Source organism: Giraffa tippelskirchi, chromosome 5 (genome assembly GCF_054371585.1).
Source record: "Giraffa tippelskirchi isolate mGirTip1 chromosome 5, T2T-mGirTip1v1.2.pri, whole genome shotgun sequence".
In the NCBI taxonomy this organism is placed as follows: Eukaryota; Metazoa; Chordata; class Mammalia; order Artiodactyla; family Giraffidae; genus Giraffa; species Giraffa tippelskirchi.
This window is the reverse complement of record NC_137279.1, coordinates 97,063,691-97,188,842: the sequence shown is the minus strand read 5'-3', so window position 1 is coordinate 97,188,842 and position 125,152 is coordinate 97,063,691. Positions and strand designations below refer to the sequence as shown.

The following is a 125,152-nucleotide window of genomic DNA, read 5'->3' as shown; positions in this document are numbered from 1 at the left end:
TCTGCAAATCACATTATTTCAATTTTTTAAATGGCTGACTAATATCTCATTGTTGTTTTAATTTTCATTTCCCCAATGACACATAATGTGGAGCATCTTATTATATGCTTATTTGCATATAATATAGATATTCTTTAGTGAGATATCTACTGAAGTCTTTAGCCCATTTTTATGGGCTATATGTGTTTTTCTTACTGTTGAATTTAAGAGTTCTCTGAATATTTTGAATAACAGTCCTTTATATGTCCTTAAAAAAATTTTTTTTGCTAGCCCTTTTATAAGGAAATAATTTTCTTTTGTAATGGAATATAGAAATGTACAGGCATACAAGGTTGTTCAGTGTATTTTGGGGCAGGGGAGGGGCGAGGGTAAGGTATGTGGATGCTTATATGCTGCAACCCTGAGGCAAATGAAAAGATTCTTTGTGTCAGTAGGAAAACTGTGGTACCATACAATGTGGGATAGAACATTAAGAACAAATGTCTTAATGTTTGACATTAAGAACATTAAGAACAAATGTCTTAATGTTTGACAAGGGCTCAGGGCCGGGGCAATGGGATGACCCAGAGGCATGGGATGCAGAGGGAGGTGGGTGGGGGGTCCAGGAAGGGGAACACATGTAAACCCATGGCTGATTCATGTCAATGTATGGCAGAGACTATTACAATATTGTAAAGTAGTTAGCCCCCAACTAAAATTAAAAAAAAAAATAAATAAATAAATAAATGCACAATAAAAAAAAAAAAAAAGAACAAATGTCCTCTCCTAAGTGAAGTGAGTCAGAAAGAGAAGACAAATACCATATGATATTACTTATATATGGAATCTAAAATATGACACAAGTTAACATATCTACAAAACATAAATAGATTTCTTCCATCAAAATTTTATAGTTTTCCTCATGTAGATCTTGTTAAAAAAATTAATTAATTTTTTATTTTTGGCTATGCTGGGTCTTTGTTGCTGTGCAAGCTTTCCTCTACCTATGGCAAGTGAGGGATACTCTGTAGTTGTGGTGTGTGGGCTTCTCACTGTAGTAGCTTTTGTTATGGAGCATGGCTTCTAGAGCACAGGCCCTCAGTAGTTGTGGCACATGGACTTAGCTGTTCTGCGGCATGGGGGATCTTCCCAGACCAGGATCAAACTCACGTCTCCTGCGCTGACAGACAGAGCCTTTACTACTGAGCCACCAGGGAAGCCCCTCATATAGATCGTTTACATATTTTGTTAGATGTATATCTAAGTATTTCATTTTGGGAGAGTGCTATTGTAAGTGGTATTATGTTTTTAATTTCAACTTCCACATGTTCATTGCTTGTATTTTTTATTCAGTTGCTCAGTTGTGTCCAGCTCTTTGCAAACCCATGAACTGCAGCACACAAGCTTCCCTGTCCTTCACCATCTCCCAGAGCTTGCTCAAACTCTTGTCCATTGAGTTGGTGATGTCATCCAACCATCTCATCCTCTGTCATCCCCTTCTCCTCCTGCCTTCAGTCTTTCCCAGCATCAGGTTCTTTTCTAATGAGTTGGCTTTTTGCATCAGGTGGCCAAAATTTTGGAGCTTCAGCTTCAGCATCAGTCCTTCCAATGAATATTCAGGACTAATTTCCTTTAGGATTTACCGGTATGATCTTCTTGCAATCCAAGCGACTCTCAAGAGTCTTCTCAAATACCACAGTTCAAAAGCATCAGTTCTTCAGAGCTCAGCCTTATTTATGGTACAACTCTCACATCCATACATGACTGCTGGAAAAACCATAGCTTTGACTATACAGACTTTTGTTGGCAAAGTAATGTTTCTTCTTTTTAATACGCTGTCTAGGTTGGTCATACCTTTCTTTTAAGGAGCAAGCGTCTTTTAATTTCATGGCTGCAGTCACCATCTGCAGTGATTTTGGAGCCCCCAAAAGTATAGTCTCTCACTCTTTCCTTTGTTTCCCCATCATGATGGAACTGGATGCCGTGATCTTCGTTTCTTGAATGTTGAGTTTTAAGCCAGCCTTTTCACTCTCCTCTTTCACATTCATCAATAGGCTCTTTAGTTCCTCTTTGCTTTCTGTCATAAGGGTGATGTCACCTGCATATCTGAGGTTATTGATATTTCTCCTGGCAATCTCGATTCTAGCTTGTGCTTCATCCATCCAGGCATTTCACATGATATACTCTGCATATAAGTTAAATAAGCAGGGTGACAATATACAGCCTTGACATAATCCTTTTCCAATTTTGAACAGTCCATTGTTCCATGTCCAGTTCTAACTGTGGCTTCTTGACCTGCATACAAGTTTCTCAGGAGGCAGGTAAGGTGGTCTGGTATTCCCATCTCTTTAAGAATTTTCCACAGTTTGCTGTGATCCACACAGTCAAAAGCTTTAGGGTAGTCAATGAAGCAGAAATAGATGTTTTTCTGGAATTATCTTGCTTTTTCTATGATCCAGTGAATGTTGTGAATGTTGGCAATTTGATCTCTGATTCTTCTTTCTTTTCTAAATCCAGCTTGAACATCTGGAAGTTCTCAGTTCGTGTACTGTTGAAGCCTGACTTGGAAAATTTTGAGCCTTACTTTGCTAGTGTGTGAGATGAGTGCAAATGTGAGGTGGTTTGAGCATTCTTTGGCATTGCCTTTCTTTGGGATTAGAATGAAAATTGAACTTTCCCAGTCCTGTGGCCACTGCTAAGTTTTCTAAATTTGCTGGCATATTGACTGTGACACTTTCATACCATCATCTTTTAGGATTTGAAATAGCTGAACTGGAATTCCATCACCTCCACTAGTTTTGTTTGTAGTGATGCTTCTTAAGGCCCACTTAACTTCACATTCCAGGATGTCTGGCTCTAGGTGAGTGATCACACCATTGTGGTTATGTGGGTCAATAAGATCTTTTTGTGTAGTTCTTCGATGTATTCTTGCCACCTCTTCTTGATATCTTCTGCTTCTGTTAGATCCATACCATTGCTGGCATATGGGAAAACAATTGACTTTTTTATAATAACTTGTATCCTGCAATCTTGCTATAATTACTTATTAATTCTAGGAGACTTTTTGTCAGTTCTTTTGGATTTTCTACATAGATGATTATGTCATCTACAAACAAAAACAATTTTATTTCTTCCTTTCCAATCTGCATATCTTTTATTTACTTTTCTCAGCTTATTGCATTAGCTAGGACTTCCAATATGATGTTGAAAAGCAGTGGTGATAGGGGACATTTTTACCTTATTCTTGATCTCTGTGGGAAAGCTCCATGTTTCTCAGCATTAAGCATATTAGCTATAGGGTTTTTTGGTTCATGTTCTTTGTCAAGTTGAGAAAATTCCCCTCTATTCCTAGCTTATTGATAGTTTTTGCTTTAAATAGGTGCTAGATTTTTATCAAATGCTTTTTCTGTATCTATTGATATGATCAGTGATTTTATTTTTCTTTAACCTGATTTGGTAGATTACATTACTTGTTTTTTGAGTGCTGAATCAACCTTGCCTATCTGGGATAGATCTCCCTTGGTCATTGTATATAATTCTTTTTATACATTGTTGAGTTTGATTTGCTAATATAGTTGGCTCTTGAACAGTATGAGGGTTAAGGGCACCAACCGTCCTCGCAGTCAAAAATCCGTGTTTAACGTTATATAGTCAGCCCTCTGTATCTATAGTTCCACATCTATAGATTCAGTCAACTGTGGATCATGTAGTACCATGGCACATATTTATTAGAAAAAAAAAAAAATCCATGCATAAGTGGACCTGTGCAGTTTAAACCTGTTTTGTTCAAGAGTCAACTATATTTTGTTGAAGATTTTTGAATCTGTGTTCATGAGATATATTAGTCTGTAGTTTGTTTTCTTGTAATGCTTTTGTCTGGTCTTCATATTAGGGTGATGCTGACCTCCTGAAATGAGTTAGGCAGTATTCCCACTGCTTCTGTATTCTGAATTGGTGTATTTCCTTATATATATGATAGAATTCACCACTGAAACCATCTAGGTCTAGTGCTTTTAGATTGTCTGGTTCTGATTCTTGCTCTGTCTTTTCATACCGTATTTTTTGGTTTTTAGTTTGTCTTATAATTTCTTCTTGATACCCAGATATGATGTACTAGGTAAAAGGAAATAGGCCTTTAGTAATGTAGGCTTCCCTGGTGTCTCAGATGGTAAAGAATCTGCCTGCAATGCAAGAGACCTGGGTTGATCCCTGGGTTGGGAAGATCTTCTGGAGAAGGGAATGGCTATCCACTTCAGTATTCTTGCCTGGAGAATCCCATGGACAGAGGAGCCTGGGGTCAACAGTCCATGGGGTTGCAAAAAAGTTGGACATGACTAAGTGACTATCACTTTTCCTTTCAATGTAGTGATAAGGTTGGGCAGGGGAAGGGGAAGCATTCTATAGTCCTGGTTAGTCTCAGTCTTTTAGTGAGCCTGTGATCCTAGACTGCGAACTCGACGCATACTTCTCAGTTCCTTCCTACCTCCCTTTAGGTGGGACAGGGTGGCTAGAGTAGGCTGAAGCTTAGTATTTCCTTCTCTTAACTGTGAAAGACTAGAGTCAGCTAGAGATGGGTATTTCCCTTCCTTCAGGTCAGTTGCTACTGCTGCTGCTAAGTCGCTTCAGTCGTGTCCGACTCTGTGCGACCCCATAGACGGCAGCCCACCAGGCTCCCCCGTCCCTGGGATTCTCCAGGCAAGAACACTGGAGTGGGTTGCCATTTCCTTCTCCAACGCATGGAAGGGAAAAGTGAAAGTGAAGTCGCTCAGTCGTGTCCGACTCTTTGCAACCCCATGGACTGCAGCCCACCAGGCTCCTCCGTCCATGGGATTTTCCAGGCGAGAGTACTGGAGTGGGGTGCCATTGCCTTCTCCATTCAGGTCAGTTAGGCTCTGATAAAACCCAGAAAACTCTGGGTTAATAGTTTTTTCTGAGGACAGACCTTGTTAAGAAAAACAGAATACTCCTGGAATATTTCATAATGGTTTTGTTTCTCTTCCCTCTGCTGGAAGCACTTTGGGATTTTTCTCTGATATTCATTGTGAGAACCTGGTGGAACTTCAGGAGGTAAACTCTTTAGAAGTGTTGGGGCCTCCCAATGACTGGGCCTCCTTCGAGTTTTTGTCTCTCAGACTTGCCCACATTGAGCCTCCAGTAGTTTGTCAGTTACAGTTCAGATTTTCCTACTCTGACACTGATTTTTGTGGACTTTTCTGTTGTAGTCAGTTGTGATTCTCTATATTCTCCTATTGACCTATCCAATTTTGGGGGCAGTGGTTTTCCCTGTGACCTGACTTCTCCCATGGATCTAAGAAGAGCTGTTGATTTTTCAGTTAGTTCAGCTTTTTACTTGTTAAGATGAAGTGGTGACTTACAAGCTTTTTACGTGCCAGATTGTGAAAGTGAAAGTGTTAGCTGCTCAGTCGTGTCTGACTCTTTGCAACCCCATGGACTGTAGCCCTCCAGGCTCCTCTGTCCATGAGATTTCCCCTAGGCAAAAATATTGGAGTGGGTTGCCATTTCCTTCTCCAAGGGATCTTCCCAACCCAGGGATCGAACCTGGGTCTCCCACATTGCAGGCAGATTCTTTACTGTCTGAACTACCAGGGAAGACACATGCCAGACTGGAAATTCATAATTGTAGATTTTATGCTGAGTTTGGAGGCCTGTGGTACATCCAAGTGGGGTTGTTACTACATTGAAAGTAACTGAATGGGAAAGGAGGTGTGGTAAATAAAATTACCTAAGGCAGAGTTAATGTGGGAAAAGAAGAGGGCCTAGGCAATATCCTTAAGAAAGATCAACATTTAAAGAAGAAGAGGAGATGCCAACAAGGGATAATATGAATAAACCTGAGAGGTAGGAATAAAATCAGAAGAATTTGACCTTGTGTAACCCAAAGGGAGAATGTTTTAAAAAAAGCAATAGCCAACAACAGTGAATCCTGCTGAAAGGTAAATATATTAAAGGCTAAAAATTATCGATTGGAGGGAGCTTTTTGGTAGGTTAATTCAGTGAAAGCATTTTTGGTAGAGTGGTATGGGTATAATATAGACCAGGAAGAGTTGAGAAGGAGGAGGTGAGGAATGAAATACGGATCTTAGGGAGTATTTTTTTTCTTCTAATAGGAAGACTTAAGCACGTAAAGATGGATGGAAATGAGTGGAATGAGCTGATAGAGGGAGTGATGGGAAGAAGATATAGAAAAGAGCGGATGACTGGTGGAGTGGAATCTCTTAGAAGTGAGAACCAAAACACAGGAGGAGGGATTAACCGTAGAGGGGAAGAGAGATCTCTGGACTATTTTAAAAGGAGAAAGACAGGAAAGAATCAGTGTGGGTTATATATTATGTCATTTAGTCATTACAAAACTCTCTAGGGGTGGATATTGTTTTCCCCAACTTTTAAGTTACCCTGGAAAGTTGAATAACTTGCTCAAAGTCACAAAGGAGAACTTAGGTTGCTTTGAACTCAAACTATGATGCTCATTTGCCTGTAGTATAAGGTCTTAAGTTCCCCATAGGAAGTGCCCTGAAAGTTATTAAAATTTAGTTATGCCTTTGATTAATGACTTGATAAGCTAGAATGGTGGAGAAGGCAATGCCATCCCACTCCAGTACTCTTGCCTGGAAAATCCCATGGACGGAGGAGCCTGGTAGGCTGCAGTCCATGGGGTCGCTAAGAGTCAGACATGACTGAGTGACTTCACTTTCACTTCTCACTTTTATGCATTGGAGAAGGAATTGGCAACCCACTCCAGTGTTCTTGCCTGGAGAATCCCAGGGACGGGGGAGCCTGGTGGGCTGCCGTCTATGGGGTTGCACAGAGTTGGACATGACTGAAGCAACTTAGCAGCAGCAGCAGCAAGCTAGAATGGAAAAAACTTTTACTGACACAAATATGTGGTGTCATTTGGTAGAGACTGAGCAAGAGAGGCTGCCTTTAATTAATATTTGACCAACTCGGTGCCAAAGGTCTGACTTTTCTTCTTGAGCAAGACTTTGCTAGAACGAACAGTCTTGCTTCTGCCTCTGCATATGGCTAAGAAATACCAACATGTATATTTTGTATAATTATCTCCTTTATTCCTAACAATCCTGCCACTTGGATATAATTGGGTCTATATTACAAATGAGAAAACTGAAGCTCAAAGAGGTTAGGTAGCTTGCCAAGGCCACAGAGGAGGTGGTGAAGTAAGAGCTGAACCCAAGTCTTTCTGAGTCCAAAGCTCTTGCTCTTTCAACAAAGAGTTACTTCATGTAGCTTGAGGATAGGGAGGGACCTGCTGGTTGGAAGATGAATTATGTGGTTTTGTAATAACCCCTGGCATATAACTGGTCCACAATGATTTTGTCTTTCTCCTTTCAGCTACTTAAACTTACGTTGAGCAAAAGTTGTAAGGCTAATAATAGTCAATACTTATATCATGTGAAGTGTTGTTCTTAATAACTTAATCTTAGAGTAATCCAATGAGGTAGGTTCTATTATTGTCTCCATTTTACACAGGAGAAAACTGAGGCACAGAGAGGTTGAGTAACTTGCCCATGGTTACAGAGCCTATAAGCAGCAAAGCCAGAATTTGAACCCAGAAAAAGTGTGGACTCTAAATAATGATATTGCCTTGCAGGCTGGGATTGTTGGTCTCTAACGAGGAGTGTGGACTTCCCAGGTGGTGCTAGTGGTAAGAAATCAGCCTGCCAGTGCAGAAGATGCAAGAGACACAGGTTCGATCCCTGGGTTGGGAAGATCCCCTGGAGTAGAAAGTGGCAACTACTCCAGTATTCTTGCCTGGAAAATTCTATGGACAGAAGAGCCTGGTAGGCTACAGTCCATGGGGCCACAAAGAATCAGACATGACTGAGCACACATAGAATGAAGAGAAAATTAGACCTTGATTCTCAGATCTGTTTTTCTGACTTCTTCCCTGTCTTAATTTGACAGAGATAATTTGACTTAATTTGACTAGAGACTTTGGAATCAGACTTAGGTAAGAATCACAGCTCTGCCACTTAAAAAGCTGTGTGATCATGGACAAATTACTTAACTTCTCTACCATTCAGTTTCTTCATCTGTGATGTGGAGACAATAATAATACTCAACTCAAAGAGTTGCTGTGAGGATTAAGTGAGACAAAGCATTTTAAGAGCTCAGCAGGATGCCTGGCCAGTAGAAATTGGACAATAGGTGGTACCTATTCTTATCAATAAGTTATAAAGTTGACAAAAATAGGCAGGATTTGAGCTTGGTTCTACCTGACTCTAGAGCCCCCGAATTAAGTACTGTATCAAGTACCTCCCAAGTGTTCTCATCACAGCCTTTGCAAGCCCCTCCCCCAGGCTTCTGGGGTGTTGTCAATGGACCGCTCAATCTTTTGTCCACTTAAGCAATTCCTTTGACACTTCCTCTTGCTGTTCCCACTATGATGAGTAGTTAGTGATGAAAAGGCAGAACCAGACTGAGAGTTGGAGGCCAGTGAAGGAGGGATAAGAAGACAAAACATGGCTGATGAAGTGTAAGTGGAAGGCATAGGAGTGGCAAAGGTCACACACCTGACCCCTGTGTTGCTGACAGATCCCAGCAGGAAATGTGCAAAGCCGATGGGCTAATGCCAGGTCCAAGTAAGGATGTGGTTTAGACAAATGCTTCTATATAATGATTCATGGTAACTGGGCTTCTTTTGAAAGTCTTCCACCCTAGCCCCCAGCCCCAAGGGGTTAAGCTTGCATAGATTTTGAAGGTACATCTAATACTTCTATTTTCTATCCATTTTAATCAGTCATTGAGTTCTGTTGCATTTTTATTCATTTATTTGGCTGTGTCAGGTCTTAGCTGTGGAGCACAGGTTCTTCATTGTAGAAAAGACCTTAGTATCCCCACCAGGGATTGAACCCTTGTCCTCTGCACTGGAAGGCAGATTGTTAACCACTGGACCACCAGGGAAGTCCTGAGTTCTGTTACATTTTTAAAAGACTTTTTGTGTGTGTGTTCTGGTCCCTCGATCTGCCATCTGAGAATGCCTGGAGTGGGTGGTGCTCCCTAGGAAGCTGCAGTCATGTAGAAGGTTCTAGATTTTACAGGGTGGTCTGAGAAAACATAGATTAGGGAGAATCTATGTTAAGGAAGGAAGTCAGAGTTGTCATCATGCAGAGTGTGGGTTTGCCCCAGTCCTAAAGCTGGAGCAGGCCATAAATAAGAGCATAAACAAAGAGGTCAGACATGGGGGAGATGGGAGATTGATGAGCCTAGAGGGTCAGGGCAAATGGTGGAGGTCTAATGACAGAAGGGGTGTAAACATCTGAAAGACTGCCATGTGGAGGTGTTTTTATTACTTGGGATGAGCCTGGCTGCTCAACATGGATTTCTCAAGCCGGTCCTCCAAAGTGCTGGTCATAGCAGAGGAAAGTAAACACCTGTGTGTGTGTTTGTGTGTGTGTGTGTGTCTGTGTGTATGTTGGGAGGGTATCCAAAAAGGGTAGCCAAAGGAACACCTTGTAGAAGGAAATTTTCTTAGAAGTCCTGTGTTTTATAATTATTCTCTGTTTTAATAGTTAAAAAAATTTAAATGACACCATTAAGTAAAGTGGGCACTCCAGAAGAGTGCTCCCTTCTTAAGCTATGACATATAAATTTTTTTTGACCATGCTATGTGGAATGTGGGATCTTAGTTCCCCAACCAGGTATCAAAATTGTGTCTCCTGCAGTGGAATCATGGAGTGCTAACCACTAAGCCACTAGGAAAGTCCCTAAGCTATAACTTGAAGAAACTTTGTCATTTACCTTCACCCAAAATCCCTGGCCATAGTGTGAAGAAGCACAGGTTAAGGGGATCCTTGAAAGTGAAAAGTGAAAGTATTAGTCACTCAGTTGTGTCTGACTCTTTGTGATGCCATGGACTACAGCCCACTGGGCTCCTCTGTCCATGGAATTTTTCAGACAAGAATACTGGGTTGGGTAGCCATTTCCTCCTCAATGGGATCTCCCCCACCCAGGGATCTCAATGGGGTCTCCTGCATTGTGGGCAGATTCTTTACCATCTGAGCTACCAGGGGATCCTCAATGGATCCTAATTACCTGCTGTTCATTGTATGCGTACAATGTGAAGAATGGCTCTTGAAGAATAAATTCTTCTTCAATTCCAATACCCATCCTCGCTTTTGATATCCTTCTATCTATGTGCATCCACCTCATTCTTACATTCTTGCCTCAAGTATACTAGTCTTACTCCTTAACTTCTCTTAGTCTGATTATTACAATATGCACTTAACACCTTAAAAAAATAATATTAAGCTTTGATTATTAGAACAATACAGGTTTACTAAAGATAGGAAAGTTCTTTGAAATATTTTTTAAACGCAGAGAATTTTATTAATTCTTTGTATCTCTACATGGACTCAAGTTCTAATGATGCAAAAGAACACCTAAATATTCTCCTCCCCAGTTCCTGTTCCCCTGGTCATCCTGTTCTTTCTGGAAAGCATCCAGTTTCATCGGTTTCTTGTATATTCTTTTTGGATATGTTTTTTGCATATTTAAGTAGTTGTGTGCATATATTCTCCACTGTTATTTCTCCACAAATGGTCTTTTAATAGACGTATAGACAGACAGACACACATTGTTCTGTACTTTTTCACTCTAGTTCTGTGTCTTGGAGACCATTCCACATCAGCACATTGAGATCTTCCTCATTTTTTCATGACAGTCCAGTGAGTAGTAGACCATTAATCAGCAGGTCTCTGGTCTCTCCCATATCTGTCATTTGTGTCACATCAATTGTGCGGAAATACCGCTCCCTTGCTCTCATACCGTGATCAATCCTACCAGCCACCTCCAACCCTGTTAGTGGTGAGGAGGTCCATGCCCTCCTCCATCTGACAGCACTCCTGTCCCAGGTCACAGCCCTGCCAGGCTTCTCACTGTTCCTTCTTGCCTTTCCCTCATTTTCTGTGTGCTCTTTCTGCTCTTCCCAGCCTTCCTTGCCTCAAACGGATCTTCCTCTCAGTCATTTCTGGCCAAAGTGCTTCCTCCATGAAACCCCTAGCCCTCAGAGCTAACCACCAAATTCGCCTGCAGTGCAGGAGACACAAGAGATGTAGGTTCGATCCCTGACTCCAGCATTCTTGTCTGGAAAACCTCATGGGCAGAGGAGCCTGGTGGGCTACAGTCCAAAGGGTGGCAAACAGTCGGACATGACTGAGGGACTAAGCACACAGCACACACACACTGTCTTGTTGCTGTGATATGAACAGCGCTTGCCCCACCAATCTGTGAACTCTGTAGGCCAGTGACCTCATTTTCTTTGTCATTTACTATTTCCTGCAGTGCTTTAAATCACATCATTGAAAGGAAATTTCAATATTTGTAAAATTTGTAAGAAGGTCAAGAAACTGGGCTCTGTGCGCTGACTCATCCAGGATGGGGTAGGGCAGAATAGAGTCCTCCCTGCAGAGACCAAAGCTGAATCATCTCCCTCCTCCTTCTAGAAAAACAGGCTTGAGGCTAAGTGCTATTAATGCTCATCAGAGCCTTGATGGATGTGCCTAGAAGAGCTTGAAAGGAACAGGCTGAACCTTTGCAGGAAGAACCCACAATGCAAGGGCTAGTCATTGATTAGTTACTGTGCATAATGTGACAAATAGGATTTTTACATTGAGCAGTACAAGTTCTGTGTCCGGAGAGTTAATTGATATTATTTTTCCATTTTTGGTCAATCTTATTGAAAGGATGATGTAAAAATGTTAAAACTTTAATAACAGGCAATTTTTACTTTTATATAACCTCTTCCAGACTTTACCCTAAAAAAAATATTGGATAGTTGCAGTCAGAGTGAACATACCATTTTTCAGATAAATGGGAATTTTGGTGGGAAACAAGGTGACTTCATGTTCTATGGAGGTGGCTTTCTCACCCAGACCTTATGACTCCATCATCTTGATCATCTTCCTCTCTTAGTTTTGGCTTCCCAGGTGGCTCAGTAGTCAAAAAAAAAAAAAAAAAAAGCAATAATACGCTTGCCAGTGCAGGAGACATAGGAAATGTGGGTTTGATCTCTGGGTTGGGAAGATTCCCTGCAGAAGGAAGTGGTAACCCACTCCAGTATTCTTGCCTGGATAATCCCATGAACAGAGGAGCCTGGTGGGCTACAGTCCATGAGGTTGCAAAGAGTCAGACACGAATAAGCACACAACACTCACTCACTCACACTCTTGGTTTTGGCATGACATGTCCGAGCTCAGTTTTTTTCCCTTCCTCCTCTGTTCTCAGAGCTAGAGAAAGATAAATAAGAATCCCCACCCTGCTTTATCTTTTGTAAACTGGAATGTGACTGGAATGTGAGAGCTGGAGGAAAGTGGAACATTCATAAGAACATATTTTCTGCCGATTACCTCCTTTTAAACAAGAGGCTCATCTCTGTCTCCCAAAGGAGTAGACATAACTCAGACTTTAGATTTGTGGAGTTTTTAATCCAGTGACCTCACCCGCCACACTTCTCATATCATTTAGTATTTCCCAGTTGTCATTCACTTATCACTCCCTACCTTTCTGGTGCTACCTATGTGTACTCTCTCACACGATTCACTCCATTCTAGGCCTGCTGGACTATGCATGGCCTCCCAGGTTTCTGGATGTTTCTTTGTGCTCTCATTGCCATGTCTGGAGATGCAACAGAAGGAGTGGTTAAAACCTTAGATGGTCTAGATTCAAATTCTGTCTCCATCACTTACCAGTTTGGTATCCTGGTCAAACAACCTGTAAAGTAACAGCACCTGCCTCATAAGCTGGGAGGTGTGTGTGTGTATGTACGTGTGTGTGTGTGTGTGTGTGTGTGTGTGTGTGTTTGTGTGCTTGGTCATGTCTGGCTCTTTGCAACCCCATGGACTGTAGCCTGCCAGGTTCCTCTGTCCATGGGATTTCCCAGGCAAGAATACTGGAGTGGGTTGCTATTTCCTTCTCCAGGGGATCTTCCCGACCCAGGGATCACAATGAGTTAATATTTATAAAGCACTATAACATAGCCTGGGTTGTAGTAAGAATGTTATTATCCAAATTTCTTCCAATCTTTGAAGACCAGATAAGATCCTACCTCTTATGCAAAATCTTCTCTGACTAATCTTGCCGAGCCCACAATGATCTCTTACTCCTTTGAATATTATAACATGTGTGATATTTAATTTACTCAAACAGCACCTTGATACAGCTATAGAATAAAAAGGAAGGAAGAGAAAGGAAGAAAGGAAGGAAGAAAGAAGGACAATATCTGACTTCAGATCTTGACATTGTAACTTACTGTGGGACTCTGAGGGAGTTACTTGAGTCTTGATTTTTCCATCTGAAAAATGGCTCTTTAATACCTTAACAGGGTTATTATGAGGGCTAAGTAAGATAATGCTTGAGAAGTATCTCATACACATCTTGACTCATGGTAGACCCTCAATAAATACACATGCTCTTTTTCAAAATATTATTTAGAATTTTGTTTCCCAGATTATAAATGTAGAATTGTTGTAGAAAATTTAGATAATGTAGCAGGGTATAGAGAGGAAAGTTAAAATAACCTCATAAACTTCTTTCTGGAGACAACAATTTCCCTAGCCAGTAACTCCTACCTTGGAAACTAAAACACAGGTGGGTATATTTCCTTTGGTCTTTTTCTGTGAGTGTGTGCTGACACACATATGTTAAAAAGGGAAGAATCCCATTATATACCAGTTTTACTGTCTGCTTTACTTTACATAGACAATTCTCCAACTTATTTAGTATTCTTCAGTCGTATTGTCACCCTGCTTATTTAACTTATATGCAGAGTACATCATGAGAAAAGCTGGGCTGGAGGCAGCACAAGCTGGAATCAAGATTGCCAGAAGAAATATCAATAACCTCAGATATGCAGATGACACCACCCTTATGGCAGAAAGGGAAGAAGAACTAAAGAGCCTCTTGATGAAAGTGAAAGAGGAGAGTGAAAAAGTTGGCTTAAAGCTCAACATTCAGAAAACTAAGATCATGGCATCCGGTCCCATCACTTCATGGCAAATAGATGGGGAAACAGTTGCTGACTTTATTTTTCTGGGCTCCAAAATCACTGCAGATGGTGATTTCAGCCTTGAAATTAAAAGACGCTTCCTCCTTGGAAGGAAAGTTATGATCAACCTAGACAGCATATTAAAAAGCAAAGACATTACTTTGCCAACAAAGGTCCATCTAGTCGAGGCTATGGTTTTTCCAGTAGTCATGTATGGATGTGAAAGTTGGACTATAAAGAAAGCTGAGTGCAGAAGAATTGATGCTTTTGAACTGTGGTGTTGGAGAAGACTCTTGAGCGCCCCTTGGACTGCAAGGAGATCCAACCAGTTCATTCTAAAGGAGATCAGTCCTGAGTGTTCATTGGAAGGACTGATATTGAAGCTGAAACTCCAATACTTTGGCCACCTGATGCGAAGAACTGACTCTGGAAAAGACCCTGATGCTAGGAAAGATTGAGGGCAGGAGGAGAAGGGGACAACAGAGGATGAGATGGTTGGATGGCATCACTGACTCAATAGACATGGGTTTGGGTGGACTCCGGGTGTTGGTGATGGACAGGGAGGTGTGGCGTGCTGCGGTTCATGGGGTCACAAACAGTCGGACACGACTGAGCGACTGAACTGAACTGAACTGAAGTCATGGTTTTCATGAGTCATATCATATTCTGTGTACATCTACACCTATTTAACCAAAACTATCTCGCTGGATGTGGAGGTTATATTGGGGTTTTAACTAAAGAATGCTGCATTATATACCTTTGCATGTGAATTTTTGTCACTATCTTTGATTACTTTGTTATGAGAAATGCTTAAGAATAGATATATTGGATCCAAGAAAACACATCAGAGGATCCTGGTGTCTACTGCTAACTTTTGCCTCTTCTAGAATTTGTATAAATTACATTCTTACCAAAAGTGACCAAGGGTGTCCATCACATCTCACCTTTGCCAATCTTTAACTTTTTGTCTGTTTTATCTGTTTACTTTAACCTGATTATAATCTCCCTGAGCAGGCCATGCTGCTTCTTTGTATCTACCACAGAACATTGCCTGGTGTCATTCATATGTAGCCCTCATGAATATTTGCCAAACGACTGAATTTCTATTCACAACTACTCCTCTGTGGTTAAAGAGCCGGAGAAGGTACTGGAACAATCACTTTCAGATTGGTCAAATTGAGAGAGAGGTTTATATATTTGCCCTTGGTCTCCCACTGAGATGAGTAGAAAAGTATTAAATCACAGGTAATTGGCTCGTGATCAGGAGCTAAGAGAGAACATGAGGTATTTTTCAGGGTCAGCTCTGCATCATGTTTGGAACTGGCTTTCTGTACTGCTATCCATTCTTCTTTCACAACTGGGTGTGGAGAGGGGCGGGATCTGCTTTTACAGCTTTGCTGTGTGGCAGAATGAGGAGAATTTTCCAGATAGTTTCTCTTGATGGCTGTTGGCACAATTGCAGCTTTGCCTCTGGGAGCCAGTAGGCTGTGGCCCCGAAAGCCTGGACAGCTGTTTCAGCAGGTCAGATTGTGAGAGCCCTGTGTTTTCGTTGGCATGGAGAGCCATGTAGGATTTCAAACCATGAATAGCCTTAAAATTTTCCCTGTCCTAGACTCCAGTACTCTTGCCTGGAAAATCCCATGGATGGAGGAGCCTGGTAGGCTGCAATCCATGGGGTCTCTAAGAGTTGGACACGACTGAGCGACTTCACTTTCATGCATTGGAGAAGGAAATGGCAACCCACTCCAGTGTTCTTGCCTGGAGAATCCCAGGGACGGCGGAGCCTGCTGGGCTGCCGTCTATGGGGTCGCACAGAGTCGGACATGACTGAGGTGACTTAGCAGTAGAAGCTCCCTACTAAGTGCTTTGAGTGGGGCTAAAGTGAGGAGAACTATTATTGTCCCTTTTCCCTTCCCGTCCTCCCCTCATAAACACGCACCCCAAATATAGTGACCCAGATGATTTCCTGGCACTTTTCTGAATGCCAGAGTTCCTGAGGCCATCTTCTGGGAATAATGAGTTGCTTTAGAGATTTTTTTGAACCTACAAATCCACTGTGAAGATGAATACCTCCTCTCCCAGCCCCAGAGCCCTCTCTGCTGGCATAGTTCTCTTTTCAGGTAAAGAGGCTTAGAGTGTGAAAGCTTGCTATAGATTTGGGGACATCTAAGCCCATAATATCTCTGTGCTAGTTTCACCTGCCCATTTGCAAACTGAACACCAGTTTTATAATGCCCAGTAAACAGTTGCCCTCAGAGGCAAGTGGTATAAACTAAAAGGGTAAATCCAGACTGATACTCATTCTCATGGAGAGAGTGGTTTACTGGGAAGAGCCAGAGTGCTTTTCTATTCCCTGTAGCTCTCAGTGGTTTCCTTAGAGCAAGTATCTTTAAACTACAGGTTGGAAGACTTCTCTTAGAATTAAGAATTGTCACTGTGGCAGATGTAGTGGACTAGCATGCCAACTCCTAGTGTGTAGAGGTTGGAAAATATAAAGCTTTATTTCCCAGACTCCCTTGCAGTTTGGGTTTTGATGTGATTGAGGTTCTGCTAATTAGATCCACTTCTTTGAGACTTGGATGTGGGGACCAAGTCACGTGTGGAAAGAGCCATATGTGGTAGTGTGGAGGCATGGTTGTGTGGTTCTGGAGCAGCTAGCTTTAGCAACAGCTACCCAGCTCAGCAGGCAGCTTCCTGAGCTAAGCAGCTCCCTTGGTGGCCCCGATCTATGGCACGGATTTGGGAATCACTCCTGGAGTCAGTTCCTTAGCTAGCCTGCTCCCCTCTTCCATTTAATATCTTGTAGTAAATCCCTCTTTGTAAACCTGCTGATGTAACTCTGTAGCTGCAAAGCTATCTGTTGTCTTATCTTGTTCGTTTATTGGCTGAGACAAAATGTTGGAATTTTACCTTTGACTTTGATTTTATTACAGATATCCTTTCACCAAAGATAGTTTTGGACTATCCTGTTCCCTTTTACATGCTTTTCCTGGTGATAGTGGATGACCTTACATTGAACTTTTTCCCAGAATTATGTTGATTGAACTGTAATTGGTACAATTTCATGTGCCAATTCATACCTCATCTTTCCATAAAGAGTATTATATTATTAATAAGTATAGGTATGGAATGCATATCTGCTGAAGTCCCAGAAAGGATTGGGAGAAACACTTTGCTGTTTATCAAGACATAAGTACTGGCATTTCAGTTTCAACAAAACAGCACTACCCTATTATATAAATCATGGCTACATTAATTCTTGACATCACAATACAATCATGGCATCTCATGACAACTCAAAAAATGTTAATGTGATATTGTTCCTGAGGTATCACACTAGTCTCTGATTTTAATTAGTTGTCTTATGGACTTATTTTTACCCTAGTTTGCTGAAATGTTGCTATGAAAAATGGACTCAAGATATTTCAGGCATATAGGGTGCTGGTTGGAAAGGCACCAATTTAACTGGGCAGGACTATGCTCAGAAATTATAAAGTTGGAATATATTCCTGAAGTGTGTTCTTTTAATCCTTGAAGGTTTTGTCCTTCAGCTAGACACAGCTACAAGGCAGGTCAATTTGAGAAGTTAGACTGCAAGCCTGAGTGGAGAATGCTTTCTCATCTTGCAGGTTCTGTGGAAAGAGCTCTGCCTCATGATAGATGCTCAAGGACATGTAGGAAAAAGCATTTCTGAAGAAGGAATAAGCATTCTGTCTGCAATTCAGAACTAAAAAAGGAATTTGTTTATTGAGAGCAAGAGGATGCAAGCAACATAAAAATCAAAAGCTTATCTGGCTTTAATTGACTTTTCTTTCTCTGCCTCTCAAAATGGAGCTGGATTTTATTTGTATATTTTCTATGGGTCCCATCTGCTCAGAAATCCTTATATAGGGGAAGCTGTGGGGCAGATTCCTTAAGTGACCCTTTATGAGAATTCTTATCAGGGTGGGAGTAATTGCTTGATGCTGCCTACTTCTTCCCCTTCTGCTTCATGTGTACTACAAAATAGTCATTGCATGCAATGGTGAGCCCAGCGATTAGCGAAAAGAAGCTCTGGAAGCCCACTTTGCCATCTCGACACTGGTCCAGGTCCTTCATTATTTTGTCCACGGCCAGAGGGTCTTTTTGATTCTGAAAAAAAGGACAGAAGCAAGAACAGTCAGTCAGTGGTTGCAGTGACGAGCTTCTTTGATTTGTTCTGCTGACTACTATATGTATAATCTCCTCATTATTTGAATTCTTGCTTTAGATCACAGTGATCTTTGGAGGTCTTCTTAATGTACTTCTCTGCTTTGAGAGGGCATTTCAGTAAATTCATATTTGTCGCAGGCTAGGAAACAGGTTTCCATGGCATTCTTTTATGTAACTCAGGGACTAGAAACAGTCTATTTCTAGAAAGAGGAGAAAGAGGAGATACAATGCCAGAGAAGGGAGATCCACGACTGAATTCTCAGTCCACTTAAAATCTGACCTGCTTTACTCACAGTCCAACTGTTACCACAAATTTTTTTTCCTTTTAATTTTTTTTAATTGGAGGATAATTGCTTTATATTGTGTTGGCCTCTGCCATACAAATTATTCTGAAGGTGTGGACCATGGAGTTAAGTGTTAGTTGCTCAGTTGTGTTCGATACTTCCCAGTGCCATGGACTGCAGCCCGCCAGGCTTCTCTGTCCATGGAATACTCCAGGCAAGAATACTGGGGTGGGTAACCATTCTCTTCTCCAAGGAATCTTCCTGGCCCAGGGATCGAACCCGGGTCTCCTGCATTGCAGGCAGACTCAACCATCTGAGCCATCAGGGAAGTCTGGACCACAGTTTTTAAATTTACATTCTCTTAACAAATTTTCATTCCTTAAAATCCTTAAAAAAGGATCAAATCCTTAAAAAAGAAACTCCTTATGAAAGACCTCATGAGATTACTTAGGGAGTACATTTCAGATCTTTGTCCTATGGATTTTGAAGCAATGCTAACGATACCCTGGGATGGGTTAGATTTAAAGAGGACAGGCAGTTGGTCCTCTTTTCTTGGCACAGCTGAGGCCAACCTAGTATGGCTTAATATCATATTAGCCAGGTGAGTAAGTCACACACCTTCGTGGACCTTCATGTAACAGCTAAGAATTGAGGCTGGACTAGTGTGTCTCTAAAATTGCTTCTGTTCTTAATGAGTTGGCCAATCTATGTCATACTATACTCTTTGCTGGATGTTTTACATTGGATGTGTTTCAAAAGTAGTACATGTGATGGAGTCATAAAACTCCCCACAACTCTCAATGCCTTGGCACAAATGCATGGAACTGGAATGAACAAGCAAGACCCCCTTTGTTTTTTCTTTTCCCTTGTGTTCATGGGCGATTGGTTTAATCACTCCTTTTCATAGTGTTGATGCTTAGAAGTGGGAAATTGTAGTTTCTCCTGTAGGGTCCATGCCATCAACCAGAAGTAAATATGGCCATTTACAGGTGTTAAAGGGTTCAGGGGGACTTTCCTGGTGGTCCAGTGGTTAAGACTCTGTGCTTCCAATGCAGGAGGGCGGGTTTTATCCCTGTTCAGGGAAATAAGATCCCACATGCTGCGTGGTACAACCAAAAAAAAAAAAAACACACCATGTAAGGGCTCAGGTAAAGCATTGATGAATCCTGTTGACTGCATACTTGAGTAAGGGAACTGACACACACTGTCTCAAGTGTGCTGGATGTTTATATAAACTGCGCTCAGAAACCCTTTAAGGTAAGCAGCAGCATTTCCAACATGCCCTAAGCAGTCAACTATAACCTGTCTATGCAGCTACCTCCCTCTTTTGGTAGGTTTCAGTTAATTCTGGCCTCAACAGCAGCTTCCTGGCTGTGGTCACAAGCAGTGCAATTTGGATGACATAAGGGATCAGGTTTAGAAACAAAACGCTCTGTCAATGTAGCCAGCGTGGGTGTGCCTGGAATTATGACCCCATGCTTAGAATAAATTGTACTGCCATGTTCAGAACTATGCTGAACACTTTATGTTTATCAAACCACAAAGCCTTTAGGAAGGGTCTTTGTCTCATGTGATAGTCATCTTGGCTTCTAACTTATGTAACAACACAATTAACGAGTGTTTAGAAGTAGACCGAGAGCTTCTTTGTGTGATGGGCATGTTTACAATGAGCACGTTTTGTCCTTGAATTTTATGCTTGCCTAGAAGGATCACAGAAAATGAAAGTGGTCTTGGAGATAATCACGTCCAGCCTCTCATTTTATAGAGGGCCTGAACTGAGGGACAGAAAGCTGAAGCAACCTTCCCAGTGTTAGTTAGGGTCCTGGTCTGGGTTTGTATCATAGAACTGTAAGAAAGCAGAGCAACAGTGTCCTCTAACTCATTTTAGGATAGCGCTGTAGTAACTGCAGCTCTAAGATACAAGTTCAATGATTTCTATCTGTTTATTTGACTGATATTGATAACCTATAAATCATCATGTACTATAAAACCTTATGTTTACTGAGTCAGGAGCCAGGGACTTAACTACTGCTGTTTACCATGCAGATGACAAGAGGCAGGACTCTGCCTTTTACCATCTCCTCCCCTGTGGTTTAGATGGTAAAGAATCTGCCTGCAATGCAGGAGTCACGGGTTTGATCCCTGGGTAAGGAAGATCCTGAAGATCCCTCCAGGGGAAGTTCATCCCCTGGAGACAGGCATGGCAACCACTCCAGTATTCTTGCCTGGAGAATTCCATGGACAGAGGAGCCTGGTGGGCTACAGTCCATGAGGTCACAAAGGGTTGGACCCAGTTGAGTGACTAACACTTTCCCTTCACTCGTTAGAGGCTAATGCAATGTTCCACACCAAGTACAGTACTGATCCCTTTAAGTGACTCTGGTTGTGGCAGGCAGAGAAGGGTTTGCATTTCAATCTAGTAGTGCAGGCATAAACTCAAACTGTGCTCCTGTGTTCTCATAGCATTATCAATGTGAAAAGCAGTTTTTTCTGGAGCGATGCTTGGCTCTCATTCAGCAGACGCTTGACATCATTTGTTTAGAGTAGTGTTGGAAAAAAGTTTGAAAGTCTTTATCTAAAGGAATTTAACCTAAGAAGGGACATAAGTGGATGTGACCAGGACGGGGCACCTCCAGTGCCAGGTTTATGGACCTGAAGGCAACAAGGCAACCTGGATGATGACTCTGGTGAAAGACCTTCTTTCCCGCACTCTGTCTCAATGGACACAGTGACTCCAGATGGAATCCTTCTAACACCTTGTATTGTGGTGATCTGTATGTAGTCTCATTTCATTTCTAAACTGTAAGTTCCTTAAGAGCAGGGGCTATGTCTTCTTTACTGTCTGTTTCCTCCCAGAGTATCTTACAAACAGGAGGCGCTCAACAACGTTTAATAACTAAATGAATGAAAACACCTTTCTAGTAGTGACTTCCACAGGGAAGGGCTAGAAGGAGGAAGGGAAAGGAAACAGGGCCCAGAAGCATTATAACTGATCCTTTCTGAGCCTTTCGACACTTACTTCCAAAAATCCAGGGAACTCCTTTTCCATGAGTACTCTCAGGTCTTCCTTTGTTAAGTAACCTTTATCACCAGCAAATTTGTGAAATGTGAACATCATGGTTTCCATGGCGTGTTCCATTTGAGACGGCATTTTGGTGAAGTCTGTTGAAACCTATTAAAGGATGTAAAGGAACAATCTACATTAACTTTAAAAAATTTTATTCATTTATTTATTTGGTTGTATTGGGTCTTAGTTGCCGCAGGCAGGCTCTAGAGCACACAAGCTCAGTAGCTGTAGACCCACGCGGGCTTAGTTGCCCCAAGGCTACATTAAGTGACATGAATTACCAATCTTTAGAGAATGACTGGAAGAGCTCATCCATTCAATCCTTTTCCAATTCAGCCCAGGTTTGGGGCCTTCCTCCTGCTGATGGAGACAGGCACTTCAGGTATTGGCGCTCTGAATGAGGGATTTTATCTAGCTGCCTGCTAAGTTTGCATAATGAAGAATAAAAACTCTGATCATTTGGAAAAGCAAGATCAGTGCCCCTTTGTTTAACTGACAAAGCACCTACGGAGAGAACAGGTGTTTCACCACATCTCTTGGTGGCGGTGGTGGCAGGCACTGGTAAATGGGACTCTTCCATGTGGATATGGCTGAATACCAACACCCACAGTCAAGCCTGATTAATAAAAGAACTTCAACCCTCCAAGCTTCACTAGGTAACCTTGTTTGGTCTCCTTCTAGGGTTTAGAAATCTGCTTAAAAATGAATTTCTTTTTCTGAGCTTTTTTTTTTTTTTTTTGCCGCACAGCATGGCTTGTGGGATCTGTGTTCCCTGGCCAGGGATTGAACCCAGGCCACTTCAGTGAAAGTGAGGAACCCTAACCACTGGATCACCAGGGAATTCCTCGTATTCTTTACTAAAGTTCTGAACTTGTTATTGATCGTAACAAAGTCATTTGCATCTTTGGTAGTAACATCAGTTGCCCTACCCAAATACAAGCTACCCAAAGCCTTGAGAAGGAACAAGTAATAGTATATACTAATCCCTTTGGGGATCTGATATATTTTTGGCAGCACTAGACAAAAAAGCTACTCTCACAGTCTGAGGTGCAGTGGGAAAAGAAGAGCTTTTCATTGTGAATAGCTTAAAGAAAAGGAAAGGATTTGTCAGATCATTATATTCAGATATAATAATCTGGGGGCATTTGTCTCATCAAGGGCCAATGCCTGATACTTAACAGGAGCCCAGTGAATTTTGCTTAAGTGGAAGGCACACTTCTGCCAGTACAGAGTAGCTTTGGCTTACACCAGCTAAAATCACTACTGGATAGGAAATAGATGAAATTGAATCGAGACTAATATACCACTCAAAAAAAAAAAAAAAAAAAAGTCAGGAATTGGTTTAGAGTAGCAGTCCCCAACCTTTTTGGCACCAGGGACTGGTTTTGTGGAAGACAGTTTTTCCAAACAGATGGAGAAGGGGGATGAGGGATGGTTTCAGGATGATTCAAGAGCATTACATTTATTGTGCACTTTACTTCTAATCTAATGCCATCACTGATCTGACAGGAGGTACTGGTCCACAGTCCCAGAGGATAGGCACCTGTGGTTTAGAGCAGTGGTTGAAGGGGAGGCTGGCATCTTCTCCTGAAGAGTCTCCATAGGAACTGGAGACATGCACTCATTCTGGTTCCTGTTGCTGACATATGTGTACTCAACACAGATCCCTAAATGCTATCTTTTACTGAGGAGAAGGTGGAGCTGGTGAACACGAGGATTGAGCAATTACACTTTGAGTTGAAAGTTCTACCCCTTAATCCTCAGAAAAGTACAGGAATCAGCATGCCAAAGAATGTGCTACTCTAGAGAATGGTATAAGCCAGAATCTGGCATGACTCATCTGGAAGACTTCTCACGGCTGCTAAGTCACTTCAGTCGTGTCCGACTCTGTGCGACCCCATAGACGGCAGCCCACCAGGCTCCGCCGTCCCTGGGATTCTCCAGGCAAGAACACTGGAGTGGGTTGCCATTTCCTTCTCCAATGCATGAAAGCGAAAAGTGAAAGTGAAGTCACTCAGTCTTGTCCGACTCTTAGCGACCCCATGGACTGCAGCCTATCAGGCTCCTCTGTCCATGTGATTTTCCAGGCAAGAGTACTGGAGTGGGTCGCCAGTGCCTTCTCCAAGAGCAGCAAATTCAAGGTCCACTGTGGGATGAATTCCAGGGGACTCACACCCTTTCCCCTCTCTCTTGACACAGCCAGTATCTGGCTTCACATGGCAGTGGCTTAGAGGGAGTCAGCCTCACCTGGATTGGCTCTGCAAGTCCAGCAACATAAGAAATAACTAAGAGAACTGAACTGAGTGAGTCACCTTTGGGAGAAGACTGTGGCATCCCACTTCAGTTCTGAAATACCTCAGGAAAGGAGTCAGCCACCATAGAGGTTTAAAAATACCTGTGCCCAAGCTCTATGGCCAGAGCACTTCATAGTCAATGCCCAAAGATCTCAGAAGCTGATCTGGCTGTGGGACACCTCATTCACTTTCCTTCACAGAAGGAAAATGCACTGCAAAGCCAGAGGAGTAAGAAAGGGAATGCAGCATGAAAAGGACCCCTAAGACAGGAAACAGGCTACTTCAGGAACTTCTAAGAAATACAGGTTGTAGGCTGAGGAAGTCCTGGCCACCCTTGAATACCTTCTTCAAGAGAGTGAGGCCCGTCTTCCTGGAGTGAGCACTCAGGTCTCAGGACACTGCAAACCCAGCCAGGGATGATCTGAGCTTACTATGAACTGTGGGAACTTTTCTGCCCCCAGTAGATCCCCCTCTGCTGTTTACTTAGCACGTGGGCTGTGGCCATAGCAGCCAGCACAGACTCCCTGTTTGCTCCGTAGGGCTTGTACTCAGTAGATAAGTCACGTCCAACTCTTTGCGACCCTACAGACTGAAGTCTGCCAAGCTCTGTGTCCAAGGGATTCTCCAGGTGAGAATACTGGAGTGGGTTGCCATTTCCTTCTCCAGGGGATCTTCCCCACCCAGGGACTGAACCTGCATCTCCTGCATTGGTAGGTGGATTCTTTACCACTTGAGTCACCTGGGGAGCCCGTTTGTTCGGTAGACCTTCTGCAATAAGAATGCAGAACAGGGGCTACTCGGGAGATCTAAGGTTGTGGAAGCAGAAATAGGTTTGAAAATCAGAGATGACCATCCTCTCATCAGTAACCAGGGCTCCTGAGGGCACGGACCAGGGCTAGGAGCAAGTCATTCGGTTTTGAAGGTGAAGCCAGCACACTGATTTTAGAGTAAGATGAAGGAAAACGGGAAATGTGATGAACACTATTCTCTTGGCTAGTGGATGGATCCTCCAGTTCTTCCAGAGTGTGGCGGTTGCCCTACTGGGCCAGCCCTCCAGGCCCTCCCATCTTGGGCGTGGCTCACCTGGGCTGGGCAGATGGATTGGTTGCTAAAGCAGCAGTTCAGGAATTGACTCTGGGGTTTCCATCACTGCCTCCGCCCCGCTGCGTCCCGTTCTCCAGCCACCCCACGAGCTCCACCGCCAGGTAGGGGTGGTACTCTAGCTTCTGGCTCGGAAACACTTCTACTGGATGGCCTTGGGCTGAGAGGCGGCGGCATCCTCTCTGTTCCCCAGACAGCCTACTGCCATTTCATCAGTTATCTGCCTCTCCATCCTCGATTTGTTCTTATAGGGTAAGGGCTATTATTCTGTTCTGTCTGCTGCTGCTGCTGCTAAGTCACTTCAGTCGTGTCCGACTCTGTGCGACCCCATAGACGGCAGCCCACCAGGCTCCCCCGTCCCTGGGATTCTCCAGGCAAGAAGACTGGAGTGGGTTGCCATTTTCTTCTCCAATGCATGAAAGTGAAAAGTGAAAGTGAAGTCGCTCAGTCGTGTCCAACTCTTAGCGACCCCATGGACTGCAGCCTATCAGGCTCCTCCATTCATGGGATTTTCCAGGCAAGAGTACTAGAGTGGGGTGCCATTGCCTTCTCCGCTGTTCTGTCTAGGAACCACTAAATAATGGTATAATGTTGCTAAGGAGCGAATGAATGAATCAAACAATTCCCTTGGCTGGAGCTGAGGTGCAGGTCTGATTACCCAGGTCTGGGCTGAAACCCTGGCCACTGAAGCACAGCAGGAGGTGAGGGCTGGGAAGGGACTGGGAAGGGCCTGGAAAGAGGCAGTCAATGAATGAACAGTAGAGTACATTCCATAGTGTAGGAGAAAACGGTGTGTCCTGCTAAACAGGTCTGGTCACCCAACACTTTTACTCTAGTTTTGGTTTATCCCTCTTTATTGCTCTCTCACTGTGAGCTCCACAAGCTCTAACTACCTCATTGTTGGTCGCTCATGTTTTTATTGCAATCATTTTATTGTGATGTCTGTGTTTCTCCTATATAGGTCTGAAGAGTGGATGCTCACATATGTTTCTTTGTGTAACTGTCTCTTCAGAAAAGAATTCTGGGCTCTACACATGTAATTACAGTGGTGGGAATTCAATTTTTGCTGTACCTACACTGAGCACCTACTTTGCATGACTAGGCTCATGCGGGCCCCCTCTCCACAGCCCCCACCCCCATGGTGCTTGACTTTGGGGAGTTCACCAGCTAAGGTCATACTATTTAAAAATATGTCCTGAATTCTAGTTAACTGTGTTTCTGTGTCTTTCTCCACTAAATTGTGGGCTCCAGGAGCAGGGTCTTAGAAGCTAGGTCCCTGCCCTCAGAGTCTGCTCAATGAATCAGTAAGAAAGAAATTGATAATAATATAAATTTTGATCCTTCTGGGAGTAGCAAGGAAGTAGGAGTCCTCCTTAGAAAAGTGTCTGTTCATAAGCAATATCAAATGTTTGCTCTGGACCCATGCCCAGATCCGGGCCATAATTTCAAAAGGAGATTTCTAAAGAGCAAGAAGTCTGAACTCTTCTGTGTCTTGTCCATACCCTAGTTTTCTTACAGCCCACCCAGAAAACAATTGGCAGAATGTTTGTTAGTAAAAACAAACACGTTATCTAAAATGTGTTTTAGGTGTCCTTCTTTTTGATGATTTTAAAAAGAAAAAAAAAGGGGTGGGGTGGGGGGGTGGGGGGTGGGATCGGGAATTGAACCCCGAAGGCATTCTTGAATTTGATCCCTAAAGGGAATTCAGAAAAAGTGAGTTGAGGCAATGGATCTAATCCAGGTTGTCTCTCCCACCTTTCACCAAAAATAAAATTTTCCCATTAAGAAAATGAGCAGCAAAAGAAGAGTTCCAGATACAAACCAATAGGAAGAACTCTGAGGCCTTCTCTATCCTAACAGAGTACATCCAATTTTCCTTGAAGAGTTGTCAGGTATCAGCCAGAACTGGCAAACAACAGCCATTGTGACAACAGCTATTAAATCCATTGTTGGATTAGGTGGTAGTTATTTAATAAAGGGCTAGGAAGTGCTGAAAATTGTTAAAAATAAATTCATTCTTTTTGCTTTTGATGTGAGATTCCTAAATTGTTGAGTCCCAGAAAAATGAGAAGCTTAATACTCTAAAAAGATCAGCTTTCCTAGCAATCTGAGTGCTAATCTACACTTTATATCTCTGAAAGGATTCCATTGTTTCCTTCAACTTTAAAAGACTGGACTGGATCAAGGCCATACCAAGTGGGTAGTGCTCTAAAAAAGTCACAGGGTTGGAGCTGTCCATGGAAAGCAAAGAGGCACTCAGTCTCAGCTCCACCCAGCTCAAGGCCTGACCTCACTGGAGAGTAGCTGCTGGAGAGGTTGGCCAGGTGCCAGACATGGGAGGAAAGGGGGCCATCTGATGTTGTATGCAGGAAAAGCCAGGGAAGAGCATCACCTAGAAATCAGGGTGCTTTATGCCCAGTAGACCATCAAGAAAATCTGAAGAACCAAAATAAGAATCTCCAAATGGTAGATCAAGGACCACAATGAAGAAAGTAGCTTCTGGCTGTCAAGGGAGGACTACATCACTTGGAAGAGATGATTAAATAGAAACCGGACAGGAATCTGTGGGGGCAGGGCTGATGAAGAAATTTCAGATGAGTTATGAACTCATTCCTCCCCTAATGCCTGCATCACCTTTTGCCATTTGATGAAACACGCTGGAGGCAAAGATCACTGACAGGGTGTTTCTGTGGGCCTGGCCTCACCTGAAGGGCAGGATATAAGTCCACTGATATAAGTCCACTGCTGCAGGTTGAAACTCGTGCTGTAGGGGGAAAAGAATCTGCAGCAACTGCAAACCTCTCAATGGGAAGCACTACCTCCCAAATAAAGCTGAGGCAGCCTGCCAGTGGGCATCCAGGCTGATAACCCAGCAGCTGAAACGCCATGACCCTACCAATCCAACTTGTCCTCTACCACAGTTCAGTCAAGAAACCTCTGCTTCAGATGGCCGGCCTGTCCGGGTGTGACTCATTTCCTCTTGGAAAATGCCCTCTAAAATGGCACAGTTCCCCTTTTCCTTCAGGGAGTGTTCTGTCTGAACCATCTGCAGAGAGTCTGGAACCATCCAGGCCACACCCACATGGTCTCACAACTGAGTCACAGGCTTCCACTAGGAGAATCCGGGAGCCCTTTGTGCTAACCACGCCCTGCAGAATCCTCAAGGGAGGGAAGCGGGTGGGCTTAACGTATTCCAGAGTCTGGCCCAGGGCCCCGTGATGCCTGGCACAGGGCTAAGTGCTCTGCTGGCCCCTCCACCGCTGCCCAACAAGGCAGATTCCGGGTTTCAGTTAGGTGGAGACCGCCCGAGGCTGGAGAGCGCGGTATTCAGGTCTGGGGCGAAGCACCAGTTCTTTGCCAGGCTCAAATTGTGCCCATATACCAACAGCTCATTGTACTGGGCCAAGTTAATCTGGGGTGTTAGATCCTTCATTAAACTTGCTCTTCCTCTATCTCTGTCTAGTTCCACTTGTTTAACTAAAATAGCAAGAAGGGAACCCTTTCGGTACAAAAAGGTGGTGGCTTCCCCCCACCCCCTCAGCAAAACTGTTGTAAGAAAACAAATATGACCTTCTTCTCTCCGTTGGTAGAGAGAAACTTCTCTGGCAGACAAATAACAGGAAGCCCAACCTTGAAGCTTCGAGGAGAGGGACAGAGAGGTGTCCTTTACGGAGAGAACCCGCCAGCCCTCTCCGAGTTTGCACGGGCCGTCCAGCTAGAGGAGGCTACGAACATCTGGACAGAAGTCAGCCTGCAGCCGGAGCCCACAAAGAGACAAGCCGGCCAGGACAGGGGGCCAGAAGCAGGGATTCCAGTAACCGAGGAGACTAGTCGAAAAGCAGGAAGGGGTGTAAAGAAAGATACACCAAAAGGTAGCAGAGAGCAGACCCCGGGGCACCAACACCTAAGTACTAGTAAAGGCCAAATGCTCCCTCCTCTGGGGGCCTGGGGGGTCGCGCCGGGGAGGGACAGGGGAGGTGCTCGCTCAGCTGGGGTGTGGCCCAGAGCTCGGGGAGAGGATACCCCTGCATGCCCAGCCGACGCCCGACCACCACCATCGTCCCACCCCCACACCTGGGACGCCCGGCGAAGACCGCCTGGCGAGCGGGAGCCGCCGATGTGGGGATTTCCCCGGGCGCGGATGTGGGGCCGGGGACCGCCCGGCATCGGCGGGCAGGACTCACCTTGGCAGGAGGCGCAGCGGGGACGCTCGGCTGGCGGGGACGCTCGGCTGGCGGGGACGCACGGCCAGTGAGCACAGCGCCGCGGGCAGGGCGCCTTAGTACGTGGGGGTGGGGGGGGTAGGCAGGAGGAGCTTGGGCCGGTGTCAGGGCCTCGGCTCACCCCACCTCTTCCCCTCCCTCCTCTTCCTGCCCGCCTCCCTCTTCCCCCCTGCAACACTCACACCCCGGGCGCAGCGCACACACCCTTCTCTCGCTATGCGGAGTAGCCTCGCTCCAGGCCTCCACCCGCCCCCAGAGAGAACGATATTGTAAACTCTTCCTACTCAAATGCTCTCGAATATTTTCGTGCCCTTCCTCTAGGGTTTGCTCTTAGCGAGTAAGTGTGGAAATCAAAGACCTGCGGGTGGGGCGCGCTGGCCCAGAACCAGATTGTAAGCTCCTCGTCTGTAAACTACAGGTCTAGGAATTATTTTCTAGATGATATTGTAGGGAGGGGCTGCTGGAGTCCTTAAGACCGCAAAGGCGTCAGACTTGGTTGGTTTCAGATTAGACTCTAAGAGGTAAATTGTGAGGGTTCCAAGGCCTGCGGGGGGTCTCCCCTCCCCCCACCCCCGCCACAGCCCGGCCCCTCCCCACTCCCCCCCCGCCACCGCCCGGCCCCTCCCCACTCCCCCCCCCGCCACCGCCCGGCCCCTCCCCACTCCCCCCCCCGCCACCGCCCGGCCCCTCCCCACTCCCCCCCCCCGCCACCGCCCGGCCCCTCCCCACTCCCCCCCACCCCGCCACCGCCCGGCCTACGGGCTGTTCCGAGAAGCGGAGTTCACTACCCGCCGCAGCGAAGAGGGTGGTGGTGCTGTTTGGCTTTTTAGCTCCAGGGCATTACAAACCCTTGGTTGAACTGGAAATTGACCCCTCTAAGCGTGCGTGGCAGTTGGTCTAGCGTTGTTTCGGCTGTAGTTGACATTATTAAAACCTGTTTAAGAATCTTTTTTTTTTTGTCCTGAAATTGGCCTGTTCGGTCCTCAAAGCTCTTTAGAAGGAATTTAGAGAAAACCTAAGGGTTTCCTAGCCGGTGCTATCCACTCCTCCCTACCCCGACATTTATTTTAATTGTGGTTCAGGGTTAAATGCAAACTACTAGCAGCTGTTGGTGGAAAAGGGCCCAGTCCCAAGTCTTGGGTTTTCCTTTGTTCCCAGGGGAGGTCCTGGGAGGAGTGAGTGATCCCTGAGGAATGAGGAGTCTTGGGGAATCCTCCAAATGCCTCCGTGTGACTAAGCTGAGCTCTTGCCAGGAAAACTCGGATTTCAGTTCTCACTCCACTGAGTTCCTCAACCCTGGTCGTGAACGTTCAAGGGGGCAGTTCTGCAGAATCTTCCCATAGGCTTCCTAAGCTCTTCCTACGGCTGTCGGTTCCAGTCAAGAGTGGATAAATTCTCGATCCCTTTAGTTCCAGGAAAGATGCAACTGGATTTAGAATGAGAACACCTGAGTTCCCATACTATGCACTCCTTGATTCCTTTATTTGATTCGAAATATTTAGGAATGCTTAGTGTATGTATTAGGGCCTGGGGATTCGGAAATCAAAGAATCAGTCTGTCCCTCAAAGAACTTCAAGCCTTGTTGGAAGATACGTTAGCAAACAAAATCCACTGAGCTCAGTGAATGGTAGAGGATGCTATTGGACACTGTGAGCATTGAGGAGGCGCCTCCAAGTCCCCATGGAATGATCACAGAACAATTCCTGGAGCAGGAACATTTGATAGACATTTTAAAGATAATATTTACCATGACTTTTAAACTTGGTTGTAAAAAAGGTGTATTCTTCTTGTAGAAGGTTTGGAAAATACGCCAATGTATAAGGAGGAAAATAAAATCACTTCTAAATGCATGGACCAAAGATAAATATTTGTATGTATTTCCTTTTTTTTCATATTTATGTGGTTACATTGAGTCTTTGTTGGGCCCAGTAGTAGCCCCATGACATGTGGGATCTTTCTGGACCAGGGTTCATTGGCAGGCAGATTCTCAACCACTGGACCACCTGGGAAGTCTTGGGTAGTAGTTATTTAGTGAAGGGCTGCTGCTGCTGCTGCTAAGTCGCTTCAGTCGTGTCTGACTCTGCACGACCCCACAGACGGCAGCCCACCAGGCTCCGTCCCTGGGATTCTCCAGGCAAGAACACTGGAGTGGGTTGCCATTTCCTTCTTCAGTGCATGAAAGTGAAAACTGAAAGTGAAGTCGCTCAGTCGTCTCCGACTCCTAGCGACCCCATGGACTGCAGCCCACCAGGCTCCTCCACCCATGGGATAGTGAAGGGCTAGGAAGTGCTAAAATTTGTTAAAAATAAGCAAATTCATTCTTTTTGCATTTGACATGGAATTCCTAAACTGTGACCACATTGATTATAAAATTATGTATTCTATTTTTGCTCCATAACTTATCTTTACTATGTATATGTCATCAAGAGCATGATTGTTCATTTACTCATTCCTTTTTTTTTTTTCACTCAAGTTAACTGCAGTTGACTCTTTATATCTGAGAATTCTTCATTCCCAGATTCAGCCAACCGTGGATCAAAAATATCCAGAGAAGTAATTTCAGAAATGTCCAAAAAGCAAACTTGAATTTGCAACAATTTACATAGCATTTACATAGTCTTTACAATTATTTGCATTCTGTTAGGTATTAAAATGAACTTATAAAACAGAAAGATACAGACTTATAAAACACTTATGGTTGGGGACAAGGAAGGGATAGTTAGGGGGTTTGGGATGGTCATGTACACACTGCTGTATTTAAAATGGATAACCAACAAGGACCTACTGTATAGCACAGGGAATTCGCACAATGTTATGTGGCAGCTTGGATAGGAGGGGAGTTTGGAGGGAGAATGTATATGATGACTGAGTCCCTTCCCTGTTCATCTGAAATTATCACAACATTGTTAATTGCCTATACCCCAATACAAAATAAAAAGTTCAAAAAAAAAGAAAAGTAATCTAGAGGTGATTTAAAGTACACCAAAGGTTGTGTGTAGGTTATATGTGATACTGTATCATATTATATAAGGGACTTGAGCATCTGTGGATTTTGGTATGTGGGGAAGTTTCTGGAACCAGTACCTATAAGGATACCAAGAAACCACTGTATTCGATTACATTGTAGCTCCCTTACTCTCTTCTCTGGTCTGCCAGCCAGACTCTCAGGGCTCCCAGGTCTTAGTGGCTACAGCTTCACAAGATGGATGGAACTTGGGTTTCCAAAGAACTATACTAAGTGCTGAAAGTATAGTGGTAAAAATGGTTGCAGGATCGACTTCCCTGGTGGTCTAGTGGTAAAAAATCCACCTGCCAATGCAGGGGACATGGATAGGTCCCTGGTCTAGGAAGACTCCACATGACACGGAGCAACTAAGCCTGTGTGCCACAACTACTGATCCTGCATGCCCTAGAGCATGTGCTCTGCAACAAGTGAAACCACCTAATGAAAAGCCCACAGAGAGCAACATGAGTAAGCCCGTGTGCAGCAACAAAGAGCCAGTGCAGCCAAAAGTAAATAAAACATTTAAAAAATGGTTGCAGGTTAGACGCTATCTCTGCCCTCTTGTGACTTTTTTTTTTTTTTTTTTTTACTCTAAGTACTGGTAGATCCATAAAGCTCTAAGTACCTGCCATGCCCTTCATCTCTCTCTGGGAGATGTGGTCCCAGGCAGTTCTTTCTCCAGAAGGTGGTTATCCTTTATAAACCACAAGTTAACAGAGCCAGCTCTGTTTCCAGAGTGACAGCTGATCAGACCAGGGACTAGTGCTGAGGCAGAGCTGCCCACCAAGGATGGTAAGGTTGTCGGGGGTAGGGGGAAGATGTAGGGAGAGGAGCAGACTGAATGGCCACCAGAAGAATGGGAACGGATTGGAGACAATGTGGTTCCTAGAACAAAGAGGAGGTGGTATTCATGTTCTCCACCAGGCCCATCGCACATTCCAGAGTAGGAAATACTGGGAGCACAGGATGTTGTTCTACTAATGAGGCAGTATTGGGTATTTTTCCCAGTTCTTCATGTCACATAGCAACGAAACGCACTTCCCAGTGGTTCTCAACTCTTGTGTTTGTGGATGCAGCAAAGAGGGCATAATGTCCACCAGAAATGTGTTCTTCCCGTCACAGTGTAGAGGTGTTGCTGAGAAGAGGCTGCTGAGCCAGAGATTATATCCCTAGCACCTCTTGCACTTCATGTGACTCAGTGACTAGTCATCAGCAGAATGGGGCTAGAAGTGATGGGCGTCACTGCAGGGCAAAGGGGTTAAGAGACGACTTTCCACGTTCTTTTCCTCCATCTTCTGAATTCTAAAATTCTAGGGGTACAGGAGCCACAGCTGGAAGGAGCCTGAGTCCCTGAATCACCGAGTGGAAGAAAACCACCAGCTAACCAGGAACATTTTCATCTGATTAGTTTTGTGGGTGAGAAAGAACCTCATAATTTGGGTATGTATTTGTTACAGCAGAACAGAATGGCATTCTTTTGAACACTAGTATTTTGGCAGCATACTCAGAAAGATTAAGTGGCATGTATAGTAATCACACTATTATACTGGTCACATTTCAGCATCATGGTGGCACTGTTTAAGTAGACCTTTTTAGTGCCCTCATCACTCTCAGATACTCACGAGACAAAGTTCTGGCAAGTCTGGCAAATGCATAGTTTCTTTGCTTCTTCATATGCATCAAGTTGCACCCACCATCACACAAAAACTATGGGCAGCAAAGCTCAACATTCTGTCTGCTCAAACATGGTATTAACGGTTTGAATGATAGTTGTAACAAAAGGAAACTTTATTCATCAATTATGGAGCCCTAGGAAGGAGTCACAACAGTCCTCTACAGCAGTTCAGTTGAGAACTATCAGTTTACAGTTGCCTGGTCAAGATTTTTGCTAGCAACCCCCCAAACAAACAAAAAACAGGAACTTTCCTGGTGGTCCAGTGGATAAGACTCTGCACTTCCAGTGCAGGAGTCACATGTTTGATCCCTGGTCAGGGAACTAAGATCCCATATACTGAGCAGCTGGGGGAAAAAATAAATAAAAAATAAAACAACAGACCTCCCCTCTTCCTCCCACCTCTGCTATGTGGCTTAACTAAAGTGAAAGTGAAAGTCGCTCAGTCATGTCCAACTCTTTATAGTTTATGGAATTCTCCAGGCCAGAATACTAGAGTGGGTAGCCTTTCCCTTCTCCAGGGGATCTTCCCAACCCAGGGATCGAACCCAGGTCTCCCGCATTGCAGGCAGATTCTTTATCAGCCGAGCCACAAGGGAAGCCCAAGAATACAGGAGTGGGTAGCCTATCCCTTCTCCAGCGGATCTTCCCGACCCAGGAATCAAACTGGGGTCTCCTGCATTGCAGGAGGATTCTTTACCAGCTGAGCTATGAGGGAAGCCCATGGCTTTACTAGTATACCCTAAACAAGGGAGTATAATTTATTAAACATTTCCCATATTTTTTGACATTTAGGTTTTTAGCAGTATTTTACTGTCGTAAGTAATAATTAAATATAAAAGGTCTGCTTTTGAATAAATAGCTTTGCCCACATGTTTATTTTCTTAGGAAAGATTCCTATCAGAGACGGTCCTTTTTCTTTGTTTACACGGATCTTAAAGGACAAGTAGGGTCTAGCCACATTCTGTGGGGGCAGATAGGAGGGAGAAGCATGTGCCAGGGCATGAGTTGTGAGGTATCCTGTTTGTTCCAGGAATTGCCCCTGCATGGGGAGAGTGCAAAGTCCCTGAGGGCCTTGGAGGGGGGATGAGTCCCAAGAGGAGGTGCGTTTTGGGGGGCACCTGGTTTGCTTTGCTTGTTACTGAACCAGACTTGGGTCTGTTTGCCCATGTGTAGTAAAGTCAATCTGCTGACCCCAGGTTGTAGCAGAGAAAAGTGCAGCATTTATTGAAAGGTTTCAAACAAGGAATCCAGGGCAGCTAATGCTCAAAAAACCTGAACTCTACCATGGGTTTCAGGGAGGCATTTTTTTTAAAAATTTACTTTTAGTTGGAGTATAATTGCTTTATGATGTTGTGTTAGTTTTTGCTGTACAACAACGTGAATTGGCTATATGTATACATATATTCCCTCCCTCTTGAGCTTCCCTCCCACCATCCCCCATCCCACTCCTCTAGGTCATCACAGAGCACCAAGTTGAGCTCCCTGTGCTATACAGCTGTCAGGAAAGCATGTTTAAAGACAAGGTGAGGGAGGGGAGTCACAGGGTGTGTGATCAGCTTGTGCACAATTCTTTGTTTGATGGTGTGGTAATAGGGCCATGTCACAGGGATTAACATTATCAGTCCTCTTGTTCCAGTAGGTCTGGGGGCTACAGTGCTCATGGTCATCAAGCAGCTAATGCCTTTCATTGCGGGGAGGGGGGGTGGGTTTCAGCATCTGTAAAACAGCTCAGGAAATGTGCATCAGATACTGTTATCAAGGTACTTCAGAGAGGAACTAAAGATTCTGTGAGTGTCATATGGCTGACTTACTGTTTAACTTCTTATCAGTTCTCCTGCCCCAACCACTGTTTTTGCCAGTACGTGTTCACGTCCTTTCAATCCTCAATTCTTGAGCCAGGCTTTTGTGACTCAGGGGAGGCCTGGCAGACGACAGCTATTCTACAAACACGAGGCAGGCAGAGGACATGGGGGCGGGAAGGGGATCTGTCCCAGGAAAGCCCTATAGGGTCCTGCTTGGTTATTGCTAAAGACTTTGGAGCTCGTTTCTGAAGGTAACAAGGAGCCACCAAAGAATGGCTTACCAGTAGCATGGCTCTGGGGAAGTCATCTCACCTCTGGGGAAGTCATTCACTATTCAGAACCTGAGTCTCCTAACAGTTAAAATAGGGATAGACACTCATCTGCTGGGGTGATGACAAAGAATGAAGGCATCTGTTTGGCCCTGGCATGCAGCAGTTTTCAGACAGCAGATCAGCTTCTGTGAGATCCCTCCCAGCAGAGAAGAAGCTTTAAGGAGGCCAAGAAGGGCTATTCTGTGGCCTGAGGTCTCTCACTTGGGATCTGTGGGCAAACATCTTTGAGACTTCCTTCTGGGACACGGGGAGGACTCCACCAAGGCTGTGCTTCCTGTACTAATGTATCTCTTGGAGCAGCAGAAGCTGAAGTTCTGTATTATTATTATTATTTTGTTTCTGTAAATTTATTTATTTGACATGTACACACTGCTGTATTTATTATTTTTGGTTGAGCTGGGTCTTGGTTTTTTCTCTAGTTGTGGGCTTTTTCTCTAGTTGTGGAGACCAGGGGCTACTCTCTGGTTGCAGAGCACGGGCTTCTCATTGTGATGGCTTCTCTTGTGGCAGAGCACAGGCTCTAGATGCATGAACTTCAGTAGTTGCAGCACAGGGGCTCATTATTTGTGGCTCGTGGGACCTAGAGCATGCAGGCTTCAGTAGTTGTGGTGTGCAGGCTCAGTAGTTGCAGCTCTTGGGCTCTAGAGCATGGGCTCAGTAGTTGTGGCACATGGGCTCAGTTTTGCCAAGGCATGTGGGATCTTCCCAGACCAGGGATTGAACCTGTGTTCCCTGCATTGGCAAGCAGATTCTTATCCACTGCCCCACCAAGGGAGTCCCTTATTATTATTTTTTATTTTTTAAATAATTTTATTTATTTATTTTTGGTTGTGCTGGGTCTTCATGGCTGCATGGGCTTTTCTCTAGTTGTGGAGAGCAGGGGCTACTCTTTGTTGCAGAGCGAGGGCTTCTCATTTCTGTGGGTTTTTTTGTTGGGGAGCACAGGCTTTAGGGCATGTGGGCTTCAGTAGTTGCCGTTCCTGGGCTCTACCAGGCTCAATAGTTGTGACATTCATGCTTAGTTGCTCTGCTGCATGTAGGATCTTCCAGGACCAGGGATCGAACCCATGTCCCCTGCATTGGCAGTTGGATTCTTATCCACTGCCCCACCAGGGAAGGACATTATTATTATTTTTAACACAAGAGAACTCTTAGGTTGGGGTTGGAAACTATCTGCTTTCTTCTATAGGTTAACTGCAAATTCTAATGATTATAATCTATGAAATACTTACAAAGCACCTATTAATATCTGGAGTGTTCCTGACTGGAGACATGTCAGGAACAAGACAGACAAATTTCTGCCCTCATGGGCCTTTCATTCTAGTGGGAAAGGCAAATAAAATTCAGGTAAAATGAAACTAATATAAAATTTTGGTAAGTTGTGAGGTGAAGTTGAAACTGAATGACTGAACTGACTAACTGAATGAGTGTCTTGTTTGGAAAAACAAGGGTCTTAGAGAGAGAAGAATTGAAGTAGAAAGTCAGGGAAGACTTCACTGAAGGGGGGACATTTGAACTCAGAAGAAAAGGAACTAGGGTTGCAAATAGGGGAGGGACTAGGACGTAGCTTTCTGGGTGGAGGAAAAGCGTATCTAAAGGCTGGAACGTGGGGAGGAGTTTGGTCTGAGATGGGAATTGAAAACCTCTAGTGTGCCTGCAGCAAGAGGAGCATGGGGGAGGGGAATTGGACATTGGGAGAGTCAGTTTGGCTACATAACACAGGGGTTAAGAGCGCAGGCTTGGGGAGTGAATCATATTTTCTCTGCCGCTAATTAGCTTTGTGATCTTGAACGTGTCAGCAACCTTTCCAAACCTCAGTTCTCTCATCTGGAAAATAGACTCAAAAGAAATCCCAGCCTCCTAGGAATATTGTGACTATAAATGAGTAAATACTTAGCAGAGTGCCTGGCACATTGTAAGTGCCCCACTCCTGTTAACTATAATTATTATTAAGTGGAGGATGAGTTAGAATCAGACAGACTTGTGTTGAAATCTGGCTGTGCTGCATGATTGCTTTGGGCTGTGGGCAAGTAAGTCTCCGTGCTTTCTGTTTCCTCACCCATAAAATAGACTCCAAATTCCTTCCCTGAGGGGTAGGTTAATATGATACGAAGTGATTTGTGTGCAGCCATCCTGAAGGTAGGAGCCAACCTCTCAAGATCTTTTAATTATTTTAAATTATTTTCCTGAATATATCCAGTCTCTTTTTATTTTTTCATATATACATGAAGTTTATTATAACTTATTAGCACAAGCTCAGAAGAGAATGACTATCTCAGTTCAGTTCAGTAGCTCAGTCATGTCTGACTCTTTGCGACTCCATGGATTGCAGCACGGCAGGCGTCCCTGTCCATCACCAGCTCCTGAAGTTTGCTCAAATTCATATCCATCAAGTTGGTGATATCATCCAACCATCTCATCCTCTGTTGGCCCTTTCTCCTTCTGCCTTCAATCTTCCCCGCATCAGGGTCTTTTCCAGTGACTCAGTTCTTTGCATCAGGTGGCCAAAGTATTGAAGCTTCAGCTTCAGCATCAGTCCTTCCAATGAATATTCAGGACCGATTTCCTTTAGGATTGACTGGTTTTATCTCCTTGCAGTCCAATGACTACCTAACAACCTACAAAAGGAACTCCTCACACTAGAAAGTCCAGGGCCAGAGAATGGTGAAATGACTCAGAAATGATGGTCTTTTGTGATGTAAGAATGAGAGAATCATAAGGCAGTGTAAGAAGTGAGGTTATGTAAGAGTTTCAAAGGAAGCCCTGGAGATCCCAGATCTACATGTCTCTGAATGCAGGACCCCTTGAAACTTTCTTCAAATCCATGTCTGCCGAGCTCCTCAGCAGGATATTATTCATGTATGGTATCACACTAGAAACCCTGGAAGGCAGGGAAATTTCATAAGCAACATCAATTCTTCTGTAAGTACAAAATCTGAAATACACTAGGATGGTTGACAAGCAGGAGCCAGTCAGCTGTAGCACTGTTGTCTCTGAGCTGATCAAGGTGAAGGTTTTTGGAGGACTTTCCCTCCAGCAAAGAGGTCTTTCCTCCTAAAGGAAATCAGTCCTGAGTATTCTTTAGAAGGACCGATGCTGAAGCTGAAACTCTAATATTTTGGCCACCTGATGCAAAGAACTGACTCATTGGAAAAGACCCTGATGCTGAGAAAGATTGAGGGCAGGAGGAAAAGGAGATGGTTGGATGGCATCACCGACTCGATGGACATGAGTTTGGGCAAGGTCCGGGAGTTAGTGATGGACAGGAAAGCCTGGTGTTCTGCAGTCGATGGGGTTGCAAAGAGTTGGACATGACTGAGCGACTGAACTGAACTGAATGAATGCCCTCCAGCAGGAGTGGCCTGATGTTAGGGAAATTAAAAAGACAAAGCAGAGCAGTCCTCTGACCTTGCTTCTAACTTGCCTGGACCCTGCCCTGACTGTGAGTGCCCTGACTGCCTGCTGTGAGTGCAAGCTTTGCGGCACCATAGATAAGATAAAGATAGGGGATGAATCTTGAGACTGTTGAACTCCTGGAGGGGGTCTGGCCAACCATACCCTGGGCTTAACAACATTGAAAAGTGAAAGTCACTCAGTCCTGACTGGCTTTTTGTGACTGCCATGGACTGTAGCCCACCAGGCTCTTCTGCCCATGGAATTTCCCAGGCAAGATCGGAGTGGGCTGCCATTTCCTTCTCCAGGGATCCAACCAGGTCTCCTGTCTCAGAGGCAGATTCTTTACTGTCCGAGCCACCAGGGAAGACCAGATAAGATAAAGATAGGGGACTGAGACTGTTGAGCCCTTGGAGGGTGTCTGGCCAACTATGTCCCCGACTTAGCAACATTCCAAGTTTTACACGACAAAACAAACAGCATTAATATGAAACCAGAGCTGCAATTTGCTCACAGATTGATGACGATATCAGTCTGTGTCCAGGCATTATAAGCGAGAACCCTGAACTCCAGTCTTTGAAGTCTTGGCTACAGAGTGGACAAGCTGCCTGGGACCTTCTCCTAACTGGGACTCCAGATGTGCTGTGTCAGGGGACGTCTCAGCACTGTTTAAGTCTGGATGTTGGTTAAAACCCAATTTGGTGATGTATCCTGTGCTGTTTCTATTTCTCTTTTCTTTTAGTGTTAGTATATTGAAAGTAAGCTAGATAATTCTCTAGTAAATACTGATATTATTTATTTGTATATGCTGCTGCTGCTGCTAAGTCGCTTCAGTCGTGTCCGACTCTGTGCGACCCCATGGACGGCAGCTCACCAGGCTCCGCCGTCCCTAGGATTCTCCAGGCAAGAATACTGGAGTGGGTTGCCATTTCCTTCTCCAAATTATATAGTGAGTGGCTTATTTCGTTAACAGATCCCTTGAACCTGAGACCAAAGTGAAAACTTTCTGCAAAACATCTGACTGTATACTCAGCTTGGGTAAAGCTGAAGTCCAGGCTCTTTTTAAACACTCAAAAAAGAGACCTTAATAAAACCTTAATAAAAATAAGTCACACACTTGTGGGTCTGCCTATGTTATGTACTGGGGCAGCCAGTAGAAAAAAACCTGGGAATTATAGCCTTTCTCTTCCATCTTCTAGTCATAAGGGGCTTTGATTTTCCAGATCTCTTCAAAGGAAGAAGAAAAAAGGATGCTATACTTTGAGTTAAGTAACCAGGCCAGAACAGAACACCAGCTTGTCTGGATCCCAAGAATGCTTGGAGTTGGGGGAGAACTCTGCAAGGTGGACTGAAGTCTGCCAGTTACCTTTCCTTTATTGAAACTTGTGAGGAAGTGGTGTTCCAGATGGAAATTCTGGGGGCCCTATGGAAGGGGAAGTTATTTAAGCCCCAGATACTCTCTGCTCATAGATGATACTGAATTGTGACTTCCGTGGGGCCCTGGTGACACAAACCCCTTGTGAGAAGCTGGCTACTTGGTATGAACTGACGCCTCAACAATATTAGTGAGCAAGTAGCTCTGGGATTTCCAGGCAATCCTGTTTCAGGGCTGGAAGCAGCTAGAGGAAGCTGCTGTGAGGCACTGGAGAGATCCAAGCTTGGTGGAGATTTGTACTTGGAGAGGGTGTGTCCTCGCTTCCTAGCTGATGCTGTGGGACCCTCTGGTGGTTGCACAGTGAATAGCTCTGCAGTGGGTTTGCTTTCTCCTGAGTGGCCCTGGCAGGATAGGAGCGGGAAGCCATGTTTAGAAACCCAAGGATTGCAGATGGTGCTGGGAAACGTATGGAGCTGGCTTGAGGTGGCGGCTGTGATTTAGATGGGGACTCTGCCCCAGTCTCTCATGCCTTTGATAGCATTTCTCAAGGCTTGAAAAGTGGGAACAGTAAAGCTCTGTGTCCATGATGCAAACAAACAAACGAACAAAAATAAAATAAAATAAAAATAGAGATATTAGGTTGAACTAGTGTTTGATGCTATTTAGATAAAAGTTTGAATTATGACATAGAATTCAACCAGTTTTATTGATTGGCTTTTAAGTGAATTCATTCTAACAGTTTTGAGCACAGATATTCTGAAAGCCTGGCTATTGGAACATATACTTCCTGGTAATCAGTGGGATTATCTTTGGGGTCTATGTTGGTCATATCATATAAAAAGAAAAATGTAATCCAGGTCATGCTTATTAAAAATTAGCTTAATAATTTTATAGTTACAAAGCTCTGTCTCAGGCTTTATTTTAATTGTTCCTTAAAATCACCCCAAGAAGTATTTTAGATAAATTAGGATTATAGTAATTTATTTTTTATTTTTTATGTATATTTATTTTTTTATTTTGGGCTTCCCTGGCAGCTCAGCTGGTAAAGAATCTGCTTGCAACGCAGGAGACCCTGGTTCGATTCCTGGTCAGGAAGATCTGCTGGAGAAGGGATAGGCTACCCACTCCTGTATTCTTGGGCTTCCCTGATGGCTCTGCTGGTAAAGAATCCACCTACAATATGGGAGACCTGGGTTTGATCCCTAGGTTGGGAAGATCCCCTGGAGAAGGGAAAGGCTACCCGCTCCAGTATTCTGGCCTGGAGAATTCCATGGAGTGTATAGTTCACGGGGTTGCAAAGAGTCAGACACTACGGAGCGACTTTCACTTCTTAAAAATTTAAAGTGCTGCACTGGGTCTTCGTTGCAGCTTGTGGGATCTAGTTCCCTGACCAGGGATTGAACCCGGGCCCCCTGCATTAGGAGCACGGAGTCTTAGCCACTGGACCACTAGGGAAGTCCTTATATTTATTTTTAATTGGAGGATAGTTACTTTACAATGTTGTGTTGGCTTCTACCATACAACAGTGTGAATCAGTCACAAGTACACATATGTCCCCTGCCTCCTGAACCTCCCCCACCACATCCATCCCATCCCACCCCTCTGCTGCTGCTGCTGCTGCTAAGTCGCTTTAGTCACGTCCGACTCTGTGCGACCCCATAGATGGCAGCCCACCAGGCTCCCCCGTCCCACCCCTCTAGGTTTTCACAAAACACCGAGTTGAGCTCCCTGTATTATACTGCAGTTTCCCACTGGCTATTTTACACACATGGTAGTATATGTATGTCAATGCTACTCCCTCAATTCATCTCAACTTCTCCTTCTCCTGATGTACTCTATGATTATAGTAATTTGATGTGGTTTAAATATATTATTTCTAAGTCTCACAAAATCCCTGTAAGATAGATGCTAAGTCTGTTTTCAGATGAGGAAAGGAAGCTCAGAGAGGTTAAATAATAAATTCCCTAAGGGCATATGTATGACCCTATAAGAATCCAGATAAGCCTAGTGTCAAAGCCTCCCTTTTGCCACTACCCACCCCTGCTTTTCTTTGGGTAGAGCAGCATCAAGGACAGCGCTTAGGAACAGAACTATAATCTAGCCAGGAACAAAGGGAATGTTCCCAAATAGCTCTGATAGGAGGTAGTACGTGTGGCCAGTGTTGCCTGGGGTATAGACAGTAAGACCAGCAAGAATTTGGAAAAGCAGTCTCCCTCTGCTAGGATCCTTAAGAATAACTTCATGGAAGATAGGATTTGACAAGAGTCTTGAACATTGGGTCTCTATCCCATTTGCTAGGTATCAATGGGGCATGTGGAACAGGTACTGAGAGGAGGAATCCAAGGGGAGGAACAACATGAATGAAAATACAGAGGATCAAATGTGCAGGACACATCTGGAGAAGCAACAAGTACAACTAGAAAAAGGATTAAGGTGAGGGATAAGAGCTAGATTATTGATGATTTTGAGTTCCAGACTACAGATTTAAATTGTAAATACAACTACACTATAGGAAGCAGAACCCCTGACCACTGGGGGTGGGGGAGAATGGGAGCCAGAAGATGACAAGTGAGGCTGGTGATGATACAGGCCTGCACTGGAATGGTGGTGGTAGGAGTAGACAGGAAAGTACAGATTTGAGAAAAATCTGGAGAAAGAGTCCTCAGGGCAGCCACTACTGACCTGCAGGGCATGAGGAAGAGGAACAGTCACGACCACCTGGAATGGTCCAGCCTGGACACCTGGAGTATCGCGGTGCCTGCCCAGTGCAGAGAGGAAACACTGGCTTGGGAAGGAAGGTGATGAACAAACTACCAGTGGATTTCTAAGCGGGAGTGACCTGCTTTATGAGAGTGTGTAGACATAGGCTGCCTCCATTGTCTGCCTCCCTGGGCATGGCCCTTTGGCTCCCTGAGCATGGTTCATGGTCAGGCCAGGGTCTGGCAGGATGTGATGAGAGCATCACACTGGTATTTGGAAAGCTGAGTGCAGCTGCTGGGCTGGGTGCTTTAGGGAATGCATGGACGAAGGTGACACTTTCCCTGTGCTTGAGGAATTCACACCCCTTCGAGGAGATGGACAGTATAGAAGAGAGCAAAGAGGGGCAGAAGGTAGATGTACTGACTGGTTACAGAACCAAACACCCTCAAGGTTCTGGTCATATATCATCTTCATTGCTTCATGCTCACCAGTGAGCCAGCACTACCCCAGGGGCCACCCCTGCCCCAGCCTGGGGTTCTGCAGCTGGCTGCCTTGTGACCCAGCCCATCAACAAGCAGTCAGCAGCCTCCACACAAGGCTGGGCCTGGCAGCCAACTGGACCAGGGTCCAGCCGTGCCTACCAGATTGCCCACGGTAGTCTGCCACCACAACAGAAGGATCCATGCTGCCCACATAGAAGGCACCCCTAGAGCATGTAGCTCTGGTGACCAGAAGGGAATGTGCTGCCAGAACTCATAGGACATTTCCTACAAAAGGCCACATCTCCAAGGTTGAGAAATATAACCAATCTACTAGATACATAGAAATATAAACAACAAATTAGGCAAATGAGGCACCAGAGAGACATGTTCCAAATAAAGGAATAAGACAAAACTCCAGGAAAGCTAAGTAAAGTGGAGATAAGTAATCTATTCAATAAAGAGTTCAAAGTAATGATCATAAAATGATCAAAGAACCTGGGAGAAGGATGTATGAGCACACTGAGAAGTTAGAAGTTTTAAATGAAGAGTGAAAAAAATATAAATAAGAACTAACAGAGATGAAGAATACAATAACCATAATAAAAAATAATACCCTAGAAAGAATCAATAGTTAGATTAAAAAATACAGAAGAATGAATCAGTGAGATAAAAGTAGTGGAAATCACAGAAGCTGAATAGAGAAAAGAAAAAAAGAATAAAAAGAGATGACATTGTGTGTGTTAGTCACTCAGTTGTGGCCAACTCTTTGCTACCCCATGGGCTGTAGCCCACCAGGCTCCTCTGTCCATGGAATTCTCCAGGCAAGAATACTGGAGTGGGTTGCTATTGCCTTCTCCAGGAGATCTTCCCAACCCAGGGATCGAACCCAGGTTTGCAGGCAGATTCTTTATCATCTGAGCCACCAAGGAATCCCAAAAGAGGTGAGGACAGTTTAAGGGACCTTTTGAAACACTCAAGTGTACTGATAGGGGTCCTTGAAGGAAAAGAGAGAGAGTAAGGGGCAAAGAATGTATTTGAAGCCTTAATAGCTGAAAACTTACCTAACCTGAGAAAGGAAACAGACATCCAGGTCCAGGAAGCACAGAGAGTTCCAAACAGGATGACCCAAAGAGGACTACACCAAGACACAGTGTAATTAAGATGGCAAAAATAAAAGATGAAGAGAGACTATTAAAAGCAACAAGGGAAAACAACAAGTCTCATACAACAGGAACTCCCCTAAGGTCATCAGTTGACTTTTCAGCAGAAACTCTGCAGGCCAGAAAGGAGTGGCATGATATAATTAAGGTGATGAAAGGAAAACACCTACAACCAAGAATACTTAACCCAGTCAGCCTCTCATTCAGATTTGATGGAAAGATCAGAAGTTTTATAGACAAGCAAAAACTAAAAGAGTTGAGCACCACCAAACCAGCTTTACAAGAAATGTCAAAGGAATTTCTCCAAGTAAAAAAGAAAAGATACAACTAGAAACATAAAAATTATGAAAGGAAAAAAAAGAACTCATTGGTAAATGCAGATACATAGTAAAGGTAGTAAATCAGTCATGTACAAAGCTAGTAGAAAGGTTAAAAGACAGAAGTAGTAAAACCATCTATATCTGCAATAAATAGTTAAAGGATACATCAAAAAGATATAAAATAAGATGTCGAAAACAGTAATCATGGTGGGAGGGGAGTAAAAATGTAGGATTATTAAAATGCATTTGAAATTAAGAGATGATGTAGATATATAGAGAGATCATATATAAGATGCATATATAAATCTCATGGTAAGCAGGTTCTCCCATTCATTAGCTTTGAGACTTAGGACAAGGCACCTAATGGTATGAATTTGTTTTTTCATCTTCAAAGTAAGGATAATAAGAACAATATTTGGGAGGCCCATAGCATTTTAAATTTTATTTATTTTTGGCCTTGCTGGGTCTTTGTTGCTTTGCACTAGTTGTGGTAGGCGGGAGCTACTCTTGGTTATGGTCCGTGGGCTTCTCATTGCAGTGGCTTTTCTTGTTGCGGAGCACAGGCTCCAGGCTTCAGTCATTGTGGCTCATGGGCTCTAGAGTGCAGTCTCAGTAGTTGTGGGGTGTGGGCTTAGTTGCTTCGTGGAATGTAGAATCTTCCTGAACCAGCGATCGAAACTTTGTCCCCCTGCATTGGCAGGTGGATTCTTATCCACTGTGAACCAGGTAAGTCCACATGTAGCATTTTGCAAGTCATTTTTGTATATCCATTCAGAAACTTACTGAGTGCCAACTACATGCCTGGCACTGTCTAAATGCTGAGAATATAGAAATAAAGATAGTCTCTGCTTGGGGAACCCCAGTCTAGCAGGGAAGGCGGACAAAACAACATGTGAGGTGAAAAGTATTGTGGCCAGCATGTGTCTGGTTGTTGCACAGAGCAGAGAGCAGAGATGGCAGAGTTGGGGGAGGCTTCCTGAAGGAGGCAGCCACTTGAGGCTAATTTGAAGGATGAATCAGAGGAAGGTAGGGGGATGAGAGAGTAGGGAGAAGTGTCTAGAGAACTACGGATGATTTGGAAGGTTTTGTGGGTATGTGGAAAGTGTATTCAGAGGTTGCCGGAGATTAGGACACAAAATGTGCAAAGGGCCAGATCACAAAGAGCTACTGGTGCTGAGTGAAGAGATTTGAAGTTTATTTTGAATACTGTAAGAGTCATTGTGAACTGAATACTTATATACATCGTTCTGATTATAAAAATAATCTGTATCCATTGATAGAAAATTGAAAAATATAGAAACATATAAATTAAAAAAAGGGGGAGGGACATCCCTGGTGGTTCAGTGGTTAGGACTCCATGCTTCTACTGCAGGGGGCATGGGTTCAAGGGGTTCAACCCCTTTTCAGGGAACTAAGATCCTGCATGCTGTGTAGAGCAGCCAAGAAAGAAAGAAAGAAGGAAGTATCCAGAGATAACTGTTGTTCATGTTTTAGTAAATATACTTGATCAAAGTACGTGTGTATGTCTCCTATATCCTGGCTACTTAAAATGTAGTTCATGGACCAGAAGCAGCGGCATCACCTGGGAGCCTGTTAGAGATGCAGAGTCTCAGGTTCCACCCCAGACTCAGGGAATCAGAATCTGCAGCTGAGTGGAGCGAAACTGCACAACAGTGTGCTCTGAAGTGCCTCATTGGTAGTGAAGGAGTTTAGGGAGAAGATGAGCCACACTGGTCAGAGTGGGAAGAGAGGCTTCTTAGAAGACAGGAGACTTGAGGTCAGTTTTGTAGAATATGTGGAATTAGGCCAAACAGAGGGGAGTGAAACAAACAAATAGATTAGTGGTCAAGATAGGCTTTGGAAGTGTGTTAGTCAGAGTTCTCCAGAGGAACATAACCAAAAGGATATATGGGTACAAATAGAAGGAAATTAATTATAGCAAATGGCTGATGGAGGTGATGGAGGCTGAGAAGTCCCATGATTTGTTGTCTGCAAGCTGGAGGTCCTGGGAAGCTGGTACTATAGTCCAAGACAAAAGGCTCAAGAATTCAGAGGATAGATGTTGTAAATCCCCACCTGAGTCTGAAAGTCAGAGAACCATGAGTGTCAAAGTCAGAGAGCAGGAGAAGTGGATGTCTCGGTTAGAAAAGGTGAATTCGCCGTTCTTCTGTCTTTTGTTCTACTCAGACTCTCAGGGATGGGATGCTGCCTGTTCACAGTGGGGAGGACCTTTTGCTTTACTCAGTCTACCAATACAAATGCTAATCTCTTCCAGAAACACCCTCACAGCACACCAGAAATAATGTTCTATCAGCTCTCTGGGCATCCCTTTTGCCCAGTCAAGGTGACATGTAAAATTAACCATCATGTGGAGTCAGACAGAGTTGGCCTTGCCTCTTATTTGCTGTGACACCTGGGGAAGGTTCTCAGTCTCTCTGTGCCTTAGTATTTTACTCCATGAAATAGACATTAATAATTGTGATTATATTATAGGATTGTTAAGAGGAATAAATGTAAAGATATAATGTATGTAAAGTCCCAGGTGGCACCGTGGTAAAGAATTTGCCTGCCAATGCAGGAAATAAAAAAACTTGGGTTAGATCCCTGAGTCGAGAAGATTCCCCTGGAGGAGTAAATGGCAACCCACTCCAGTGTTCTTGCCTGGAAAATCCCATGGACAGAGGATTATGATGGGCTACAGTCCATGGGGTTGCAAAGAGTCAGACATGACTGAATGACTGATGCATGCAAAGCTCTTAGATACATGGTAAGTACTTAATAAAAGTTAACAGCTATTAGAATTATTACCATCAATGCCAACAATAAGCATATGACACTTAGGACATGGAAGACACTCAATAAATTTAAATTGAATCATGTCAAATTGAATTCCATGTGAAGGAAGAAATAGCAGAGGTGCAGAGGTAGTGGAAGGCCTGATGAACCAGGTTGAAGAGCTTATTCTTGTTAAGAATGCAGAAATATAGACCAACATGGAGTGCTAGTTGAAGTGTGACCGATTATGACTTTCACTGATGGGAGAAACTATAGGGATGTAAAAGGAGAAGGTCAAAGGCCGAGTTTGAGTCTTTTTTTAAAAAAATATTTATTCATTTATTTGGCTGTGCCAGGTCTTAGTTGCAGCACACTGGATCTTAGCTGTGGCATTGTGGGATCTAGTTTTATGACCCAGGATGGAACCTGAGCCCCCTACCTTGGGAGTATGAAGTCTTAGCCCCTGAACCATCAAGATAGTCCCTAAGTTTGAGTTAAGGTACGAGAAAAAGAGTTGGCGAAGGAAACAAAAAGGATGAGGGGTTGCTAAAAGGAAGAAGGGATCCTTGAAAAAAGGTCTGGTGCAAGAAATGTACTAGATGAGCTAGGAACATCTTATACCAGGAAGAAGGAAGTTATCAAAGACTACTGGGGCCATGTCATAGGGACTTAGGACCCAACTCAAAGGACTCCCACTTGTCAAACATGAGACAATATGAGCACTGATAAGGAAAATAATTGAAACATACGTAATAAGCTTAAATCCAAGAGGTAATAAATGATACTAAATAGCTACAACAAAACAATCCCACTGGTCACTTTTAGAAGATGCTAGGTAATGATTCTGACACCAGCTACTACGTGTGGGATTTCCCCCCTATACCACCAAGCAGTTCTATGGCACGCTGGGTGTCCTATGATTTAACTCCATTCTGACACTGTCTCCCTGGAGACTGGGTCAGACCCCATAGATTAAGGGCTCAGTCGTACAAGGCTGCTTCCCTCCCCTCACTTCATAGCCAATTGCAAGTCCAGGTTGTCACCTGTGCTTCTGACCGACTGGCTATAATTTGGAGGTTCCCACTACCTCCTCCTTGGGTGCCATCACTCTGTTACAGTGGCTCCCAGAACTCAGAGAAACATTGTATTTATTAGATTACTGGTTTATTATAAAAGAATATGGCAACCCACTCCAGTACTCTTGCCTGGAAAATTCCATGGACAGAGGAGCCTGGCGGGCTACAGTCATGGGGTCACATAGAGTCGGACACGATTGAGCAACTAACACACACACACATAACTTAGGAACAGCCAATGGAGGAGATAAATAGGGCAAGGTTTTTGGGAAAGAGCCCAGAGTTTCTGTGTCTTCTCAGAGCCCTCCCTTCTCTCCTTGTGTTCACCAGCCCAGAGGTTCTCCAAACCCTGTCCTTTGGGTTTTTATGAAGAGTTCATTACATAGGCATGATTGATTAAATCATTGGCCATTGGAGATTGAACTTAATATCTAGTTCCTCTCTCCTCCTCAGAGGTCAGTACAGAGAGACCATAAGTTCCAGCCATCCATTCGGGAGGTTTAATGGTGATGAAATGAGGAGAGGGTCACTCGGGTTTATGCCGTGTACTTGATGTTAATGTACACCTTCTGTAACTTTCACCTTTGGTTTTCTTCCTCTGTCAGAAGTGAATCTCTCTGTGGACTGGACTTGCAACGTTCCTGAAGTCATCTTTGTTTGGCATTCCTACCACAAGTTCTGGTGACTCCATACATCACATTTAAAGGTAACGTTGACACTAAGCCACTGTGAGGATGAAATATGAATCTAGTAAGAGCAACATTTCTCTCTGCATGGGTTGCATTCTCAGCTGAGAGAGGTGGGGCGAAGACCCAGAATTACCGTTGCTCCTCTCCACCCTCGCTGCCTTTTCTCACAGGGTGCTTCCTACACTGAGAGCCAGTTCCCAGCCAGTCCAGACTTGCCTTCCTCTCTGAGTCTTCTTTCTTGACTGTGGCCATCCAGGAATGCTTTCACTGGTGACTGAGGCAGATTTAGGAGATTAGGGAGAGCAGAGAAACAAAGCATGAATTATTGCTCTTGCTATACAGGTGTGGTCCTCCCCGACTCTGCTCAAATTCCCAAAACCTCTCTCACCAGGTTTACGGAGAATACAATAGGGTTGTTGTGAGGTGGGTGGGTGCAGTGAATCAGCAAGGTCTCTGTGAGGTGTAGCCCGTGGGGACAGAGCCTCCCATTTGTCACCCCAGCAGGGCCAGAAACTGGTGCAACGTTCAACTTCATGATCCTTTATATAGTTGCACGACTATATATTTCACTTATAGAATCTGCATTTACTTCTTTTTTTCCCCCTTCTTCATGTACCCCTATTCTTGTTTGTATATCTTACTTCCTGCCTTTATTTATTTGTATATTTTAAACATTCTCATGTTCAAGTCAGTTCCACATTGCTCTCTCTTTACTTGGGTGCAAAGTTTCTTATCTGTTACATATATTGATAGTCCTGTGTGTGCAGTATAGTATTTGTGAGCTCATTTTGGTGGGATTTATCTTCTGTGGAAATCCCCCCAATGGCTGGGGTTGTTTCCATGAGGAGGTTTGCATTCCCTGGGGTTTTATATGGTGTTTACTGTTCTGGAGCACCTTTTAACCTGGGAATTCTGTATAAGGGAGCAGTGTGAGTTTGAGTCCCATGCCTCCAGGAAGCACAAGTGTGGCATTGTGTCCTCTCTCAGATGACTGTGTTCCCCCTATGGCTAATTCTGTTTTATCTGGGGTGGTGAGCTGAGTTTTTCAGTCTTCGTCACTGTTAGGGCAACTCCTCAGTGGTTTATTTCCTTTAGCTAAACGCTTGGTCCCTGTTCTGCAGTTTGGGTTCACATGACCTCAATTCTGGCACAGTTACAGCTATGCATTCCCGTTTTGCTTTTGGGATCTAGATATTATTCTTTCCGATTTTTGAACTAAGTATTTAAACTATTTTTTTGGAGGCGGTTCCATTTTATCTAGCATTATTTTCAGTAGGAAGGGGCTTGCTATATCTGCTGTATCCTCAATCTTGACAAAAGTCCTAACATCATGACCCAAATCTTCCTAAAAAGGAATGGATCTTTGCTTGATTTTTTTTTTCTTTTTTAAAATTCTTCATTTGATTTGGCAATGATTTTTTGGATATGATGTGAGGAACACAGGCAATAAAAGAAAAATAGATATGTTCAAAATTAAAATTACAGTTTCATCAAGATTAAAAACTTTTGTGTGTCAAAGGACACTATCAATAGAGTGAAAATGCAACCTACAGAATGGGAGAGAATATTTGCAAATCATGTATCTGATAAGGGATTAATATACAGAACATATGAAGAACTCCTACAACTCAGTATAAAAAATATCACACAACCCAATTAAAAAATGAACAAAATCACCAAATTGTAAACGTAAATTATGTGCAGTTTTTTGTATACCAATTATATCTCAGTCAAGTTGGGAAGAATGGGCAAAGGACTCAAATAAATATTTTTCTAATGGAGATATTTAAGTGACTAATAAGTACGTGAAAAGATGCTCAATATCACTAATTATTAGGGAAATGCAAATAAAAACAATGAGAAACCATTTCATGCCCATTAGATTAACTATTAAACAAAAATCAGAAAATAACAGGTGTTGGTAAGGATGTGAAGAAATTGGACATTGCTTGTCCATTGCTGATGGGAATGTAAAATGGTGCAGCTCCTGGGGAAAATAGTATGGTGGCTCTTAAAAAATAAAACATAGAATTTCCATTCCTTTTCCTTTCCTTGTGTGCATGCTCAGATATGTCCAGCTCTTTTGGACTGTATGGACCCCATGGACTGTAACCCGCCAGGGTACTCTGTGGGATTTTCCAGGCAAGAACAGTGGAGTGGATTGCCATGCCATTCTCCAGGGGATCTTTCTGACCCAGGGATAGAACCTGCGTCTCTTATGTCTCCTGCATTGGCAGGCAGATTCTTTACCACTGGTGCCACCTGAGAACCACATCTGGGTGTAAAATCCAAGAGCTGAATGCAGGCACTCTAACATATATTTGCACACCCGTGTTTACAGTAGCATTATTTTCAATAGCCAAAAGATGAAAGTAATCCAAGTGTTCATTGTTGGGTGAGTGGATAAACAATGTAATATATATATATGGGCTTCCTTGGTGGCTCAGTGGTAAAGAATCTGCCTGCCAGTGCAGCAGATGTGGCTTTGATCCCTGGGTTGGGAGGATCCCCTGGAGAAGGAAATGGCAACCCACTCCCTTATACTTGCCTGGGAAATCCCACGGACAGAGGAGCTGCGTAGGCTACAGTCCATGGGGTTGAAAAAGAGTTGGACATGACTTAACAACTAAACAACAAACATACAATGGAATATTATTCAGCCTTAAAAAGGAAGGAAATTCTGACATGTGCCACACATGACATGGATGACCCTTGAGGATGTTATGCTAAGTAAAGTAAGCCAGTTACAAAAAAAAAAAAATATGATATGATTCCACTTATATGAGGTACCTACAGTAATAAGAGACAGAGTAACAGAGAGTAGAATGTAGGTGGCTAGGGATGGGAGGAGAGGGGAGTGGGAGTTATTGTTCAGTGAGTATAGGATTTCAGTTGTAGAAGATGGAAATGTTTTGGAGATGAATAATAGTGATGGTTGCACAACAGTGTGAATGTACTTAATGCTTCTGAACTGTATACTTAAAAATGGTTAAAATGTCAAATTTCATGTTAGGTAAATTTAACCACAATAAAAAAAAATTTCAATATAAAATAAAAATATATATAAAAAATATCTATCTGCATTAGTGTTGGCACTTTATCCTCAACTTCTCTCACAGCAGTGACTGTGTGGTACAGAAATACTGATCTCACCTTTCTATGATGTGATGGATATTCTCTTTGTCCCTCCAGATTCACTTTCTACGTTTTTCTGTCCTGCTCAACCTTCCAGCTGGGTTGTCCCATTGGAAGCACTGCTGAAGATCAGGTGAGAAGAGAGAGATATTGGTATGTACCCCTCTGGCTCCCACCTTCCTCCTACGGTCTGACAGTAACTGTATTTCTATAATAAAGGCCACAGCATCTGTGGGGACCCTCTCCCTTGCCCATGGCTCTTGGTAGCTTCCAGAAACTGTTCCCTGCCTTGCCCAGTCAGACCTACGGTGGTAACAGCTTCCAAATTTCGCTAGTCCCTGGTGCTTTGCCATTGCTTGTTTCTCTTATTCCTGAACACACCTTGGTGATAGTCTCATTAAACTTTCTTCAGTGACCCTGGTGAACATGCATGTTACCCGTGTGAACTCTGACTGACACACACAGTGATACACGCAGCATTATATACCTTTTCAGATCCACTACATGCCAGGCACCACACTAGGTATTAGTGATGTATCGTTGTTGTGCTCAGTCCGTTTCTTGACTTTTTGCGACCCCCTCACGGTGGCCTGTCAGGCTCCTCTGTGCATTTAACTAGGTCCTTGTTGTTGAGTTCAAAGTCAAGTCTGGGAAGACAGACAAGCAAAAGCACTATTACAGTTCAGAGTGGTAAGTGCTGTGACAGAGAAGAGTGCCATGGACGCATAGAGTAAGAGCATCAAAACCAGCTGTGGGTAGGGGAGGCTGTAGGGAAGGCTTCTTGGAGCAGATGACACTCTACAGAGATGCTGCTCTGTAGAACGAGGAGAAAAAGGTGGGAGGGCTTTCAGGGCAGCAAGAAGAGATTATGAAGGGACAGAAGCACAGCACTAGTTATGAGTTCAGGAGTGTTTAGCAAGGCTAGAGAGAAGCCGAAATGAGGCTGGAGAAGGGGGTAGGGACCTACCATGAAGGCCCTTGGGTACCCCCAAGATGACTGTGGATTTCATCTTGCATGTTAAGAGGAATTAATGCTTGGTTTTAACCAAGGGAGTGACACCATCAAGTTTGCCTTTAAAAACTGTGGGTAGAGAAAGGAGTGGAAGAAATCAAACAGGCAGGGAGAAGAAAAAGAGTTTAATGGGAAATGGTAGAGGCTGTCTTTTCTGAAGGGTAGAGGCCAGTAGTTGGCTGGTTTACTAAAAAAAAAAAAATACAGTTAAAATGGGTATTCATAAAAATGTTATTTTAAATAGTTAAACTTATATATTTACCAGTATTCTGCTATACTGCCTTTCTTGCATAAATCACACTCAATAAATTTCAGTTCCTTTAAAAGAAATTTTTATTTCTTTTAGGCTATGCTGGGTCTTTGTTGCTGCACAGGCTTTTCTCTACTTTCAGTGAGAGGGGGCTATTCTCTAGTTGCGGTTCTCAGGTTCCTCATTGTGGTGGCTTCTCTTGTTGTGGAGCACAGGCTCTAGGGCGTGCAGGCTTCGGTAGTTGTGGCTCCCAGGCTCACTAGTTGTGGTGCACAGGCTTAGTTGGTCTGTGGCATGTGGGATCTTCCTGGACCAGTAATCAAACCCATGTCTCCTGCATTGGCAGGCATATTCTTTACCCCTGAGCCACCATGGAAGCCCCAGTTCCTTTTTTTAAGTGGAGGAATTGAAAAGATACTTGTGAGGCAGTCTGAAGAAATGATGCTTTTAGATTTTTGCGGTTTTTCACATTTGTTTGCAGTTGTCTCAGCTACACTTACATCAACCACAGTGATCTTCAGTGAATCTCTCTAATCAAATTTTTGAAAAGAATTCAGTTTGGCTTTCAGAAAGAAAACTTTTTTTTGGGTACTCTCATAGTCCTTTGTTTATCCATTTTATTGTTTCCCTCAACTAAAAGTAACCTCTGTGAAGGGGGGACCTTATCTGTCTTGCTGACTGTATCCTTGGAGCCTATGACAGTGCCTGTAGTAGGGTTGTACAGACTCGTAATGAGTGAATAGTGACAACAAGCAACATCTATCAGGCTGAGTAATTTAGAGATGATTCTGTTGTTATGGTTAGTCATGATTATGTATACACCAAAGATACATTTTTACTATTTACTATGCAACTTGTAGTAACTGTACCCATCAATCTAATTTACATTCCTCCCAGTCTTCCCCGACTCTTGCACAAATTTACTGACTCCAGTGTGTGTTTTAAAAAACAATACTGTTTTATTACTAACAGGAGTGGCCTGCCTGGGTAGGTGAGTGTGCTGGGCTCAGGGTATGTGGGGGCTGTGAAGAGCAGATAACTGAGAGGCTGGAAAGAAAGGGAGTGGGTCTGGAGGCCAGGCCCAAAGGCTCCTCCAATTTACTTCTGGTAAGAGGCGGACTTAACAAAGGACTCATGGCAAGCAATGGCCAGGCCACCAATAAGATTAAGAAATTCTTGGAAATCTAGCTGCCCATCAGAGTTGAGGTCCAATTTCTTCATCATGCGGTCAAGGACACCAGGGTCCTTCTGGTTCTGCAAAGATAATAACAACAGTAATGACATAATGACATCAGTACCTTTATAATGTTCTTTCTAAAATGCTTTTAAAAATGCTGTCACATTTTATTCTCACAAGAGTGTGAGGTACAGGGTAGGGGTTACTAATTTTCCCACTTGTCAGACATAGAAACAGACTCAAACAGATGAAATGACTGGCTTAAGCAGAAGACCTAGGAATCAAAGCAGCTTTTTTTTCCTTCTAAATTAACCATTTACTTAAAAAAAACTTTTTTTTTTTTTGGCTGTGCCTCATAGTCTGTGGAATCTTAGTTCCCCAACCAGGGACCGAAGCCGGGCCCGCGGCAGTGAGAGCACAGAGTCCGAACCACTGGACTGACAGGGAATTCCCTCAAACTCAGATGTTCTGGCTCCTAGTCCAGGGTTCTTTCTGTTACATTTGGGGATTACTCAAGCAGGGCCTGCTTAATCAGCCTCATCCTAAACCCCAAAACCCACACACACTTACATCCACTGGTTACATACAGCTACTTAATTAACTTAGAAAGTCAGTCTGTTAATTGCTACTGGCTACCATATCAAGTAGTGCGCATATAGAATATTTAGAATATGATTTCCATCACTACATAAAGTTCTTCTGAACAGGGCTGCCCTAGCGGCTTTGGGGTGGAGGAACAACATTTGAAAACTCTGCTATTACTCCATTTACCATTTTGTAAACCATCTCCTTAAATGAAAAAAATCACTGTTCCCTATGTCATGTGTAGTTTGATAACTCTGATCTTTAGATCACATGTTATTCAAAAAAAGGAGAAGAAAAGATCCTTTAATAGCCATTCGGAGCTCACTCAGCCCTGGGGGCTCAGCTGCTGTCCTTCATTCCGAGCCAGCCGTTCTGCCAGGGTCTTGTAGTTTGGGGTTGGGGGCTGGGACCAGTACCTTTGTGAAGGCACCCAGCTCTGTATTCATGAAGATTAGGAACTCGGCCTTGGAGAGTTTGCTGTTGTTACCATCCCTTCCAGCATGCTTTTGGAAAACAGCAATCAGAGACTCGATGCATCGTTCGGTCTCCGTAGGGCTGGATACTTTTGCCTTTGGGGGAAAAACAAAATTCAGGATTCAGATAAGGGGAGGATATCAAGAGCTGGGTGCTAGAGAACACTCCAGAGGATCTCATCTCTTCATTTTGGGTCAAAGCAGTTTCCTAAAAGATGGGTCATTGTTTAGGGGCTAAGGGGTTAAGATAAAGTCACATTCTGTGAGCTTCTTCCCGATATCGCCTCCTGTTTATTCCAGGTGAAAATTAGTGAGCATGCTGGTATACTTGAAAGCAGTAGACTGCCTAGATGAGCATGAGGTGACAGGGTTTACTGATACTTTTAGAATGTGTGGGTAAATATATGCATATTATATACCCACAAATATGCAACCCACCAAGCATTAGGTATAGATTTAAAAATTCCCTATTTTCCAAAAGTGTATATAGAGGTTACTGTGATTAGTGAAATGGCATTTCTTTTTAAAGGAATACTGAATTCTCAGGACTCATACATTTTCTAGAAGAAAACTAAAAGTATAGTTACCCTCAGGCGTGAGAAGGGAATTGACACGGCAGAACTACTTCTAGAATCTCAGCCTCCAGGTTGCTTCCTGCACCCTTGGCCTTTGCTCCTTCTATCCCCAGATGCCACTAATTTCCACAGGAAAAGCTAGTGGAACTTTTCTGGTCACTTCAAACCAGAAGGTTGATATGGGGACTCTGGTCAAGGTTGCCACTCACACAGCTCCCATGGCATTTACGGAGCTGAACCACAGGTGTGGTTGCGGCAGAAGGAGCAAGAGATTCATATCCTATTCTGGGCTCTGCTTTCCTTACAAGGGAAGTCTTCAAGGAAATTGTCATACTCTGCCCTTCATTCCAGCCAGCTCCTGGGGCCCCAGACCGAGGAACTCGTGGGCTCCCCCTGGTGGATAAGAGCAGGAACTGAAGACTTGCTGGAAAACTTGACGGCCACACCCTTCCTCCAAAGCTTTCTCTCTCTGGAGGTTAACAATGATGGTGACTTTTGCAATGTAGCACTTATCCCGTTAATTTGTTCTTAGGATGGACTCCCTGGAGCCCAGGACGCATAATTTACATGCTAAGGACTGACGTGCACAGCTGCCGTTCTCCTTCCCTCCTTCAGTCTCTCCAGGTGTTTTAACTGCCTAGCCTGGTGCTCACTGCATCCTGGAACATCTATAAAGCCTTTTCTGGAGGTGGGCTCTAGAGAACTTTATAGGAGATGGACTCTTCCCCAACAGTCACGTTGTCAGAACTTTTTCTTTAGGAAAGAAAAGTGTTGGCAGCCTCAGAGTTTTGGTGAGAAACAAAATACCACAGCCTAGAAACAGATGTGTTTGCATAACAGCTTTTCTTATCAGGACTGCAATCTCACAGTCTTACTAACACGTCAGATTACAGGAACAAGGTTGACTGGGAGGGCACACCAGATAGGGTAGAACGTTCCAGGCTGAGGAGCCAGGGCTCTGTGATCTTTTTCTAGACCTACAGAAGTATCCTCTGACCCTTTTCTTTGTAGAATTCAGACTGCTTTCACTTCCCAGTTTCAATGGCTTTCTGCTTTTCTTTTTTTCTCTCCTTAACATCAATCTTGACTGAATTTGTTTTTCTCCTTGAAATCTGTTGCTATCAGCTACATGGAGAAAATTAAAACCCCTGCCTGTCTTCCCAGAGGTAATTTTCCAGAACAAAAGAAAAAAACACAAAGATCAAATTACCTAAGTGGAATTACAAAATTTGTAGTGCTGGAGGGGACTTTGGAGAGGGTTCCCCGGCAGAGAGGCCCAGAGACAGGAAAGTTTTGCCCAAGTTGGAGCAGTGGCTGAAGGAGAAGAGAAAGCGATCTCCTGCCTGGATGGAGGTCAGTGCTCCCCATCACTGCTCCCCATAGTTGTATCTGATGGGAACAATGAGAGGAAGGAGAAAAACAGCATGATAAATGGATGCTGTGAAAGAGCTTATTAGTAAAAAATGCGTGCTAAACACTCATTTGAGAAAGTTAAAGAAAAAAGTAACACTTGAAAAAACAAGTATTGCAGTTCTCATTCTTAACTCATGCTCCCTTTCCTTGCAAGGAGCCCCGGTGGCATTCTTTCTTCCGGGGCAGTCATTCCAGGCCTTCGCCACTTTGTGGTGCCTTTTCTAGGTTCCTTGAGACTTTGGTTCCCCACTTTAGCGTGGAAAGAAGAGAGGAACAGCAGTCGAGGATAGACTGACACACTAAAGCAGGGGTTAGCAAACGTGTTTTGTAGGTGCCATACGGGATATATATTAGGCCCGTGTGGTCCACTTGGTCTCCATCACTCTGCTTTTGTAGCAGAACAGGAACCACACAGAGAACTCATGAATGGGCGTGGCCGTGTGCCAATAAAACTTTACTTAAGGCCGGTGAAGTTTGATTTTCATATAATTCTCAAAGTATTATTCTTCGTTTGCTTTTCTTTCAACTATTTACGTAAAATCCATTCGGAGCTCGTGGGCGCAGAGAACCCCACTTGGCCCGCGGGCGGAAGTTCGCTGACCCCGTGAAAGAGAGGCCAAGGAAGAGGCAGATTTTGGGGGGTGGATTAATGCAGGTAGAAAGAGTTCAGAGTGGGGCTGGCAGGAGCTGAGAGAAGGAAAACAGAAGACGGAGGAGCGCCTAAAAAGACGGTGGGTTAAAGGGAAGAGGGAAGGGGAGGGGGCTTCCCGGAGCCGGGTCCCTCCCACATTCCTGGCCGGGCTCCGCGGGCTGGGACCCGCTTCAGTTTCAGTCTCCGCGTCTTGGCCGCTTGCCCGTCGTTTACTGAAACTCCGATTTCCCCTCTAGGGCTCAGACCTCTAGCTCTATAACTATATGTAACTGGAGCCACCATGCAGCATTCAAACCCCCCAGTCGTTATGTCGTACCCCCGGCTCCGCGGGCCCCGGCGGCGAAGGGCTTCCCGCACCGGCCGGACCCCCTCGCCCAGTTTCCCGCCGAGCTAGGGGCTCCGCGCCGGGCGTGGTTCGCAGAGCACTTCCTCTATCCCAGCCCCAGACCTTTGCGTAAAAACAAGAGCCTCCCGCTGCTACCCCGAGGCTGTGATTCCAGGTATAATTTAGGGCTTCTTCCTTCCATCTGCTCTTCTCTGATTCCCTCCGGTAGATTTATTTGTCCTGCTCTGTTTCCTGCCACGACCACTTCAAAAATCAAAGATCAAGCCTGGTATGCCGTGGCTGTAATTTTCATGTAAGAGGAATTTTCATGAAAGAAATTTTCATGTAACAGGAAGACAAGTAAAAAGCGCGGCTTACCATGTCGGAGAGGAGCGAGGCGCGCGGATGCGAGCGGGAAGCTGCGTGGCGGGCACTGGGCGGCAGGCGGGTCTCCGGCCTCCGGGGCCGGCCCCACCCGGCTCCGCCCCACGCGGCTGCCGCCTGACTCACGCGCCCCCTCCCCCGCCTGCCCGCCCCGCGGATCCGGGCTCGTCGCCTTTCTTTGCCAAACGCGCTGTTTCACCTTAAAACTCACACAAAACCCCATTGTCCTCACGGAGCCTTAAATAATCTCTCCCCCCCTGTCTTGTGAACTGTGAAGATGTTGGTCTTTTCTGAATTTAAACTTGGGCCTAGCGGTCTTGGGGAAATCTGTTCAAGTCCACGGGTCTTCCATGTACGAACTCACCAGCTATTTCTGCTCCTTCCTAAAGGCGGAGCGATCCCTTTAAAAGACGAGCAACTCGGAAAGTTGGCCATAATTGCAGAGTACATGTATCCTAGAAACCAGGGCTGTCTATTCTTTCACACTGGATATAAGTAACGAACGAAACGGTGATGATTTGTGCAAACTGGAGCACCATTGTCTCAAACGTCCCTATAAACCGATTAAGAGTTAAAGCAAGACCCTACACCCCAACGTACTGCAACGGTGCAGCAGGAGCACGAACTACTGACCCGTGCAAGTCGGGGGTCTTACCTCTGTGCAGTCGGCAACAGAGTTGTATGAAGAATCAGAAGCTTTGGATTCTGATCCTGGATCTGTAATTGTTGTTGTTAGTCGCTAAGTCGTGTCTGACCCTTTTGCGACCCCATGGACTGTAGCCCACCAGGCTCCTCTGTCCACGGCATTTCCCAGGCAAGAATACTGGAGTGGGTTGCCATTACCTTCTCCAGGGCGTCTTCACCAGGGTCTCCTATCTGTTCAGGAGACGCAGGATGGAACGTCTCCTGTATATAGATAGTCTGATTCTTTACCACCCAGTCACCAGGGAAGCCGGTATCTGTAATTACTTCAAGGCAACAGTTTTGGCAAAACCCCTCAATCCTCTGAGCCTCCATTTCCTTACCTGTAAAAGTAGATGCCCTTTCCTTTCCTGCTTCACAAGATTGTTATGACTATCAGATAAAATGATGGTTTTGAGAGGTCTTCAAAAACTGAAATAGATGCGAAGGAAAGATAAAGGGTTGCAGGGCATTGTGTAAACTGCTTCCTGACATCTCTGTTCTTGCAGCCTCAGCTGGTCACTTCTGAAGAGATCTTCATCTCTTCTCACCTACACCAGACCACAGTTTTAGTTATTCTTGAATCCACTTGAAGGCCTCACCTGAGCCTCAAACTCAATTCAAGAGATGTTTTCCCTCAGTCTGTTTCTCTTCTGTCCTCCTTATCTCTGCTAATGATATGTCATTCTTCTGTTCTCCTGACTGGAGAGTTTTGGAGCCAGGTTTTAACTCTAAATACCTTTCTTACCCCCAAATCTTATCAAAGGCCAGGTACCATCAGTTTTATTTTTACTCTCTCTCTTGGATCTGATTATATTCCACCTCCAGGGTTCTAGTTTAGGTTTTCACTCCCTCTTTCCTCCAGTTTTCTAATTAGTCTCTTGCCCTCCAATTGTTCTACTGACTGTTAAAAACACATTTCCCTACAGTACAGCTCTGGTTAGTTGCTTGCTTAAAAATGAAACACAATGAAAGAACCAAACAAGATGGCTCTCCGAAGCTCTTTATATCAAATCCAAATTAAGCTTCTGCCTTTGAAAAACCTTAATCAATGAATGAATTCTTCAATTTGTGTATTAAGAAAATTTGTTTGAAAACGATTTTGTGTCAAGCTCAGTGCTAGGCACAAGAGATACAAATACAAATGTGATATTAGTGCCTGCCTTTAAGGTGGTCTATGGATAGACTTTGGGGTTTCCCCAGTGACTCAGCAGTAAAGAATCTGCCTGCAGTGCAGGAGTTGCAGGAGACACAGATTTCATACCAGGGTCAAGAAGGTCTCCTGGAGGAGGGCAAGGCAACCCACTCCAGTGTTGATTCTTTGCATGCCATCTTTCCTGCATGCCTGGAGAATCCAATGGACAGAGGAGCCTGGCAGGCTACAGTCCATAGGGTGGCAAACAGTTGGATATGACTGAAGCGACTTTACATGCTTGCACATGGATAGACTTTAGACCTACAGTATTTTGAGGGGTGTTCCATGGATGGATGCTGGGATCCACATTCACCCCAGAGGTATGTGTAAAATTTTCTGCCTAAGAGAACTTCTTCTTGGGGAAGATTCATAGCTTTCATCTGATTCTCAGAAAAATCTATGATTAAAAATACTAAAGAATCATTAGTCTAAATTATTCCATACCTGAATCATGGGACTTCCCATATCACACTCCTCTTTAAGGGAAAACACTTTAAACACGTTTATCCCCCTCTGCTGAAAGTCCAGGCCAGTTAGTAAATTTTTGCATGATTTGACCCTGTGTCCACTGTCATAGCTGACTGGATTGAATTTAGCTCTAGGCTCAAGGACTGCCAGTCCACAGAATGGACAGTATTGGATGTTTCATGACATGATATGAAATAGTGAGCTGGGACCCTTCAGCTTTTTGGAAAACTGAAATCAGAAACACATACAAATTAGGCATTTGGAAGAGCTGAAGCTGAACATTTGCATGGAGAGAATCATGAGGTCATGACAAATAAAAATTATGAAGAAGCAGACACCATAAATAAGTAGATGCTATGACATTTGGAAAGAATGTGCAGAATAGTGTTCTTGTTCTTCCTTAACCTGGTTGTCTAGCTTTTCTGATTTCAGGTAAGGCCTCTATTCTTTCAGTAACTCCCCTGCCCCATGAAGTAGCTTGAGTGAAACCAAAGAAAAGAGGGGAATCACATAAATATGAATTGTCCAGAACCATGTTGGTGGGTCAGCTCTGCCCAGTGAGGGCTGCGTGTGGCAGCAACTCCCTAGCATCATGATGAAAGGGATTTTCTGTCAAAAGAGGGAGTGTTCAGGAGAGATGGAATGCAAAGTAGATTTGGCAACGTTGGTAAACAGTGTGTCCAAGTGAAGGGCTAAATGCAAGCAAGGAGCTGAGGATGAGTGAGGGCTGGTAAGTTGATACCAGATAAAAATGAAATACAGATTAGTCAGTTTACTCAGAAAATAAATGTGGGGACTTCCAAGGTACAGGGTACTTCGTATGTGCAACCGGAGCTCTGTGCAGGGCTTGGGCCAGTTCCTAAATGGACACATTAGACAAACATAATTGCGGGGTGTGACCAAGGCACAATGGTACTGCCAGGAAGGAAGTGAGTGGTTAATTCCGGAGGAGCAGAAAAAGTGTCATGGAGACAGTGATGCTTGAGTTGGAGCATAAACATTCTTAAGTGAAGGATGAATAAGAATTCACCAGGTGTAAAATAAATAAATAAATAATTCATCAGGTAGATGGGCACAGTTGAAGTCAGTACAGCATGATAACATCCTATCTGTATGAGCTCTAGCAAGTCATTTAGCTGCTCTGTACCTCAGTTTCCTCATCTATAAAGTGGAGATAATAGAGGTGCTTACTTCTACTACTTATTAAAGATGAAGATGTAATCATGTAAAATGCTTAGAACATAGAGCAGTGTCTTCAGAGGAAGGCTTTCATAATGGCTTGTGCAAAAGTAATCAGGGGTGGGACTTCCCTGGTGGTCTAGTAGCTAAGACTCCATGCTACCAATGCAGGGGGCCCGGGTTCAATCCCTGGTCAGGGAACTAGATTCCACGTGTCACAACGGAAAGATTTTGCATCCTGCAGCTAGAGATCCCCCACACTGCAATGAAGATCGAAGATCCTGCATGCCCCAACTAAGACCTGGTGCAGCCAAATAAATAAATGAATAAATAAATAACTTTTTTGTTAAGTAGCAGGGGTGAAGCATATGCGTATTCTCAGTACCTGCATGTGGGTTGATAGTCCTGGGCTTTGTGTATACTTAGCTGTTCAGTTGTGTCCAACTCTTTACGATCTTATAGATTGTAGCCGGCCAGGCACCTCTGTCCCTGGGATTCTCCAGGTAAGAATACCGGAGTGGCTGTCATGCCCTCCAGGGGATCTTCGCAACCCAGGATCGGACCCAGGTCTCCTGCATTGCAGGTAGATTCTTTACCAGCTGAGCCACCAGGCAAGCCTAAGAATACTGGAGTAGGTAGCCTGTCCCTTCTCCAGGGGATCTTCCCAACCCAGGAATCGAACTGGGGTCTCCTGCACTGCAGGCGAATTCTTTATCAGCTGAGCTACCAGGGAAGCTCTAGGTATCTAGAATAATCAAATTCAAAGAGATAAAGTAGAATGACAAAGGCTGGAGGGAGGGAAGAAAGGAGTTGCCATTAATGGATATAGAGTTTATGTTTTGCCAACATGAAAAGAGTTCTGGAGACTGGTTGCACAACAATATGAATATACAATAGACCACCTAACAATGAGGATTTCAGCTGTGCAGATCTACCTATATGTGGGACTTCTTCAGTAGTAAATACTGCAATATTATATGATCTGTGGTTGGCTGGATCCTTGAATGTAGAGCCATGGATATAGGAGAAAGTGCAGATACAGGGGACCAATAAGTTATATTCAGATTTTCGACTGATAGAGGGTTGAAACCTAACCTCCACATTGTTTGAGGGTCATCTGTGCTTACTTCTATAGAACCATGTACTAAAAAATAGTTAAGATGGTAAATTTTGAGTTATATATATTCAACCACAATAAAAAATGCAATCGTGATCAAACCAGCAATACATACACAGGAGCTAATGTCTGAGTTACACCATTTGAATCGTGTGTATGGGGCAATGGTAAATGTGAGGCCAGAGCTATGGGATTGAGCCTGGAGAGAAAAGGGTCAGATCACTAAGGGCTATGCTTGGAAATTTGGATTGTATCCTGAAGTTTATCTATCAAGAACCACTGCTGATTTTAAAGCAGGAGAGTGACTTGATCCACTTCATCTTTTGGGAAGTATAGAAAATGTACTGAGAGGAGAGAGACTATAGGCAAGAAACATATAAAGATACAGCTGCAGTAATCAAGGCGAGATGGCCATGGAGATGGGGCAGGGAATTGCCAGGTACTGAGAAGGCAAAGGCAATCGAACTTGGCCTCTGCTTAGATGCGGGGGGTTTTGAAAAGGGGTGAAATCACCCTAGGAGAGAATAGGATTGGGAACAGTCATATTTACTTACCTGCTCTTCAAATCTCTCTGTCTCACCTCAGGAACTTTGCACATCTATCTGTCTGTCTGCAATAGTCTTTTTCTCACCTTAGTTGGCTTGTTGACGACAAACTACTACAGACTGAGTGGCTTAAACAGAAATTTATTTTCTCACAGTTCTGGAGGCTGGAAGTCCAAGATCAAGGTACTAGTTGATTCAGTTCCTGATCAACTCTTTTCCTGGCTTGCAGATGGCTGCTTTCTCACTGAGCCTTCACATGGTGGAGAGAGAGAGTTCTCTCTCTTCATTTTCTTATAAGGCCACAGGCCTACTGAATTAGGGCTCCCCTTTTATGACATTTAAGCATTTAATCATTTGACTGTAATTACCTCCTAAAGACCCTGTCTCTAAATACAATCAAATTTGGGGTTAGGGCTTTAACATATGGAATTTTTTTTGTATATGGGGACAGACACAATTAAGTCCATAGCATTATCTATCCTTCATACAACTTAGAAACCATCTTCCCTAAGCATTCCTCTTTCTCTAACAGAGTGCTAGGTATCTATGGAAAAAAAAGAAAAGAAAGAGAAAAAGCTAACAAAACAGCCCAAGACTGCTCTTCTTGGAAAGGCCTGCTTTCAAGGCTGGATTTTGGCTGGCATCTTGGAACTTGGATTTCAGGAGAGTTTCCATCTGTTCCCTCATTATGCCTAAACTGTTGGTACAAACAATGTAGTTTATGCCAAGCACCTGCTTTCCTTCTGGGAGTATGGAGTTTTTTGGTACATGCTAGTGAGAGCAGGAGATGCGGGTTCAATACCTGGGTCAGGAAGGTCCTCTGGAGTAGGAAATGGCAACCCACTCCAGTATTCTTGCCTGAAGAATTCCATGGACAAAGGAGCTTGGTGGGCTACAGTCCATGGGGGTCACAAAGAGCTGGACACGACTGAGTGACTGAGCACACACACGGGGAGAGTATGCCTATGTGACCAGCCTCCCGTAAACGTCTGGGGTGCTGAGTTTCTAATGAGATTCACTCGTAGACACAACTTCACATGTGTTGTCACAATTCAAAGCTGGAGGAATTCAAGATGTCCTGTATCCATTATATGTTCTCCCGTAGCTCCTCGTGTCATAACTCTTACCATACTCTACTGTCATTTTCTGTTTACTTATGTTCCTCACTAGACAGCAAGCTACTTGAGGGCAGAGCCAGTATCCTACTTACTACAGTGTTCCTGGCATTGAGCACATGCATCAGGCAGTTATGTAAGGAGGGTCTCCCCTTACAGTGTGCAGAGCTGTCCTGAGCACTGCCGCTACAATGGTGAACAAGGCAGGTGAAGTCTCCGTTCTGATGGTGCTCAACCTAGCTTTTGTGACTTTAACCAATACTTACAGAATAAGGAAGAAGATGATCCACCATAGGACAGAAAAGAGAAATGACTGCGGAGGCGACTCAGAGCCTTCTCTGGTGTCGTCAAGTCCGTGGGAGAGAGACTTTCAAGATGGAGAGGGTGGTCAGCAAGGTGAAAGTCTTCAGAGAGACAGAGTACAATGAAGGTTGAGATGTGTCCAGTGGATTGGGCATTTATATCCTTGCAGACCTTTGCCAGAGCAATTTTAGTGTAGGGGGAGGGGAAACGCAAGTGCTGTGGACTGAGGAATGAATGGGAGATGAAGAGTGGGGACAGGGAGTATGGATTACCTACTTGAGAAGGTTGACTAAGAAGGGAGGAGAAGTGGAGTGTGGCCAAAAGGGATCTCAAACCAAGGGAGGATTTGAAAGCATAAACACCTTGAGTGAGTTCACAGGCTGTGCAGAAGGAGTTGCCAGAATGAGAAGGCAGATGTACAAGGTTGAGAGGATACAAATGATAGAGCAGGGTCTCAGAGGAGCTATGGCAGATGAATTACTCCACAGAGTGGAAAAGGGGGCAAATGAGGAGTGAGGCTATAGAAGGACCATAGCTTTAGGAGGGCGGCGGAGGGTTATCTTTCCGGATAACCTTGTTGGCACATGAAGTGGGAGGTAAGGACATCCTTGACAGTGGCCATAGGACATCCTTGAGTAGGTTCTTGAGTAGGAGACTTGAGGAAGTTCTCAATAGTCTCAGAGGGAGATGATAACAGGAGCTGACTCAGATGGTAGAGTGGTACAAAGCTTAGGAAGTTATAATTTTGCAGTGACTCTAATACCCATGGTTGTGATTATGTGGCTGTATGGCTTTCTCCTGGTGTGTTAGAACTCTACTCATCACATCCAAGAGAGGGTTGTGAAATGGATTTAGAGTTAAAGTTTTACAGAATGGGTGTAACAAAAGGATAAGGCAGTGAAGGAGTTGAGGGTGTGGGTGAGAAAATAATCCACTTGATCGGGCATTGAGTACAGGAAGAAAAAGAAGGGAACAAGGACATGGAAGGTCGGTGGGCACAAAAAATTTCTCCGTAAAATCAAAGGACAAGTTACATGGAAAAGAGGGATGGAGAGAGCTGGGGATGTAAGAAGTTACTGAGTGCGTGCTCAGTTGTGTCCAACTCTTTGCGACCCTATGGACTGTAGCCAGCCAGGCTCCTCTGTCCGCGGGATTCTCCAGGCAAGAATACTGGAGTGGGTTGCCATGCCCTCCTCCAGGGAATCTTACCGACTAAAGGATCCAAGCAGCATCCATCTCCTGAGTCTGCTGCATTGCAGGTGGATTCTTTACCCACAGAGCCATCTGGGAAGCCCATAGAAGTTATTGGTATAACATTAACTTCCAATGAGTCTAGTAATTTGTGGGTAGAGCTCTTATGATAGCAAAATCCAAGCATGGCTTAGGGCCTTATACTGACTGCAGTGTGTTTGGAGTGAGCAGGAAGGAAGGTCAAGAAGCTATGAGGGTAGGGGGCTGGGTGGATGAGCCTTGTCAGTGCTGAGCTCATCCAGGACGGTGAGAGGCGCTACAGTGGAGAGCAAGGTGTGAAGCCGGTTATGATGTCTGATGTGAAACAGGTATACCTGTTTCACTGACACTGACAGACTGTAGAAAAGGGTCTCAAAGTGTCATCTACCGCTTTCCTTTACACGCTCTATGCTTTAGCAAATGAAACCACTGTTTACCACCCAAAGGTTCTCTTCTTTGGCTGTTGCTCAAGCTTTCTCTGCTTTTGAAACATCCTTAGTTTCAGTTCTCTCTGATGAAATTCTAGGCTCCTTCAGTGAAGCTCCTCCTTCATGAAGATTTTCTGATTTCAACCACTCACTTTTATCCTCCCATAATATTTTGTAATTTATTTTCTTGTGAGAGGAGGAATGTAATATTCTGCTGTATATTAAAGGGTTTTATGTTAATATATTTTTTTCTGATAGCATGTGAGTTCCTTGAAATTATGGATGTATCATGCTCATCCTTGTGTCATTCATAGCCATTTGCACGTAGTAACAACTGGTGAGTGTTCATGGGATTGAATGAATAGTATGATTGCAGAGTAGGGGCTGAGTTTGGTTTAATTCTGTGTAATTTAACATTCAGGACAATGGTAAATAATTGTCCCAAGAATTACTAACTCTTTGTTTTTCTTTCTGGGGAAGGATTTCTATCTATTTTTCTTAAGGGTCTTAAATTTATATAAATTATTATTGAATACCAGGCCCTCTGCTAGGATCTGAGGATACAAAGATAAAAAAAGTCATGGCTCCTGCCTTTGAGGATCCTCATATTGAATTTGATTAATAAAACAGGAGTGGGATCCTTCTTAAAACTGAGCCATCTGCATCAGAAGGTGTGCCCTCAGTCTCTTGGATGAGGCTCTTCCAATTTAAGTCCTAGGCTAGAAGATTTACCTCTTGAAGGTAAGAACTGTCAGGGGAGATCCTTTGATTTCTCCCATAATCAACAGCTCCTGCCCAGAGCACTGAGGCCACATTTACAATATTAAGGAATGACCCTACAATCTCTGAGGCCACTGTGGTGTATATGGAAATGCTGGACAAAGAATCTAAAGGCCTGAGTTTGAGTTTTAGCCCTCTCCCTTGATAAACTTTTTTGTTTGTTTGTTTCTGAGCTTCAGTTTTCTCATATATAAAATGCAGATGACAGTTATGGAGATAATAAACATAAAAGGGCTCTTCAAATGGTGCTGTGTTATACCAGTGTTAATTGCTACATGGAGTAAATGAAAGTGTGCTTCTAGGCTCTGCTTTGCAGATCGTGGGTGTTACTATTGTTATCATTCAAGCCCTTCCCTCTTCTCATTTCCTGTTGCCTCTGATTGCTGGCCCTCACTAACTCCCTCACTTGTACTGCTGTAATGGCATCATCAGAGCAGAGATGGAGTTCTGTGCAAGCTGGTGGAAGTTCACTGCCTTCTTCCATTGTCTGCACACATCTACGCTTTCCTTCACATTCTTCTAGACTGGTGGCTGAAAACCACTGAAGCCCTCCACATATTTGCTTTTAGTCTCCAACTGTTAGGGGAAGCACACTGATGGAAACCGCTCACCCTGGCCGCTCACCATTTGCATGAGTTGTTTTACCACAGGAGATCCTGGTAAGGAACACAGAACTAATAAGCCACCACCAACCGGAAGAGTTCAGGAAAGGTCAAAAGGAGACACATGTCTGATCACTTCCCAGTATTCTTCTTTCTGGCATCCATCTTGGCTGAACAAGGCGTGCACCACCAGGAAGGACTCTGAGTCAGAATGATTGGCTAAAGACAACCCGGAAACTAATCCTATCACCATAAAACCCGAGACTGCGAGCCACAGGCAGAGCTGTTCTCCTGGGTTCCCTTACCCTACTGCTCTCCACCTGGGTGCCCTTTCCCAATAAAATCTCTTGCTTTGTCAGCACATGTGTCTCCTCAGACAATTCATTTCCAAGTGTTAGACAAGAGCCCAGTTTTGGGCCCTGGAAGGGGTCCCCCTTCCTGCAACACAACTGCTGTTAGCAGGACTTGAGAGATTTTCTCTTTCACAATGTCCCACAGGAAATTGTTGCATGTATGTTACATTTCTACTCCTAGGAGGCCACACCATATCAGATCCATGTCTGATCCATTGTGATCTGAATGTGTCATCAAAATAGTCTCAGTGAATTTGTACTGTTCAGTTTTTTGTCCAAACTTTTCATCTTCGAATTCAAGATGAAATTCTAATTCCAGTTGTTTTTTTCATTATTTCCTTTCATTCACTGCAAACTCTGGTCAAGTGGGAATTTTCACTATTGTCTGTAGGCAGGGTTGATCCTCTAACCATTTCTCACTGGTTCATTCACACTAGTTGTTAAAATATTGGTGTTCTTTTCTACCAGTTGCTGAATCTCCTCTCTTCTTGCCTGAATCCCTGAGTGCCACTCACCTGAAGCCCCAGCCACTTGTCCCTCTCCTGGGCCACATGATTCCCATAATCAAGTAACTTAAGAATTCATACATGGAGTAGTGAGGGTCTCTGGGACTTGCTCCATCCTGGTAGCCTGGCCACTGTCCTGATTGGTCAGTGTTCCGTCACAGTGTGAATATCTTCCAGTCTTTAGGAGCCCCACAATTTCCCACTTAATGATTTTTTTTCTTGTGTTCCCTTCCTTTAGTCTGGAATGTTTTCCTCTGTCTTATGTCCAAATTCTACCTGTATGAAGACTTAACTCATAAAGAACCTTCTCCAGGAAGCCTATTACTTGTATCTTCCAACTAAAAAGGATCTGTCTCTTCATTGATCTACATCACCCTTTATCTGCACTTTTCTGTGGTGTGTGTTATAGCCTATCTTGAATTATAGCTATTTAAGTATGTGCCACTTTTTTTTTTCCTGTTACACTGTCGACTTCTTGAGGACCAGGTCTACTGTGATTCCATTTCAGGGTGGGCACAACCCACTCACACTAAATGGCACTGAGTCCTTCCTCTACTAATACTCTGGGTCTAGGACATGGTGTGATGGGTTAGTAGTAGGCAGGAGGGCTTTTATGTGACAAATGAAGAATTTAAAAGTTCTTTTGGTCTGCCTTCAATGGTTTGACATTTTTGTGTAGTGAGACTTCCTTCTGTTTCATCTTTCCCTGAATCCCATACCCCTACCCTCCAGCTCTTGGAAGGCCTAAGAGTGGGCAGGTTAGTTCAGCTCTGTTCCCAGGCTTTAGAGAGAAAATGTATGAGTTAGGGTGCTTTAGGGGTGAAGATAACAGGAAGTTGACTTAAGACAGTTTAAAGAACCATGAAATTATTTTTTGTCTTTATAACAGGAGGTTCCTGGAGCAGAAGAGGCTCCAGGGCTGACTGATTCAACAGCTTAGTGATGTAAAAAGGGATGAGATTCTTCTATTGTTTTACCCCATGATCCACATTACCATTGTAATCCTAGGTGAAACATACAGGGTATGCATTTCCTTGGTCACACCTCAGGAAGAAACTTGCTTCTCTTTTCCAGAAACTCTGGACAGGGCTCTCTTAAATCTCATTGCCCCAAATGGGTTGGGCCAGTCTATCCCTGTACAAATAGATGGCCAAAGGGATGGAATTACCTCACTTAGCTGAGACAAATTGTTTAGGGATGGAATGGGTGCTGTGTGGCTGTGTTGGGAGATTGTATTTTCCAAAAATGGCCATAACACTATTTGCCCTCCCACAAGCTCTTCTTACAATGTGACTCTGACACTCCTCCCATCAAGAGGTAGGATCTTTTCCTTTTTCTCTGTAGTTCCCCTGACATTCTGTGATGACCTGGGGTGGGGTGGGGAGGGAAGCTCAAGAGGGAGGAGACATAATTATGGCTGATTTTTGTTGTTATATGGCAGAAACCAATACATCATTGTAAAGAAATTTTCCTTCAATTAAAAAATAAATTTAAAAAAAGAGGTAGAATCTTTATTTTCTCTCCTTGAACCTGGGAGAGTGTGTGGTGACTACTTTGGAAGTGACTCTATATATTTCTGAGTTGTTGTTGTTGTTTTTCAGTAGCTAAGTCATGTCCGACTCTTTGTAACCCCGTGAACTGCAGCACAGTAGGCTTCCCTGTCCTTTGCTGTCTCCCTAAGTTTGCTCAAACACAGGTCCATTGAGTCAGTGATGCCATCCAACCATCTCGTCCTCTGCCACCCTTTCCTCCTTTTGCCTTCAATCTTTCCCAGCATCAGGGTCTTTCCCAATGATTCAGCTCTTCTCATCAGGTGGCCAAAGTATTGGAGCTTCAGCTTCAGTCCTCCCAAAGAATAGTCAGGGTTGATTTCCTTTAGGAATGCTTGGTTTGATCCCCTTGCTGTCCAAGGGACTCTCGAGAGTCTTCTCCAGCACCACAGTTTGAAAGCATTGTTTCTTTGGTGCTTGACCTTCTTTGACTTCTGAGACTTGATGTTAAAAGGTGACGTGGAGTTCACCTGCTTCTGTTTTGGGATGCTCACTCAAGGAACCCAGCCGCCATACTGTGAAGAAGCCCAGGCTGCCTCATGGACAGATCCATGTGCAGAGGACCCACCAGCCAGCACTAAGTAGCCAGCATGTGAGTGAGTTATCTTGGAAATGGATCCTCTTGCCTCAGTCAGACTGCCTCGCTAACACCATGTGAAGCAAAGGAGGGCTGTTTTATAAGCCACCAAGTTTTGGAGTTGTTTGTTATCAGCAATAGACAACTAGAACTGGGGTGCCACTGTAGAAATAATAGTATTTCCTTAGTGCTTTCTCTGGTGTCTTACTCTTTTTGTCAATGAATTGGTTAGATATCAAGGGCAAGGCTTAAAGTGAGGAAAGATTTAAAGCCTGAAAGGAATTTTATTGTTTAGCTCAACTTATTCACTCTCTGGGGTTTCTATATGGGATTTGGGGGTTCATGCTTTATAACAGTGACTTTGCCCATCTCCCTCAAGAAATTGCAGTGGAAGATGGCTGATTGTGATTGGGATGCTCAGGATCCAAGGAAAATAATCATGATGAATATCTGCTCCCTTTCTATTTAAAACGTGGCCCATTCTGGAAGGAGTAAGCCTTACTAAGGAATCTTCTTACATGTTTTTCTTGTTCTAGGAACCAGGGTCTTAAGTTGCTGTCAGAAGGGCCCACTCAACTCAAGTAAATATTCCCCACAGGGACTTATTTATTTGCTTTAACTGAAGATAAGAATGACTGAACTCACACTTTAGAAAACCCTATATACATTTTTTTAATTAATTTTTATTGGAGTATATTTGCTTTACAATGTTGTTAGTTTCTACTGTACAGCAAAATGACTCAGCCACTCATATACATATATCCCCTCCCTTTTGGACTTCCTTCCCATTCAGGTCACTACAGTGCATTAAGTAGAGTTCCCTATTCTAGACAGTATGTTCTCATTAATTCTCTAAATAATTTATACATAGTATCAATAGGTATATGTGTCAATCCCAATCTACCACTTCCTCTCACCTGCCTTTTCCCCTTTGGTATCTGTATATGTGCTCTTTACATCTGTCTCTATTTCTGCTTTGCAAATGAGATCATCTATACCATCTTTCTAGATTCCCCTTATATGTTATTTGTTAAATGATATGATATAACGTGATATGATATGATATCATCCCCTTATATGATATTTGTTTTTCTCTTTCTGACTTACTTCACTCTGTATGATACTCTCTAGGTCCATCCATATCTGTACAACTGACCCAATTTCATTCCTTTTTATAGTTGAGTAATATTTCATTGTGTGTATATATACCACATCTTCTTTATCCATTCCTCTGTTGATGGACATTAAGTTACTTCCACGTCCTGGCTATTGTAAATAGTGCTGCTGTGAACACTGGAGTATATGTATCTTTTTCAATTATGGTTTTCTCTGAGTATATGCCCAGTAGTGAGATTGCTGGGTCATGTGGTAGTTCTATATTTAGTTTTTTAAGGAACATCCATACTGTTTTCCATAGTGGCTGTGTTAATTTACACTCCCACCAACAGTACATGAGGGGTTCCCTTTTCTCCACACCCTCTTAAGCATTTATTGCTTGTAGATTTTTTTGATAATGGCCATTCTGACCCATCTGAGGTGATATTTCATTGTAATTTTGATTTGCATTTCTTTAATAATTAGTGCTATTGATCATCTTTTCATATGTTTATTGGCTATCTGTATGTCTTTGGAGAAATGTCTACTTAGGTTTTCCACCCATTTTTTGATTGAGTTGTTTGTTTTTCTGATATTGAGCTGCTTCTATGTTTTGGAGATTAATCGTTTGTCAGTTGCTTAATTTGCAAATATTTTCATTATGAGAGTTGTCTTTTCATCTTGTTTCTGATTTCCTTTGCTGTGCAAAGCTTTTAAGTTTAATTAGTTCTCATTTGTTTATTTTTGTTTTTATTTTTGTTGCTCTAGGAGGTGGGTCAGGAAAGATCTTGCTGCAATTTATGTCAAAGAGTATTCTGTCTATATTTTCCTTTACATATACAGTTTTAAAAATGTTAACTCAATCATAAATATATAAGTAATAGAGTAATATGGTGTGATTTTGATGGTAACAAATTCTGTCTCTCTTAGGAATCTGACTAAACTTAAGTAGGTGTGGTTAAAGGAATACTTGCTGTCTTGATCTTCTACTTTGTAGTCTTGAGTTTGCTTAGTTCCCTGAACTTTTATGTACCTACTCTTTGCCTCGCTGCCCCGATCACGTGATCCACATCGATCCCTCCCTGATATTCAAAGCTCTTACTGTGAAATCTTAGAATGTGTTGACAATTTCTTAAAGTTCAGACTTCAAGCATTATCTTCACCAACTAATTTGCAGTTGCAGACTTAAATATTGCTGAAACATAGGAGGTGTAGCCTCTCTGTTGAGTCTATTTTGCAGTGTCTACTAAAGTGGCTTGTTCTTAGAACTGGCTTTCCTCTCTCTGCACCTCCTTTGCCCTGCAACCTGGCAACAGTTGAACTTATGCAGAACATCTGAGCCTTGGGCAGAAAAACAACTTCTAGATTTCAGAGGAGAGAATTTCTCCTCTTTCTCCTCCACTGATCAAATGTGGTGGTAACTTCAGTTGCTGCCTGAATTATAAGATGGGACATCCCTATGACTTTGGTCTCTCTGGGTTCTTATTATTTCAAAGGTTTCTGTTATTTGAACCATATTCAGTAAGTATTTGTTGGGTGAATGAATGATTTTCTCTGGGTTGGAATCTTGGAGCTGAGTCCATTAGAGCTGAAGACCCTGAAGCTCAGAGGGGTTGCAGGGACCGGTGAGAACAGAGGCAGGCTTAGAACTAGGTCTTCTGGCTTTACTGCAAATACTTACTCAACGTAGGACTCAGCAGAGCAGCCCTTTCTTTCTGAAGGTACTCCTGCTGATCTCTCCTATCCTCTCCCCATCCAGTAGGGCTGACCACTGTCTCCACAGTACCCTGATGTCCTTGACAGTTGCAGGCTGTCAGTTATTTATCTACATGTACATCTCTTCCTGTTGAGATTATAATCTCCTTGAAGAGGAGGCCATATCTTAATTGTTGCTGTTTTTTTTTTTTAATTAACATTTAGTTCAGTTTTGGCCTTGAATATGTAAACGAGCAGATGAAAGAGTGAATGCATATAGTGTCTGCATATCTTATATTTTTCTTGTGTGATAGTGAATCCAGCCCTCTATAAACTTGTCAGATCAAGTGCTTCAACACATTATGATATTTTCCTTAGACATTGTGTATATGTCTATATCAGTTCAGTTCAGTTCAGTTGCTCAGTCGTGTCCGACTCTTTGTGACCCCATGAATCGCAGCACACCAGGCCTCCCTGTCCATCACCAACTCCCGGAGTCTACCCAAACCCATGTCCATTGAGTTGGTGATGCCATCCAACCATCTCATCCTCTGTTGTCCCTTTCTCCTCCTGCCCTCAATCTTTCCCAGCATCAGGGTCTTTTCAAATGAGTCAGCTCTTCACATCAGGTGGCCAAAGTATTGGAGTTTCAGCTTCAATATCAGTCCTTCCAATGAACACCCAGGACCTCAGGACTTATCTCCTTTAGGATGGACTGGTTGGATCTCCTTGCAGTCCAAGGGACTCTCAAGTCTTCTCCAACACCACAGTTCAAAAGCATCAATTCTTCGGCCCTCAGCTTTCTGCACAGTCCAACTCTTACATCCATACATGACTACTGGAAAAACCATAGCCTTGACGAGACAGACCTTTGTTGGCAAAGTAATGTCTCTGCTTTTTAATATGCTGTTTAGGTTGGTCATAACTTTCCTTCCAAGGAGTAAGCGTCTTTTAATTTCAAGGCTGCAATCACCGTCCAGTGATTTTGGAGCCGAAAAAAATAAAGTCAGCCACTGTTTCCACTGTTTCCCCATCTATTTGCCATGAAGTGATGGGACCAGATGCCATGATCTTAGTTTTCTGAATGTTGAGCTTCAAACCAACTTTTTCACTCTCCTCTTTCACTTTCATCAAGAGGCTCTTTAGTTCTTCTTCACTATCTGCCATAAAGGTGATGTCACCTGCATATCTGAGGTTATTGATATTTCTCTCAGCAATCTTGATTCCAGCTTGTGCTTCTTCCAGCCCAGCGTTTCTCATGATGTACTCTGCATATAAGTTAAATAAGCAGGGTGACAATATACAGCCTTGACATACTCCTTTTCCTATTTGGAACCAGTCTGTTGTTCCATGTCCAGTTCTAACTGTTGCTTCCTGACCTGCATACAGGTTTCTCAAGAGGCAGGTCAGGTGGTCTGGTATTCCCATCTCTTTTAGAATTTTCCAGTTTATTGTGATCCACACAGTCAAAGGCTTTGGCATAGTCAATAAAGCAGAAATAGATGTTTTTATGGAACTCTCTTGCTTTTTCGATGATCGAGTGGATGTTTGCAGTTTGATCTCTGGTTCCTCTGCCTTTTCTAAAACCAGCTTGAACATCTGGAAGTTCACGGTTCACGTATTGCTGAAGCCTGGCTTGGAGAATTTTGAGCATTACTTTACTAGCGTGTGAGATGAGTGCAATTGTGTGATAGTTTGAGCATTCTTTGGCATTGCCTTTCTTTGGGATTGGAATGAAAACTGACCTTTTCCAGTCCTGTGGCCACTGCTGAGTTTTCCAAATTTGCTGATGTATTGAGTGCAGCACTTTCACAGCATCATCTTTTAGGATCTGAAATAGCTGAATTGGAATTCCATCACTTCCACTAGCTTTGTTTGTAGAGATGCTTCCTAAGGCCCACTTGACTTCACATTCCAGGATGTCTGGCTCTAGGTGAGTGTGAGTGATCACACCATCATGATTATCTGGGTCTTGGAGATCTTTTTTGTACAGTTCTTCTGTGTATTCTTGCCACCTCTTCTTAATATCTTCTGCTTCTGTTAGGTCCATACCATTTCTGTCCTTTATTGAGCCCATCTTTGCATGAAAGTTTCCCTTGGTATCTCTAATTTTCTTGAAGACATCTCTAGTCTTCCCCATTCTGTTGTTTTCCTCTATTTCTTTGCATTGATCGCTGAGGAGGGCTTTCTTATCTCTCCTTGCTATTCTTTGGGACTCTGCATTCAAATGGGTATATCTTTCCTTTTCTCCTTTGGTTTTCACTTCTCTTCTTTTCCCAGCTATTTGTAAGGCCTCCTGAGAGAGCCATTTTGCTTTTTTTGCATTTCTTTTTCTTGGAGATAGTCTTGATCCCTGTCTCCTGTACAGTGTCACAAACCTCCATCCATAGTTTATCAGGCACTCTGTCTATCAGATCTAGTCCCTTGAATCTATTTCTCGCTTCCACCGTATAGTCATGAGGGATTTGATTTAGGTCATACCTGAATAGTCTAGTGGTTTTCCCCACTTTCTTCAATTTCATTCTGAATTTGGCAATAAAGGAGTTCATGATCTGAGCGACAGTCAGCTCCCAGTCTTGTTTTTGCTGACTGTTTAGAGCTTCTCCATCTTTGGCTGCAAAGAATATAACCAATCTGATTTCGGTGTTGACCATCTGGTGATGTCCATGTGTAGAGTCTTCTTTTATGTTGTTGGAAGAGGGTGTTTGCTATGACCAGTGCATTCCCTTGGCAGAACTCTATTAGCCTTTGCCCTGCTTCATTCTGTACTCCAAGGCCAAATTTGCCTGTTACTCCAGGTATTTCTTGACTTCCTACTTTTGCATTCCAGTCCCCTATAAAGAAAAGGACATTTTTTTTGGTGTTAGTTCTAGAATATCTTGTAGGTCTTCATAGAACCGTTCAACTTCAGCTTCTTCAGTGTTACTGGTTGGGGCATAGACTTGGATTACCATAATATGGAATGGTTTGCCTTGGAAATGAACAGAGATCATTCTGTCGTTTTTGAGATTGCATCCAAGTACTGTATTTTGAACTCTTTTGTTGACTATGATGGCTACTCCATTTCTTCTAAGGGATTCTTGCCCACAGTAGTAGATATAATGGTCATCTGTGTTAAATTCACCCATTCCAGTCCATCTTAGTTCACTGATGCCTAGAATGTCGATGTTGACTCTTGCCATCTCCTGTTTGACTACTTCCAGTTTGCCTTGATTCATGGACCTAACATTCCAGGTTCCTATGCAACATTGCTCTTTACAGCATTGGACCTTGCTTCTATCACCAGCCCCATCCACAACTGGGTGTTGTTTTTGCTTTGGCTCCATCCCTTCATTCTTTCTGGACTTATTTCTCCACTGATCTCCAGTAGTATATTGGGCACCTACCGACCTGGGGAGTTCACTTTTCAGTGTCCTATCTTTTTGGCTTTTCATACTGTTCATGGGGTTCTCAAGGCAAGAGTACTGAAGTGGTTTGCCATTCCCTTCTCCAGTGGACCATGTTCTGTCAGACCTCTCCACCATGAGCCGTCCATCTTGGGTGGCCCCACACGGCATGGCTTAGTTTCACTGAGTTAGACAAGGCTGTGGTCTGTGTGATCAGATTGGCTAGTTGTCTGTGATTGTGGTTTCAGTCTGTCTGCCCTCTGATGCCCTCTCTCAGCGCCTACTGTCTTACTTGGGTTTCTCTTACCTTGGATGTGGGGTATCTCTTCACAGCTGCTCCAGCAAAGCACAGCCGCTGCTCCTTACCTTGGACATGGGGTAGTTCCTCTCATGCATCTTAATCTTTTCTCTTAAAACTCATCGTTATTATTAGAAAAAGAAATACAGGCTTATTATTAAAAATTCCAATAATGCTTTAGAGTGAAAAGCAAAAGCTCCTTGTTCCTTCTACACCCGGTACCCTCTGTAGTTTGTTTCTTGAGGTTTTTTCCATTAATTATTTTGTTTGATTTACATATAAGGTGTCACACTATATATAATCATTCACTACTTACTTTGTTTTCACTTAACGATCTATTTTGGACATCTTTTCATATCAGTGCATATATTTCCATCTTATTCTTCTTAATGATTGCATAGCATTCTATAATACAGATATAATATCAAATGTCTAGTAGTGGATTTTACTGAAAGTTGGTTGTGTGCATGTGCTTAGTCACTCAGTCATGTCCAACTCTTTGTGACCCCATGGACTGTAGCCCCCCAGGCTCCTCTGCCCATGGAGATTCTCTAGGCAAGGATACTGGAGTGGGTTGCCATGGCCTCCTCCATGGTATCTTCCCAACCTAGGGATCGAACCCAGGTCTCCCACATTGCAGGTGGATTCTTTACCATCTGAGTCACCAGGGAAGCCCTAAAGACAGTTAGCTGGTTTCATTTCTTCCTTAAGAAATGTCCAGAAATCCTGTACACATACAGGCATAACTGAGGAGAAATTCTTGGACGTAGTATCAATGGTTTCCTGGATAGGAGCATTTGCATTTTTGACATATGTTGTAAAACTGTCCTTCATGGGTTAGTAGTTTTTGATAGAGAAAGCAAGTCACTTCTTAGGTCTGGTGATCAGCAAGTTAGCTGAGACATAAAACATGAAATGGAATCAAAGGGGTTAACTGCAGTGGTGCATTCTCGTGTTTCTTTCTAGATGTAAGGCATTTCTGGAGCCTGCTGGTAATGTTGCTTTGTTTCTGGTTGGCTTCCTTCAGCCACCCTTTCCTCATTTCCAGCCCAGGCTAGAGAACTCCCTTTGCTCCACAGTGAGCAAATTGGCTCTTGGCAAAATCCCTCTCTGTTGCTTAGTCAGCCCTTGATCAGAAGCCAAAGCAAAAATATCAGTCAGCCTCAGGAACAGGAATTACCCGTTTCTTAGTCAAGTCCCTGCTGCTAGAAAGATCTATGATTTCCCAGCTATGATCCAGAGCGTGGCCTCTCCTTGTGGTTTGGTGGGTGCCCTTCAGAGGAAGAAAGAAAGGCATATGTTCTTTAAGAGCAAGGCAGCATGCATTTTTCAGTAGCAAACTTAAAACAGGAAAGAAACTCTGTTAAACAGGCTCACATTGTGGGGATGGAAAGATTGTTTAGTCAGTAAATATTTATTGAGCCTATACCCTGTGCTAGGTACAGCAGCAAGAAACAGAGTAGGCGTGGGGTGGGGAAGGGGCGGGAGGAAGAGAGGGGGGTTGGGCAAGGCAGGGCCGAGTGCCTGCGGAGCGCCTGCTGTTCTGGTCCCATAAATCAGGAGCGGAGAGGAACACTCTCTCTCCTGATTTTATTCTATACGGAGGAAGACCTGCTGCTGTGTCTCTTCCTTCGGAGCTGATCAGTAAGAGATCTAGCCGGGAGCCGAAAATTGTGGTGGTTTTGATGGTCCGAGTGGAAAAAAATGACGTTTGCTCATGCAGGATTTGGGGCCTGGGGCAGGAGAGAGGCTCAGAGCCGCTACCCAGGAAGTGACTCAGGAGCATGTAATGTCTGAGTTGCAGTTTTCTTTATCTCTATGGAGAGCTTGTGGGTGGATCGGGTGGGGGTGGGGAGGCGGGGGCGGGGGTTGGGAGTGCGGGGGGGGTGGGGGGTTGGGGGGCTGGGGTAGGCCCCTGAGGGGGGCGGCTATGGGCTCAGTGGTCCCAGCCCTAGGGGTGTTTCGGCTCTGTCAGGCTCCACTTGATTTCCTGACTTGGGACATCTTGGTAGCCAGAACTCTAATAACTTAGAGATGTGAGCACCACCTGTTGTCACAAATATTTGGAGGCTATAAAAATGCCAGGAAGTCCTGCCCCAGACGGCGCCAGAAAGAAAGGCTGTTGTGGTACCTCATGCTCTCCATCGCCTTCATTGTTCACAATCTCAGAAGGTGGCAGCCCTGTGACTTCAGGGCTGGAAGCCAGGGCTGGAGTTACCCTGGGTTGCAGAGCTAGTGATGGGAGGGTGGGGCAGACATACCTAATTTATTTCATGGACACACCTAATTCATTACAGGTTTCAACTAGAAGAAGTTGTCAAATTATAAGAATCACATGAGGCCTTAAATCCTTAATATACCAGGAGAAATAATTATCACAATTTACCATCTGGGTCCAAAGTGGTCTATTTGTCTTTTGAATCATTTTATAGTTTATAGAAGAATAAGGAAATAGTAAAAATAACTTTATTAGATATAGCAAACTCATTTATTCCCTATTTTCCTGCATTTGAAGATACACACACTTATTTGTATGTGTGTGTGTATGTTTGATGTGTGTATACATTTACACACATACGTAGGCACATATATATGTATCATCTTTATTCCATAATTGCAAAAATTTTCATTTTTATATTTATAAATACCAAATGATCAACTTAATGAATGTTTTTTATTTCTGTATCAACTATTTCTTTCCAGTTGCCTTGTTGTGTGCACCTGCCTTCAGCATCGATATGGAAAATATATCAAGTAAAATTTAGTGCATAAATATGAGGCGAAAGAATAATGTCACATGTCTTTTTAGCAAAATGGTTGAGTAAGGTTCATGCATAATATTGTGTGACATAGTTCTTCCTGTTGAGTAACTAGCTGGATGAAAATACTACATTTCTCTTTGCTCTTAGAAACATTCTTCACTTATTGATTCCCGCAAGCTTATTTGAAGGGAGGATAGCTACTTGTATTCTTTTTTTGAAATAATGGTCTTTACTCTCAGGGAATGCCATCTTCCACTACCCAGCATTCATCTTTGGGAGAGGCAGACGCCAAGGTGTGAGGAGGGCAGACAGCACCCAACTATCAGCCAGAGCAGAGAATAAATCCTGGTAACCAGTGAGGTAACAATATCTCAGTGAGACCATATCTTGCTCTCCCAGGCATCGATCCCTGAGCTTGAGTAACTTCACTGTGAATATTGTCATCTGAAGATGCAAACTCTGAGATTATGATCAACTATAATAAAAAATTGATTATGATCAGTTTATATGATCAATTTATATGATCACTTATATGATAAATTTTGCTGTGGTCATTAGAGAGTTTGCTGTGGGTCTCCTCACATTTATTTTTTAATTCATGTGACAGTTGTGAGATTTGTTCTTTTGCCAGTTTTCTCCTCTTTGCCACTGCTGCTGCTAAGTCGCGTCAGTCGTGTCCGACTCTGTGCGACCTCATAGACGGCAGCCCACCAGGCTCCCCCGTCCCTGGGATTCTCCAGGCAAGAATACTGGAGTGGGTTGCCATTTCCTCCTCCAATGCATGAAAGTGAAAAGTGAAAGTGAAGTCGCTCAGTCGTGTCCGGCTCTTCGCGACCCCATGGGCTGCAGCCTCCCAGGCAAGAGTACTGGAGTGGGGTGCCATTGCCTTCTCCATTTTTGCCACTAGGTGAACAAAATGAAAAATTCTAACTTTTCAACTGTGCTCAAGAAAAGCTAAAAACAAATCAACAGCGTACATAGAAACTTTCAAAATAACTTTTTGAGAGATGATGCAATGCTTTGGGTACTGCTTGTGAAAACTGAAGTTTGTTACAGATGTTGTCACAATGATTTGTTTCACCCTTGTGGTATCTTCTTAGTGTTCCCGTCATTCCTGTTTTCTCATATCGTGAGATGTTTCATGATAGAGAAAAAATATGATCACTAAGACCTCAAAATGTAGCTTATGCGTGTGTGCTCAGTCGTTTCCAACCAGACTGTAGCCTGCCAGGCCCCTCTGTCCATGGGATTTTCCCAGCAAGAATACTGGAGTGGGTTGCCATTTCCTCCTCCAGGGGATCTTCCCAACCCAAGAATTGAACCCGTGTCTCCTGTGTCTCCAGAATTGGCAGGTGTATTCTTTACCACTGAACCACCTGGGAATCCAAAATATAGCTTAGTTTCTAAAATGGTCCAATGGACCCATATGGTAATTAGAAGACCCAATGAGTTTTACTCTACTTAAAAAAAAGTCATTCAGTCTTCCCTTTGTTCTTTGGAAGAACTCTAGGAAAGAATAAGAAATCTTTGCAAATAGATATAGCTGCTGAAAAAGCAAAGTCAAAATGTAAAGTGTACTTTTCTTTAAAGCTTACAACAAACCCCAATATTTGTCTGACATAATTTCCTTTTATTCTCCCAGTTTCTGGAGGTTTTGTTGAGGAAGAAATCAACCATGTATGTAAAGGAGAAATGGACCTCTTTCCAGGCTGGCAAGTGTCATTAGTTCAGATGCCAACACTGTGGTCTTAGAAGAGCTGAGATGGGCCTCTCCTCCTTATCTGCTTTCATCTTTTGGAGTCCCTGACCCTCTCACCTCTATGTCTGTCAAATACATTTAGGCCTCTTTTCCTGACCTCCCAGGCCAACTCCATGGACTACCCGAGCAATTCAGTCAACGACAGTCTCATTTCCATTCAGTCATGTCTTTGTTTTTTGCTTTAATATATATTTATTTGGCTGCACTGGGTCTTAGTTGTAGCAAGTGGGATCTTTAGCTGTGACATGAAAACTCTCAGTAGTGGCTTGTGTGATCTAGTTCCCTGACCAAGGATTGAACCCAGGATCCCTGCATTGGGAATGCAGAGTCTTAGCCACTGGACCACCAGGAAAGTCTCAGCTTCAGCTGTGTCTTGAAATGGTTGTCCGTCCAATAGCACCCTCACGACCTTCATCGTACCCTCACTGCACCCCCTCAGCCATGGCTGGGCACAGTGAGGAAGAGCAAGGAGTCATGGATCCTATTCTTCCCACTTCAGCCTGTATTCTTATCAATCACTTTACTTGTCTTTGATTAGTAAATTTCCTCATTATCCTCAGGGACCTCTCCACATTTGATGATGCTTCTCTCCTCTCATCCTCCCACCCCCGCAGAGGAGTTTTCCTCCTAATTCTGGGAGAAAAACAAGGCTCTTTGGCACAGTTTCCTCCACTTCTGCCATCCACAAACATATCTTCCTCCACACCCATCCTCACCTCTTTACTCCTCTTCACCTCTAGGCTAGCACCCCTCCTGCCCTTGGTTGATCCTGCCTCTTTTGCATACTCTCTGACTTTGGCCATAGTTTTCTCCTCTTTTCTGTTTCTTTGATCCCTCTCCCTAGGGGCTCCTTTATCATAGTCTATACATACACTCTAGCTTTGTCAGTATATATTAAAAAACCATTATCTCCTATGTATCAGGCAGCAGGTAAAAATACACCAGCTACTATTTTGTTTTTAAATTGAAGTGCAGTTGATTTAAAATGTCGTGGTAATTTCAGGTATACAGCAGATTTTTTTCCATTATATGTTATTACAAGATATTGAATATAGTTCTTGGTGCTATATAGTAGGTCCTTATTGTATTATCTGTCAGTCCCGAACTCCTAATTTATCAAACCCCCTTCTTCTTTGGTAACCATATATTTGTCTGTGAGTCTGTTCTTTTTTGCAAAAAAGTTCATTTGTGTTACTTTTAAAGATTCTACGCACAAGTGATATCATATGATATTTGTCTTTCTCTGTCTGACTTACTTCACTTAGTGTGATAATTTCTAGGTCCATCCATATTGCCGCATTATTTCATTCTTTGTATGACTGAGTAGTATCCCACTGTATGTTTGTACCACATCTTCTTTATCCATTCATCTGTCAGTGAATTCTTAGGTTGTGTCTTTGTCTCGGCCATTGTAAATGCTATGAACACTGGGGTGCTTGTATCTTCTTGAATTAAAGTTTTCATCTTTTCTGGGTATATATCCAAGAATGGGATTGCTGGGTCATATGGTAACTCTATTTTTAACTTTTTAAGGAACTCCCATACTGTTCCCCATAGTGGCTGCACCAATTTACCTTCCCACTAACAGTGCAGGAGGGTTCCCCGTTCTCCATAACCTCTCCAGCATTTATTATTTGTTGACTTTTTGATGGTGGTCATTCTGACTGGTATGAGGTGATACATTGTAATTTTGATCGGCATTTCTCTAATAATTAATGATGTTGAGCATCTTTTTATGTGTTATTGGCCATCTGTATGTCTTCTTTGGAAAAATGTTCATTTAGTTCTTCTGCCCATTTTTTGATTGGGTTGTTTGTTACATACCAGTTATTTTAACAGAAAGAATTCAACAGAGAGACTCATTAACTAGGTAACTTAAAGGGTAAAGAGGAGTCTAGGGTATATGAGAGTAGCAGTTTCAGGAACCAGCAGTTACCCCCACAGCTAACTTCCAAGGGGGGAGGTTGAAAATATCAGAAGGTTGGAGGAGGGCCTCTGAGACTTAAGCCTCTGAGAAGGGGTGCTTCTTGCTGGTTCTGTGAGGTTGGAAAAACTGCACACTGGATTCAGCTGCCTTTGGGGAACAACACCCAGGCTAGTTCACATTCCTTCTGCAGGGCTTCTCAGTTGCGAATATGGAGTTCCTTTGTGGGGAAACCACCCTGCTAGGTGAAGAAATGAAGCTGGCATAACGCTATGGGAACCCGGAAACCACGGATAGAGGTAAGTTCCTCTCCTCTTCTGGTCTTCTTCTAAGATCTGCATTGGCAGAGGTAACTGGGATTCAGCTGCAAAGTAGAGTCCCAGGCCTGACTCTCCAAAGTGTGCAGAAGAATAGTTTTGACATCAACAGACACTAACTTAATAACTGGCGTCCCTACTCTCCTCTCTTTATTTCTTAATTATATGTCCATACGTGAGTAGTTTTCATGCAACATCTGCTCTTTCTCAGCTCCATTCATTTTCTCAAATGTATGAAATTTGGCTTCGTTATCATCATGCTGCTGTACTTTTTGAAAAAGGCCTTCCAATGACCAAACCTCGCAGATCTGTTTCTGTGCTTATTTCACGTGGCCTGCCCAGTGAGGCATGTGACACTGCGGATCTGTTCTGTTAACTGCTAAATGCCATTCACACTACTTCATAAATGGAATATGTGTTCATTCAAAGTGTCAACTACAAATATATAAGCAACATCACTATTTAATTGTGAATTCACCCAGCACACAGCAAACACCCTCAACCAAAGCCATTTATTTATAGTATAGTAACCTGGTATCAGAAATCATATCTGTATTCAAGGTTGATTAAGTTAGGTCATATTTGGAATTTCTTTAAAAGTTAATTTCTCTTTATTACTTATTTATTCAGCATGTACATATCAAGGACCTTCCCATGCCAGAGTCTTTTCTAGGGCATAAAGATTTATAGGGAACAAAACAAAGTTCCTGCTCTCACAGAGATCTCATTATGCGTGTGTATTTTGGTGCCTGTTGCAAAAATATTGAAATTGCAGATAGGAAAAAAAGAAAGAAAGAGGGAGTGAAGGAGTGAGTGAGAGAGGAAACACATACAATTCTATCATCCAGGTTAATTTTTCAGTGTGTATTCTTCCCAACTTGTGTTCTATGGATAACATGTAAACACTGCTATTTCACACAGCTGTGGGATAACACTTGATTGTTTTAATGTGACTATACATTATGAATAGAGTCCATGGGGTTCTCTAGGCAAGAATACTGGAACGGGTTGGCATTTCCTCCTCCAGTGGACTGTGTTTGTCAGAACTCTTCTCTATGACCCATCTGTCTTGCGTGGCCCTGCATGGCATGGCTCACAGCTTGAGTTACACAAACCCCTTTGCCATGACAAGGCTGTGATCCATGAAGGGGATCCATGGACAGTATGAAAAGGCAAAAAGATATGACATTGGAAGATGAGTCCCCGAGGTCAGAAGATGTCCAGTATGATATTGGGGAAGAGTGAAGGGCAATTACTAATAGCTCCAGAAAGAATGAAGTAGCTAGGCAGAAGTGGAAATGACACTCAATTGTGGATGTATCTGGTGGTAAAAGTAAAGTCTGATGCCGTGAAGAACAATAGTGCATAGGAATCTGGAATGTTAATTCTGTGAATCAAGGTAAATGCAGGATATGGCAAGATTGAACATTGACATCTTAGGAATCAGTGAAAGGGAAGTAAAAAGGACAGGAAATGGGTGAATTTAATTCAGATGACCATTATATCTACCACTGTGGGCAAGAATCCCTTAGAAGAAATGGAGTAGCCCTCATAGTCAACAAAAGAGTTCAAAATGCAGTATTTGAGTGCAACCTTAAAAATGACATAGTGATCTTGGTTCGTTTCCAAGGCAAACCATTCAACATTGAAGTCTGTGCCTCAACCACTGATGCTGAAGAAACTGAAGTTAACCTGTCTTATGAAGATCTACAACACCATCTAGTTCAGTTCAGTCAGTTGTGTCCAACTCTTTGTGACCCCATGGACTGCAGCATGCCAGGCTTCCCTGTCCATCACCAACTCCCAGAGCTTGCTCATGTCCATCGAGTTGGTGATGTCATCCAACCATCTCATCCTCTGTCGTCCCCTTCTCCTCCTGCCTTCAGTCTTTCCCAACATTAGGGTTTTTTCCAGTGAATCAATTCTTTGCATCAGGTGGCCAAAGTATTGGAGCTTCAGCTTCAACCTCAGTCCTTCCAATGAACATTCAGGATTGATTTCCTTTAGGATTGACTGGTTTGATTTCCTTACAGTCCAAGGGACTCTCAAAAGTCTTCTCCAATGCCATAGTGCAAAAGCATCAATTCTTCAGCTCTCAGCTTTCTTTATAGTCCAACTCTCGCATCCATACGTGACTACTGGAAAAGCCATAGCTTTGACTAGTCAGACCATTGTCGGCAAAATAATATCTGTTTTTTAATATGCTTTCTATGTTGTTCATAGCTTTTCTTCTAAGGAGCAAGTGTCTTTTAATTTCATAGCTACAGTCACCATCTGCACACCAAGAAAAAAGTTGTCCTTTTCATCATAGGGGATTGGAATGCAAAAATAGGAAGTCAAAAGATACCCAGAATAACAGACAAGTTTTTCCTTGGAGTACAACATGAAGCAGGGCAAAGGATAACCGAGTTTTGTCAAGAGAACACTCTGATCATAGCAAACACCCTTTTCCAGCAACACAAGAGACGGCTCTACATCACCAGATGGTCACTACTGAAATCAGATTATGTTCTTTGCAGCCAAAGATGGAGAAGCTCTATATAGTCAGTAAAGACAAGACTTGGAGCTGACTGGTTCAGATCATGAGCTCCTTATTGCAAAATGCAGGTTTAAATTGAGGAATGTAGGGAAAACCACTAGGTCATTCAGGTATGGCCTAAATCAAATCCCTTATAATTATACAATGGAGGTGATGAATAGATTCAAGGGATTAGATCTGGTAGAGCGCCAGAAGAACTATGGATGGAGTTTTGTAACATTATATAGGAGGCAGTTACAAAACCATCCCCAAGAAAAAGAAGTGCAAGAATGCAAAGTGGTTGTTTGAGGAAGCTTTACAAATTGCTGAGAAATAAGAGAAGTGAAAGGCAAGGGAGAAAGGGAAAGATATACCCAACTGAATGCAGAGTTCCAGAGATAGCAAGGAGATATAAGAAGGCAAAGAAATATAACAATGCAAAGAAATAGAAGAAAGCAATAGAATGAGAAAGACTAGAGATCTCTTCAAGAAAATTGGAGATCAGGGGAATGTATCATGCAAGAATGGGCACAATAAAGGGCAGAAATGGTAAGGACCTAACAGAAGCAGAAGATATTAAGAAGAGGTGGCAAGAATACACAGAACAACTATACAGAAAAGGTCTTAATGACCTGGATAACCACGCTTGTGTGATCACTCACCTAGAGCCAGAAATCCTGGAGTATAAAGTCAAGTGGGCTTAAGAAGCATTACTACCAACAAAGGTAGTGGAGATGATGGAATTCTAGTTGAGCCACTTAAAAATCCTAAAAGATGATGCTGTTAAAGTGCTGTACTCAATATGTCAGCAAATTTGGAAAACTCATCAGTGGCCAGAGGACTGGAAAAGGTTTTTTCATTCCAATCCCAAAGAAGGGGAGTGTCAAAGAATGTTCAAACTACTGTGTAACTGCATTCATTTCATATGCTAACAAAGTTATGCTTAAAATCCTTCAGGCTAGGCTTCAGCAGTATGTGAACTGAGAATTTCTAGATGTACAACCTGGATTTTGAAGTGTTAAAGGAACCAGAGATCAAATTGCCAGCATTCGTTGGCTCATAGAGAAAGCAACAGAGCTCCAGAAAAACATCTACCTCTGCTTCATTGACTATGCTAAAGCCCTTGACTGTGTGGAACACAACAAACTGTGGAAAATTCTTAGAGATGGGAAGACCAGACCACCTTACCTGTCTCCTGAGAAATCTGTATGCAGGTCAAGACGCAACAATTAGAACCAGACGTGGAACAATTGACTGGTTCCAAACTGGGAAAGGAGTATGACAAGGCTGTATATTGTCTCCCTGCTTATTTAACTTATATGTAGAGTGTTATTGTTGTTCAGTCACTAAGTTGTGTCCAGCTCTTTGCAACCCCATGGACTGCAGCCTGCCAGGCTCCTCTGTCCGTGGGATTCTCCAGCAAGAATATTGAAGTGGGTTGCCATTTCCTTCTCCAGGGGATCTTCCTGACCCAGGAATTGAACCTGTGTCTTCTACAGTGGCAGGCAGATTCTTTACCACTGAGCCACTGGGGAAGCCCTATATGTAGAGTATATCACGTGAAATGGCCAGGCTGGATGAATCACAAGCTGGCATCAAGATTGCTGGGAAAAATATCAATAACCTCAGATATGCAAATGATATCACTCTAATGGCAGAAAGTGAAGAGCAACAAAAGAGTCTCTTGATGAAAGTGAAAGAGGAGAGTGAAAAAGCTGGCTTGGTGCTCAACATACAGAAAACTAAGATCATGGCATCTATCCCATCACTTTGGCAGATAGAAGGGGAAAAAGTGGAAGCAGTGACATATATTTTCTTGAGCTCCAAAATCACTGTGGATGGTGACTGTAGCCATGTACTTCAAAGATGCTTGCTCCTTAAAAGGAAAGCTATTGACGAACCTAGATAGTGTATTAAAAAGCAGAGACATCACTTTGCTGACAGAAGTCTGTATAGTCAAAGCTCTGGTTTTTCCAATAGTCATTTACGGATATGAGAGTTGGATCATAAAGAAAGCTGAGCACCGAACAATTGATGCTTTTGAATTGTGGTGCTGGAGATGACTCTTGAGAGTTCCTTGGGCTGCAAGGAGATCAAGCCAGTGAATCCTAAAGGAAATCAACCCTGAATATGCATTGGAAGGTCTGATGCTGAAGCTGAAGCTGTAATATTTTGGCCACCTGATGCGAAGAGCCTACTCACTGAAAAAGACCCTGATGCTGGGAAAGATGGAAGGCAAAAGGAAAGGGGCACGGCAGAGGCTGAGATGATTAGATAGCATCACCAACTCAATGGACATGAATCTGAGCAAACTCGGGAAGATGATGAAGGACAGGGGAGCCTGGCGTGCTATAGTCCATGAGGTCACAAAGAGTCAGACTTGACTTGGCGACTGAACAGCAATAATAACATTGTAAATATCTTTTCATATCACTGAATAGTCTGCCTCCTTATTTCTAATGGCTGCATGGTGTAACTGGAGTCTATTTGATGGAGTGTCTAGCTAGCTAAGAGCATTCAGTCCCTAACTGTGACAGTGTCTCCACTCAAGTATATTCCATTTGTTTGGGAGGGTGGTTCTCAGACTTCACTGTACATAAGACTTACCTTTGGAGCTTGCTGATGATTCAGATGCTTGGGCTGCACATTCAGAGATTCTAATTCAGGAGGTCATGAGTCTGCATCTTAAGCATCTTAAGAAGTCTCACTTATCAGCTAGGGGCTTAGGATGTAGGTGGTCCCAGATCCCACGTGAGAGTCTTTGGTGTGACTTACTGGAATAACATGTGCAGTCATAACTCCCTTCTCCACTTCATGGGGGGGTCTTGGGAGTTAGATTTCCCTCAAGGTAAACTGATTTAAGCTACACTAGATACGAACGACGGAGAAGGCAATGGCACCCCACTCCAGTACCCTTGCCTGGAAAATCCCAGGGACAGCGGAGCCTGATGGGCTGCCGTCTATGGGGTCGCACAGAGTCGGACACGACTGAAGCGACTTAGCAGCAGCAGCAGCAGCAGATATGAACGAGCTATACTAGTGAATGAATCAGAGGGTTGAATTTGGGTTGGTAGGAGTCATAGCTGAGAAATATACTACACCAAGACTAAGGGACAGTGGCAGGTTTGAAATTAAAGACATCAAGCTGAAGTGCAACAGACACGGGTTCCTGGATCAGAATGGAAGCAGTGAGGGGATTCTACGTGTGTGTGCTAAGTCGCTTCAGTCGTGTCCAACTCTTTGCGACCCTATGGACTGTAGCCCGCCAGGCTCCTCTGTCTGTGGGATTCTCCAGGCAATAATACTGGACTGGGTTGCCATGTCCTCCTCTGTGGGATCTTCCTGACCCGGGAGTTGAACCCACGTCTCTTACATTTCCTGCATTGGTAGGTAGGTTCTTTACCACTAGCGCCACCTGTGAAGCCCGAGGGGGTTCTAGCCGTGCCTCTTAATTCATGTCAGGGGTGCTATTCTGTGTTGTCTTGGTGCTGTTGGTGCTGTCAGTGGGCAGGTCAGCTTGGCTTAAAGATACAGAGTTGAGGACAGTGAAGGTTTGCAGAAGCCCTTGACTTGTATTGCCCATAAGTTGGCTAGAAATGATCTGACTCTCAGGACTGAATGAAATTAACTAGAACCATCCCCACACTAAACTTTGGCCAGCAGAAATTCCAAACCTTCTGGGTGACCTCTGTGTATCCCCAAGGCTTGTATTCTCATGGCTGCCTCCTACCTTTATTGGCTTTCTGCTTCCTTGACACAGATAATTCAACCTCTTTTTAGATTTCTGCCAAAAAACCATCCACACCAGCATCTGTAATTTTGTTTAGATTTGGGGTTCCTGAAAAGGGATATATCACACCTCACACCTGTGGACTCCTACCTCTTTTTTTTCTGCTTCCCTCTTGGAAAAAACCCAGATTTCTCTTTTCATGACTAGCAGTTTATCAGTCATCTTTTATCACTTAGGTGGACCCTCTAGAACTTGCCTTCCATCCTGAACTCATGTCAAGACATTTTTCTCAGCAATTTCACTTCAAAGAGATATTTTGCGATTATAATAACACTCCCTCCCTTTTAACTCACATTCCTGAGCCTGTACCCACCCAGAAGGAGGGATGGGGTGGGGTGTTCATTTCTAGCTCTGAACTTACCTGCTTAACAAGTTGTAGGGCTCAGCAAGTTGCAGGCTGGGAGTTGGTAAGGTGGTTCTCAGTCTATAGCTGTGGTCCTTAACAGATGAGTAACTGTCAGTTAGTACTGCACAACTCCACTGGTAGAAGTCATTTTTGAAGTTTCTATCTTGGTCTGTCTTTCCATATAGTTTTCTTCATTTTTCAACAGATGGCTGGCAGGGGGACTCCTCTGGGTAGTGATTTTTGAAACACTTGCCCTCCAGAGCTGGCTGTGATCATGAACAGAATCATAGATGCTGAAATGAACACAAAGCCTGTAGTGGACACCACTCATCCTATCAAGAGATATTGTAGATGTCTGCCACATTCTACATTTATTCATATGTTACAATATCGCTGAAATTCATGTGTTTTAGAATTGAAATGCAATTTAATATAATACTTCCCCTAACCCCCAACAAAAATGCTGCTTTTTAACCTGTGGTGCCTCTTAAAACCCACAATATCTTAGAATAAAGGAATGTAGTAGGAATACTTATCCTTAAAGGATCTGGGTTTAAGAACCGTGAAGCACTGTCCAGCCTACAACCTCAGTTACAGGTGAATGGAAAGTGAGAATCTTTTTATCTATTTGCAATTCTAATAAGGGACACACGATGTCATCTCTCCCTGCCAGCCCAGGGCCGGGGCCCTGAAATGAGAGGTCCTTTCTGACTGATGATGATACTCGCAAGATTGCAGTCAGTCACCACTAGGTGGCGCACAAGCCCCAGGCATGAACTTTTGAGGCCCACACGCCTCCCCGATGGGGTCCTTTCTAGATGGCTTTTAAGGAGCTAGTGACTAGCAATATATCATGGGTGAGCAGGCTGAGCTGGGTGAAGGCAAAAACTCATGGAGCAGCTGGAGGAGGGTTTGGACATCAGGAATAGGGAGAGAAGTTAGAGTTCATTCATTAGAGTAATGACACTGAATGAGTGCCTGTTTGCCTAGGTGGTTATGGGTAAAGAATAAGATAGGGACAGTCCTTACCCCTGTAGAATCTCTGGTCTAGTTGTTCAGTCACTCAGTGATGTCTGATTCTTTGTGACCCTATGGACTGCAGCACACCAAGCTTCCCTGTCCTTCACTGTCTCCCTCAGTTTGCTCAAACTCATGTCCCTTGAAGTGGGGATGCCATCCAACCATCTCATCCTCTTTCACCCCCTTCTCCTCCTGCCCTCAATCTTTTCCAGCATCAGGGTCTTTTCCAAAGAGGCAGCTCTTCGCACCAGGTGGCCAAAGTATTGGAGCTTCAGTGTCATTCCTTCCGATGAATATTCGGTGTTGATCTCCTTTAGGATTCACTGGTTTGATTTGCCTTTATATTTCCTGATAAACATTAAATCACTTTTATATAGTTCTAAAAGTATATTATTATATTATTTTTGCACAGTTCCTTTTCAAGGTGTAAACTTATAAGGGGATAATTGGCATCTTTTAACAATGGGACCTCCCATACAAGAACAAAACAAGCTTCATGTATTGGAGTTTATGTGCTTTAGGACAGTTTTATATTACAGACACATTTCGCATGATTTACCGCTAAGTGCATCATGTTATTGTTATTATAAAGTTGATGGTGTTTTTTTTGGTGTGTTTACTCTATAATGTATTACCAAACTTTAGATCTAATAGTTTTTCAGTCCATTCTCTTAAATTTCCTAGGTGGAAACCTTAACATATGTATATTAAGGTATATGTTAATATTAATATATATAATATTCCATTACATATGTGCCTTCCTGAAGTGAATTTTACCTGACGGCATGTATTATTCTTTCATGGCATCCAAGTGAAAAGGAAAACTGCTCTTGGCTAGAATTTCATTCAGGAATTTTTGTCTGTATTTATAAATTTGTAGTTTTCAAGGGGCTTTGGGGCTTTGTTTTTGGGGTTATGCTACCTTTGAAAAAAATTATAAAGTGCCCTTCATGTTTGTATTCTCTGATATGGTTTAAATCATGTGGAAATTATTATTCCATGATTGTTTGAAAATATTCACCTGAAAAACAGTTTTGCCTGGAGCTTCTGAGAGTGTGATTATTTGACAATTTTCTAAATTTTTTCTATGGTTATACCTCTTTGGGAATCAGTTTTCCCGGAGAAATCATCCATTTTCCACCCCCAACCCCAGGCTTTCTTTCCTCTCTTTACTTTTCTTTCCCTTTGTTCCCTCCTTCTCTCCTTTCTTTTCTTATTCTATCTTTTTAAGAATAAAGTTGTTACAACTCATCTCTCTTCTTCTGTATTTGTAGCCAATGTTTTTGATTTCACCAAATGTATATTATCTTTTTTCTTTCTTAATTATTTTAATGATTTTCCAAATATCTTGGATTCTTTCATTTATTAATTAATTGATTATTCTGTCTTCTAGTCATGGATTTCTACTTATTTCTTTGTATTTTCCTTCTTCCTGCTTTTTTTTGTTTGTTTTGTGTCTTAATTTTTTAGTTTATTGAATTAAATGGTTAGTTTATTCATTTTTATTGTTAAGTAAATAAAGTGCTTAAGGCCGTAGCTCTAGATTTTAATATTTGTTGTCTTTTTATTCTTATTTAAAAATGTTATCTTAATTGCAGTTACACATTTTTTCTTAAACTGAGTTATTTTGAGTGCTTAAAAAATCCCAAATATCTTTGATATAATCATCTATTATCAATTTCTAGCTCTATAGCATTATCATCAAAGACGTGAGTTTATTACAGTTTTAATTATCTTTGATTAGCTTTTATAAATCTTTTGTAGGTGCTTAAAATATATGTATTTTCCAAAGTGTGTAGAGTTCATGTATACCTATTAGATCCAAAATAGTAAAAAAAAAAGTATTGCTAAGATCTATTGAGAACTTTCTATATGTCAGGCAGTGAATGAAGCATTTAGGTGTATTTAAAACATATTATTTTTATGAAATTGGTTTTACAGATGAGGAAACTAAGACTTAAAGAGGTTTCACTGTCCAGCATCATAAAGCTAGTATGATGGAGTCAGAAATTAAGCCCAGATTGGCTTATCTACAAAGTTCATGCTCTTCACTACTACTTCAAACACATTTTCTATGCACTTTTTATTTTCTATTTTCCTGCTAAAGATGAAGAAAGATATGTCTGTACTCCTATTGTTTTTCTGTCTGTTCTGCCTTATATTTCCAGCTTCCTTTAATTTTTATTTAGATGCCATGTTATTTGGCACATTTGACACAAGACTTCCCTCACTAGAATGTTAGCTCCATGACTAGAGGTTTTTTCTTATTTTCAGCTTATTTTGGGGCTTCCCTGGTGGCTCAGATGATAAAGAATCTTCCTGCAATGTGCTAGACCCAGGTTTGATCCTTGGGTTGGGAAGATCCCCTAGAGAGGGGAATGGTTAACCATTCCAGTTTTCTTGCCTAGAGAATTCCATGGACAGAGGAGCCTGGTGGGCTACAGTCCATGGGGTCGCACAGAGTTGGACACGACTGAGCAACTAATGCTTTCAACTTTTCAGCTTATCTTTAATACCAGGGTAGACCCTGACACATAGTAGTTTCTCAATAAAATAGCTGTTGATTGATTGAATGATAATCACATTTTCATGGTACATTGTATCCTTCAACAATAAAAATGGATTCATCTATCACTTTTAAAAATAATTTAATTAATTAAATAATTTGTTTGTTTTTGGCTGTGCTAGGTCTTTGTTGCTGCATGGGTTTTTCTCTAGTTGCGGTGAGTAGGGGCTGTTATGTAGCTGTGGTGCGCTGGTCTTCTCATTGCAGTGGCTTGTCTTGCTGCGGCACACAGGCTCTAAGGTGCGCAGGCTTCAGTGGTTGTGGCATATGGGCTTAGTTGCTCCATGATATGTTGTATCTTCCCAGCCTAGGGATTGAACTCGCGGCTCCTGCATTGGCAGGTGGATTCTTCACCACTGAGCTACCCAAGAAGCCCCCGTATTTTGCTGTTTATGTTAAATTGTATTGATCTGATTTTAATACTGTGGTCTTTGCTTCATTTGTTCTCATTTACACAATCTATTTTGTTCCTCCTTTAACATTTAGACTGAGTGGTTTTGTTTTAGAGGTTTCTTTCATAGAAGCATATAGCAGAACTATATGTTTTTACTTTTTTGGGGGCTCTAGTAGGTGAGTATGAATATTATAATGGACATTACTGAATGAGTTGAAGAAAGAACACATGTTTTCTGAGTGAAAAATAAATCCTCTTTTAGAGGCTGTGACTATCATACTTCATCTCAGTTTCAATCTGAGAGTGACGAATTTCCAAAAACATAGAAGAAACCCAAGGAGAAGTGAATGCTTGCTAATTATTTATTGTTAATTTTTACAAGGTTTATAATTTGAATATGCAGTCCCTTCAGATTAGCTTTGAGAGTTATGATTCATTAAAGTTAAAATCATAGAGTTATTGGAGGATATTATAAACCATTTAATTATTCTTTCCACTATAAGAAATTCCTTAAAGATGTTAGAGTCCCAGAAACCAAAAGTAGAGCAATTCCACCCATTATACATTACAGCTAGATGTCTGAGATACATGGAGAAAGACAAAGCCAAGAATCCTAAATCAGCCGGGTCAATCAACTGGAGAGGGAGAATTTCTTGGAACATCTGGAAGTGACTTCAAGATGATTCTTCAGAGGAGCTAGACTCACTTGAGACCTCAGAGCTCTTCTCAGACTTGTGGTTGACAGATTTGTTCTGCTGGTCATCATCACTATCTTCCCGTCTTTCTTCCTTGTTTTGGTACAACTGTTCTTCTGGATCCCAGATTGGAGAGTTGACATAGCTTCCTCCACTTCTGTGATCTTGAAACATCCCCAAATCTGGATAAGTGAATCTATTTCCTGCATTGCCTGTTCCTGATGGATCATGCAAACAGTAGCATAACCAGTTACCTTTCTGTTTGGAAAAAAAGTATACCTCACAGGTAATCGGGCCAATTTTTCTGGTAAATGCAGACTCCTGATTATCTAGATCTTCAAGATCAGCATTTTTCTGCTTGGGAAAATGCTTTTGATCTTGTACTTTCCCTGACTTCTCTTTTGTCTCATAGTTGGATTCCCTAACAAAGAGACTTCTCTGAGAGCTGCTCTCACTGTTGCCTCTGAGATGACTCTCATCCCTTCTTGAAGGTGGTCTTTGCTCTCTAACCTCTTCTCTTCCACCATTTCTGGGTTCTCGTCTTACTTCCTGTCTTCCATCATTATTGGGATCTGGGCTCAGGTCTCTCTCTTGGTGTCTTCCATCATCCATTGATGTGGGAATCTTGTCTCTTTGTTGCTGTCTTTCATACAGTCTAGGAGCTGGATTCTGCTCCCTATCTTGGCTTCTCCCATCATTCCCATATTCTGGTCTCACATCTCTAACGTGGTGTCTCCTATCATCTCTTGGTACTGGGGCTTGGTCTCTAAATCCAAGTCTCTCATCTTCTGTTGAAGTTGGTCTCTGGTCCCTAATTTGTCTTCTCTCATCACCCCTGGGTTCTGGTCTTTGCTCCCTAAGGAGGCGTCTCTCATCACTCTGGGGTTCTGGATTCAGGTCTCTGGCTTGGATTCTCTCATCATCCCTTGTTAAAGGGATCTGGTCTCTTCGCTGGATCCTTTCATACTGTCTTGGAGCTGGTCTGTGCTCCCTGTCTTGGCTTCTCTCATCATTTCCAAGTTCTGGTCTAACATATCTTTCTTGGAGTCTCCTGTCATCCCTTGTTGTTAGGGTTTGGTCTCTGACTTCAAGTCTCTCCGCTTCTGTATCATTTGGTCTCTGGTCCCTGATTTGTCTTCTCTCTTCAGCCCTGGGTTCTGGTCTTTGCTCCCTAAGGCGGCGTCTCTCATCACTCTGGGGTTCTGGACTCAGATCTCTCGCTTGGGTTCTCTCTTCGTCCCTTGTTAAAGGGATCTGGTCTCTATGTTGGATCCTCTCATACTCTCTTGGAGCTGGTCTGTGCTCCCTGTCTTGATGTCTCTCATCATTTCCAATTTCTGGTCTCACATCTCTTACTTGGAGTCTCCTCTCATGCGTTTGTGTTACGGTTTGGTCTCTGACTCCAAGTCTCTCCTCTTCTGTTGCAGTTGGTCTCTGGTCCCTGATTTGTCTTCTCTCTTCAGCCCTGGGTTCTGGTCTTTGCTCCCTAAGGCGGCGTCTCTCATCACTCTGGGGTTCTGGACTCAGGTCTCTTGCCTGGGTTCTGTCATCATCCCTTGTTAAAGGGATCTGGTCTCTTCGCTGGATCCTTTCATACTGTCTTGGAGCTGGTCTGTGCTCCCTGTCTTGGCTTCTCTCATCATTTCCAAGTTCTGGTCTCACATCTCTTTCTTGGAGTCTCCTCTCATCCCTTGTTGTTAGGGTTTGGTCTCTGACTTCAAGTCTCTCCTCTTCTGTATCAGTTGGTCTCTGGTCCCTGATTTGTCTTCTCTCTTCAGCCCTGGGTTCTGGTCTTTGCTCCCTAAGGTGGCGCCTCTCATCACTTTGGGGTTCTGGACTCAGGTCTCTCGCTTGGGTTCTCTCAACATCCCTTGATAAAGGGATCTTGTCTGTATGTTGGATCCTTTCATACTGTCTTGGAGCTGGTCTGTGCTCCCTGTCTTGGCGTCTCTCATCATTTCCAAGTTCTGGCCTCACATCTCTTACTTGAAGTCTCCTCTCATCCGTTTGTGTTAGGGTTTGGTCTCTGACTCCAAGTCTCTCCTCTTCTGTTGCAGTTGGTCTCTGGTCCCTGATTTGTCTTCTCTCTTCAGCCCTGGGTTCTGGTCTTTGCTCCCTAAGGCGGCGTCTCTCATCACTCTGGGGTTCTGGACTCAGATCTCTCGCTTGGATTCTCCCATCGTCCCTTGTTAAAGGGATCTGGTCTCTTCGCTGCATCCTTTCATACTGTCTTGGAGCTGGTCTGTGCTCCCTGTCTTGGCTTCTCTCATCATTTCCAAGTTCTGGTCTCACATCTCTTTCTTGGAGTCTCCTGTCATCCCTTGTTGTTAGGGTTTGGTCTCTGACTTCAAGTCTCTCCGCTTCTGTATCATTTGGTCTCTGGTCCCTGATTTGTCTTCTGTCTTCAGCCCTGGGTTCTGGTCTTTGCTCCCTAAGGCGGCATCTCTCATCACTCTGGGGTTCTGGACTCCGATCTCTCGCTTGGATTCTCTCATTGTCTCTTGTTAAAGGGATCTGGTCTCTATGTTGGATCCTCTCATACTCTCTTGGAGCTGGTCTGTGCTCACTGTCTTGACTTCTCTCATCATTTCCAATTTCTGGTCTCACATCTCTTACTTGGAGTCTCCTCTCATCCGTTTGTGTTACAGTTTGGTCTCTGACTCCAAGTCTCTCCTCTTCTATTGCAGTTGGTCTCTGGTCCCTGATTTGTCTTCTCTCTTCAGCCCTGGGTTCTGGTCTTTGCTCCCTAAGGCGGCGTCTCTCATCACTCTGGGGTTCTGGACTCAGATCTCTCGCTTGGGTTCTCTCTTCGTCCCTTGTTAAAGGGATCTGGTCTCTATGTTGGATCCTCTCATAGTCTCTTGGAGCTGGTCTGTGCTCCCTGTCTTGACGTCTCTCATCATTTCCAAGTTCAGGTCTCACATCTCTTTCTTGGAATCTCCTGTCATCCCTTGTTGTTAGGGTTTGGTCTCTGACTCCAAGTCTCTCCTCTTCTGTTGCAGTTGGTCTCTGGTCCCTGATTTGTCTTCTCTCTTCAGCCCTGGGTTCTGGTCTTTGCTCCCTAAGGTGGCGCCTCTCATCACTCTGGGGTTCTGGACTCAGGTCTCTCGCTTGGGTTCTCTCATCGTCCCTTGTTAAAGGGATCTGGTCTCTCCGCTGGATCCTTTCATACTGTCTTGGAACTGGTCTGTGCTCCCTGTCTTGACTTCTCTCATCATTTCCAATTTCTGGTCTCACATCTCTTACTTGGAGTCTCCTCTCATCCGTTTGTGTTAGAGTTTGGTCTCTGACTCCAAGTCTCTCCTCTTCTGTATCAGTTGGTCTCTGGTCCCTGATTTGTCTTCTCTCTTCAGCCCTGGGTTCTGGTCTTTGCTCCCTAAGGCGGCGTCTCTCATCACTCTGGGGTTCTGGACTCAGATCTCTCGCTTGGGTTCTCTCTTCGTCCCTTGTTAAAGGGATCTCGTCTCTATGTTGGATCCTCTCATAGTCTCTTGGAGCTGGTCTGTGCTCCCTGTCTTGGCGTTTCTCATCATTTCCAAGTTCAGGTCTCACATCTCTTTCTTGGAATCTCCTGTCATCCCTTGTTGTTAGGGTTTGGTCTCTGACTCCAAGTCTCTCCTCTTCTGTTGCAGTTGGTCTCTGGTCCCTGATTTGTCTTCTCTCTTCAGCCCTGGGTTCTGGTCTTTGCTCCCTAAGTCGGCATCTCTCATCACTCTGGGGTTCTGGACTCAGGTCTCTCGCTTGGGTTCTCTCATCATCCCTTGTTAAAGGGATCTGGTCTCTATGTTGGATCCTCTCATAGTCTCTTGGAGCTGGTCTGTGCTCCCTGTCTTGACGTCTCTCATCATTTCCAATTTCTGGTCTCACATCTCTTACTTGGAGTCTCCTCTCATCCGTTTGTGTTAGAGTTTGGTCTCTGACTCCAAGTCTCTCCTCTTCTGTTGCAGTTGGTCTCTGGTCCCTGATTTGTCTTCTCTCTTCAGCCCTGGGTTCTGGTCTTTGCTCCCTAAGGCGGCGTCTCTCATCACTCTGGGGTTCTGGACTCAGATCTCTCGCTTGGGTTCTCTCTTCGTCCCTTGTTAAAGGGATCTGGTCTCTATGTTGGATCCTCTCATAGTCTCTTGGAGCTGGTCTGTGCTCCCTGTCTTGGCGTCTCTCATCATTTCCAAGTTCAGGTCTCACATCTCTTTCTTGGAATCTCCTGTCATCCCTTGTTGTTAGGGTTTGGTCTCTGACTCCAAGTCTCTCCTCTTCTGTTGCAGTTGGTCTCTGGTCCCTGATTTGTCTTCTCTCTTCAGCCCTGGGTTCTGGTCTTTGCTCCCTAAGGTGGCGCCTCTCATCACTCTGGGGTTCTGGACTCAGGTCTCTCGCTTGGGTTCTCTCATCGTCCCTTGTTAAAGGGATCTGGTCTCTCCGCTGGATCCTTTCATACTGTCTTGGAGCTGGTCTGTGCTCCCTGTCTTGACTTCTCTCATCATTTCCAATTTCTGGTCTCACATCTCTTACTTGGAGTCTCCTCTCATCCGTTTGTGTTAGAGTTTGGTCTCTGACTCCAAGTCTCTCCTCTTCTGTATCAGTTGGTCTCTGGTCCCTGATTTGTCTTCTCTCTTCAGCCCTGGGTTCTGGTCTTTGCTCCCTAAGGCGGCGTCTCTCATCACTCTGGGGTTCTGGACTCAGATCTCTCGCTTGGGTTCTCTCTTCGTCCCTTGTTAAAGGGATCTCGTCTCTATGTTGGATCCTCTCATAGTCTCTTGGAGCTGGTCTGTGCTCCCTGTCTTGGCGTCTCTCATCATTTCCAAGTTCAGGTCTCACATCTCTTTCTTGGAATCTCCTGTCATCCCTTGTTGTTAGGGTTTGGTCTCTGACTCCAAGTCTCTCCTCTTCTGTTGCAGTTGGTCTCTGGTCCCTGATTTGTCTTCTCTCTTCAGCCCTGGGTTCTGGTCTTTGCTCCCTAAGGCGGCGTCTCTCATCACTCTGGGGTTCTGGACTCAGATCTCTCGCTTGGGTTCTCTCTTCGTCCCTTGTTAAAGGGATCTGGTCTCTGTGTTGGATCATCTCATAGTCTCTTGGAGCTGGTCTGTGCTCCCTGTCTTGACGTCTCTCATCATTTCCAATTTCTGGTCTCACATCTCTTACTTGGAGTCTCCTCTCATCCGTTTGTGTTAGAGTTTGGTCTCTGACTGCAAGTCTCTCCTCTTCTGTTGCAGTTGGTCTCTGGTCCCTGATTTGTCTTCTGTCTTCAGCCCTGGGTTCTGGTCTTTGCTCCCTAAGGTGGCGTCTCTCATCACTCTGGGGTTCTGGACTCAGATCTCTCGCTTGGGTTCTCTCATCGTCCCTTGTTAAAGGGATCTGGTCTCTATGTTGGATCCTTTCATAGTCTCTTGGAGCTGGTCTGTGCTCCCTGTCTTGGCGTCTCTCATCATTTCCAATTTCAGGTCTCACATCTCTTTCTTGGAGTCTCCTCTCATCCGTTTGTGTTAGAGTTTGGTCTCTGACTCTAAGTCTCTCCTCTTCTGTTGCAGTTAGTCTCTGGTCCCTAATCTGTCTTCTCTCTTCAGCCCTGGGTTCTGGTCTTTGCTCCCTAAGGCGGCGTCTCTCATCATTCTGGGGTTCTGGACTCAGGTCTGTCGCTTGGGTTCTCTCATCATCCCTTGTTAAAGGGATCTGGTCTCTTCGCTGGATCCTTTCATACTGTCTTGGAGCTGGTCTGTGCTCCCTGTCTTGGCTTCTCTCATCATTTCCAAGTTCAGGTCTCACATCTCTTTCTTGGAGTCTCCTGTCATCCCTTGTTGTTAGGGTTTGGTCTCTGACTCCAAGTCTCTCCTCTTCTGTTGCAGTTGGTCTCTGGTCCCTGATTTGTCTTCTCTCTTCAGCCCTGGGTTGTGGTCTTTGCTCCCTAAGGTGGCGTCTCTCATCACTCTGGGGTTCTGGACTCAGGTCTCTCGCTTGGATTCTCTCATCGTCCCTTGTTAAAGGGATCTGGTCTCTATGTTGGATCCTTTCATACTGTCTTGAGGCTGGTCTATGCTCCCTGTCTTGGTGTCTCTCATCGTTTCCAAGTTCTGGTCTCACATGTCTTTCTTGGAGTCTCCTCTCATCCGTGTGTGTTAGGGTTTGGTCTCTGACTCCAAGTCTCTCCTCTTCTGTTGCAGTTGGTCTCTGGTCCCTGATTTGTCTTCTCTCATCACCCCTGGGTTCTGGTCTTTGCTCCCTAAGGCGGCGTCTCTCTTCACTCTGGGGTTCTGGACTTAGGTCTGTCACTCGGTGTTTCTCATCATTGTTAGTTACTCGGGTCTGAATTCTCACTTTGTATTTTCCATTTCCCTGTGGTATTGGAGTTTCGTTACTAACTCTCAGAACCTCATCCTCTCTCAGAGGTGGTCTCTGGTATGTAATTTGCTGTCGTCCACTATTTAGAATATCTGATCTCAGCCCTTTCCATGACTGTCTCTCTTCATCTTTTCCTTCTGAGATCTGAGCACTCGTCTGTTGTCTTTCATCTTCTTTCATCGCTGGTCTTAGTTCTCCAATTTGTTGTACTTTATTGGCTCTGACTTGTGGATTTAGTTCTCCCTCAGGGTAGCTTTTCTTATGATTTCTTGGTGCCGAGGTCTGATCACTAACTGCTTGTGTCTCATTGCTTCTGAGTGAAGATTTATGTTCTCCAATCTGTGTCCCACTGTTGCTTCGTTCTGGCTTCTGGTTCCTTACTTGATGACACCCTCCAGCGTTTGGTGTTGGTTTCCACTCCCTACTTTGTTGTCTTGCATTATACTGGAAATCTTGGCTGTGTTGTCTCTCTTGATCCCTTCCAACATCCTTTCGTTTTCGAATCTGGTCTCTCACTTGATGACTCCTCTCATTTATTGATGTTGAGCTCTGGTTGTCCACTTGGATATTTTCATCAACTCTTGGTTTCTGTGCCTGCACATCGTGTTGCCTTGATTGATCTTGTGATTTTGGTCTGTGGTCTTGCAGTTGATGTCTCTCACCCTTACTTGGAGCTGGAACCTGGTTTCTTACTTGTTGACTTTCATCTGATGCTTTCATTTGATGCTTTCCACCTTGCCTTGTTGTTGCCATCTGGTCTCTCTCTTGGTGTCTTCCAATATCCTGTGATTCTAGGCTTTGGTCTCTCACTCCATGACTCTTTTCATCACTGGGCATTGGTCTCTCATCTCTCACTTTATTTCTCTGCACATCCTGGGACTCTTGGCCTTGATCTCTCTCTTGTAATTTTTCTTTTTGCATTTGCTTGCCTTCTAGTTCTGTTACTTGTTTTTCTTGAATTACAGATCTTCTCTCCCTTTCCTTTGATTCGGGATAGAGAAGAGGTTTTATGTGTGTATAATAGGCTCTTGTCACTGCGAACATGAGCAAAATGAATTCACTGAAATCAATTGTTTGGTCACCATCTTGATCCACCTGCTGGAGAATTTTTTCTGTTGTCTCAGAATTATTTGATTCCTATGAGGAAAAAAAAACACAAGAAAACAAGAAAAAGAAAAGAAGGAAAAACAAGAAAAAGAGGTAGCATGTTCATCATTTGTTATTTTTTTTTTTTTCTTATTCCTTCTTTGTTACCTAGAAAATTTCTTAAGGGACACGTAAACATTCTGTTTTCTATTTTTTTGTTCTTTTTATTAGTTACCTCATTTAATAATATTTTCCATGACAGAATTATGTATAGTTTCATAATTTTGGATCACAGTGAATGAAGTATTTATTCCTAACATGTATTACAAAAGCACAACATTTAAATATATATTTTTATTATGTATTTATATATTTATTATATATTTATCACTTATGCCTCTCTCATTCTCCAACGCTTGGACTGAAGACTCTTTCGTATTCAAAAGTAGGTACAAGTCATCAAAGTAGAACTCTCTCATCATTTTCCTAAGACAATAGAGGAAGTTCACCTGTTTCAGTCAAAGACAAATCCATCTATCTGTGCTCTGGAGTTAATTTCCTTTATTTTCTAGAAGTCTGAAATGCTTCTCATAATCCTTCTTTCTCTTGACTTTTAAATATTTTAGTCTTCACTGGTTATCATACAGTAACACTATGCTTTATTAGCTGCCATATTAAAAAATCTTATATACCACATTCCACATCTGTCTACCATCCATTATCTTTTCTCATCATGTATCTCCAAGCTTCATGAAAGTTATCTGCAAATGTCTCCACCTCTTTGCCCTTCATTCACCCTTTAATTCATGTCATGCATCCACATTTACCACCACACCAAGTGTCTTCCTTAATGCCAAACACAATGGACACTTTTCAACCCACATTTTATTTGACCTCTCAGCTTCAATTAGCACAAATAACTAATTTTTCCTTTAGAAACATTCTCTTCTCTTTGATTCCATGACCATCCTACTCTCCTGGTTTTCCTCCTATATCTCTGACCTCCCTTTCCATTTCCTATTTTCATTTTTCCTTTTCTACTTCACCTCTAAGTAGTAGAGTTGCTCAGAATTTAGTTGTGGACATTGTTCTTATCCTGTTTTTAACATTATCATCCATTCCTGTGGTTTCATACCATCAATCAGAAAATGATAATCAGATTTTTGTTCTTGGACCAGATCCCTCTTTTGATCTCCATACTTATACATCCAACTGCTTTGGTGACATCTCTGTGATATGTCACAGGTATAAGAAATTGCCCTGTTTGACCAGGATCAAATCTTGAGTTTTGCAAAGGTTGAATTTAAATGCTTATACAATATCCAGGGGAGATGCTCAAGGTATCTGAAGCTCAGGAGAGAGATCTGAACTGATGAAGTGACTGAAATCTTCAACATACAGACAGTGGTTGAAACAAAGAGTGTTAGCGAAATTACTGAGGGGAATGCATGAAGTGAGAAGAGAATTGAAATTACTGAGAGGAATGCATGAAGTGAGAAGAGAATCCCAGAGAATATCAAGCCTTAAGTGATGGACAGAGGAAGAAGAACTTGAAATAATCCTTAGAAGAAATAGCTAGACCAGTAGGAGGAAAACCAAGAGAGGGTAATGCCATTGGATCCAATAAAACAGTCTCAAGTAACAGAGCAGATGGTCCTTCTTACCTCCAGAGCATTTACAAACTCTTCTTGGAGAAGTTTCTTAAGTTCTGTCGTGTTCAGCCTCTGACAGTCTCCATCACTCTTTGCATTAGAGAGGAAAGCATCGATGATACTGATGATGCTTCTCAGAAGACGGTGAGTCATCTTGTTTAGCCAACTGGAGTGCACCTGGAATAGGACAAAGAATTCCCAACTTGTTTCATATTCTTGAATTGCTATAATCTCTTCGTCCTCCCTATCTTGGAAGCAGATTACAATGTAAAGATCTGACACATTTGTAATTTCAGATGTATAGCTGGCTTTGGGAATTTGTGAAATTTGGCATTTTTAATTTGTATTGGTTTGGTCAAAAAGTTCATTTGGATTTTTCCACAGGATGTTGCAAAAAAACCCAAACGAACTTTTTTTGCCAATCCAATATTTCACTTGCAGTGATAATGCTTTTACTATGATCCCTAAACAGAAGAGGTCAGAAACTGAATAGGATCCTTTGGCTCTGCAGCCATGAATGCACTGCATAGAAGTCACCTGGAATGAAGATATACAACTTCTGCTTCCATCCCCTGTGGATAGTGCTGATGGGAAGGGCTGTCAACACTGTACTACCTGACCCAGGAAGTAAAAAACAGGTCAAGAGAATCATCTGCATTAAATTATCTATTTCTTTGTACTTAATCCTATTATGATACATATCACATTGTATATTAATTGCTGTTTCTTATCTCACTCCTGTAGAGATTGGGGTCTGTGAGGACCAGGACCATATCATATCTACTTTATATTTATCTTAGTGCCTAGAATATATACCCCTTCATCCATCACAGCCTTGTCATAGTGAAGGGGCTTGTGTAACTCAGTGAAGCTATTAGCCAGGCCACCTAAGATGGACACATCATTTGTTCTGACAAAATGTGGTCCATTGGAGGAGGGAATGGCAAACCATTCCAGTATTCTTGCTGCGAGAACCCCATGAACAGTATGAAAAACCAAAAAGATATGGAAGATGAGCCCCCCAGGTCAGAAGGTGTTTAATATGCTACTGGGGAAGAGTGGAGAACAATCACTAAAAGCTCCAGAAAGAATGAAGCAGCTGGGCCAAAGTGGAAATGATGCTCAGTTGTGGATGTGTCTGGTGGTGAAAGTAAAGTCTGATGCTGTAAAGAACAATAGTGCATGGGAAGCTGGAATTTTAAGTCCATGAGTCAAGGTAAATTGGATGTGGTCAAGCAGGAGATAGCAGAAGTGAGCATCGACATCTTAGGAATCATTGAACTAAAATAGTCATTGAACTAAAATTTAATTCAGATGACTATTATATCTACTACTATGGGCAAGAATCTCCTAGAAAATATGGAGTAGCCCTCTGAGTTAGCAAGAGTTTGAAATGCAGTACTTGAGTGCAATCTCAAAAATGACAGAGTGATCTCAATTTGTTTCCAAGGCAAACCATTCAACATCACAATAATCCAAATCTGTGCCCCAACCACTGATGCTGAAGAAGCTGAAGTTGAATGGCTCTATGAAGACCTACAAGACCTTCTAGACCTTCTAGAGCTAACACCAAAAAATGATGTCCTTTTCATCATTGGAAATTGGAATACAAAAAGTAGGAAGTCAAGAGATACCTGGAATAATAGGCAAGTTTGGCCTGGGAGTGAAAAATGAAGCAGGGCACAGGTTAACAGAGTTTTGTCAAGAGAACACACTGGTGTTAGCAAACATCCTTTTCCAACAACACAAGTGATGGCTCTACACATGGACATCACCAGATGGTTAATACCGAAATCAGATTGATTATATTCTTTGTAGCTAAAGATGGAGAAGCTCTATAGAGTCAGCAACAACAAGACTTGGAGCTGATTGTGGCTCAGATCATGAGTTCCTTATTGCAAAATTCAGGCTTAAATTGAAGAAAGTAGGGAAAACCATTAGATCATTCAGGTATGACCTAAATCAAATCCCTTATGATTTTACAGTGGAAGTGACAAATAGATTCAAGGGATTAGATCTTGTAGACAGATTGCCTGAAGAACCATGGACGGAGGTTTATAACATTGTACAGAAAGTGGTGACCAAAACCACCCCCGAGAAAAAGAAACTGAGGAGGCTTCACAAATAGCTGAGGAAAGAAGAAAAGTGAAAGGCAAGGGAGAAAGGGAAAAATATGTCCACTCACCTAGAGCCAGACATCCTGGAATGTGAAGCCTAGTGGGCCTTAGAAAATGTTACTATGAACAAAGCTAGTGGAGGTGATGGAATTCCAGTTTGAAATCCTAAAAGATGATGCTATTAAAGTGCTGTACTCAATATGCCAGCAAATTTGGAAAATTCAGCAGTGGCCACAGGACTGGAAAAGGTCAGTTTTCATTCCAACCCCAAAGAAGGGCAATGCCAAAGAATTTCAAACTATGGTACATTTGGGCTAATTTCATATACTAGCAAGGTAATGCTCAAAATCCTTTAAGCTAGACTTCAGCAATGCATGAACCAAGAACTTCCAGGTGTACAAGCTGGGTTTCAAAGAGTCAGAAGAACCAGAGATCAAATTGCCAACATTTGTTGGCTCTTGGAGAAAGCAAGGGAGTTTCAGAAGAACATCCACTTTGGCTTCATTGACTACACTAAAACCTTTGACTGTGTGGGTCACAACAAACTGGAAAATTCTTAAAAAGATGGGAATACCAGACTACCTTACCTGTCTTCTGAGTAACCTGTGTGCTGGTCAAGAAGTAACAGAACCAGACTTGAAACAAATGACTGGTTCAAAATTGGGAAAGTAGTACAAGGCTGTATACTGTCACCCTGCTTATTTAACTTATATGTGGAGTGTGTCATGCAAAATGCCAAGCTGGATGAATCACAAGCTGGAATCAAGATTGCTGGGAGAAATATTAACAAACTCAAATATGCACATGATACCAGTCTAATGTCAGAAAGTGAAGAGGAACTAAAGAGCCTCTTGATGAGGGTTGAAGAAGAGAGGCTTAAAACACAAGATTCAAAAAAACTAAGATCATGGCATCCAGGCCCATCACTTTATGGCAGGTAGAAGGGGAAAAGTGGAGGCAGTGACAGTTATTTTCTTGGGCTCCAAAATTTCTAGGCTTCCCTGATGGCTCAGATGGTAAAGAATCTGCCTGCAATGCAGGAGACCTAGGTTTGATACCTGGGTCAGGAAGATTCCCTGGAGAAGGGAATGGCAACCCATCCCAGTATTCTTGCCTGGAGAATTCCATGGACAGAGGAAACTGGTGGGCTACAGTCAGTGGGGTGGTAAAGAGTCGGACATGACTGATCAACTAACACTTTCACTTACAAAATCACTGCAGATGGTGTCTGCAGCCATGGAATTAGAAGATGCTTGCTCCTTGGCAGAAAAGCTATGATAAACATAGCGTATAAAAAAGCAGAGACATCACTTTGACAACAGAGGTCTGTATAGTCAAAGCTATGGTTTTTCCATTAGTCAGGTACGGATGTGAGAGTTGGACCATAAATAAGGCTGAGCGCTAAAGATTTGATGCTTTTGAATTGTGGTGCTAGAGAAGAGTCTTGAAAGTCCCTTGGACAGCAAGGAGATTTAACCACTCAATCCTAAAGGAAATCAGTCCTGAATATTCATTGGAAGGACTGATGCTGAAGCTGAAGCTCCAATATTTTGGCCACCTGATGTGAAAAGCTGACTCACTGGGAAAGACCCTGATGCTGGGAAAGACTGAAGGCAAAAGGAGAAGGGGGCAGCAGAAGATGATATGGTTAGACAGCATCACTGACTCAATGAACATGAATCTAGGCAAATTCCAGGAGATAGTGAAGGACAGGAGAGCTTGGTGTGCTGCAGTCCTTGGGATTGTAAAAAGTCAGATATGACTTAGCAACTGAACAACAACCACAGAATATAGTAGAAGTTCAGTAAGTGTTCTATGAATGAATATATAAACAGATGAATAATTCCTAGTTTAAGCCCTTTGTTGGACTAGGTCTGTGGTTCTTACACTTTGCTGTACTTTAAATTTACCAATAGGAGGGACTTTCCTGGTGGTCCAGTGGCTATGACTCCAAACTCCCAGTGCAGGGAGCTGGGGTTGAATCCCTGGTCAGGGAACTAGATCCCATAACTAAGACCCAACACAGTCAAATTTAAAAGAAACGATCACCAGGGGGGATCTTTAGAGACATAAAGACTCCAGGTCTTCCCTCCAAAAATAGTGACTCAGTAGTAAGTAGTGGGACCCTGGAGTCTACGTTTAAACTGTTCATGGCTGATTCTGATGCAACTTCAAGAGTCACTGACTACTTGAGCTCTGAGGTCTTTTGCAGCCAAAAGATTTTGTGATAGCGATAGTGATGAATTAACCATTTCAACAAGCATTTGTTAACTATTTCTTTTGTGCCACTGCTGTGGTGTGTTCTAGAAATGCGAGATGAATAAGAAACAGTTTCTTTCCTCAAGGGACGCAGTGGCTAGAAGAGGAGGTACAGGGTTGTCACATCCAAGTCCAATAGTGGGCACCAAGCAATGGTTGGAGACCAAGATAGGTACTGTCTATCAGATGTCACCCTTCTTGAAGACAATAGAGGAATATTCTCAAAATATTAGCTTTTTAGCAGAGTACACTAAGATTTTGTCCCTCTTATTCTAATAAGAACACGTCTCTGTCGGCAGTGTCATAGAATTCTCCAGAAAGGCAAAACTACAACAGCACAGTTTGTCTATGTGAAATTACCAAGAAAAGGAAACTCTTAGAAAAACAGAAATAGATTTTTTTTCTTGAAGGACTTACCTGAGTTGCCACGAGAAATGGAGGACTCAGGCTGAGAGCTTGTGATACTGGGTTTAGGGATCCCAGTGCTTATATAGGGGTTTCTAATCGCACCTTTTAGCTAGACGTCTTTTGCAGACAACGCCCCAGGTGTATAATGGACTGATTCATGTCCAACCAAACCCCATTCCACTTGTTTCTTCTCCAGCGGGCCTTTTATCTTAGCATTTCCTTGAACACCACTCCTGTTTTGCATTCTCTCTCTGTACAGCCTGGCCCCTGAGGGACAGCTCCATTTCACACCCACTGTGTGACCATAGCCTCATCAGAATGTGCTGTCAATGTGCTGAACTCCTCTCCAGAAAAACCCTATGAGTCAACAGTGGCTTCATCTCCTGATGAAATAAAATATATGCATTCTTAATCTGAACCATTTCAATCCCAAACAAGGTCTCTTGCACGGTTTGCAACAGTACTTTTGATTTGGCTTTGTTGAGACTGAAGTGTCTGATTACATTTGATGCTTGCTGCCATGTGGTGATAAACACAAATACTGTCTGTCTTAACTCCCATCTGGCCTGTTCCCTATGCTGCTGACTCTGCTCCTCATGACCCCTCTCTCTGTGTTCATCTGCTGTCAAAGCATAAGGTGGGCTAAAGAGAATACATTTATTTTTGATGATCATAGGAGCGTAATGTTGGACCCAGGAGAGAATCTATGAGCTACAGTGTTGGTGGTCTGTTGTGCTTTCACTGCTTTTATGGAATTTTGCAAACCTGGGACCCTTTTCTGTAGGTTCTATTCACTTTAACTTGGAGAAGCAAATGGCAGCCCACTCCAGTATTCTTGCCTGGAAAATTCCATGAACAGAGGAGTCTAGCAGGCTACAATCCATGGGGTCTCAAAGAGTCGGACACTACTGAGCATGCAACACTCACTCATTCACTTTAACCATCATAACCCTGGAAGGAAGGATTTTTTCATTATTATTAAAAACTATTTTCAATTTCACCAGCTTACAAATTGCTCATTAGTTCCTGAAGAAATTATGTATAGGTGGATGTACTCTCATAGAATATTTTATGACAATAAAAAGAATTTCTGCTTATCTTTATTGCAGAAATTTTGTAGACTTCTCTTAGAAACAGCTAGTCCTCGTCAGTCTTAACAGCTACAAGGTGTGTGTGTGTGTGTTTGTGTCTGTGTGCTCAGTCACATCCAACTCTTTGTGACTCCATGGACTGTAGCCTACCAGGCTCCTCTGTCCAAGGGATTATCCTGGCAAGAATACTGGAGTGGGTTGCCATTTTCTCCTCCAGAGGATCTTCCCAACCTAGGGACTGAACCTGCATCTCCTGTGGCTCCTGCATTGGTAGATGGATTCTTTACTACTGAGCCACCTGGGAAGCCCAACAACCACAAGGTAAACTGTATTAAAGAAACCTCTGTCTTGTGGATATGATAGGCTGATAAGAACTATAAAATAAGTTAAAGTAAGTACAGGTGAATTTATTTTCTGGGGAACATAATAGTTCCTTTTTTGCTAGTTACACTGATGTTGAGAATAGCTCCAAGAGCAGACACTTTCATCTCCATTTCACAGAAGGACATGCTGAGAACACAAGAGGTGGTTTTCCCACAGTAACATAATGAATCACAGACCTGGACCCCAAATCATTTTACCTCCAATTTGGTTTGTTTAAGTCACTTACGTGACTTCCTGTGTTGTGTGTAACAAAGACATTTTGAGTTTTTTCACAAAGTCTGTAGCAAAAACATGAAATGTCAATTCTACACAGCTTCTCCCTTGAATATGCCTGTTCAGTTTAGTTCAGTTGCTCAGTTACATCCGACTCTTTGTGACCCCATGGTCTGCAGCATGCCAAGATTCCCTTGTCCAGCACCACCTCCCGGAGCTTGCTCAAACTCATGTCCATCGAGTTGGTGATGACATCCAACCATCTCATCCTCTATCATCCCCTTATCCTCCCTTCTTCAATCTTTCTCAGCATCAGGCATCAGGGTCTTTTCCAATGAGTCGGTGGCCAAGGTACTGGAGCTTCAGCTTTAGCATCAGTCCTTCCAATTCAGCACTGATTTCCTTTAGGATTGACTGGTTTGATCTCCTTGCAGGTGAATATGCCTGTAGCCCTGGGCAATTTGGGGGTTTCCCTGGTGGCTCAGGGACTTCCCACTTGGCATTAGTGGTAAAGAACCTGCCTGCCAATGCAGGAGACATAAAGAGATGTGGGTTTGATCTCTGGATCAGGAAGATCCCCTGGAGGAGGGCATGGCAACCCACTCCAGTATTCTTGCCTGGAGAATCCATGGGCAGAGGAGCCCTCTGGCAGGCTACAGTCCATAGGGTCACAAAGAGTCAGACACGACTGAGTGACTAAGCACACACACACTGGACAATTTATTTCGGGAATGCTGAAAGTATATTTTTTATTAAAGCAAAATAAAGCAAAACAAAAAAGGTTTTTGTAAAGAGGCATTCTAGATACTTGACTCAATAATATTTCATTATTTTTGAATGTGTGCAGAAGACTATGTTATGCCCATATTCAGAGGGCTCCCAAGTATGGGCTGAGGTGTTTCCTGGCTACTGAAGGAGGATGACTGGGTGGCTGGCCCCCCCAGCGTCACACAGGCCATGTTCCCCACATGACTGGAGAAGCTGCTGACCCTGTGTATGTGAAGGGCAGGGATCTGCTGAGCGTGCTTCCTGTGGCCATGACTTACCATTGTTGAGGTGATTAATAACAGTAATACAAATAATTCTTGCTTTTTAAGGAACTTCCTTGTGTAAATGTCTTCCCACCCTCTTGGCAAATCAGCCTTTGGCAGCCAGGCATGCTGCCTCTGGGTTTTGTGTGTGGTCTTGGGGCTGCTGGTGCTGATGCATGTGCTCTAACAACCTTCGCTTCTGAGTTTGGATTATCTTATGCCTGGGGTTGTCTCTCTCGCTTTTTTTAATGGAAATTCTGAGAAGGGGATTTATTTATTTATTGGCTGTGTCCTGACCAGGGATCGAAACCCTATTCCATGCATTGGAAGACAGATTTTTATTTATTTATTTATTAAAAATTTTAACTTTTTTAATTGGTGGAAAATTGCTTTACAAGTTCACACTGGTTTCTGTCCTACAACAATGAGAATCAGTCGTAATTATATATATACACCCTTTTCTCCTGAACCTCTTTCCCCTCCCTCTATCCTACCCCTTTAGGTTATCACAGAGTGCCAGGCTGGACTTCTTATGTTATTTAGCAACTTCCCACTCTTTTACACATGGTAGTGTATATCTGTCAATGCCACTTTCTCAGTTTGTTCCACCCTCATCTTCCCCTGCTGTGTTCACAAGTCTGTTCTCTACTAGTTTCATTAGTACCATTTTTCTAGATTCCATATATATGTGTTAATATACTATATTTGTTTTTTCTCTTTCTGACTTGCTTCACTCTAAGAGGCTCTATGTTCATCCATCTCACTACAACTGACTCAAACTAGTTCCTTTTTATGGCTGAGTAATATTCCATTGTATACATGTATCACAACTTCTTTATCCATTCATCTGTCAATGGACATCTAAGTTGCTTCCATGTCCTGGCTATTGTAAATACTGCTGCAATGAACAATAGTGTACGTGTGTCTTTTAGAATTGTGGTTTCCTCAGGGCTTCCCTGGTGGCTCAGATGGTAAAGAATCTGCCTGCCACATGGGAAGACCCGGTTTTACTCTCTGGATCGGGAAGATCCTTTAGAGGAGGGAATGACTACCCACTCCAATATTCTTGCTGGAGAATTCCATGGACAGAGAAGCCTGGCTGGCTACAGTCCATGGGGTCACAAAGAGTCGGACATGACTGAGTGACTAACACTTTTCAGGGTTTATGCTCAGTCATGGTATTGCTGGGTCACGTGGTAGATTTATTCCTAGTTTTTAAAGGAATCTCCATACTGTTTTCAGTAAGGGCTGTATCAGTTTACATTCCCACCAACAGTGTAAGAAGGTTCCCTCTTTTCTCCACATCCTCTTCGGCATTTATTGTTTGTAGATTTTTTGAAGTTGGCCATTCTGACCCCGTCACTGTAGTTTTGATTTGCATTTCTCTAATAATGAGTGATGTTGAACATCTTTTCATTTGTTTATTTACCATCTGTTTGTTTTCTTTACAGAAATGTCTGTTTAGGCCTTCTGCCCATTTTTTGATTAGATTGTTTGTTTTTCTAATATTGAGATGTATGAACTGCTTATATATTTTGGAGAGTAACAGTTTGCCAGTTGCTTCACTTGCAATTATTTTCTCCCATTCTGAGGGTTGTCTTTTCATTTTGTTTATAGTTTGCTGTGCTAAAACTTTCAAGTTTTATTAGGTCCCCTTTGTTTATTTTTGTTTTTATTTCCATTAATCTAAGAAGTGGGTCAGAGAGAATCTTGCTGTGATATATGTCAAAGAGTGTACTGTGGATGGCAGATTCTTAATCAGTGGGCCATCAGGGAAGTCCCCGCCTGGAGTCTTCTTGCTTTCCTCCTTTCTCTATCTTTCTCATACTCTTATAGTCTCTTTTCTGTCTTCCTTTTGGCTTCCCCTCCTTTCAACCTTTCAATCTTTTTCTGTTTTTTGTTTTTTTTGTTGTTGTTTCTTTCCTTTCTTATCTTCTGTCTCTTCCACCTCCCCATTCCCACTCTATTCATTCCAGAATATGTGAAATCTCCATTCATGTTGTTCTTCTCTTTCATCCTCTTGATCAAAAATTTATTATTTTCTATCAGGGAAAATAAAAGCAAAGCACATTGTTAACTGACATGTCTGGTTCTTGCTATCAGAAGGGACAGTGACATTTACTGAGTGCCCACTCTGCCAGCCCTAGGGGGATAGACAGCCCGTCACACAGCAGGGGAGCTGGTCTTCAGCCCAGGACTGCTTCCTGCCAGGGTCCGTGCTCCTTCTATTCTACCCCGCCTTGCCTCTATGGAGACAACATTTTTGACCCAGAGTCCATGGTCCAATGTTGTAAGCATAGCTCTTCCTGTGACAACCTTATGGTGATATGGTCATGCCCCACTGGCACTGAGGTCTCTAAATGCCTCCTGGGACCCTAGGTCCCATTCTAACCTTGCCTGCTATGCTACGTCCGACAACTTAGGAAATCTCTCTGAAGCTCAGCAGCAAGATCAAGTGGTCATCACTTCCTGGGTGTGTCCCTAGGGTACCTTTCGGCTCAAGGGAATGCTGTATTGTGGTGTGGTTTAAGCTCATCTGAGGAAAAGCTCAGTACAAATCCCAGTTATTATGTTAAATACGGGGTTTGGCAGGATGAAATGTGAAGCTTTTGTTCCATCTGAATGAGGCTCCTTTAAATACACTTGGGGCCAGTAATTACAGAATTTAAGACTTCCCCAAACACGTTCACAGTTAGGAATGAACTGGGAGAATGAGGGGGATGCTGAGATTCCTGATGTGTCCTTGCTCAGCTCAGTCAAACTTTTCTTGATCAGAAAATGGAAAAGCCAGAAAATCCTTATCCTTGTGTCTTTCTTGATAGAAGATTGTAAACTCAGTGACCAAACAATAGGTACATTTAACTGACTTTCCTTAAGTTGCTGCTCAGTTGCTAAGTCGTGTCTGACTCTTTGCAACCTTGTGGACGGTAGCACACCAGACTTCTCTGTTCTCCACTACCCCCCCAGAATTTGCTCAACTTCACTGAGTTGGTGATGCTATCTAACCATCTCATCCTCTGTTGCCCCCTTCTCCTTTTGCCTTCAGTCCTTCCCAGCATTAGGATCTTTTCCAATGAGTCAACTCTTCCCATCAGGTGGCCAAAGTACTGGAACTTCAGCTTCAACATCAGTCCTTCCAGTGAATATTCAGGGTTGATTTCCTTTAGGACTGACTGGTTTGATCTCCTTGCAGTCCAAGGGACTCTCAAGAGCCTTCTCCAGCACCACACTTTGAAAGCATCACTTCTTCGGTGCTCAGCCTTCTTTATGATCCAACTCTCACATCTGTATATGACTACTGGAAAAACCGTAGCTTTGATTATACAGACCTTTGGCAAAGTGATGTCTCTGCTTTTTAATACTCTTCTTGTATTTGAGGACCTATTTCTGAAACTATGATTGTTAAGGATTTTAAAACAAATCAGTAAGGGGTATGATTTTCTTTCTCATGGCTTAAACATGTTGATGTCATTGCAGATCTCAAAGTAAATTTTTTTGTTCATAAAGAACACAAATTTATTTCTGACAGTTCTAGAGACTAGGAAGTCTAAGATCAAGGCATGGGCAGATTTGGTGTCTGGTGAGGACCTGCTTCCTGGTTCTTGGATGGCCATCTTCTTGCTATGTCCTCACTTGGTGGAAGGCTCAAAGTAATTTTTATTTAAACACAATGTATAAATTCTTGATTCTTGAAAACATTAAAACACTACTTATTCACTCTAAGACTTATTTGAAAGTACCATTTCTCCTGGTCCTATTTCTCTCTTCTCGGGGGTAAAAACCATGATCAGTTTGGTGTTTTTCTTTGGTATTTTCCTCTATGGATAGAGGAAACCAAGAAGGATGTGGATACAGGTCTCCACATATTTCCCCCTATGGTTTAGCCTTGTCTCCTGAAGCAGATTGTATGCTTCTTGAACCAGAAACTACGTCTTCTGTTTGATCTGACTTCCCCTCCCCACAAGCCTATATGGTTGTGTGTGTGTGTTGGTGAAGAATAGTTAACTAAAATCTTATTGTTTGAGAGAAAAGATCATACAGCGTTTTGCTGCAGTAGAGTTAGTTACAAAGTTAGGAACAGATCCAGGTGCTCTGTTTCAAAACCACTGCACCTCACCCAGTGGGAAACTGAACTGTTCTCTCCTAGATTTTGACAATACTTGAAGCTTTAAGCTTGATCCAAAGGAATTAACAATTATTCAGACTCTCTTCAAAGAACTGAAACATTGTGATGGTAAGAGCCTTTGTGTTGCCTCTTCACCTGCCTTATGCCACACTGTCTATGCCTGTCTGGTGTTGTGTTCTGCTTTCCTAGAAGGAGTTGTCCCTTCAGAGGTGGTAGTACCTAGTCAGCTGATCTCAGCTTTGGCTCTGAAACCTTCCTCAGTTTCTCCTTCAGTGGTTAATAGAGAGCCAAGGAAAATCTTTGTGATGTTTCCTGGAAGTTGCAGGAGCAGCCTTAACATTCTTGGGACCCTCATTGCTCCTTGTAGGCATATGTGCCACCAAACACATATGGAGGAATTCTATGTTTTCATCAAACCATTCTATTTTCTTTCTACTTTTTTTTTTTTCTTTTCCCAGGCGGTGCCTGGAGAGGAGCCCCTTTAGGGTCCCAGTGGAGATGACAGTGCTGGGGCTGCTACTCCTGCCTGCATGTTTTCTGAAAAGCTCCTGAGAAAAAAGGCTTGAGTCTGGTTCTCATCACAGGCCCCTGCCCACCATTCAAACTTCTCTCATGTGTACTCATATCTGAAAACTTTTACAATTTAATTAATTTTTTAGTTGGAGTATAATCCAGTATTCTTGCCTGGAGAATCCCATGGACAGAGGAGGCTGGCAGGCTACAATCCATAGCGTCGCAAGAGTTGGATATGACTTAGCGACTAAACCGCCACCGTAATTGCTTTACAATGTTGTATTAGTTTCTGCTGTACAACAAAGTGAATTGGCTATGTGTATGTTAGTTGCTCAGTCGTGTCTGACTCTTTGCAACTCTGTGGACTATAGCCTGCCAGGCTCCTCCGTCCATGGAATTCTCCAGGCAAGAATACTGGAGCTCGAGTTACCATTTTCTTCTCCAGGGAGTTTTCTGACCCAGGGATTGAACCCAGGTCTCCTGCGTTGCAGGCAGATTCTTTACCACCTGAGCTACCAGGGAAGCCCAAGAAATCAAGATATTTTCCAGGCAAGAATACTGGAGTGGATTGCCATGCCCTCCTCCAGGGGAATCTTCCCAACCCGGGGATTGAACCCAGGTCTCCCTCATTGCAGGCTGATTCTTTACCATCTGAGCCACCAAGGAAGCTGTATGTATACATATATTCCCTCCATCTTGAGCCTCCCTCCCACCCTCTCCATCTCACCCCTTAGGTCATCACAGAGCACCAAGCTGAGCTCCCTGTCATATACAACAGCTTACCACTAGCTATATACTTTACGCATCACATCTGGAATCTGACTGACTTCATACATGAGGCTCTCAGGGCAACACATGCTCCCTGCGCTCTTCCCTGCCTCCCAGCCTTTGTCCATGGTGCTCCCTTTGACCTGAGAGCATGAGGTAAGTTTCCTTCTGCCTGAACTCCATTTTCTCCTTGGGACCATTCTCTGGTGATATGATTGACTGAGGCTGCACTGCCTTTGGCCTTGTCTTCCACTGTGACTAGTATTGCTCCCTCTTCCTGCCCTGTTGCCTTCTTTGTTGCTCCTTGTACACGCTAGGGAAGGCCTTAGCATGCTCTGTTCCCTCCACGGGAATTCTCTTCCCCTAGTCGGAGAAGGCAATGGCACCCCACTCCAGTACTCTTGCCTGGAAAATCCCATGGACGGAGGAGCCTGGTAGGCTACAGTCCATGGGGTCGCTACGAGTCAAACACGACTGAGCGACTTCACTTTCACTTTTCCCTTTCATGCGCTGGAGAAGGAAATGGCAACCCACTCCAGTATTCTTGCCTGGAGAATCCTAGGGACGGCGGAGCCTGGTGGGCTGCCGTCTATGGGGTCGCACAGAGTCAGACACGACTGAAGCGACTTAGCAGCAGCAGCAGCAGTGACCATAGCCTGGTTCCCTTCCTCACCTTCTGCAACTCCCACCCCCCACCCCTTGCTTATGACAACACACTCATTTGCCCTGCCCACTCCCTCACTCTGTTTTCTACTCTCCCTAACACTGATCCCATGTAACATACTATATAGTTGCTTATTTGTTTTCTGTTTTTCTGTGTATAGGCTCCACGAGGGCATGACTTGGTCTGTTTTGTTCATTGCTCTATTCCCAACACCTAGAAAGTGCCTACTAGGTTGTAGACACATGCAGCAGATATTTATTGAATGAATAAATTAGAAATTCTTTTTTCCCTCTTATTAAAGACATTTTTATGTAAAAACCAGTGCTATGTGAGATCTAAAAATCTTGGGTTAAATAAAAAAATTATGGCTGGGGTTTCTGATTATATGAGGCAAATCTAACTATGATAGTGCTTATAAGTATCATAATCTGGCCCTTGTTAATAATTTCTATACCAATTGTCTGTGTTGTGTGTAGCCAGGCCTGTGCTGAGGCACTTGGCAAAAACTGAATGATGATGCCTTATCTGGATCTTCATCACTGCATATTTTCTAGCTGTTTCCTGAGCACATCTTATCTCCTGAATTATACTGTCAGCTTCTTGGGTGTAGAAGTCAAATTTTGTTGTTCTTAACAACTCAACACTTGAAATGGTGTTGAATTCCATCACTTATTATTTTGTTTTTCCATACTCTTTTGTTCCACAAAAGGATTGGAATTTGCTGAATGTAGAGCCATAGGGTGTAGTTAACAACTGCTTATTGACTGACTGATCAGGATTGCAACTCCTGGTGGGGTTAAACTGACCCTAAGAACAAAATGGATTTAGCTGTTGGAAGTTGCATTTGGGTCCTTTATGTGAAATTCGTGGTCCTGCTTGAAGCAGTGTGACATCTCTGACTGATGTCTCAGTGTCCTTGGATCTTCCTTCCTCCATCCTAACCTAACTTTTGATAAACATAGTCTTGTTACTGAGTGATTGTAAAATTGGAAATATATATCACTGTATATAAACCAGAGTATGTCTTTTTTCTCTATTTATAATCTTTGAGAGAAAATTATTCTTCCCTTTTAAGTGTATTTATTTATGTATAGCCTCTTCAGATAGATTTAAAGCTGTTTGTAATAAAACACATAAAGAATAAACTAGTAATTTTTTAAAGTAGAAAATTAGAACTAAGAAAAAAGAAGAATTCAAAGACACCAACAATGCAATTGCTGTTATTATACTCGAGGCTTCCTGGTGTCAGTTCCAAAATATGGTCCTCATGATTGTAAAGTAAGCTGTCATCCACTGTCAAAAACTGTCATTTATTTTATGAGAAAATAAAGCATTTCTTAGATTTAAATCCTAAAAAAATATATATCTCATGTGGGACTTTATAAAGGTGTTCACTTCATGATGAAATGGACAAAATTCTCAACTGCATTTTGACAGCCAAAGCAGTGATTTTTTTTTTTTTCCACGTGTCTGTTTCTTGCAGTTTTGACCAAAATTGAGGATGTGAGTGGGAGTTGTTATTTGATGGGTATTAAAAAATTGGGCATGTGACTTTAAAACATAACTCAGTGAGGGCAATTCTGAAGCATAGACGAATGTGGTCTCCTTATATGGCCTTCTTGGGATTTAGCACAGGCCAGGGGTAAAATTTGTGCTAATTGAGGAGTGGAAATAGTGCTTCTTACACAGTTGGCCATAAAGAAGGCTGAGCACTGAAGAGTTGATGCTTTTGAACTGTGGTGCTGGAGAAGACTCTTGAGAGTCCCTTGGGCTGTAAGGAGAGCCAACCAGTTGATCCTAAAGGAAATCAATCCTGAATATTCACTGGAAGGACTGATGTTGAAGCTGAAGCTCCAGTACTTTGGCCACCTGATGCGAAGAGCCGATTCACTGGAAAAGATTCTGATGCTGGGAAAGATTGAGGGCAGGAGGAGAAGGGGGCAACAGAGGATGAGATGGTTAGATGAAATCACTGACTCAATGGACATGAGTTTGAGCAAACTCTGGAAGATAGTGAAGGACAGGGAAGCCTGGCATGCTTCAGTCCATGGGGTCGCAAAGAGTCAGACACGACTGAGTGACTGAACAATAACACAGTCATCTGTCGACATCATTTCTGGCAAGAGTGTCCTGGATAAGCCCAGCATGCTGGTTCTTGGCAATGCTAAGAATGGTGGAGCTTCATACTCTACAAACCAGAGGGCAGGTGTCAGGCAGGATGATGTTACAATAAAACAAGGTTCCAAAGCTATTTTCTCACCTGGATAAAGACCACACATCTCTACAGGGAGATGGTCTATAAGGGCACTTTTCTCTTAATTAGTAGAATCCTTGAGCTACTGCAGTCTGTCATCAGTGTCAGGATGACTGAAAGCAGTGTGCACTTTCATGTGGATCAGTGGGACAAGTTGAATGGGTATTAGATTTAATTACAAGGTGATTCTGACTGGTTTTGGGAAACTGGCTCTTCTTCCCTATTGAAGGCTTTGTTCCGGACCACTATTCAAGGCTTGGGCACCTTCAGTGGATCCTCAATTCCTGGCAGCACCTAGGTGCAGTCATGACTCAGCACGGTGTGTCCTGGGGTGGTGCTGAATCTTTAGGTTACTCTGTGTTTTGATTTGTGTACCATTTAGATTTATGGGTTCAGACCTGAATGGTCTCCCAGGGATTTAACAATGAAGTAAAGTTGATGTATTCTGTGCCTCATCAGTTCAGTCTCTCAGTCGTGTCTGACTCTTTGCGACCCCATGGACTGCAGCACGCCAGGCTTCCATGTTCTTTACCAACTCCCAAGGCTTGCTCAAACTCATGTCCATCGAGTCAGTGATGCCATCCAACCATCTCATCCTCTGTCATCCCCTTCTCCTCCTGCCTTCAATCTTTCCCAGCATCAGGGTCTTTTCCAGTGAGTCAGTTTTTCACATCAGGTAGCCAAAGTATTGGAGTTTCAGCTACAGCATCAGTCGTTCCAATGAATATTCAGGACTGATCTCCTTTAGGATTGGCTGGTTGGATCTCCTTGCAGTCCAAGGGACCCTCGAGAGTCTTCTCCAACATCACAGTTCAAAAGCATCAATTCTTCAGTGCTCAGCTTTCTTTATAGTCCAACTCTCACATCCATACATGACTACTGGAAAAACTGTAGCTTTGACTAGATGGACCTTTATTGGAAAAGTAATGTCTCTGCTTTTTAATATGCTGTCTAGGTTGGTCATAGCTTTTCTTCCAAGGAGCAAGTGTCTTTCAATTTCATGGCTGCAGTCACTATCTGCAATGATTTTGGCCGCCCAAAATAAAGTCTCTCACTGTTTCCATTGTTTCCCTATCTATTTGTCATGAAGTGATGGGACTATGGCATGCCATGATCTTAGTTTTCTTAATGTTGAGTTTTAAGACAACTTTTTCACTCTCCTCTTTTATTTTCATCAAGAGGCTCTTTAATTCTTTGCTTTCTGCCATAAGGGTGGTGTCATCTGCCTATCTGAGGTTATTGATATTTCTCCCGGCAATCTTGATTCCAGCTTGTGCTTCATCCAGCCTGGCATTTCTCATGAGTTACTCTGCATATAAATTAAATAAGCAGGGTGACAATATACAGCCTTGACGTACTGCTTTCCCAATTTGGAACCAGTCTGTTGTTCCATGTCCAGTTTTGTTATTCTTGACCTGCATACAAATTTCTCAGGAGGCAGGATTGTATGCCTAGGGAGCCAAAATCAGAGATTTGGAAGGAGCTCAGGGTGGGAGGTCAGGAAGCCAGTGGCACCTGACATAGGGCCATTGGTCCACATGCACCCCTCCTGTGCCACAGAATGAAGGATCTTGTATCTGTCCTTGCAGAGGACAGATATAGCAGTGGGCCAGATATCATATGATGAACATACTTAAGCAGAACCAGGGAATATATGTTGACTCTGAAACATGGGAAGATGGTCCCACACAGGCTAATAAGTCCAGGACAGGCTCATGGGCTCTTTATCTCTTGGTAATGAAGTGTTTCAAGGCCCAAGGTCTGTTCTTGTGTAGCTGAGTAGAGGTTGAAAGACTGTGTGCCCAAGACTGCCTTTCCTAACAGGAACTAAGTGACCTTGGAAAAGTCATCATTTTTTGCTGGGTCTCACTCAGCCTTTATACAGACTATGAGCTGACCTCTTTGTCTGAGGATAAGAAATCCCTAGAAAGGAGTTCCTAACCTGTGTGCAGGACTAGTTGGTGAACTTCCTGAGATTTTATGCAACTTAAAAAAAATTCATTTGGCTGCACCAGGTCTTGCAGCATGTGGGATCTTTAGTTCCAGCATGTCAACTCTCAGTTATGGCATGTGGGATCTAGTTGCCTGACTAGGGATTGAACCCAGGCCCTCTGTGTTGGGAGCCTAGAATCTTAGCCTTGGGACCACCAGAGAAGTCCCTATGCAACTTTTTTTTAACAGAGACATAAACAGAATCATGGAGAGGTTAAGTAACTTGCCCAAGAACACACTGTAAGTAAGTGGCAGACCTAGGGTTGATTGTTACTTGACTCCTGAGTCCATGTTCTTAACCACATGCCTTTCTGCCTTTATCCTTCATTTCCTCACTTCTTGAGCTTCCCTGATAGCTCAGTTGGTAAAGAATCTGCCTGCAATGCAGGAGACCCCGGTTCGATTCCTGGGTCAGGAAGATCTGCTGGAGAAGGGATAGGCTACCCACTCCAGTATTCTTGGGCTTCCCTTGTGGCTCAGCTGGCAAAGAATCAGCCTGCAGTGCGGGAGACCTGGGTTCAAACCCTGGGTTGGTAATATCACCAGGAGAAGGGAAAGGCTACCCACTCCAGTATTCTGGCCTTGAGAATTCCATGGAGTGTATAGTCCATGGGGTCACAAAGGGTTGGACACAACTGAGCTACTTTCACTTTCACTTTCCTCACTTCTTAGATACTTCTTTCCTGACATTTTGAGGAAGAACTGTGGATTTTTATTGACCTTTCCCATAATAACTAGTAGGAGTGATGCGCCTTGATTGGTATAGACATTTTCAAGTGCTTTGTGGGGAAGACTTGCTGTCCTAGGATTCAGTAATCAATCACGAAGATATGCCACTCTCTCAGAGACCCCTCAATTTAAATTAGTTCTCCCTATTGATTTTTTCTTATAGCACTCATTGCAGTTTGTAATTATGCGTTGTTTTGTGTTAATTTTTAAAATGACTCTCTTCCTCTATCAGACTCTACACTCTCTGAGGTCAAGAATTATGTCTGTTTTGCCCATCATTCTGTACCCTGTATACATAGTTCAGTAGGTGATTAATTGTAGACTTGATAGATGAACAAAGTGCCTCCTATGGATTTGGACTACTGTGAGTCCAATGACAAATAGTAAATAATAACACATGTATTGAGTACTTACTAAT

At 43.2% G+C, this 125,152-nt stretch overlaps 2 protein-coding genes, 2 long non-coding RNA genes and 1 other non-coding gene across 5 annotated transcripts; 2 read left to right on the top strand and 3 right to left on the bottom strand.

The window, feature by feature from the left end:
• Positions 1-17,719: 17,719 nt before the first annotated feature.
• On the bottom strand, positions 17,720-29,189 carry S100A10 (S100 calcium binding protein A10). The gene is made up of 3 exons (XM_081490842.1): positions 29,121-29,189; positions 21,494-21,646; positions 17,720-18,130 (listed from the first exon to the last, which is right to left on the bottom strand). The coding sequence occupies exons 2-3, from the start codon at positions 21,623-21,625 to the stop codon at positions 17,969-17,971; spliced, it is 294 nt and encodes a 97-aa protein (XP_081346968.1). The 5' UTR covers positions 21,626-21,646; positions 29,121-29,189; the 3' UTR covers positions 17,720-17,968.
• LOC145506367 (uncharacterized) lies at positions 20,751-22,187 on the top strand. Its single transcript, XR_014053823.1, has 2 exons — positions 20,751-21,248; positions 21,878-22,187. It is a non-coding gene; the product is annotated as an uncharacterized LOC145506367 (long non-coding RNA).
• TRNAE-UUC (transfer RNA glutamic acid (anticodon UUC)) lies at positions 22,310-22,381 on the bottom strand. The gene has a single exon. It is a non-coding gene; the product is annotated as a tRNA-Glu (tRNA).
• LOC145506368 (uncharacterized) lies at positions 28,527-90,739 on the top strand. Its single transcript, XR_014053825.1, has 4 exons — positions 28,527-28,808; positions 33,478-33,603; positions 85,665-85,770; positions 87,419-90,739. It is a non-coding gene; the product is annotated as an uncharacterized LOC145506368 (long non-coding RNA).
• S100A11 (S100 calcium binding protein A11) lies at positions 54,405-59,974 on the bottom strand. The gene is made up of 3 exons (XM_081490841.1): positions 59,918-59,974; positions 56,518-56,670; positions 54,405-55,593 (listed from the first exon to the last, which is right to left on the bottom strand). Exons 1-3 carry the CDS (start codon positions 59,918-59,920, stop codon positions 55,438-55,440), a joined length of 312 nt encoding a protein of 103 aa, XP_081346967.1. The 5' UTR covers positions 59,921-59,974; the 3' UTR covers positions 54,405-55,437.
• Positions 90,740-125,152: the final 34,413 nt, after the last annotated feature.

Coding starts and splice junctions, on each gene's coding strand:
- S100A10 (XM_081490842.1), bottom strand. CDS start 21,625: ATGCCGTCTCAAATGGAACACGCCATGGAAACCATGATGTTCACATTT. Junction 18,131..21,493: donor AGTTCCCTGGATTTTTGGAA/GTAAGTGTCGAA, acceptor CCTTTTTTTCAG/AATCAAAAAGACCCTCTGGC.
- S100A11 (XM_081490841.1), bottom strand. Junction 55,594..56,517: donor AGCTGGGTGCCTTCACAAAG/GTACTGGTCCCA, acceptor TTATCTTTGCAG/AACCAGAAGGACCCTGGTGT.